At 41.4% G+C, this 137,708-nt stretch overlaps 2 protein-coding genes across 2 annotated transcripts; one reads left to right on the plus strand and one right to left on the minus strand.

The window, feature by feature from the left end:
- Positions 1-20,800: 20,800 nt before the first annotated feature.
- Positions 20,801-24,206, plus strand: dclre1b (DNA cross-link repair 1B; the record flags this gene model as incomplete). Its single annotated transcript, XM_083975858.1, has 4 exons — positions 20,801-21,419; positions 22,081-22,246; positions 22,447-22,629; positions 22,948-24,206. Exons 1-4 carry the CDS (start codon positions 21,222-21,224, stop codon positions 24,204-24,206), a joined length of 1,806 nt encoding a protein of 601 aa, XP_083831984.1. The 5' UTR covers positions 20,801-21,221.
- Positions 24,207-40,242: 16,036 nt separating this feature from the next.
- Positions 40,243-115,358, minus strand: cpne5a (copine Va; the record flags this gene model as incomplete). Its single annotated transcript, XM_083976245.1, has 21 exons — positions 115,243-115,358; positions 100,805-100,845; positions 99,934-99,980; positions 96,038-96,141; positions 94,909-94,948; positions 93,930-93,944; positions 93,677-93,753; positions 80,623-80,686; positions 75,051-75,154; positions 74,698-74,802; positions 71,780-71,821; positions 71,367-71,442; positions 69,277-69,330; positions 68,805-68,866; positions 52,021-52,067; positions 50,586-50,767; positions 48,788-48,915; positions 44,915-45,017; positions 42,403-42,460; positions 42,112-42,185; positions 40,243-40,431 (listed from the first exon to the last, which is right to left on the minus strand). Exons 1-21 carry the CDS (start codon positions 115,350-115,352, stop codon positions 40,243-40,245), a joined length of 1,722 nt encoding a protein of 573 aa, XP_083832371.1. The 5' UTR covers positions 115,353-115,358.
- Positions 115,359-137,708: the final 22,350 nt, after the last annotated feature.

A 137,708-nucleotide genomic window follows, 5' to 3' on the forward strand; every position in this document is an offset into this window, starting at 1 on the left:
GTGTGTGTTGAAATTATATATGTCTTTACTCCTTCAACCTAAACAACTATACCCAGAGAGGTTAAAATAAGTGCCTCCTTGACCTTCAAGGAGCTTCACCATGGTAAAAAAAAAAAAAAAAAAAAAAGACAAACATGAAGGTAATGTCAGAGACATGAACAAAAAACAACAATGATTATTAATTAGTTTTGTATAGGAAACAAGGTGTGTCTTGTATGAAAGCCCTGTGTTTTGCCAACCCATCCTCTCTCTCCAGCCTCCAACCTCCTCATAACATGGACTTTATATTACATCACCTGACTCCAGCCTTAGCTCCTGTCACAATTAATCATCTAACAATAAAATGCAGCTACGAGTCCCAATAAGCTACTTGCACTGACGACTTATGGGGTTGTTTTTCACAGGACACTCTCTCTTTACTGTATCTGTCACATGCTTTGGCTGCGTTGCCCGGTCTCCATAAACAGAGCCCATGAACAACACCGCTTGGGGATTTGTTGATGCAGAGGACCAACCTAAAGGCCAACATCTGCTCCTCCCACTATACATGAAGATACTTGTGCTTCATTGCATGTGTGCTACATTTACAGTGCATGCCAGCCTGCATGGCTCACTGCAGCATTCCTTCCTGCTCAACCATCTCTGTCATAACAATTCCCAAAACAAAATGCAGAAAGGTAGAAATGCAGAGGGGAGTTATGATTCCTCTGAAGCTTTTGAAATATCCAGCACATGGTGTAAACACTGTGGGCAAGACAGCATCCTCTAACATTTACAGCCTCCAGCTCTGACAATTTTCTATGAATAACACATTGTGTTTCATGCAAAAAGCACTCCGCCTGTCTGGTTTAACCAATACTATAATCCAGATAGAAAAGAAAAATATCTACATGGTCAACATGTTTTTCCGTGCTAAATGATTTCCAGAAGTTGACCCCAGCTTGGCAGACATAGTCTACATGTAGGCAAAAAACCAGTGCTTTCATTGGCCTCTCTATTCAATTACTATAATCTGTAATACTTGATTCAGAGGGAAGGAAAATAACATTTTGTATATTTTATAGCATGTTCACCCTCTTTGCACTTCCGGAAAAACAATTTGAAAATGCATTTTACAAGGTAGTATTTGTTTTTTCAGCCATGGGAGGAAACATGATAGCTTATTAATGAAATAAATCCCTTCATTGGTGGCCACTTGCCATTTCAACTGAAGTGCAATATTGCAAATGAAGGAAATTATTGGTGGATCAGGGATCATAAAGCACCACTTAGAGAGCAGTGTGTGTGCTAAATATTGAGGCTATAATTACAGCAATGTGAAATGCATTAATTCTTGCTTTTGTGTGGCTGCTGGAAAGCGGCAGAAAGACCTCTGCAATATGAGCGCCTCTGTCACTGTGGTTGGTGATAAAATCCCAGAGAAATATGAAGATTCATTATTAATATTCAGAAGAGAGTGATCACAAGCACTGTTTTAGTCTGTCATTTGAACTGTCATGATTAAATTATCAAGGCAATCATCAGCGTCCCTGCATCTTTAAAATAGACCTCATCAGGTTTAGCTTAACTGATTTAATGTAAGCAGTTTTTCACAAGCTTTAATGCAAGAGACCAAAGTGCAGCTCTGGAAATTAAGATGTAAACAACCACGTATACCGTAGTTTGTCGTCTTTTAACATACTGTAACTCATTTTATTGATGTTTCACCCACCCATCCTGCAATTTATGTATTCATTCATACATCCATGCATCCATCTTTCATCAATCCATCCAGCCATATATTTTTCACAGTTCCCTCTAGCCCTCCCCCACCTACTCATCCATTCATCCGACCATCTACAGAGGCATTCTTCTGACTGATCTTGATTGATATTGATTCTGGCTAATTTGTGCACAAATTGTAAGGCTTTCCTTGGCAGCTCTATGAGATATTACATCCCTCTAAAGTCTATCACCAAACCATCAATATTTACCAACACATCTGACATCAGGAATGATTGACGTGACTCCGGTGCTCATTCAGACGTATACCAGTATGCATACAGTATGTGTTGTCACTATTCTATATGCAGATTGCTTCATGGCTTTGCCAGTTCATAAGAAATTCTCTCTGATTACTTCCATGCATTACAGTGCATGTGACAACCATGCAAAAGCTCTTGATTAAATGCTTTGTGTGGAGTGAAATGCATTCCTTATGCACTGATGTATGCATCCTCCATCATCTAACACTCTCCATGTGGGAATTCATGTTTGTTTCTATGGCAACAGCTATCAATGTGGGAACTAATGCATTTTAAAATTTTCAGTGGAGAAAACATTTGCAGCGTTTAGTGATATAATGCTCACTGGAGAAAGAGTCACACCAGGCTCTTATTTATTGCAGTGATGTCAAGCTGAATGTTTTTTTCTTTCTTTCTTTCTTTTTGTGGTAAGGGCAATGGGAGGTAAACACCTAGAAAGACAGATGAGACTGCTTTTTGCAAAATCACCCAGTTTGCATTTTCCCCTCAATTGCTCTAAATCCTTTTAACCCAGCTGAACCGTGGCTGCAAACAACTTAAATGTTTTACACACGGACAATCCAAGCCTATTCACTCAGCAGTGAAGAGGCTGAATAAAGCTTACAAAAATAAATAAAGTGAAAAGGAGAAGTGGTCCTCAGGGATCAAGACCTATTTGCAGGTGTGTGCAGGCCCATTAAGAACCAGATGAACCATGGACGTAGGAATAAAACACCAGGCCAAAGGGGTCACAGAAGGACTGCTGGATACTGGAATTAAGATATCAGGAATAAAAGAATTCATCAGGAAGTGTGAAGCTGTGGGGAAGGAGGGTTCAGCATTTAAAGGGATAGTTCACCCAAAATTCAAATTTCACTCATTATCTACTCACCCTCATGTCGACTAAGGGCTGGGAGAATTTTCAGAGTCCTCCGTGCCTTCTCTGAGTTATACGGGGGGCTCCGCGCAGCACTGCATGTCTATATGACGGTTGTGAATGGGGCTCACTTTTCTTCGTCCAAAAAGACACACCAAAAAACATCCAAATACCTCCATACTGCTCATCTGTATGTCCCTCTTGTATTGAAGCCCCGACATGAGAAATTGTTCCGAAAAAAATTAAATAAGTCTATATTTTAAGCTTGTTTGTAGTGGAAGCTCCCAGTGTCTCAGTTCACTGCTCTTCCTGTGAGATTTGCACTGACCGGCGGAACAATTTTCTCATGTCGGGGCTTCAATACAAGAGGGACATTACAGACGAGCAGTATGGAGGTATTTTGTAGCCTGACAAGCCAGACTATATCATTAAAATGTATAGTCTGGCAACGACCGGTAGACCTCGGCTCAATCCAGGGGGCGGGATGAAGGCTGTCTTTCAAACTGCCTCTGCACGCAATAGGGTAGTGCTACGACTAATCAGAGCAAAGAGCAGGATGACGTTAGCCTGACAAGCCAATTAAAATGTATGTCGTCATCGCGTTAAGCCCGCCCAACGACTCTCTAAACAGATAGAGCGCTGTGATTGGTGAACACAATCGGTGTTCGAGACTCAAAAACTTCCTATGGCTCGTTTCTAGACCCTGCTGCTGCTAGGGTGCATCTAGATTTCTAGGCTTGGTATTTTGATGTTTTTGGTGTGTCTTTTTGGACGAAGAAAAGTGAGCCCCATTCACAACCATCATATGGACAAATGCTGCGCGGACCCCCCCCCCCCCCCCCCGTAACTCCGAGAAGGAACGGAGGACTCTTTCTCCCAGCCCTTAGTCGACGTGAGGGTTAGTAGATAATGAGTGAAATTTTGGGTGAACTATCCCTTTAATGTTTCAGGATTTTGCCAAATGTTCCTGAGAAGAACACTGGCATTTCCTTCGATGACCATTGCTTTTCCGCTTCATTACCGGAGATGGAGATCAGTCACCACAAAGAACCGCTAGAATGCATTAAGGACACTCCTTGCCTCCAAACCGATCACTGTCAGTGCTGGCAGCGGACAAACTGCTGACTGACTCATTGTTCCTAAAGCTGAGGTGTTACAAGACTGTGAAAGAGCCAGTGGCGTTTTCCTCCTCTATTAACATATTCATGTGCAAGAATTGATTCTGTGTGACACAGCCGAACACACGCACACGGCAGCTGCAACCTAAGGCTTTGTGTTACCTTATGTGATATTTCAAATTATATAAACAGGGAGAAATGTTATATTATCTGACATAGAAGTGCTGAAACACACATTTTCAAAATACTTATTTCAATATCTACCTAATGTAAGTGTTTAGCAGTGAATGAAATGTACTGTATTAGCCAGGATAACTTACTTCTTACATGTCAACCTTCTATACCTAGTTCACCTATACCACTTTGGGTTAAGAAATGTCAACTGCCGGAGTATTTTCTATGTCGTAATGACGTAAAACAAAAAATGCTCAGGGCTCAAACTGTGAAAGTTTTAAGTTGGATCTCAGTACCATGGTTTTAGAAGTCAAGCATTAAAAGTAATACTGTTTTATAAACCGGAAGTCACTCCTAGGAACTGGAAACCACTCCAAGTTATGTTTTAAGTTTGACCTAGAGTCAATAAGAGATGAAATGGAAGATGGAACAAAAGTAGGGTTTTTCCCCCATGGTTAGGAACTTTCCCTGTATAGCTCCATACGATTTATTGCTGCTTTCATAATGAGAAGGTCACTGGTTTCCTAGTGGACTCACAGACTGCAGTTTCCTGATGTACTGGAGTTATATCAGCAGCTGCTGAAAGATCCTTAAATGAGAGCGTAAACCCACAAGGCCAAATATCAAAAGTGAACTAATAAGGTTACATTTTGACACTGTGACACTGTCCTCAGTCCCTACAGGCATGTATATGGTGTGATAAATGTACTGCCGAAGTGTATGCTATTAAATCAGTGCAAGAATGTGCACACAATGAAAATTTGAAGACATGAATATTTCATAAATACATTTCCATTCACGTAGGATAGTATATAGTCTTAGTTCAAGAAGACATGGGCAGTAATCCTGCAAATGATGTCCATGTGCATATCATGAGGAGTGACAAAAATATTCATGGCATAAGCCGTTATTCCATTTTCTCATTTCTTTACGTTCCCTTGTTGTTACTCTTGATGGACTGACTCAGAAATGTGTTCCAGTGAAATTAATGAATAATGACCACAAAATGCTAAAGTCACAATTTAAAAACGGAAAGATTACGTCAGTCCACATAACGACTTCCACACAGCTTAATTTTGTCTGAACATACACGGAAGTATATGGCTTTAGGACCAACCAAATGTTGTTAGTTGTGTTTCTAATGTTTCATTGTCCTATTTTTTCCAAAGGCAACACATATTCACTGTAAGCTTGTTCAGATAGATGGCATTAGAGAGTACAGGAGTGTCTATTATTCTGATTATGCCCGTATACATCAGAGAGACGTCCCTCTTTGAAATGGAAAAAAAAGTAAAAACTGAAAGTTAGCTAATTTGATAAACAGAGTTTTTCGTTTTAGACAATATTTTGGCTGACAATTTAAAGAAGGGTCGCTCTATGAACACAAATGTCGCTGACTGACTGAGTGATGGTATTTCCACCACAGCAGTGTGCAGTGTCCCAGACTACTGGGCTTCTCTTTCCCAGTTTCCCAGTTGCTCAAGAACTGCAAGGGACACGAGGGAGCACTTTGAGTACACTGAGCTTCACCTCTATCACAGCAAATAAACTACTGTATTTTCACTATGTGTATAATTATTATTAAGGGAGGCAGACAAAACTAACCAGTACAAGCAGACAGAGACATTATACAGATCTGCCTCTAATCAAAGTCTGTTACATTGTCGAATGGGAAGTAAATAAAGATTAAACGATTGTAGATCGCAGACAGAGGCTGTGAGCTAGATAAAATAAGATATATAATCTGTCTCAGAGCAGGCGCCTTGGTAGATTATCTGGCAGAGCACATGCCAGTTGGGCTTCTCGACCCAACGGTGTGGGTTCCAGTTCAACATGTGAACTGGAACTGAAACTTGAACTAGACACATTTATTAAGGTGCTATACAGTAGATACATTTTTACTACTTTTATTATTATCATCATCATACAATCTGTTTCACTTCAATCATTCAATTTGACATTTTGTCTGTTCTTATTGTAATAGATTCTGTGAAGGAGTCACCAGTTGAGCTTTAACGTCTGGTCTTGTTCACTTGGATGCACTTTGTTGAGTCATGGTCCTCTCTATTCCTTTATTTGTTCTGTTTGGTTTGTTTTTCCTATAGGTACTTTGGGGCCGTATTTCTGCCCAACTGAGAAAAAATAAAGATGATCTCTGTTTTATAGACGCCCATTTATCTCATGGGAAGCATATGAACCAGCACACAGTGTGTAATATATTGCCTCCATATATTTTGTTATTATAAATCATAAAAACATCTCTGTGTCACAACACACTGAGCAGTGCCTTGTGAGGAGGAATGAGATTGTCTCAGCTGGATTCATGTTGTGTGGTTTACTGACAAATGAGGGCACAGATTAACACACACACACACACACACACAAACACAAACCGCGCAATGTTGTTGGAATCCGGATAATCCCAGCGTTGTTAAAGTATCCGCTGAGATACTCTTCATGTGATCAAATCTACATGAAGTGTCTCAGCTTTACTGTCCTGTAACACAGACTTTGTCTAAAATATTGAAGTCCAGGACAACTGACAAGAGTGTTTTAATACCTTATTCTCTAAACATAAATAACTGTATTTTGCCCTTCACCATGCTACAATTAAATCTGTGTTCTCAGGCTGTGATTGTATTTAGGTTTAGAGGTGCTCATTGTAAATGCACATGAATAATGCATGCCAAGGTCAAGGTCTTCTATCAATTTTCTTTAAAGGATCTACTGAAGAGTCCAAGTCCTTACCCAAGGGCAGGACATCAGGATCTTGCCTCCATGCATACTGATTACTAACCAATATTACACATAACCTTTCACAAACAGACCCAGTGACATGAGATACCAAGCACAAGTTTAACTCCATGTTTGGCCATTTTATCAAATTATTTTTGATGGTTCAATACATGGTTGAAGCTGTTCACACAGTTCACACAGTTCACACTGTCATCATGTCACCACTGTCACTGTGTTAATCCTGACTACATTTTTTTGTGCACAAACCAAACCTTCACAGAAAACTCTTTTGTAATTGCAGAAGGTAACAACTTAATTAGTTCATTACAATTAATTACAGTATAATCTAAGTCTCTAACCTGCACTGCTCCATTAGCATCAAGGGGAAATGCGGATTAGATTGTTGGTTCATTGAGGGAGTGAAACAATCAACTGCATTTTTCATCATTTGATAAATCTATTCCTAATTGTGCCCGTTAGTCAGAAATTATTGTTTCATTTCCATTCAGGTCTTATTCTATGTCTGTTAGACTCCTCAGTTTAACACAGAGGTTTGACTTCGATACCAAAAGGTCAGGTTGAGTTAATTAGACTTCACCCTGAGGGCACTTGAAGCAAAACCTGATCTACAATCAAATCAGCAGCACTAGGCAGACCCGCTCCTGGTGATGCCACAGACAAAGTAACTGGAAACAGCACTACAGTAATGCTCTATAGTAAGCAACTGCACAGGACAAACCGCTAAATTATAGATGACCTGGACAACTGAGTGAACCAGTTCCCAGTTCACCTAATGGAAAACTTTTTAAGCAACACACAGAGATGGGGAAAGTAGGAGAAAGAAGTGGGAGAGAGAGAGAAGCTCTTTAAAAAAAAAAAAAATCCAAGCACTGTATCTCAGAGGAGAGAGGTGGGTTTGGGATGAATATTTTATCCTCCTCTCCCTCTATATCCACTCACTATCTTTCTCTATCACTCTGTTTCTGACAAGAAGAGTTCTGCTCGAGCAGAGTATCTGTCTTTTTCCGAGGCATTTCACGGCCTTGGCCATACAGCCTGAATCTCAGCCCTTCGCTCCCACCGAGACCAATCACAGGTCACGCCTGCCTTCAAGTTGTGGCAGCCCTGTGCTGACAGCCTGGCAAGTTGAATTTAAATTTTACCACGGTGGAGTTTTTCTTACTATCACACTATTACATTCCCCAGCCTCTTTATTTCTTAACCTTGGTTCTTCTTTTTCCTTCTGCTGTCTTTCACATGCACCATATCATTTCTTCTCTCGTTTCGCCTGTCCACTCTTATGATTTTTCATCTCTGCCTCAGATCTCCACTTCACTGACCCTTTACTTTTTTCTTTTTTTTAGCTCTCTATCTTTTGATTTCTGCACCGGTACTACACACAGTCCCTGCCTCCCACACAAAACACATTTTTGCACTTCTGTAACCGTGTGTCTTGTGTTTCAGCTGCAGCTGCCACACACTGTAAGCATTACACTCACGCTGACACAAGGGCGTTGTCAATTAGAAGAGGGCTGTAATGTTAAACTCTGGGGTGCTCTCAACAGGAGGCTAAGCGCCATCTCAATCAGAATACAATCATGGATGACACTTAGCCGAAGCATGAATGTGACAGCTAAATGTTGACGTGTCATTATAGAAGTGCCAATTTAATGGTGATGGTAGAATTTACTCCCCACATCTTTGGGTTTTTTTTTCTCCCATCTCAAATTGCTACATTATTTTGTGTGATATATTTGAATGTACTATGTGTGCTTTAATTTTCTCCTTGGCAAAATTTGCCTATGATGTCATATCACTTGCTTATATGCCTCAGATGGCAAATGCTAACAGTGTCGACCCTGATATGGTGACAGCAGGTATATAATGAGCAGCAGTACTCCTCAGAGAGTGTTTCCTGTCTCGGCTCCATCACTAACAGAGAGTCACCTGCCTCGGTCTGTGCAACTCTTGTCTCGCTAACCTGGAGCAAACTCGTGTTGCAAAGCAAACACATCTCTCTTGACATATCAGGGCTGGTGATGATACGTCAGTGCCTCATTCTTCGAGCTCTTTCCACCATAGTTTTATGTGCTGAGGGATAAAGCCACCAGCAGCAGCAGCAGCAGCAGAGAAAGGTTTGACAAGTTTCCACATTTAAAACTGACTGTGCTGTATCTAAATTTGACTGCAGGAGCAAGTCACACAGCAAACACAGGTAAGATTATCTGAGGTCAAATATTTTCTCTACTCCACAATAAAAACCATTATCATCACAAAATCCTACACATGCTGCACAGCTACATAATGAAGCATCAATACATAAAATGCATACATACAGTGAGAGCTCTTGACCACATGAATAATGAATGCCCACTCATGCTACTCTCAAAATAGTCTACTGTCAACATGCCAGTCTGGCATGACAGAAGAAGGATGTTGAATATTGGATTGCATCTCTCATTGCTGCAATCAATAGCTGGCAGGTCAACGTTCAGACTAAGAATCTGACGCACCAAAGTGAAAAGGATATTCAAGGTTAGAGAGAGAGAGGCTGGAGCGCAGGGTCCAACTCTGGCCCATGCACCTCTGAGTGAAATTGTGAACTGCAAAGGGAAAAATTAAGAACTCACTGATTTAATGATTAAATGTGGGAGAAAGAAAAGAAACTAATTAATAGGTAAGAAATGAAAATATAAAAAAGAACAGGAAAAAAAACAGTTCTTTGTTTTTTGCAGACACAAGTGTTTCTGCTATCTCACTGCTCGCCTTGAGCTCGTACTCACAACCAGCAAAACTGGCCTTAAGGAAAACATCAAAAGCAACAGCCAACTAATTAACACTGCAGCCATCCCCTGTGGGCTCCCTCCTCTCTGACATTAATTGCACAAGAACTCCTTAAAGAGTCAAATGGTGTGAGTGCAGATATGGGAATGTGGGAGTTTGTTTTACTGTACTGTATCCTCCATGGAGATTACTGCTCATTCCTTCCCAGATACAGCTCAATGAACTATCCTCAAGAAACAGTTTGTCAGTAATGGTTACATTGATGGAGATCTGAGAGGCTCCTGCTCTACAAGGTCTCACTTTAAAAAAGAAGGGGAAAAAAAGTTGTATCTGGAAATGTTACTTTGCACGTCACTCCGAACAGCCCCTTTCTACAGAGCTTATTTTCTATTGCTCATGACTCTCGGCCTCTGTCTGGTTCACTGAACGTCAACCAGTCCAGCAAAGTTCTTGGACAGAGAACTAAGTTTAATAGCCCTGTAAAAGTGCTGAGGTGCTGAGTTTTCCTGCTGTAATGGTGCTTCCCTTTCTGTTCAGTGGGCTTATCTTCTCCTGCACGCACACCTCCCAGAATGTGATTCACTGAGAGCTACTGCTGACTTGTGGAGAATATCAGAGTTGTCTCAGTGGTGCGAGTAATTTATCCCAGTAAACAACATGATGATATTGCTGCAAGCCAGATACTCAATGGGATTACAATGTTCTACAAGATTGCAACACAACTTGCTCATTGTCTTATGAAGAAAGATTGCTCCTGCTACTAATTTGATTTTAACAGGAGAGAAATACTGGGATCCTGCATTTAAAATGGGCTTCAGTATCGCACAGTATTGATTTTTTCCAACTGCATTGTCTTTTTTGTCATAACGGTAGGCCTATGTTACACATTAGAAACGTATGTTATGAAAGTAGATTCTGAAGTTTTCACTTAGCACCTGAAGAAAAGTGCAATAAAGTTTAATTCAAATAATCTACTTCAACTTCTTGGTCTTGAGTCGTTATCAGCTCTGCAGGAGAGGCCCCATGCAGCACAGATTTCTCCTTTTACTGTCTGAGCTCTGGACATTCAGTCCCTGCAGCTTCAGCCTGAGAAGATACTAAAAATATCTGGGGCAAAAGTCTGAATCCTGTTTTAAGTTAATTCACTCCAATGGAGTTCTTATAGCACTCTGCCAAACACTCCCTACCAACTGGGCCTCATAAAATGGTAATGAGAAGGCTGCTGTCTGCTGACAATGAGATAGACGTAGCTAACACAGATGCACTGGCAGCAGATCGAGATTGGCCGCTTATTTCACTGTTGGAAAAATGCTGCATACAGGAAAAGCGAATCGGCTTGGAAAATCTCTATCTCTGGTAGTTTGACTTTGTCTCTCTGGCTCAGTATCTACAACAGAAAAACTGTTCATTCAGAACCGAGCAGTTTCTTTTGCTGACACTGAGCACTTTGGTCTGGCAAATGAGCTGTGCGTCCTACTTCTCCTGTCAACGCTCCTGAGAATGATTCATACTTGACAGCAGCAAAAATCAAAGCAGCAAATTCATTACTCATAACCTGTCAATTTGGGAATAGCACTTTAAAAACTCAAGACCAAACACGCCAATGAAATGAGCTCCAAAGCTCTCTGGCAGCTATTTCTGTAATCTAGCTGCTCTCTGCTGCAGTCCCCAGTGGATAACAAACATCTTTTGTTAACACTTTGAGCCCTGTGTAAGACCTCAGCTCTCTGGGGGCCGCTGCTGAAGGTATTAATATTTCACTCCCTGTACATAATGAAACTTAAAAGACCATCATACTGACACAGAGTGTTTATCTAAAGGGTCAGCTGACACAACAGATGGGGAAAGATGACTGTGGATCCAAATCTTTTCAATCTCAGCGGAGGAGTGTATGGAAATCTGCCTTTCCTCCTTTGTGCAGCAATCTGCTAAGACCAAGTGCCTCCTACTGTGTAAATAACACTCAAGATGCTACTGTGCCTGAGCAGAGTTAACACAAGGCATGAGAAGTGTTTCATAACACAATCTCTGGCAATAAACTAGGGATGATCTGCTGAACAAATTCCTACAATCAATATGTTTAAATTAGCATTAAGAATGGATCACACCACCACTTTTATGTGGCAGGGGTAACTTGTAGTGACAAAGAATTATCCACTCTGTACTTCCCTTCAGCTTTACTTTGTTTTATTCATGCTACTTTACTGTTTTGGTTCACTCACCGTCAACATCATAGTGTTGTTTCAGGCAGCTGTTTTAGGGAGAAGCTCTAAAAATAGACTGTGCACTGGCTGCTCAGCAAAAAATGAAAGACGGACACAGCTAGCAAATAACTGGTGAAAAACATGGTGGTGAGTTTCTCCTGCAAAGATATTTGGAGGAGGTGAGAGTGAGAGCTGGTGAGAGTGAGCATTAGACTTCTATTCATAATGGTTATTAATTTATTTTTGATTGCATAATTCTTTGGGCTCTTTTCCCACAGGATTTTGCAGTGTCCGCTTCCTTAATTCATATTTAACACAGTTTTATATAAGCTTCTTTTCCTTGTCCTGATTGGCAGGAGTTTCTGTATTATCTAAGTGTTTGTAACCCTTTTATATTGTTTAGGAAATCTGAACTGACATTTTCACTTTTTTTTGCTTCTATTAGCCTTCACCTTCTATTTAACCCACATGGTCGGATGTCATGTTATGACACAGCTGACTGCTGCACTGCCTCAGTGGATTTGTTTTAAATTGTAGCTCAGTCTTTGAAGTCTGTTATACCAGACAAGAGGTAATGGAGACAAATGACGGTTTGCTGCTCAGGCCCATTATTGGAAATCACTCCTCCGAATAAATGTACGGCCCTGTGCATATAGACCTCAGAGGGAACATCTGCAGTCGCATTATTCATTCAGGGTAAGGCAATTTGCTTCATGGCTGAGTCATGTTGGTCATTTCAGTTCATCTGAATTACATAGACTGACATACCAGCTAATTAGATACACAGTGTAATGCAATCTAATGCAATAACCCTGCAATAAAAACTTTGTCCAAAAGGAGTAGATTTACCTCTGCACTCATTTGGTGTTGTGGTGTTGTATTGAACTGCGTTATATTCATAGACTAAGTGTAATGTTTATATAGGGGTGGACGAGGTGGATGGAGAAGTAGACAGGCGTTGCAATAGGCTATAAATGCTGTGGTATGTGGCATTGGTCAGTCTCAATAAAATGTTAATGAATTGAAAACATCTTTCAATACAGTGCAGTTGAACACAACAGCACCACTAACTAGAGCTTTAAAAAAAATGAATCATCATGTCTCAGCGCACTGTGTCAACAAAGTCTGAACATTATAAACTCCACTAACACAGGATATATTGCATCTATTACACACTCACACCCAATAAACTGGCCACTCAATTTATATGTGATTGTGTAGCCTGAGTTTCAACACAATTACCGCAGCCATGTGCATGAAGTTGTCCACTACTTTTACCGAGACCTCCCTGCGTGACCTTTAAAACTGTTGTATCAGCTGTCTCAGTGCTCCAAGAAGCTGGAACATGTGCACTGATTCAACTCAGTTTACACTGGCTCCAAATGATGTTGAACAGGCCGTCCATGAGCATTAAATACTGGCATCTGGCTGGGGCACAGGAAGAGGCAGCGAGATGAGATAAAAGAGCATTTTTCATTCACTCCCCTCTCTGTGGTAAAAGCACTCTGGGATGTTTACCTGCATTTTCCCTTTTTTATGCATGCACATCTGGTTCCTTTAAAAATCTGTGTACATTTGTCAACTATGGGCAGTGAGCACTCCACAGCAGATTAAACATGGAAGAAATACATTTCAACATATTTAATGTTAAGGTGAAATTATCACACTGAACTGAAATGCTCAAAACAAAAATGCATATACTGATGCAGGTCTTTTAATTTACTGATCAAAGGGGTTGTAGATACATAGAAAATTATGTTTTTATGTGTGGTGAGTTTTTCTTCATCACCAAAAAATCTGCTTGTGCACATTTAAAACACAGACTATGTAGTGCTGTTCTTTGCATTGTCCTTTTATCTTATCAATCAGTGCTATTGATATCATGAAAAATAATGATTATATCTGTAGTTACTATATGTATTGTATATAAAGATGTGGGAAAATTAAAAAGGAAAATGTGGGTAAAGAACCAAACCACGAAAACCGTGAAGCCAGATGAAAAGGGTTGCAGTTGGAAAAGACAACACAAGGATCTGAAAAAAAGGAGGGCAAGAACAGAAGCATCCTGGGAAATGAAACAGGGAGCGATGCCATAAAAGTATCTTTTATGTCAGCCCAACTGGAGCTGCATAAATAATTTCAACCATCTTCTACTGCATGTGAATCCACAATTTTGTAAATGATAACGAAAGCATAACAAAAAGTAGGTTAGCCAGAAAGCCAAGTAAGGGGAAATCCAGAAGTATAAACCCTGCTATTACTCATTTCAGTTTGCCTACAGCTATCTCATATCATCCACTGAACAGCCACTTATCCTCTAAGGAGCTGAAAGAGCTGCAGCACTAATGTGGTCACAACTGTCAACATTCATACTTTGAAGACACAAGTTAACTTCTTTTTCTAAAATCCATTGTCTGACTGAGACAGAGTACATGAAACCTCCTGTCATTTAATCCACAGCTGACTTGCTCACTTGTTCTCTCCCAGTCTGTCAGTGCAAATAGACTCAGCTGCCTAATCCTGCACAGGGAGATGGAAGTTAAACTGCTATCAAAGTGAGTGGCACTGATCTCATATTTGATATTTACAGACTTAACCTTCCTTGTATAGACCCTCACAGACAAAGGTCACATGGATCTCTACTGTGGCAGGACATTTGAAAATAAAAGGCTGTGAATCTCCAGAGCAAAATGTGAGATTTTTTATTTAATTATGAATGGAAATTATATCATCTTGTACCTGCACTTTTATTCAGTGAATTAATACAGCAGATACAGGGCATTGATTGTCTTGCAGTCCCATGAGAATCCAGTTGGCGTTTCATTTCCTGTAAATCAATCTGTAGTTGCAGGTACATGGGGGTATCCAGCAGAATGGCTTTGTTTTCCACCGTGGCTATGATGAGGCAGCTAATGAGGAATTGTTATCTGCTGCCGTGTACAATGTGACACGCTGATACCTGTATTCACCAACCTGCTGTGTTGCCCTATTAATAAACTAGACAACAGTCATAGGGGGAAACTCACATCAACTTAATACACTCACACTGGGCTTCACGCCCGTGTGTGTGTGTGTGTGTGTGTGTGTGTGTGTGTGTGTGTGTGTGTGTGTGTGTGTGTGTGTGTGTGTGTGTGTGTGTGTGTGCACCCCTTTGCCTCATTAGCAGCGGGCAAAATGTTGTTCTGACATTCATCTGCTTTACCAGCTATAGACTGTAACAGGCCCCAAACAAGACTGCCCCATATGTTCAGTGCCAACTCCTTCAAGGTTGCTGTCAGCCACAAAGCAACTGAGCGCACCATACCTCCACATCACTCACAATAACATTTCTCCTGCCTACAGTATTCCCATTGGGCAATATTACAGGGAAAGTGTGAAACGAGAGGGGGGGAATCAGGCACAGTTTAGTTTTCTTGTAGCCTCATGGGTGCCGTAACAGTGTTGGGAAAAGATCGAACAGTTCTTCTGCAGTAAATGCAGCTCTTTGCAATACTGTTCCATACATGCATTATGCACATGGACCACTTTGCTAAATCATGTGCACACACGTAATTTGCTGTGCACATTGATACACTAAAGCATATTGCAACCCAGTGCATACGATTTCTTTGGGGCCTTTATGATCAATTATTTATCGTGTATTTCATTATGGTTTAGTGTACTGGGTGGGTACCAGTGGCACAAATAAGCATTTCTTCAGATCTGTGACATCTGTAGAGAGTGAAAACAAGTTGATGGTGGTCACATGCGATAAACTGGAAGCATATAAACTCTGAGTAGTGGTCTGTCTACTTCCCTTAGACATGGATTTTCTCTGACTTTGTGAAACCATCTCACACGAAGACTTGTCATAAACTGCTCTAATACTGCCGATTCTTGAACCATGTTCTCCTCTTCTGTGCTTTTATGCGCACCTGAAGCCAGCGGGCTTGAAACTAACCCATTTTTCACAACTGAACAAGAGAGCTTCTCTTTCAAGTGAATGATGCTTTTACTGCAGATTTTCATTTTTTCCAACCATCATCCAATCTCTGGGCCATTTCAGTAATGCACCTGCAATATTAGTTCTCTGCTGTAGAGAGAAAGGAGTTTCTATATAAAAAAAGAAAGCCTCTTAGTGCTCAAATCTCTTTTCTTCTTTGTTTTCACAGGAGGCATTTTAATCCGACTGCCACACAACAAAAAATCTTGTCCAGATCTGCATGAGAGGAGAAATGGCAGAACAGAAGTGACATGAAAGCAATTGAAAATGTGTCATTGCAGCAGTCATGCAAAATAGGTTACATGCATAGACAGAGGCAAGGTATAGAAATCTGTTTGGCAGATGATCACATTGTTCTCTGCTCACGAGGAGGAAAAAATAAATTACACGCAGCTATGTGTTCATGTTGTTGTTGTCAGAACATTGTGAGATGTTGTCAGGCAGGTGTCGGGGCAGATGGACAACAAGAAGAACCGTCATGCAAAAATCTGTCAGCTTTTTGCATGAAAGCTCTTATCCATTGCTTTGGGCAGGAATATTAGTTATGCCTGTGCTGGAGAAAAATGGACTATTACACACAACATTACACAAATTCAATACAGCACAATAACTTATTTGCAGTGTGGAGATGGAGAACATTAGCCTGACAAGCCAGACTATATCATTAAAATGTATAGTCTGGCAACGACCGGTAGACCTCGGCACAATCCAGGGGGCGGGATGAAGGCTGTCTTTCAAACTGCCTCTGCACGCAATAGGGTAGCGCTAGGTAGCGCTACGACTAATCAGAGCAACGAGCAGGATGCCGTTAGCCTGACAAGCCAATTAAAATGTATATCGTCATCGTGTTAAGCCCGCCCAACGACTCACTAAACAGATAGAGCGCTGTGATTGGTGAACACAATCGGTGTTCGAGACTCAAAAAGTTCCTATGGCTCGTTTCTAGACCCACCTACGGAGCAAATATTTTTGCTGCCGCTAGGGTGTGTCTAGATTTCTAGGCTAGGAGAACATTGCTTGGGTCACCTTTTTGCACTCTAGCACTCATATAGTGCACATGGGGACAGCATGCTGCATTTTTCTTCCTTTTTTTTTTTACACACTGCCCCGCTTGGGCAGTTTTCAGACTGTAAATCATACAGCTTTTTTTCTTCCTCAGAAGCACAAGTTACATTGATTGAAGACCGATAGGGTTGATAAATTGACCAGGGCTTTGCTTCCGCCCACAGACGGAGTGAATTTAATGACTGTCTTCAGCCTTATTCAGTTCTTATGATGCTTGTTAAGACTGCACCCTCTATGAGAGCTTTCAATCCCCGTCGGCTATGACTTTCCTCACGCCTGCGTCCTATAAGAGAAATTCAAAAAGACTTGGAGCCCTCTAGGAAGACAATTAGCGTCATCTTTCTCTCGGTATGCAGCGTTGCCGTGACAGCAAGCTTGGAGCACACTGCTATGCATAATGCAGCCCTTAAAACTGCACCCATCGCTGGTCCATGGGGGAGCTTCTGCAGGATGATGCGTGCCACGCTGCTGAAAGACTAATGAACTGAGCTAATCAAATCTGATGAGTGAGGGAAATCAACTGGATCTCAGTCCACAGTATTGTGGGATGTCAGGGATGAAGCCTGGGCAGCAACCTCTGCACATCTGGCATAAGGTGTAACAGCAGTGCGGGACAGGAGGTGGCCACCAATACTGGCTGTAAAGACGGCTGGGCAGTGATCACGCTGCTGCGCTGCGGTAATGTGTTGTGCCTTTGTGTCAAAATCATGCACAGCACCAGCAGAAGAAAAGAGTTTATGATGAAATCCTATTCTGAATGACAGAGTGTAAAGAGATCAAGTCAAGAAAAATTTAACAAAGACACATCAGTGCAAAAGAGAAAGAGAGAGTGACAGAGGGATAAACAGAGAGAGACAGGTGAAATAAGTGAGAGCGCAGGCCAAAATGAAATTGTGCGTTCTCACTTGCTCGTTTCAGCCGACAACTTGCTCTTAGCCCCGAGGGACATCGTCAGCTTCTCACACGTGTCCATAAATATCTCTGCAGGAGTGCGTGTATCACCCCTCCAGGGGTGTGGGGTGGGGGTGTAAGAAATAAAGCCGCCACCCTCTCTGACAGCACAAATTGTTGAGTCAGATAAATGAAGGCAATGGAGATGCCTGTTATTCGTTTGGGATTGATATGTACAACACTCACACTAGTGAAGCCTTGGACATGGAGAGTTTTGGGACACTACAGACTAGAGAACATCACAGCATTTCATACTGCCTATAGACAGTTCATTAGCTCTCTATACTAAAGAAAATACAGTACATAGAAAAGGTCACAGTAACACACTGGGGCTGCAGCCAGCAAAAGTGTAGCAACAACAACAACAGTGGCAGATCACAGACTGTGCAGCCATCTGCTTTCCAAGCATCACTGCTGCTGTCTGACAGCACTTTTGTTTTTCCTCAGCAGAAGAACATGCCAGAAAAGACAGCTCATCCTCCTGACCTCAGCGACCTTTGGCTTGACAAACAGAGCTGCCATCTTTTATCCTTATCTCAGAGCTCTTCAGGGACTTACACCTACAGCTCATGATCTGACTTTTGCCCTGGTGATGAGTATTATCAGCTATCAGACAGGTGCGCCTCTCCAAATCACATTTCATTAACTCAAGTGATAACAGGTGGATCCAATCAAGGTAATCACAGTCACAGCTTGACGATGATTGGATGCAACCAAGCTAAATTTGAAGTGTGACAGGAATGGGTATAAATATGTTTATGAATGTGATGCAGTTAGCTTTTTACTTTTTATTAACATTTCTATCATATCATTTCTGTTTACAATGTGTGACTATGGATTTTTGTGTCTAGTCAAAGGAACATTTTTCATTTTTTTCCAGCATAAAGCTGCAAAATAACAAAATGTGAGATAACTGATGGGTTCTGATCGCACTGTATTGGTTAAAGGAGGATCCAGTAATTAAAAATTAATGACATCTAAGAGAAATCGTTTGAAATACTGTAGATATATTACTGTAAAAAAAAAAAAAAAAAAAAAAAAAATCATACACTTGGAGTAAAATTGTAATTAATTACCTGCCAACTTGTCTCTTGATGGCACAAAGTTACCCCACACTGTGAAATAATCTAAAGGGCACCCAGCTGTGTGACTTATCATAAAGCATGAGATGTGAATAGTAACAAGGGCTCCACTGCTTCTCATGACTGAGCTCGACCTACTCCTGTTCAGATAATCACCAGCACAATGTATTTCATCTCCTCCATGATGTTTCCATTGGGCGTGTGACTGCATGAGTGTATGAGTGCGTGTTGGGAAGATAATTAACTGTAAACCAGCGTACGATTAATGTGCTTCTGGGTACGAGGAGAGGACGCACGCTGTGTGGAAGAGAGGAATGTGAAGCAATCCCAGGTATAATCCTGAAAAGTGAGTGGTGTGCAAACATAGGGAGAGGTGGAGGGGGAGGGGGCAACAATGGGTGGCTGTCACCATAGCAACGACCCCATTTAATACCCCCCAACATCCTCAAACATCAACAGACAGCTTTATAAAAAATTAAAAAAAAACTTTAAACAATATTGATATTCAAATATTCTAAAGTTGAATGGGATTTTCTTCACAGCATCATGACAGATGAGACAAGCTGTCCCACAGGAACGCATCCATCATCCAATATCACAATCACATAAACACCTATATGTACCACTTCTTGTTCAGTTTCACAAGTAGGAAAAAAAAGAAAATTCAACTAGGTGAGATATAATCAAAATATTTTTGGTTTGGTTTTGTTATAGCCATAGTTTTTTTCTTTTTGTCACTTTGTGCAGAAAAACCACAATGTGATCCTTTACGATTTAAAATATAATCTTATTTGTTAAATGAGAGAACAATCAAAATACAAAATAGGCCTACATGCATTTGCTTGAATTTGTTGGATAAATCATCTTCTCCACCCTCATAGAATCTGTTGTGAATATGGGCATCTTACAATTGAACACCCCACAGTCTCTTTTTCTTTGTCCAAGAGATCTTATTGTCATAGCTCTTGGCTCCATCTTCTGGAAAACAGTGAACATTGCTGGCGGCTGCTGTTATTGATCCAGGAGGACATACAGTATCTTATTTAACAAACTCTGTGTGAATCCTTATATACGATTAAAAAAAGAATCTGTGCCAGTGATATTGTTATTTCTCAATTCTGCTATTTAGGTTACAACATGGGTTTTACTGTAGGCTACACTCATCTAAGCCAAAATATCCATCCACTTTTTCATTCAATGATAAATGTGTAAATTGCTTTTTTGAGTGTGTCCTATTTTGTTTAGCCTATTGCTAAGTCTATTATCGACTTTAAGGATATTGGTGGGTTTGCTGTCTGTAAACATCCTGGTATTCAAAAAAATAAATGAAAGCAAGGTTTTTAAGTGAAACTTATTTCAGGGTATAAACATCCAAAGTTATAGGCTAGCTTAGGCCTAAAAAGTGCATAAAGTATCCAGTTAGTAACTTTCATATTACCTACAGTAGTCTACACCACAATTTTAATTTACAACAGAGCTTATAACTTTGAGCTTTTATGACAGGTCTCTGACTAAGTAGCCTATCTTATGATTTTGGCTTAGAAAGTCATATATTTTTCTGTAGGTGGTAGGCCTACATACTGAGCGTGTTTTTGTTTCAGTCAATAAACTTGGTGTCCCTTTTTTCTAGTTTTGATGGCATGAACTGGTTCCAATAATAAGCCAGATGACGTAGCGGACCAGGGCCGAAACACCGTATCACCGCCAGGTGGCAGCAGTTAGCACATCAGCCAGGACACCAGCTGCTAATCGAGCCCGAGCAAGAGCGGGGAGCGGAAGAGGCGTCGAGAGACAAATTGAAAACAGAAATGGCGGGGTGTGTGTGTGTTGTTGTTATCAGCAGCGTAACTGTGAAACGGTAACGACTGGGGAGCTGTGTGTGATGCCGATGGTTGAAGAAAATACTTTGTAATCCCAGAACAATGGCGTCGCCTAGCAACACGCGGTTAAAGCTAACGGCCTGCAGCCAACGTTACATCGTGCGTAGCAACGCTGTCCATTCCTTCTAAGGTTAGCAGAAGTTAGCTTCCAGTAAAACTTCTTCTTTCTCCGCTGCCAACGCTGCTTTAAGTAACAATCATCACCGACAACAGGGCAGTCATGTCACCCGAGGAATCTTCACTGAAACAACCGTAATTTAACAACTCACCCCCACAGCTCTTACTTTTGTTGGCGAGTCGCCAGCTGACCGTGCCACGCAGTTAAATATAAACCCTTACCTCAGACTCCAGTGAAACCACACACCATGTCCGTCAATGGGAAAGTCATCCCGCACACGCCGCTCGCCGTGGACTTCTGGCAGGTGCGGAAGTGTCCGCGAACCCGTCTCTTTTTCTTGTCTCACATGCACAGCGACCACACGGTGGGTTTGACCTCCACCTGGAGCGACCGGCCCATCTACTGCTCGCCTACCACCGCCACACTGCTGAAACTGAAGCTGCAGGTGAGGAGGGGAGGGGAGGTTAAGATTTCATTCAGTGCATTGAAGCGTTTTACAGCATGTGAATAAGACCACTTGTGCTTGAGATCAATTATTTGTTATCATGTCTTTGCAAAGCCACTAAAGTACAAACAATTAAATCAACATTTACTGAATGTAAGGTGACAAACACTATTATAAACTAATGTAACAAACACATCAGGATAAGTGAGGGTATGCTACCTTTCTAAAGGCATATTAGTTTTGAATATTTCTTTAACATACAGATGGATGACAAACAGAAAGTTTAAGCCAGATGTAATAGTCAGCTATGCATAGCAATCAAATTCATGTCAGTCATAAAACATTGGTCCAAAATCTTGAGTTGAGATCTAATGACTGGAGAGTCACCTTATGATTAACATTATTTTATTGGGACAGCCAATAAAGGCACAAAAAATATCTGCACTCATACTGTTGATTCAATCACATTCAATGAGAGCAAGCAGGCATATCATATCTGTGTATCATGTCATCAGACTATTTGGAGCAGAATTATTGTGTGTGCCTTTGAATGTTATAAAGGACACTTTTGAGTGTATGAATCAGATTGTTTAGAAGGACCTTACTCTTTTCTGTACATTCAATTAGTTACTCTTCACTGATCATTTCTGTTTCTGCACAGGTTAAAGAACAGTGGATCCATCCTTTGGAGCTCGATACGCCTCACCTGCTGCCACTGGATGACATCAACAAGGAGAGGCTGACAGTCACCCTAATAGACGCCAACCACTGTCCAGGGTCTGTCATGTTTCTTTTTGAGGGATACTTCGGCTCCATACTGTACACAGGTCAGTGCCTAAACAATTTATCTGCCAGTTCTTAGGTGTTGGGAAGTCTAATTATTCCTTGTAATATTTTCTTTCTTTCTTTCTTTCCTTCCTCTAACTTCCCAACGTCGTAATTTTTGTGTTGTGACATGATGGAAAATTGCACAGTTCAATATTACAGAAACATAACCATCAGCATTCTTCAATGGTTTTCATTTCAGGTGACTTCAGATATACTCCCACTATTCTGCGTGCGGCATGCCTAAGGACAAACACCACTATAGATGTGTTGTACCTTGACAATACAAACTGTGACCCCAACCGCACCCTCCCCTCCAGACACCGAGCCACTCAACAAATCAAAGAGATTATCCGCAACCACCCAAACCACAGTGTTGTCATAGGTAATTTTGTATAGATCTTATTTGACATGGCTTTTTGTTATAAGCACTTCAGTATCCGAACAAGCTAACAGCCCAGAAACATTTAAGAATTGCTCAATTTCGGGAGATGACCTCACAATTGTCAATGTCATTCACACATCGCTGCTTTTATTTATTCCATGAATTTATCCTTATTATCAGCTTTAGGATGATGGAGAATATCATTAGCTAAAATTTAAAATAATTGTAATAATTGCGTCTCTGATTAAAAATACATACTACTATTATTATGTTCAATCAATGCGCCATAATAATTGAGCTGACTGTGGTGTCTTCCAGGTCTGTATGCACTGGGAAAGGAGTCCCTGCTGTTGGACCTGGCGATGGAGTTTAAAACCTGGATTGAGGTGAGCTTTGAGAGGATGGAGACCCTCAAAGCTCTGGAACTGCCTGACGTTTTCACCACTGACCAAGGAGCTGGTCGCATCCGAGCCGTGGAGCAATCAGAGATCTGTTCTGCCTCTTTGTTGCGGTGGAACAAAGAACAACCCACTTTGGCCATCTTGCCCACAAGCAGGCCTCTGGTCTCCTTCCATCCCAATATGCACGTGGTGCCCTACTCTGACCACTCCTCTTATCAAGAACTGGAGGATTTTATCTCTGCTCTTAAACCTACCTGCATTGTACCCATTGTTGGTAAGTGTATGCCTGGAAGTCTGTCTGCCTTACTGCATGGCAAAAAATGCCATGAAATCCTGGTGCCTGAGTCAGTCCAACAATACATGCTGAGACAGCCCAAGAGCCTGGTCCGTTCATCAGCACATACCAACCTTCACCACAGACCCTTAAGACCTATTGCCCCCAAAGGGGTGATATTTGAGTCTCCTGAAAGAGTGTCCCTGAGGTCACATGAAGACGTCGACGAAGTAGAATGTCAGGAACTGGATGCTTTGGAGGAAGAGGTGGACGTAGAAGGTTGTGAAAAAGACTCTGATCGTGTTCTTGATGATATTAGCGAGAAACTCTCCCCAAACAAGAACAGAGGAGGGGCTGGCGACATGTGGAGCCTCAACATTGTCCAGACAGTCTCTGAAGATGTGGTGATGATAACAGAGTCGGTGCCATTCAGTCAACTCACCCCGAGCAACAACATCCTGACCAACGCCAAGGCTGGCTGGAAGCCCGCTGGGACCAGGAAACGCTTTTTTGAAACTAATGGCAAAGTGATCAGCGAGACAGCATCAAGTGAAAATAACACCAGCCAACACAGTGGACATGGAGATATTGACAGCCACACTCTGTCAGACAACGAGAGCACAGGTCAGGATAGTGGACATGGAATCAATCAGGATCATGACATAATCTCTAATTACAATCACATTAGTCAGCGAAACAGCCCTGGTAACAAGTCCTGCTGCTCATCAAGCTCCTTCATTGAGCCAAGTGAGGACTATATTGAGAGGCTTGAAAGCAGTATTTTAAATAGTCTCCCCTTCACAGAAGAGGACTTGAAGACCTGGGGCGTCCAGGAGAAGAACTGTTGGCAACAGTACTCCCTCTGTCCACTTCATGAAAGAGATGACATTTCAGATGAATAATGTGACTTGATGTACACGTTTTTGGCCTTCATTGGGTTAACCTAAGCACTTTAAAGCACAGCAAGCACAGCACTATTTCCTGTGCTCTGTGGTAACTTCCTACTTTATATGATTCTCGTTATGGTGCCTCTATTTTTGTATGAGTGGCCTGGAGCAGGTTCATGATTGCTGGTTTCTGGACTAGCCCTGTCAAGTGATGGACTTGACCTTGACTTCCTGCATGTGTAAACCAGTGTAGTTTGTATTTAAAGGAAGTTTTTATTCTTCATTAAAGAAAAAAATATAATATATAAAAAAAATTATTGTGGTGGAAAGAATCAATGACCTTTAGGACTAGTATATAAATGTGTACTATAGACAAGGCACAGCTCACAATTGCCAGTGGTCCAATGAGAGCCAGCTGATTTTGTAGTATTGTCAGAGGACTGTGACGTTTTTGCTGCTGAAAAGAACAAAGAGTTTTTAGCCAAAAAATAATTCAGATTTATCCTAAAAAATTGAAATACAATTGTTTTTGCCATGTGCCAGATCAGCCTTTTTCACTTAAAATCGGAATTTCATCTCCTTTTAATGTAAGCAATGTAAGGCCTCTATTGTGTGAATTACAGGACATATTGTTCTTGTTTTGGTGTCGTCTGTATTTTGAGGGTTTGGCTTTAGAGTTTTGACTCAGCAGGAGGTTACACACTGGTACTAAGGAATGGGAAAAAAAAACATTAATGCTTCCTGTGATTGTCTTCGTACTTGTATTATTGAGAGGAAAGCAAAATAAAGTATTTTCTTTTTTAAATATATTGACTACCAGCTGTGACTGTGGTCTTTTCTTTGTTAAGAAAAATAGCATGAAACACTGAAGTAAGCGGCATGTTTGTGTTAATATAAGTCTTAAATAGTTATATCTTCCGACAGCAATCTCTTACATAGAGTGTTTGGTCTGAAACACAGGTCTGTCAGTCACTCTGCTCTGCTGTAAGCCGAGGAGAAAACTTCTTGTATACTTCCTTGTATCCTACAACCTTTATCCAATGAGGAGAGAGAACGGCATGAAGGGCTGTGTGTGCAGCCAAGAGATGCGCGTGAATGTGTTGACATAGGGACGAGGACCAATAGATCCATGACGAGGGCGGGGACTGCTACTCCATCGGCTGACAAGAAGTTAGCCAAAACGACCGGATCGCTTACTTCTGCTTTAATTTTTGAATGAATATGTCATAGTAATCACTTTTGTGTCTTATTATGTCTTATTGTTAGGATAAGAGATGTTACAGTAGAGCCATGTATGATAATATCCTTATTGCTTTTTGTATTCTGACTACAGTGTTTTTGCTCTCTAATACCACCTTTGCCAAATCTACTTTTGTCCTTTTTACATGTTTTGATGAGAGGTGACATGACCCAGCCGTGTGCAGCTCAGCTGCTCTGTGCACTTTTAGTAATATTTTACCCGTCTGACTACAGTACTCTATAAATGTCACAGTTTTCCTATCTGTATGGCTTTATTATATCCAAAAACTAAATGACACATGTACATGTTAACATGGTAATAGTGCATAGTTCCTTTTCTGTGAATACATTTAAATTACTTATAGGAAAACTGTGTTTTTTTGGGATTAACCACTGCATACTGTGTTCCTCTTTAGAAGTGTGTTGTAAAGGAAAAGCAAACTAACATACTGTATGTAACTGATATTCTTATGTGCCAATTGTTTGCTCAGTAAACTATAGCTTACCTGCAAATCAATGTTTCTCTGTGTCTCAATTTTTAACCAGAAAACTAAAGAATGTGAAATGTACTGTAGTGTAGAGATTTGTTTCTGGCATCTGCTGTACGATTTACAGCTGCTTCCTGCTGCAATGTTGTTACTCTTCCATAAGATGGCAGTAGTTCACTTAATATGCCAACAGATCTTACCCTGTAGCTTGCTTCTCATTTAATTAGGCTTTTAGGTTTCTGCAGCAGGTTGGATTTTTTCTTTTTTGATAAATAAATAAGAAAATCATATACATTTGGTAGCTAATAGCATGCTGAGTAATCAGTAATGGCTCAGCTCTCAACTAAATCCCATTGCCCCTCCATGGTTTTTAAATTAACATTATATTTCAAATTAAGATAATAAAAATATCATTAAAATGTTGTATGACAGCAATTAGCACACACGGAACCAAGCAGCTTGAGTGTGTGAAAAAGCAAGCTCTGAGTAATTGAAGTATTTTTCCACATTCATATAAAGATTGTCTATACTGTGTGTGCAGCACTAAAGCATGCATGCTGCATTAAACTGAGAACATAGCAGGGACGGGTTGTGTCTCACACCACAGAAAGGTAAATCTGGAGGTCTTCTTGCTTCCTGGACTGAGTAACAACCACAGAAACCACTGATCCAGGATCCTCTAATGAAACATGAGCTGAACCTCTTAGGGACCAAAAATCTACAATAGAAAGCAGGTTGAGCTCTAAACTGACACACCCAGGCACACTGCATGTCCTCACTGCTTTAATAGCTAATAGCCTTGTTAAGGGCTAAACTGGATACTCATTTACTGTGCTACATCTCCACTTCATCACCTCTCCACTGCAACGTGAGCAGTGTAATCGCTCTAAACAAACAGTAAAATCAATCCAGCTGTAAAATCTCTTTTAGTTGGCCCTGATCCTGACACATCCCATTAAGCTGCACTTTGGAAAGGTGCAGTATAGGAAAGCCTCGGCGTGAAGTTCAGAAACCTGCACACAATCTCGTTGAGGTATCATATAGTCTCCATCAGTGGGTTGTCAGATTGACAAGAGTTGCCAACAGGCGTCTCTTCTTGTGCTCACTGAGGATGAATGACCGGCTCCTGCATGCGGGAGGAGGGAGATCTGGGATTAACAATCAGCTACAGCCGCAGAGGCAACAGTGTGTAGCTGAATACAGATGACGACCAGTGATGGAGCAGGTATTCAGATTCCACACTAAACAATACTATAAAATACTTCACTACTTCACTACATGTTAATGCGCATTTAACAAATGCAGCTGCTGAAAGTGAAACTCAGTCATCCTATAATTATATGGGATCATATAGGCTATTATATAATTATTTTCCTGATGGGGTAATCTTCTGATTATTTAATACTTCACTACATGTTACTGCGCATTTCATAAATGCAGCTGCTCAAAGTGAAACTCAGTCATCCTATAATTATATGGGATCATATAGGCTAATTATTTTCCTTATGAGGTAATCTTCTGATTATTTAAATCCATTGTTTGTTAAAATTCACAAGTGCCACCCTCACCATGTCAGCACGCATGTTTTATCCATCCAATAGTCCAAATCTCAAATTCACAGAGAAAGCTACACCAAAACTATTATTAACAAATCCTCAGAGACCTTTTAGTGAAGTCACATTTACACTCCATCTCTAATCGCAACTCTTCTTGCAGACAAAGAGGTGGCACAGGCTAAAGCCTATGTGAGATGCTCCTACACCTGCCTGCTCTGTAAGGACGCTCATAATCAGATTCACACTGATGGATTGTTGTAGTTTACTGTTATAAAGGCTTAGATTACAGTTAGCTGTGATTTTTCCTGTGAGCCCAGAGGGGGCTGACTCTTGTGCCCCTGAGATTGTAATCAGGAAAAGACCCAGAGAACACCAGAGACTGTATTTGCATAAGAACTCCTGCATATTTTACACAAGGCTGCTTTTTCTCTCCCTCTGTATTCCAGCAGCCCCAGATGCTATTTTAAGGCATTAACTTGCACTGCAGAAACATAAAACATGTTTGTGACGGGGGGGAAAAAATGATAATAATAATTTGGGAGGAAAAATGTAGCTTCTATATTTTTACACTGGAGAATATAAAGCACTGGCAGTACAGCTAGGAAATGAAAGGAAATGGAGTGGCACACACCCCTAGAAGCCTCACAGCAGGGTATTAGGGCTCAAGTAATGGATTCCTCACACACACCATTACTTCAAAGTGGAAATCATGAGGACACTGCTACCTGCAAGGCCAAGTCCTCCTACCAGGAGTAAAACTGCTCATAGAATGACTGACTGTCTGCAATTCACCCAACTCTCCTTTCAACTTTCTTTCCATTAAGGACGTTGATCTGATCAACACAAAATCCAGTTACAACTTCATATATCTGATTGATTACAACTTATTAACCAAATGTTTGTTGGGCCGCCTTACTAACAAAATATGGTGGTATTATTGGGTGTTTTAGGCTATTATGTTTCTTCTTGTGCTGTGAAGAAGAGGAGAAGGGTCCAGCTGTGAGTGGTTTATTGTGCTGTTCCAGGAAGAGCTCTCAATACATGTATCAGCTGTTACTAGGTGTCACTACTATACACACCAGCATCATTCAACCCATCCTACTGTACTGTTCATCCTGCTTTTACAACATGCTGTCCATCACCAACAGGAATAAACTGACAAAAATCACACACACCTCATCTAAAATCACCAACCATCCCACACCCAACCTCACCGAGCTCAACCTCAGAGCAGTCTCACGCCTAGCACGGACAATAATGAACGACCCCCACTCACCCTCTCCATCACTCTGCTGCCGTCTGGTCGCGGGTACACTTGTGAGTGTGTCACAAGTTTTTGGTTGTCTGGTGTGTGTATATGTACAGTATGTTGCTTAGTGTCTGGTGGCATTTGGTTTTACATGTTGCTCAGTGTTGGCGATGTTTCTGTTTTTGATTATGTATTCATGTGGCTCAGTGTTGGTGATGTTTCTATGTTGCTCAGTGACAGATTGTGAAAATGAATTTCCCTTATAGGACAATGAAGGCATTCTATCTATCTCAGTTCATCTTCCCGCTCAAGAACCACAAATAAAAAAGTTAATGCATGTGAAAGACAAGCACACCAACCCTCTGTTGTGTGTATTGAAGCACTAAATCACAATCAGTCCCAGACTCGTATTGGCCTCCAGATTCACTGCTGCTCTAGAGTAAAGCCCCCCTGACTCTTTGAACAGGGCCGCAGCAGGATCTGTCCATAATTTATATATGGTTTGAGTCAAGATGTTAAATTGACTGTAAAGCTTTTTATGATCAATTCTGTACAGAATAGACTGGATACAGAATCATTCATATTGTTTCAACATAATACCGTGAAGCATCTAGCCTACAAACCTTTTAAATGTCTTAAGGTCAGTGATATTTTTTGACCCATTTTAGTCAATTCTGCTCAGCAACTTGACGTGACTTCACATGGTCATGAATGAATGCAGGCAGCTGAGTGTCCTTATCCTCATCTGTCATTGGTGAAAATACATTCAAAATTCATTGAGATGAACTTCAACCCCATTTCCAACCTTTTTTGTCTGACGTTCCCTCACAGGGTTCAATTACCTCTTCACTGATGGACAGGATGGCCTTAAAAGAATCATTCAGTGGCATTTCACCACAGAGAGAGCACACATTGCGCCATTGAGGTTTCAGGCATTTATCCATTACACATAGCTATCCATCTTCTGCTCAAATCATAAACGCTACAATTTTACAACCTTTGGTGTGAAACGAAAGGCAAACATTGGGGCAACTTCAAAACTGAAAGGTCACTGCCACATACGCTTCTATATGAAAATATAACATATTAAGACATGAGAAAATACATTGAACTTGCAGTAGAAATATGTGAAACCCAGCATGCAAGGTCACAAAAAGTTCCTTGTGAATGCATATACCAACAGAACGGCATAAAATATGGAGTGACTGATACTACATTTAATTGTGGTTTAATTTTCACAGTGATATGTTGGGAAGAGATTGACCAGTAAAGTTTTGAGAAGCTATACACTTTATCTATCAAGAATAAATCACATTGTCACAATAATTTAATGAGAAGTGGTTAAAAAAAATGAATGTGAATGTGTTTCTACTGTTTATTAAACCGTTAATGTATTTATCTGACTTACTGTGTTTGTCCGTGTTGCTAACTATGCTGTCAGTTTCAACACATAATATTCAGGTGTTACACTTGACTAAACATGTAAATGTATTCTTTGCCAGCTGCAGATGTAACAGTGAGGTAACAGTGCTGCTTGACAACCTCATACGCTCAGTGCATGTACGGTGTATGAGTATTTTCAGCACCATGGACAGCTACCAGTGAAATCCATTACCATGAATCCTCTCTAAACAGAAAACCAACCTTACATTAATGTAACCCAGGGCAGTTTCCTTCATCCTGTTCTCGGAGGACGAAGGTGGGTTAGAAAACATTGCTAACATGCAAACAAATGTATTTTCCACAAGGATGGATTTGGAAGGTTTAGGGGCACATTCATCCATGATGCAGGAAGAGTCCTAACCACACACATCTGTATTGTGCTGGTCTGAAGCAGAGCTAAACCAGATCAACTTGACGCTTGACTTGACACAGCAGAAACAAGGACTTTTCTGGAGGCGAAACCAATGAGCAACAGGACGGCCTTTAAACTCAAGGCCTCAGAGAAAATATTCAAAATGCTTGTGTGTCAGTTCTCAAGCGGCTCTTCAAAGACAACAGCTTTCTGACAGAGCTGTGTGGGAGATGAGAACCGGCTCAGAGCTCGGTACAGGTGATATGAGCAGAGCAGAGCGAGTCGTTCAGCCGGCTGCGGTAGACAATGAGGAAGCCAGTGGTGTCTCCACTTTGTAGTGATTTCTCTCAGTCCCTCTTTTCCCTGACATTGTCGTTGGAACGATGAAGCTGAGCTGTGTCAAACCCACACAGCAGCAGAGGCTGTTATCTTTTTGCTCACAGTCTGCTTGCTATTTCTGTTGCCTCTGCCAGTGTTTTGTGTGTGGGGGTACACACACACACATATGTCAATGTACAGTGTGTGTTTGTGTGTCTTATGAGGGGGTAAAAACACACGGATAAGAAAGGAGTAAGACGAATGAGAGTTAGCACAGCGCTCTACAAAACAACTCTGTTGACTGGAGAGAACGATTTCGGGAGCTGAAGTAAAAACTACATTATTTAATCGTTCATATTATACATAGGCCTGTACATATGTTGTGTATTATTTTTGAGTAAGGTGGCCATACTGTTCGACCATGTTCATATTGTACAGTATACAGTTTATGGTTCAACCTCGTGCTGGAGAAGATTTGTCATTTCCTCGTTAAATGTTCAGGACTTTTTGCACATGTCAATCTTTTCACTGTTAGAGGGAAACGACAGCTCACTACCGTAAGGTCCAACTCATTCATCACATCCTTTAACATCAAGAGAGACACAATCTGGCAGCGGTGAATTCAACGACAGACTTCTTTCCCCCCCATTTTCTCTTCATCCAAGGAGAAGTAATTCATCACTCGCTCTTTGTTAATATCCCATTAGACCATAGGAGGGAGTCTGTGGCTTCCACGGGCCCAGATCCAGCTGCTTGTGGATGACTCACAGGACAGTGTCTCCCTATGGGGGGCTCTGTGTTCCCCACCTCTCCCCTACTGTACTCCTCATGCTCTCTTCTGCTGTCTCTCCTCCTCGCCTCTCTCTCCCTCCCTCCTCTGTGCTCTCTCTAATCTCCTTTTCTCCTTGTTCCAGGCTCCCACCCTCTCCCTCTGTCCTCTCTCCAACCTGCCAGCTTTTCTTCCCTTTCAAAGCTCCTCTCTCATCATCTTTAAAGTCACCACTCGCCGTTCTCCCCTTCATCATCTGCTCCCTCCCATATATTTTCTCTTACCAGCCTCTTCTTCTCCCTCTCCTCCAGCCACACAGACGAGAGGCCTTGCCCACAGTCACTGAAGAGGTAATCTAAGGTGTACAGTAAACACGTTGCTGAGGGCGCAGCAGAAAGAACAGCTGTCAGTGTAAGAAGTATTATCTGAGCCCTGTGTGGAACTACCACCTACTTCCACGGTTTTGAAATCTCCAAAGCCTTTTGCGGCGTGACAGGGCTGGTCAACCCGGGCATTGTGTGCACTTTCCAGTTTGCAGCTAAATGGCACACATCAACCGGGGAATAGTTCTCACTGCTGAAATGGTTTACAGCTGCTGGCTGCATCAGCACTCGAGGATGTAACGGCCACTTAATTTGCGTGAGATCGAGTGAGCGTGGATATCTTACATTTCCTAGGGACTATGGGAAAATTATCAGAGGGGGAGGGTATTGTAATTTTTCACTTGTTCTTTTGTGCCCTGATGTAGCGGTTTACACTTTAGAAAGAAAAAATAATAAGATCAATGCTACAAGTGCACCAAGTCAAAATACTTACCACATGCCCATGTCCTAGAATGATATATAGTCCGATCAGGGCTAAATTTGGTAAAACTGTGAAAAATTGCTGTTAGGGTAGTGAATCTGTTTTATAAAGCAACAATGTTTCAGTGAATGTTTGGGTAGATTAAAGGTAATGTCATGGTTGGGATCACAAAAAATACTTTCTTAATGTCATGGAGTGGTCTTTCTCAGGCTTTAAAAAAAACTCCAACCAAACTAAAACAGAAAATGAAAAGCTGTCACCTGTGTTCAAGCCCAATGTGTTGTTCATCCGTACATCCACACATCCAACCACTTTCCTTATGTCAAACAATGACAATATCACATCATCATCCGGCCTGTTCTTTTACTCCTGTCAGCTGTGTCACCTGAACATACAGCACCTGCTGAAACAACTGTCTCCAGTTTGAAAATACTATTTATTTCACACTCCACCCACAGATAACCAAACTGCAACCAAAAACAAAGGAAAATTTCACTTAACAAACAAAACCAAATTTTCAAATGCATTTTTTCTTTTACCCCTCAGGGAGTTCACAGTATGAACAATCATTTATGAATTAGCAAAGAAAGGACAATTGAGGACAAATTAATGAAACATAATAAAAACAAATCAGGGACAAATTGATAGGCTACATTTATAGTAGTGTTTGTTAATCAACTAACTATTAGAAAAGGAAATATCAATGCTTTTCAATTCTGAAAAATATGCTTATCCTTATATCCTATATATTTTTTGTTTATATCCTTTCCTATATGTGTTGTTTTTTGATAAAAGTTAAAAATGTGCTACTCAAATAATCAATAAGTTTGAAATGTATTGATTTTGCAAAAATAAAAAATAAAAAAGACAATAATTTAAAACTCAGGGTTCAGAGAGGGGTTATTTACCCCTTTTTGTACTGTCTAATTATGCACTGGCATGCAGAATCAAACCAAATCACCAAAGTACCCCTGACATTTTGTATTCCACTGTTGGTTTTTTCCAGTCTTTAAATGCATTTGCTGCAGACTGTTCCCGTATGCAGCAAACAGTAAATACCTGCCTCACTCTGAATGTAATGATATTCAGCACATCAGAGTTCCCCCTGAGAAGTCAGCACTCTGGTTCTGTGGCTACGCTCTGGGTCAGCTCTTCTTCGTTGATTTTAATAATGTGCGTGGACAGTCTGTTAACGAGAGCTTTGTTATTTCTAATGTCAGTTTTCATCCCTCCAAGGCAGGAGATGTGATATTTACTGAAACAAGGTTGCTCCAAAGGCAAAATATCCAATTTAAATGTAAAATAAACAGGTAAACAAATATATGGCATGTTTGCGTTTCTCTTCAGTGAATTTGACATATCAATTAAGATGATTCATCACAATTGTTTTCTGTCTGGAGCTGCTATACCAGCTGACAAATCTCCAACACACTGACCCACATGGGGGATAATGCAAAACCACCCACCACGGCTCCATTACAGTGGACTGCAAACTCACTCATACCCATAATATCAGTCTTTATGGAAGCCTAATGATGATTTATAGGCAATGCAATGGCAGCTAGTGAATCGTGGTGGTGAGTCCATTTGTGCTGCTGAGCGAGACCCGTGTTATAGCCCCGAGGTGAGTGGAGTTCATTTTGAGCAGCAGAGCAGAAAGGTTACGAAAAAGGAGCGAGTTTGAGATGTGAGGAGTCAAAGCCGTAACCATTCCTCCACACTAACTCCAAATCCAAATCTGAGAAGAAACAGATATGCGTTTCAATTGACCCCGGCTTTACAAATATAGGTGGATGTTGTTCCACCCACCAATTGACAGGAGGCAGCTTACCTTGCTGCTGGGGAACCTGCAGGCTGTTTTAACAGGGCAGAGCTGGCAGCGCATTGACAACACCATGAAGAGATCTGGTTCTGGTTGGTTTCCAGGTCAATACTGAAACTCCAGTCCAGCCTGATCTCTGATTAGAGTGGGAAGAGCTCCTGCACACCTCCCTCCTCGCCCTGTTGAACAGATTAAAAACAGACTCTGAGTCCAGGGGGGGCGTTTTTTTTGGCTGCTGACCTTATTAATTCCCAGACGTGTGGGGACTGGTTTATCTTTTTTAAAAACTGCACGGTTGACATTGCGCCGCCAAATTAAAAGTTGCAAGCAGCCACAAATTGGGTTTCATTTTCACACTGGTAATTATTTATCCTGAATTCTAACAGCAGTTAAAATGTTGAAATAAGCATAAGTACGTACACTGCCAGCTGCTCAGACTGACATTAGCTCATGCAGCAGTGGCAACACTTATACTTCAGATGTGTCAATATACTGACAAATACTGGGTAACATACTGTATGTATATTTAACAATCTTTCTTGCAGAATGCTTGATAGGAGGATTGAAACTACTACTCTAATATGGTGGATGATTACAATGCTGGGTCAGTTCAGCTTCAAACAAGGACTAGAAACAGGGGTTAGGGTCTCCAATGGTGAGGACAGTATAGCAGGACATCATTACATTCAGCACATAATCCTCCATAAAACACTGCAACATTTTTTAGGGTTGAAACAAACAAAAACACAAGATATGTGTTAAACAGTGAGTTTACAGTGAGGTGGACTTTGTTATCTTTCGACCGAGTGAAGCTGTTTCTCCTTATCTCTATCATTTCATTTTCATTTCTTTATTTATTGAATTGGGACAGTGCTCGGCTATGCTTCCCATTTGTTGCTCAGATACGTTATATTACAGAGGTACCAAATCTGTTCATCTAACTCTTGGCAACAGAGTGAATTAGTGTTTCCAAAAATGTTGAACTAGCCCTTAAAGAATCTACCATGTACACTAGACTATAGGCCACTGAGTGTTGTGTGTTTAGTATCTATTTTGGCCTAATAATGTTGCCTGCCAGAACTCCATAGTAATTGGTGCAGTTTGTACTGAGCAGTGCTCTCATGAATGATTTTTGCATATTATACATGTGAAATGTTATAGATAAGTAGAGTATAATTCTATGTCATTAGCTGTTGATTTTCTTCCTGGCTGCCAGTCGGAGGTTATTGTTCAGGCAGTAAGTGGGTGGGCAGGGGAGGTGCTGGCTCTGTCTTAGGCTGGTAATTTATGGCTCCAGCTGCTGTCTCCTTCTTCCAAGGTGCACGGACAGCTTGATTCATCAGCAGCGCATCTTATTAGGTGGAGAAAAACAGATTTCTAAGAGGAACACATTCTGGGAGAGGACAGCACTCAATGCCGATTGGACACCAGACTCCCTGGGGGAGAGATGTGTAGATGCAAATAAACCATCAGGTTTTTTTTTTTTTGTCTGCAATGAAAATCACATGACAGCAGTTTTTCAAGTATGATCTGAGAAAAAAAAAGAGGAAACCCCACTGATTTAACACCTCAAAGTCTTTTCATAGTACTACTGTATGTATGAGGAGGAGGAACAGTTGTATTAGGCTTTCAGTTTGTTCCAGAGGGAGCTGTGTGAAGTCTGCTGGGCAGTTTGGGTTGAAGAATACAAGTTTTAAAATGAAAGATATCTGGTGGTGTGAACTCAGGGCTTTGCAGACCTCTGTGGCTCGGTCATTATCCCTGTGTTAGGCTGGTGGCTTGATGCAAAATGAACTGCATAACACACCAGAATCTCTAAAAATATATATATATATATTTATTTCAGCAACTGCATCTTGAAATGTGATACTGTTGTATTGATTGTATTTTGTAATTGTATTTTTCAGTTTCAAGTTGTTTAAAATCTTTGTTTACAGTAAATAGATTCTTAAGTCAGAAAATTGTACTGATTTTAAGTATGTGTGTCTTTGATAAGGTTGCTCTTTTACAGTAAAATATATGATTATCATGAATACTGTATATTGAATTCAGTGTACTACAAATACTTTGCAGTGATGAACCAAGAAAGATCACTTCAATCTGCTGCTGTAGAATTTACAAGTTTCAGCTGATTGTTTAGCAATCCAGTCCACAACCTGTATCAATTCACTGCCACTGCAGCAGACTGGCACAGGTGGCAACTTTATTTATAGACATGGAGACTACCAAAATATGCTAAAAGGGGACTGCACTTCTAGTTATCAGTGCAAACATGTCGCTCTGTCACTGCTGGATGTGTACCTAAGCAATTGTTTTGTAACACGTTCAACATTAGGGTTATGGTAAGATTCAATGTTAGCTGTTGTTTCATCTTTTAGATCATTGTCATTAAACACATAAAAAAACAGTCTTGCATTCTGCCAAAGTTGTCAGTATTTTATTAATCTTCAGTTAAGGCAATCCATTACAAAGCATTTCACAAACCACAGCATGACGACAATTTCATGTCCAACACCTGGTTTGGAAATTATTCAGCATGCAAGTCAGAGACCAAGAGAGGTATGTAAACAACCTGGGATAAAACAGGATTAGTGGCAAGAAGAACCCATACAGTATGTGTCTCATAGGAACAGAATGGAAAGAACCCAGAGATACAACATGCTAGAAGTGGCTGTTATCTCTAAATAACACCCCAAGTAACAAATGAAGCACGTGGCAGATGCACTAATCAGGTGAAATGAAGGCAGACTACCAAAGCTTCCTGCCATTTTGGCACAAACATGCACATTGTCTAGAGGCCAAGTTCATCTGAACACATTTTGGCATTGAAAAGTCTTTATACGGGTCTTATGTACATAATTAGAGTTCAGCCTCAAAGAAAAATTCAAAATGAAGGGACAATCAAAGCCATTTCCAGCAGGGTGAGAATAAATTATAGTATTGTTGGAAATACATCTAGTGGACCGAAAAATTAATTTAGCTATAATTTAATGTCTCACAATTGCATAAGTGTCATTACTGTGCTCATTTCATAGTTATCGATTATTTGTTTACTACTTAGAGAAGTAGTTTTTTATCAGGGCTCAGGTCCAAAGAAAGAAAAATAGAGTACATCTTTTTGTAGCCTAATTTTAATATTACAGCTAAAATGTCATTTAATTCTACCTTAAATTAATTTTGATTAGTAATAATTACATGAATCATGTTTGAAATGTGCACACAACATACACCCCCACCTCCACTTCACACGGTTTCATTTCCACTTTTCTCACAGACAGTTTCAATCACACTCAGTATATGAGCCGCATACTGAGGCTGACTTGCTGACAGATATCGTGTTTGCCAAATAACAAACATTCCCAAGTTGTTCATTTTCTGAGTAATGAGTACTTTGTAATTAATTTGAAATTAAAAGCGAGAAATACAAATCACTTTGAAAAGTAGAATTTAAAGAGATTACTTGCAAAGTAAATATATCATATATTTATAATTTTAAGATATTCAAGTTAATAATTTATAATACTCGTTTAAATATATTTAATAGTAAATACGTGTTTATATTACTTTTTGGCTTCAATGGCTTTCTGTAGAGGTATACTTGTATTTATGAGTGTTATGTCACTGAAAACTTAGTGGCCTCATTTCACTTGTATAGAACAAGAGAATTTGGCAGCAGAGTGAACGCTGCTTTGTCTTCTGAGGGAGAAATGTCATCACTGATGAAAAATTAAAACAGAAAAAAGGAAACATGGAGCTGGGCCCGTGACAGAGGGAGCCAACCGCCTCTGGACTGAGTTCTGCTACATCATTAGACCATCTTCTCTCCGAGAGCACTAAAGCAGCGGGAGTCAAAGAAACACTGAGCGGCTTTACAAAGATCGTCAAGTAATATGAAGTATGTCAACACAAAACAAAGTACAGCAACAGTGAGAAACAAGAGCTTCACATTCTCTGAGAGCAACACAACAAATCTTTGTAAACGTTGGCTCTCCGGTTTCGTTCAGGGAAACTCCGCTAAGCACAAAGTACGACTGGATAACACAACAGATCAAAAGTAAAGACACTTCCCAATGAAAACCCATGAATCCTAACCCATGAATGTTTCGTTTTTTTTTCCTTGAGGCAATGTAAATAGCCACAGTTGAATTGTAAACAAGTCTTGACTTTGAATATTGTAGAAGGCTCAGCAATACCGTTAACTCTCATTACTTCAAAGATCATTAGTGAAGAGCTGTAAGTATAAAAAGTACACAACACTGGTAGAGAGTGCGTCAGTCACTGAGGCTGGAATAGTCCTAATCTTACAACAGTTTTTATCATCACCAACATTTTTTTTGTGTGTACATCTTAAACATTAGACCTGCTGCTGCTGGCAGAGTAACACCTGGGTAACTGAATTTGGATATGTTTCCATATAATAGGCACATTTGGATTGAGATATTGAGTGACTGGTGAAAGTAATGGTCACAGTACAGTAAATCAATAACTCAGGATGCACACAACTGGGCCACAATGGCTGTAACTGTCTTTAGAAACCTTATATACAGTCACTATAAAGAAGTGTGAATATATTGAGGTGAATTAATTATAATGTGTCTTCAGATTTAAAAACTATATTCCAATGTTTTGTCATAAAATGGGCTGATGAGCATTAGCATAAAAACATGGGAACATTCAATGAGAAAATCAAAAAGCAAAACACAGGAGAGACATTGCACATGTAACACACTGACCAGATTGATAACTTAAAACTTTTTCATTATCTCACTTAAAAAAAACAACAAAAAACATTCAAATATCTCATATTCTGCTGCACGATTTGCGATTGTTCAGGTTTTAATAGCGGGAAAACAAGTCAGTTTAAGGAAAAATAAAAGTGGGTGTTAGTTGACATCAGTCTTTCAAAAGCGTACTGACAGGGAACGCAAGTATGTGCTTTTAATTATTCATCTATTTTCCTGTAAACATATAATTTTTATGATAGATTTTCACTTTACAACATCAGTATAATAGTTTTCTAATAAACAAACGTCCTATCCTGTTTTAAATTGATGGTTGAAGCCGATGTAAAAGCCGTGGTGAGAACATACTGTGGGGTCCTTTCTATTATTTTAATTGTGGCGGCTGTTCATTCTTTCAAAGTAGTGGTTTTCAGCTTATTAATAATCTAACCTTTGTGCTTTTTATTTGGAGAGTAATTAGTGCATTCTGTTACTATAAATATTAGAAACACGTATAAGACATGGTGCTGGAAAATTAGTATGGCAACAGCTCACAGCAGGTCCTCTACATTACAGCTCGCAATCAAAAATTATCCATCAGTGAAAATGATTAATAAACTGCTGAATAGTTGTTGTTGTTTTAATCACATGCTCTTATATTACAGTCCTTATCAAAGTAGAAATGGGGACTTTTTATTACACTGGTCACAAAATATAAGATGGAAAACTACAGGGGAAATATAACTTTAATCCCCTACCTTTAAAACCCCCTCAAAGGAATACGTTATTTTTGCAATAAATAAATAAATAAATTAGTATACACATGATCTCCTAACACACGTTAACTCCAAAAGGTATCACAAACATGATACACACTGGCACATTCTAATATATTTATGCCTTCAAACAGGCCCTCTCTATGGGGTTTACTTGCTATCCAGTACATCACCACTTTGACAGGTTTGACAGCAAACAACTAAAACCTCCTTCACTACACCGGGCTCCTCTCCTCTCAGCACTCTCATCCTCAAGCGCTCAAGAGAGAGAAACCCCCCCCCTCCCAATTAATCATCAGCAGGTTTCCCCAAAAAAACAGTCTTAAAGCTCCACGCCAAGATGGAGTCTCATCATCTTTTATATTTAGCCGGATTAATAATTAAGAAACAGCATTGGAAGCGTTTCCATTTCCCCCTCAAAGGATGGTTGGTGCAGTAAGTAATCCTGCCCCCACCCCAACGCAGAGCGGTGTGTGGTGGTGGTGGTGGTGGTGGTGGTGGTGGGTGGGGGGGTTCAGACGGGGTTGGTCTGGGGCTTGTCCCCGGGTGAGTACGGAGGTGGGACAGGGTTGGGTTTAATGCCTCTGCTCTTCATGTAGGAGATGAGCTGGTCGGGGATTTCAGCCAGTACGTCTTTAGCCAGCCTCGCCATGCTGAGCACGTGGTTACCTGTGCGGTCCATGTAGTCTCTGAACGGGACAAACTGACACGGGAAGGGAAAGAAAGGTACGACTTTATGAAGGGACTGTATCTGTAATCGTCTGTTGGGGTTTAGTCTCAAGTCCTTGTGAGTTCTAGTATTGGACCAAACTCAGACTGATGATTCGTCATCAGTATTTTACCTTGGACGGCTCCAACTGGATTAAATAATACAGTAGAAAACATTAGAGCTTCCATTACTCAGTGGAAGCGAATGTGGACTACACTGCATTTGCCTTGTGTATGTTGCTTCTTTTACTGCAGTGAATACCATATTTGCAGTAGAAATTAATACATCAACCTAACATGCTAATTTACATTAAAGCAAATGTCTCTCTGCTGACATCAGAAACTCAGAGGAAGAAACTCCAGCAGCCCAATTGGATGAGTTATACAGGTTGGTCTGTAGCTGCTGCTGACATGTAGTTACATTATCCTCAAAGTTAATGCCCCATAGTAACAGCTTAACCCTATAACATATACATCAAGCATGACAGTATAACCAGTAATGAGGTTGCATATGTAAATAAATGTTTGGTTGTTTTTTTGTTTTTTTACATTGGCAGCAGAGAAGAGGTGAAGAGGTCATTAAAACCTGAGGAAGCTGGCCTCATTTGAACATTGATCAAATCTTTTCCTGGTCTGACGTAAAGAGTTTTTAGCTTGGGTGAGAGAAAAGTAAAACAAAAGCAAAACAAAAGCAAAACAGCAGTGTCCTCGTTAAATTAACACAGACATTTTGAGTTCATCTGTGCGTCCATGGTAGTAGTTGGTAGTAATCCACTGTTATTTTAAGGCCGTATTATCATTATTATTATTATTATTACAACACAGCCTCACAGGGTTGGAGCTTCTTTGTGACATCTGTGTGTTGTATACAGTAACATCATCATGTATCATGGATGTTTGTTGCATGAAGCTTCTTTCTCTCTACCCAGTGAATCCCCCACAGTGTTTCCACTCATTACCTAAATGTGTCAACAAACCAAAGGTTTACTCGCACTTCTGAGGCTACAGTATAACATCAAATATTTGTGCTATTACTGTACTTCACTGTAGAGCTGTTCAAGTCACAGAGCTGCTGCAGTGACTGGACTCATCGGTCGGTCACAATATGTTATGGACCGACTGCAACCAGAATCAAACGCTGAGAGAAGCACTGCAACATTATAAAAGCAATAGGCCAGGAGTACGCACACCAGGCTTTTAAAGGGAATTGGACATGGCATTGTGATTGGTTTATTTGATGTTATGGCCAAAAGATTGCAATGAATAATTGAGAGATTAAGTGGTGCAGCAATTGTGTTGTTTTTTTCTGCCGGCAAAAAAAAAACCCAGAAATGTCATAGACCACACTCTCCATGAGCTTTTGATAATTAAAATAGAGCCCATGGAGAGAGTTCATCCTCCTCGGAGCATGTTAAAGTGGAGTGTAAGAGATTTTGTCTTGGTGGCGTTGCTAAAACAAACTACAATGATTGGAGATCATTTTCTCAGGATCTTGACATCAACGTTGTAATTCAGGAGATTTCATTTTGGAATAAAACAAACATTATCATTGAGAGATAATGTCTGTCTAATGGTGCAAAGATGATATCTTGCAACCATTGTACCTTTTGGGAAATGAGCCGCTTCCTTCCCATGATGAGAGAGAGAATCAGACCAAATATATGAAGCATCTCACCTGTACAATGTCTCTCTCTGCCAACTTCCCCCGCGAAGAGATCCTGATGTCGTCGCCGTCCAGCTCGACCATGGCTACAGAGGAAAGATGTTTTATCAGAAAAAGATCTCTGTATCAAAAAACACACACACACACATCCCTGGAAAGTAGCCAGGGAAAACATCTTTTTATGAACAGCTTCTTGAATAGCTGCCACACCAGTGTGTTGAGCCTAAGTTTGTTATAACAATATAAAAAAACAAACATTTACTGACATATTTTTCCCCAAACAGCTTTAGTTACTGTTCTCACCATCAAACTCAGCTTGACCAACTCCAACAATGATGATAGACATGGGGAGTTTAGCTGCCTGTCATGAACAAGAGAAGCAAACAGTCAGTTGTCATTCAGATACGTGGAAGAAACTCTATCTGCCTGACATCAGGGTTTATACCAGAATATGAAGAGGTTACATTTCCAATTATTCTTGTTTTTCTCCAAACTCACTTCTCATTTCATCAGAAATAATCTGAAGCTACAGTTCCCCAGAGAAGCCAGACAATAACAAACAGTAATGAACAAGATAAAATAAGATAAACATAAATGATACATAGCATCATAACAGTTTCTTGACCGTGTTTCACATCACATTATGCTGCCTAGCTTAGGTTTCCTAGGGACTGAGAGGAAATGCAAAATGCATTATTCAACCCAAGGGCCCCAAGGTTGTTACAACAGCCAGCATATAACAGAATATTTTAGCTAACTACTATACACTGTATACATTTTAAAAGCTGCTTTTAAAATGTGGAATACAAAATGAGTTACAGAACATAAGGTTATTGGACCCTTCGTGTTGTTTTTGCTCACAAAAAGAGAAGCACAGTTTATGAACATGTACAAACATGAATAAAGTCAAACGCTGTATTCATAAAACATGACTGCTTCACAACACGACACATTTGCATCGAACAGTCTAACATTATTTATTCATCATGTTTGTATATAAAACTTTTCAAATACTGTTAGTCAGAGGAGGGCAGCCACATGTCCAATCTCCAACTTAAACACAACCGAAACATACAAAATGAAGATTTAATAAAGGGTTTGTCTTCCTCGCAGTTTCTGGTGTGGAGGTTACTCCAGTGCACGAACTGAAGCCATAGTCCTGATGTGGAGAGAATGTGAAAAGCTCTGGCATGAATGAATGATATATGCTTGTGGTAGAAACGCATTTACAGGGGTAAAAGTAGGTCAGCTTTCCTGGAAAAACCTCCCGGGGGTAGAGGCCTGTCATAGATAGGACCAAACAGACTGAAGAGGGCCATCCTCTCCATGTTCTCTATCATTATTCTCCCTCCATCTCTTTCCCCATTTTTATCTTTCCCTCCACCAGGCTCATTCCTCATGACCTTCTGCTCTCTACACAAAAACATACATTCTGTTTGCCCCTTTCCGGCAGCACAGGACCTTAAAGGCATATACTTATAAATGCCAGGTCAGTTTCCGTATCCAGAGCTGAATTATTCAGTCTACACCATTTGTTACTTCGCCTGTACTGTAAAATTACTCGAGGGATTTCACTCCATCAATCTGTCTGAACTCATCCTTCCTCCTCGGACTGAGCAGATCCATAATGAACACATAGAAGCTGACAGCACTTCTCATAACAAGATTTTGTTGAACATTTTAAGACCATACCAATATTTATGTGGGATCATTTCTGGTGCCCATTGCACATACAAACACTTTAGCATCCAGATGTTCAGTACATGTAGTTAATCTCTATAAATCCATTATTAGATATCAAAAGATGGAGCGGAGGTTTGTATTTACCCCAGAGGCTGTCCTGTTAGATGTGTGGGCATTTTAGTTGGTGAAGGCTAATCTGTACTGGTTTGTGTAACAAGTAAATCAGAATAAACATTACAGTGCAGTTTGGCCAGCAGCAGTACTTACAACATTACTGCTGCTATGTGCAATGCGCTATCTGCCATCTTTAAAAACACCTCTAAAAATACATCACAGCATCAGAGGGCACAAACAAGACAGCAAAAGTGCAGAGTGAGTATCGCATGTTACTCTTTGGTCATGAGTCATCTCTGCAGGGCAAAGGCTAAATGCCAAGTGAAGCAGGTCATTCGGTCCAGAGTAGCCAGGTCCACACTGAGAGGTGAGAGGTGGCAGCAGGACACAGCAGGTTCGGAACGGTGCAGCGCAGAGCAGCAGACAAGATCTTAAAAGGAAGGTGTGGCTGTTCGAATGGTTTGATTAACAGTCGCAAATTCCCTTTAAACCCAGTCTGCTGGGGGTCAGAGCACCGTGCATCGTGGCTGACGATGATTCACAATATATTCCGACTGTAAAACTTTTCATAGGACACAAAAGGAAGGAGGAAAGGAAGAATATACAACAAAGGCAAGACAAACACAATCAAAAACTTGGCCAAACAGGTGCCTCATATGGTGGATAGGACCTCTGCTTTTGATAGAGTGAAAAATGTTGACTTCAAACTGAATTCCACTCGAGGCGGCCCTCAACCCCAAAGAGGTTCTCAATAAGAGGAAAAATATTACACAAACAGGGAGAACCAAGCGCAGGGGGGAAGACAAGTGGAGCAGAAAACACCCCATAAATCCTCAAATCTAATGGTAGTGGCCTATAAAGCCCTCAAAGTAACAGGAAACCTGAGAGCAGTGCCACAGCAGGCTAAAAGCACCTGTGAAGCCGAGAGTGAGAGAGTAAGAGTTATAGAAAAGGGGGTGGGAGAGGGAGAGGGAGGTAGAGAGAAGTGGAGGGGGGGTGGGGTTAGAAATGCACTTACATTCACTATGGCCTCCTTGGTCTGAGCCATGTCTGATATGACGCCATCAGTGATGATGAGCAAGACAAAGTACTGAGATCCATCCTGAACCGCTGCTGCATACCTGAAGCAGAGGAAGCATCAGCACACACTGGTTTCAGAGGGTGGTACCATGTTACACTGACCGTGTTAGAGCAAAAGCAAAGTTGAAAACAGTCACAGACTACATGTTCATGGATTAAGATGAAACTCTGAGATTGGTCTGAATAGTCAGAGGGAAAATCTAAAAGCAGCAACCAACGTGTCAGAGATTTAGGGAAAGAAAAAAACACATTAAAAAAACATGTTCTTCAAAAACAAACTCCCACTCCACCCAGCATGTGACACAAAAGCTTAATATAGACATATAAAGAAGTAAAATATGTTGTACAGCTCCTCACGTCTCAGAGGTCTATCCAGACACTATTATGAAACCCATCAGAGACACCACATTGAGTGTGGCCTAGTTCCATCTCCTATCGCTGGCTGCTCTATGAATAATTTATTAAACTGTTTATGCAAAGTGCTGCAGTCTTATTCTTTAAGAACATTATTGATTCCCCAGCTCTCAATTGACCAGACTTGATGAGCTAGAAGGGGAAAAAACATGTCAGATCATTGTGAGAGCCAAGGACAGGTCAGAGGTGAGCTCTCATTCTTGCTTTGAGTTTGATCAATTTGACTGTGACGCGCTGACATTTTAATCAAAGAGCGTGCCTCGTCGGTGACAACGGCAAGACTGATGAGCAATTTCTCGTAGATTAAACAGGCATTTGTCTTTCCTGTGTGACGCACAACAATGTGGGTCACGCTCATTGCAGACATTTGACCATGTTACCATAACGCCACTGCAGTAAAGACATCCTACAGTGTTGGCTGGATTGCAACAGCGGGGCCAGTCCCATAATTGCAAATACCAGTGACTGACTGACTGAGTGAGCGATCATAGTTGAGCAATCATATTTCCACCACTGGTCAGCTTAATGCCTTGTGGCTGGGTTGGAGTTTCCCCATTGGCCACTGCTCTTTCAATATGATCTGGTGCTAAAAGCTTCTCTTAGCCTGCAGTGCTGCCAGTTTAGTGCATCTGTCTCTAGACTTAGAGATTTTCTTTATAGATATACAGTAAACCTGGTACATGACTTGAGTGAGTAGTAGTGGGCTTCAGGCTACACCTCGTGATACGGGCAGTCACTCTGCTGCCCTGGTTCCCACTACTTTCATTACATGTACAATTAATTATTACAAAGAGAGACAGAGGAATAACTTAACATAAAACTGTGAGCACGAGAGAGCAGGAGAGTGAGAGGTAATTATAGCTGCTCCGGAGCAATGGTCGGGGCCGGGCAATTTTAGGCAAAATTAGGCAATTTGAAAGTTCCAAAGCTGTAGCACATAATACTGTAGGGCTGGGCATCAATCAAAAATGTTCGATACCGGTACCAATACCGATACCTTCACTTCAATACCGGTTCTTGAACGATACTTTACCAATTTTATAATATCAGTTCTAAAAAAAATGAAAATTACATTACACATTACGGTACAAATCTTGAGCTTTTCTAAGGTTCAACAGGTACTGTAGATCACCCTGGCCTGGCATGTGTTACTACATTGCAGTCACTTTATTTAGATGAATTTTGCAACCTGAAAATATTACTTAAAGCAGAAGTAAGTGATATATTTGTGTTAATATAAGTCTTAAATAGTTATATCTTCCGACAGCAATCACTTACATAGAGTGTTTTGACCGAAACACGGGTCTCTCAGTCCCTCTGCTCTGCTCTGAGCCGAGGAGAAAACATTTATCGTATCCTACAGTTTTTATCCAATGAGGAGAGAGAACGGCATGCAGGGCTGTGTGTGCAGCCAAGGGACGCCGTGAATGTGGTGACGTAGGGACGAGGACTGTTATGGTGCGTTCAAGGAAACCCGTAACTCGTGTTTTTCCGACCGTGAAGTCGTACCAGTTCGATCTGGTACGAGTTCACGGGTCGGAAGTTACGAGTGGCCGTTATAGTGACTTTCACAGGTAAAACAGGTCGGAAAAACACGAGTGGGTTGCCTGAAACGCTACAAAGTCGTAAGTTGTGACTTGAAGCTGTAATTTACGGTTTCAAAAGCCTACCTGGAACGCAGCATTAGCCAAAACGACCGGATCGCTCACTTCTGCTTTAAAACCACTTTCATACATATTTTTTGTAGTTGACACATTAAGGTTTTTAAATAGGCTAAGGGTTTCTGATTTGTTGAGGGAATAAAAAAAAGACAGCTCCTAACTCACTGAGCTAATAGTCTGAAAGTGAGATCTAGTGTGTGGTTTATTAAATAGACTCAGGGAGTCACTGTCTGGGCAGCAGTTGTCAAGGCATTTTTAAAAAATTGTCAAAATGTCAGAAATACTGATATCTAAACAAAAATCTGATAATACATAAATTGCATCTTGACAGCATGGAAATGTTGGTGATTTGTTTTTAACGATAAGTGTTTATTGCTTCTCAAGAGAAAATCTGATGTTTAAAAATGTCACTCTTACATTGACTGCAGTTGTTCCCATTCAAAATGTTCTCAAAAATTTGGATTTTGAGATACAATTCTGATATTTGCCAAACTTCATCAACCATGACTTCAAAATATTGTTAATTTTTTTCAGGAAGATTGAAAATGTATTTAGCAAGAATTGGATGGTATATGTTTGCAGTACTGATAAATAAAGAAGTCATCAGAAGTTGCTAAGCTAAAGAAGATAGCAGATCTGAATAGCAAGTAAACAGAAACACCAGCACAGGGCTTACATGAACTGAAAGTTTGAAATACTTGATAGCTTTTAATCAAATGATTATACTGTAGGAAGTGTTGAGTTTGTACTGTATTAAGTTGTGATGGAGTAACTCAGTAACACATAAAATGAAACCATACTTAATACTTAAGCACTACTATGACTACCCAAATATATCCAGTAGATTAGAAAGAATTATTAATAAAAACCTGACTACTTTTACATTTGCAATGATAAAACCCATTGAGAATCACAACATGTGGGAGCTCATGTGGAAACCAAGAAATAAAGCAAATGCTCTAAATGCTTAATTTCAGGTTCAGGTCCACAGTGGACAAACCTGTGTCCAAGCGTGAGTCATTAACATTCAAGGCCAAGCCAAGTCACGAGTCATTGAATTTGATTACTGGGGTCTCAGTCAGACTCCCAGCTTGAGTGTGAGAGTCTCGTACTTATAACATAACTGCTGCTTCAGGTGTCACAGCTTTCAGTGCTGAAACACTGTATGCCTGTGTCTTATAACTTCACCGGCCCATGGCTCCAACCCAGCGGAGATTATTTTAAACCACTCACATCTGCTTTGTATTTAATGTGGCACAGTTACATTGTAGCAAATCCCATGAATTGAGTTTCATTTCATCCGTAGTGACAGGATGTTTGAATTAAAGCACATGGTGCTCCATTCACAGTGACACTTATTTATAGACTAAAGTGATTCATCCACACACACCTGAAAGGCAACATGACATTAAGCCATTGAGTCCTGTGTCCTCTCCTGCCTCCCACTGTCTTACCTTTCCAAATTCACCAGACGTTTAAAAAGCAATAAAACACCTGCACTCCACTACGCATGGCACAACATACAGCATGCCTTATTACCAATCCTATTCATTTCAGCCTGACAGCTGTTTATTTTTCCTTCATTAGTTCTGCTCAATTCATGAAGGAACCATCATTCACTGTATTAATGTCTCTGATGGTGCATCTGCCTGCTCAAGATTATTTACAGATTGGCTTTGCACCAAAGGACGACTGTGCTCTGATATGTTCATTGGGACAGATTTTTGTGTTTGTACCTTGCCACGTGATTAACAACAGGGGCGAAGTTGGTGGGTCCATAGAGCTGAACCGTCTTAAGGCTTTGATGGTAAGCTTCAAGAATCCCCTCCATGCCGTTGCAGTATGGGTTCTCGATGTTGCCGTTCTGGGAAAACAAAACATGAATGGAACAAAAATTACAAAAATGGCAGTCAGAATTTATTACAATGGGGTTTGATGTAACAGTTAATTGATGTGGACAACAGTGCTTCAGTTGTATCATACAGTGTTTAGGACGTAAACCAGTGCCTGGGCCTGTTCCAGTTTGTAAATAAATGTCTTCACTGATTGAGAAAACATCTGGATGGCTTTTTTTTTTTTTTTAGATAAAGATATGCTACAAAACAAATCCTAATGTGGAGAGGTGATGCCAGAGGCCTCTGTTACCCAGACCCACTGAGTAGCCTGGCAGCTGTGCACAATCATTCCTCTCTAATGTTTTTAAGCGAGTCCGTATCTTCTATCCAATCAAAGACGTCCAAAGTTATGATGTCAGTCAACAAGTGGAAGTGATTGTGGTCTACTACTAGCCTCACTATAAGGCCTCACACTGTAATTAACCCCTGGAAGATGTTACTATGACTGACTCCCTGGCTAACAACATACTGAGTCCTGCATTAGGCAACATCACATTACAGGATGTAGGTGGTGGGTATTTGCATTAGCTTGATTTCCTGGTCTTGCACATTGTAGCTTTAATAAGAGGTTGAAAGGTGGTTTCACCTCCCTGTCTGGTTTTAACTGTCAAGTCTGTTGCATCTCAAACAGTGGTGATTGGTTTGGTTTTGTCGCCTTGGTTGTACAAATACCTTTATTACACAACAAGTCAGTGGGTTGTGACCTCCATTTTGTTCAGTTGTGGGTGTTAACCAAGCTACTTAACCTTGAGGGCAGCAGGATTTGCTGTTAAGTTGCAACGCCTGACTTCAATAAAAAAATATATATATGCAAAGCTAACACAGTCTTTTTTTTGTAATTCTCTATAATTGCATATATATATATATATAAAATAGTAGTTTTATAATTCTTAACATATGAGAGTATGTGTTATTGTCGGTCTTAGACTGAACACAGCAGTGGTTGGCGCAGCTGGAGGAGCCCTCCGGTATCACAGATTCATCTCCTCCAAAAGACGGGATCCAGCATAGATTCATTCTTGAGGGGAAGAATGACATTTTTGGAAACATTCTTTTCTCCCAGAGATGTGCTTGTCAAACTTTGCTTCAAAGGTTATCTTACTTAGCTACAAGGCAAATTTCTAACTAAACATATAGAACAAATATTCAGCCAAGACTGTAACTTTTCTTTTAAACCCACTTACAAGACTAGAGCATGAAAGAAAGAAGCTTCAATTATATGGTGAGATGAATCTTAATTTGCAAATTCTAATGGAAATATGGAGTGATGCAGACGTTACCCTGTAGACAGACTCCTCATTAGGCTGTACTATGCAGCAGCCAAAGCACATTAGCTGGCTGAGAGAAGCCAAATTGATTTAAGAATCCTTCAGCCTTACAGAACCTAATTTGCACTATAAAAGGTAAATGGAATTCACTCAGAATTATGCATGTAAGAGGTGTAGCAGCATTCATCTAAAAATGCACACATCCATATTGCACATGAACACATGCTTGTCCATACACGCTGGAGAGAGCATGTGCTCTCACTCAAAGGCTCTTCGGGGAGGGCCAAAATGATTTTCACATGGAGTTAGATCAAAAATTCTGATGCTGAATTACTGCCGCAGCATCTTAAATAACCTCATAATGTACTCACCAGCGGGAACTCATGGGAGACCCTCCCATCAGGGGGCAGCTTAGCACCGAATCCCAGGGCAGGGAACATCTTATCACTGTCATAGTCCTGAATGATCTCTCCCACAGCCTTCAGGGCCATGGCATAGGCATTCATCTGGTATGGGTTCATGTAGTGCAGTGAAGTGGACTGGGACGGATTTCCTTTCAAGACAAGAGCAGCCAGAGTCAGTGATGCAAACCAGCAGAGTGAGGCTGGACTGACGGCTGCAGCCACACGGGTGAACCAGAACTACACTGGATGCTCCATAATATCAGAGATGGGACTCGGTGTGACTGTGGCTTATTACCAGTGCTGGAACTGAGTGATATTATGATGGCTACTGAATGGGAAAAACACAGCATGACGCTGGTACTGTGTACTGCACATGACTTTGAAGTTACAGTGACATTTTAAACTTGATTAATTTCATAAATGGCAACAGTCAAAATATTGTATTCATAAGAATTTCAGTGAAACCTGAGAGGAAAGATACCGTCAGAGTCTGAACGCATATGGCAGCCACTGACCGAAAATATGGACATAATCCCTCAATAGATCATTGCCTATCCAGATGTTTTTGTTTTTATGACAGGGTAACATCTGGTGACAAGTTAGTGAGTGCTGATTACAGTGAGTATGGACAATATAAGATACACGGAAAATGTGACTTGAATTAGACTTTTTTTTTTTTCTTTTTTTTTAAGTATATTTTTTGGCTTTTTGCCTTTATTTGATAGCACACAGTAGAGATAGACAGGAAAGTGGGAGGCAGAGAGAGGGAGAATGACATGCAGGAAAGGGCTGCCTGACGCGGGATTCAAACCGGGGCCGCCTGCATTGAGGACTGTAGCCTCTACTGTACATGGGGCGGCCGCTTTACCCACTGCGTCACGCACCGCCCCGACTTGAATTAGACTCAACATGGTTCCTCCATGTTTGTCTGGTTTTTTTTCTGGTTTCTTCATGAAAGAAGTTCATATTTACAGTATGATAAGTTTGACAACTCCAACATCACATGAACATTAGGACTGGATGTTCTCTGTTTTGTCTTAGAGTTAGGCCAATAGAGGAGAGACAGATGATATTGTCAGAGATATTTATTGTGTACATTTGTACGTAAGTATATCTGTAAATGGATATACCATATCATCTTATTTCACTCATCACACAATGATTTGTGTTGTGCCCTCAAACGCACACAGCGAATGATCATTTTTACTGTCCCCCTCTCTCTCTCTCTCGTCTTGCCTTGTATTTACCATTGTTAACTGTGTGAAAACTTCAATAAACATTGAAAGATGATGTATTATTATAGGCAGGGAGACTAATCCAAGCCCCTCTCTGACACGGTGACAGTACCATAGTCATACATCAGAGGACAGCTGTGCAGGGTGACGGTGGTTGAAACACTCACCGTTAGATGCAGTGAAATCGATGGCCACTGTGAAGTGAATCTGAGTCCTGCAACACATTAAAAGTGGAAAGGGAAGTGTTAAAAAAGAAAAGAGGCTGGAGAACTCAGGGCAGCAGTTTAATGAGCTCTGGGCTTCCCTTTGTTTCACTGTATGCTCTGGTCTTACTCTGAACCCACCTGAGATCAGGTAACAATACAAAATCCAATAGAGTATAGATATTAGACTTTCTTTCTATTTTGACAAAGCCCTTTTTCTGCTGCATCCAGTCAGAGTTTTATTATTGAATTTATTAAAAAAAGAACACATACATTTACTAATGGTCAAACAGCATCCAAACGAGTATTTTGATCTATGAATAACACAATAGTATTAAAGATTTAACAGCTCAGTGGCAAAGTTAAAGCCACAAACACGTCCCATAAAACCTGCTATCACTGATAAAGGCATGGTTATTTCCCAAATGCTTTCAACAAACATATAATGAGTAGCTGCAGCTGCAGTTAATGACTTGACTGAACATCACACTGAGGAAAGATATGATTATTAAAGGGATAGTTCACCCTAGAATGATATTTCGCTCATTATCTACTCACCCTCATGTTGACTAAGGGCTGGAAGAATTATCAGAGTCCACCGTCCCTTCTCTTAGTTACAGGGGGTCTCGGCGTAGCAGTGAATTTCAATGCAATGGTTGCAAAGGGACACCGGAGCTCTTCGTAAAAAAACACACACAAAAAAACATCCAAATACCTCCATGATGCTCGTATGTAATGTCCGTCTTGTGCTAAAGCCCCAAATTGCGTAATTGTCCCGAAAAAAAATTAAATAAGTCTATATTTTAAGCTTGTTTGTAGCGGAAGCTTCTCGTCTTCTTCTTCTTCTCCTCTTCCTGGTCCGTCCAAATATCGCGTGATTTGCGCCGGCGTCATTGCGGTTACTGCGAATCACGCGATATTTGGACGGACCAGGAAGAGGAGAAGAAGAAGAAGACGAGAAGCTTCCGCTACAAACAAGCTTAAAATATAGACTTATTTAATTTTTTTCGGGACATTTACGCAATTTGGGGCTTCAGCACAAGACGGACATTACATACGAGCATCATGGAGGTATTTGGATGTTTTTTTGTGTGTGTTTTTTTACGAAGAGCTCCGGTGTCCCTTTGCAACCGTTGCATTGAAATTCACTGCTACGCCGAGACCCCCTGTAACTAAGAGAAGGGACGGTGGACTCTGATAATTCTTCCAGCCCTTAGTCAACATGAGGGTGAGTAGATAATGAGCGAAATATCATTCTAGGGTGAACTATCCCTTTAACAAGGCGTCGGAGCTGCATAAGATTCCTCGCTAGTTGTTTTCACTGCTGTTTCTCAGGTTATGTGAATATTTACACATTGTACATATGCTATGCACCAGACATGATAACCATCATCGTGGTCAAAATCATTGCCTTTGTTTGACTTTGCTATTATAGTCCAGTCAGTGGGGGATTTCAGATATTCAATCCACTGCATCAGTGTGAAAACACAACCCCACAAAAGGAGTGATTGGATATTTTTATATTCATGAGCTTGTAATGAGCCAAAACTATGAAAAAAGGAGGCTAAACATGGCCTAACAAGTCTCCACTGTATTTGCCAGTTTCCCTAGAGAGACAGGGGCACAGTGGAGGGAAGGTGGGCTTAGATCAAAGTGTGTGCTTTTTCATCGGGATTAACACTGATTGCCTTTTCTGACTTCACCTCCATTATGATATTCCCACAAGCACTGTATCAGAGATAATGGTGGCTTCCTCCAGGGGAGAGACTGACCCCAGCTCATTAATCAGCATTGAGCTGGACTGCTCAGCTGACAAAGGGGGAACTGTTACAATGGCATGCTGCCTCAGTTTGAGAGTGTCTGCTGATATATGTAGTTGGTTTTGAAGGTTTGGCCAGAAAAGAGAAAAGAACAACTGGTGAGTTCAAGTGACGGCCGAGTGCAGCACAGGAGCTGTCAATCAAAATGCCAATTAGGTTATCAGAGCATTACGTAAGGGTTAATCTTTACTAATATGCAGTCAGCTGTGCTACCCAAAACCTGATGCATTAGTGTTTTATCCTACTGTATCACACATTATTGACCATAGTTACATTTTAGCATTGACAGCATAATGCTGTGAAAACCTCCCAATCCTTGTATGTAAACTGTATAACAAGAAAACATGTAGAGAACTAGACAGAACAAAACAACAATTAATTAAGTGAACAACAAAAGCATCTAAAATAGTAACACTGTAATGATCAATTAATTGATAAATATAATGTTTAATCACTAAAGTCCTTTATCAAGCAAAATGCTGCAGATTTTCAAAAGGATTTGCTCATTTTCTGTGTTTTATACTATTGTAGCTTGGACTTCAGACTGCTGGTCTGACAAAAATTATTTTGAAGGAGTCTGCTGCTAACGGCTCCACCTAACAAATCCCATGAATAGAGCGAGCAGCATCGGAAGAAACACATCTGACCAGGTCACTGTGGGGGCCAGGAGACATTACTGTATACTGTATATAGCTAAGATCAGTATCTGAAAAGTTCAATGGAGAATTTATCCAAACTTAACTTGTGCAGTTTTCAGCGCTGTATTCTGAAGATGACGCTCATAGTGGACTCAACAACACATCAATATATCCAGAGGTACATGTCACTCACTTTCAAACCTTCCCTCTTTTATAGCAGTTCAGTGGTTTATCTTTGCTTTCATGTCATTATTATAAGAAACCTTTCTCTCTTGCTTTTCTCTTTATCACAACTATTACATCTAATTTAGTATCTTATTTATCTTTATGATTCTACCCTTATCTTTGTTTTGTCATCAGTGCTTCCTCAGAGCAAATTTATGATTTGCATGAATTGATGATAGAACGTCCTCAGTTCTGTTGTTATTGTCTTATTTCTGTTGGTTTTTTTCCCCGTCGTGGGATGAATAAAGGCATACTTTACTTTATTCATTACTCGGTTCTAAATTGTTCTGTGTGTTTGGGTCAGGGGTGGTGAAATTGTATTTTTTATTGCTTATATTCTGTAAAGCACTTTGTGTTGCATTGTAAAAAAAAAAAATCAATACAAATGAAGTCTGATATGGTTTTACCTATGCATAACAAAGTGGCAACACATTTTATCTTTACCATACCAGTTATTGGACTTGGCCCCATTGCAAGGCAATTCTATTTCAATGGATTGTGCAGCTGTAGGTGATTGTGTGGTTTGTTAAAATGTTGCTGGTGAGCTCTCTTTCAGAAATCTGTACTGTATGATAACACACCAATCACATATTATCTGATCAAAGTCAGAGGAAGTACAATGTAAAACCAAACAGCTCCACGGTACAAAAGGTGGATATGCCTCGTTTCCCTGGGGACTAATGCTTGAGTTGCGGTTGTAATTAGGGTGGTTTTCTTCACATTGCGATCCCTCTGCTCCACTCTGTGCAGTCGTTTTCCATGAGGATTCACTGGGTGAAAAGGTTCACAAATCAGGGCTCTCTCAGTGATGCCACTATCTATTAGAGAAAAGTACTGTGAAACAAACAGGCCAACGGAGCATGGACACACTGGGCCCTCCGGGGATGAGTATTTGCTGTTGTCTATCCGAGGCTTGCTGCGGGAGCTACATCTCTCAGCACAGAAACAGTATGTCTGTATTCAGTTGAGTGGCTTCAGGTTTCACTACTTGTTATTTGTTTTACCTTTTGTTTTCATTTAATTTGTGATGAACGGTGGGAATTTGTTTAAGAGCTGAGCCTACAGAATAATTCTGTGACTAAATAAAAATCAATGTAAACTATTGTTGCCTGATGCTGCAGTATTGTCTGTTTCATAGGTATTGTTACAAAGAGCCAACAGCTGGTGGCTCGTATGTAAATACTATTCTATCCCTGCAATCCTCAAATCTATAGTCCTTGAAAGGAGCTAATTGTTAGTCTTCTCTCATTCCTTGGTCTCGTCCTTGAGTGACATATTGTTCTATGGATAAATTAATGCAACATCATCATTTCTTACATTTGATCAGGACTTCTAAATCTGATACCAGCCTTGAAATGGTCCCTCTCACCCTGACTCAGGACAAATCCTTCAGAACAGGCAGTTCAGTAAGTCCCAGTGGGCTTCACTTTGTTCCTTTATATCACCACTAACTTGCTCAGTGTCTCATCTTCTCTCAGAATTGGTGTCATCTTAAATGGCAGCTGCCTGTGTGTCACCTTGAATCTCGCAATAGTTTAAAATAGGTACAAATATATCGGTATCATATTGACTTCCCCCCTTCTCGATAGACAAACACCATATGGCAGGAGTCTTTGTAATGTGAAATCCCTGCAGTCTTGGCAATCTGCGTCAGGTCAGGTGGGATATTGTATGTAATGAGTAAAACACAGTGACAAAGAATAGAGCGACAGTAAAAACCTACAACTGCATCATTATCAATCCAACACAGACTAACAGCAAAAGGCCGATCGGCTCAGTGAATTTGTTGTTTAATGTAACTGAGGCAGATTTGTTTCAGAGGGTGGGGAGTGGTGGAGGTGGGACGTGTGTACATGATGTATATATTATACTGTGTATTTCTCTCACTCCATACTGTAGGTATATAAAAAGGAAGGTATTTTTATTCAAGTGTCATACAGGTCTCTGCCCGCGTGGGTTTATAACACACTTACTTTACCAAGGAAACCAACAGGTGCTACTTCAGCCTCCAATATGATCAGAGTTTAATCAACGCTCATTAGAAACAGTTGCAATCAAAACCTTCATGAGGGAGAATTTATCGCATGTCTGTTTCTGTTTTATTAGTTTTAGATGTGTGACAAATAAAGTATAATATGTTCTCTCTCTGTCTCCCTGTATGTATGTACTGTATGTATATATATATATATATATATATATATATATATATATATATATATATATATATATATATATATATATATATATATATATATATATATATATATATATATATTAGGGGTGTCACGATTCTCCAAATCCTCGATTCGATTTTCGATTTTAGGGTCACGATTCGATTCGATTCTCGATTTTTTTTCTTTTTCTTACAGCACAGACACCTATGCTATTTTCAGACTAGTCTAGTCTACGATCATTGGTTTTATTCATCAAATTTTGTACAGTAAATCTTATTTCAAAAGATGGGCTACATATAAGTGATGCAATTTCCATTAGGCACTAATGGTCACATTTAAATAATTTCTTTACAATATAAAGGTAACATGCCCCCAAAAATCATGATCCTGGGGCCAAAATTGCCCCCAAGGTTTTGAAACAAATATATTTATATCTGTACATTATCATAATTTTATTTTCATTAATTTACTGTCATGTCTCATTATTCTCCTGATGTCGACTTAATGTAATGTAAACGAGATTGCGCTGATACGCGAGAGTCATGTGACAGACAGCGGGGCAGAGCTGCAGCTGCAGCGCTGCGATGGACCATGATCAGGTCCTGATCAGACTGGCGGTGCCCACAGTCAATCAGTCCCGGATCCTCCACCGTCACCAGATCCCGAGAAAGCCCCCGCAAATAATACATCGACAAAAAGTGGCAAGTTGCACCTTTTGGCTTATTATTTGCGGGGTTTTTTTGTTTGTTTTTTAAATCTTATAACCTCTCTGCAACATGCGGCTCTCAGTGCTTGTCGGTGTTGTGTAGTTAGAGCTGTGTCTCCCTCCTGTTTCCCAGGTAGGAGGGGGACAGTAGCCCACCAGGGCTGGGTGATAAAACGCTATAAATTGTGAAATAACTTTTCTTCGATAGAAATATGAGACGTGGTCGATAGTTTTCATTCATCCATGTTTTGGCAAATAGCCAATGATATTGAGAGTTGCGCTGCGCCGAACCAATCATGTGGCTGGAATAGAGCCGGTCAACATGTGCATTTGTTTAGGTTGCTGCAGACGTGCACATCAGCTGACACCGCCGGTAAAAAAAATAAAATAAAAGAGAGAGCGGGAGAGAGAGAGAGGAGAGAGAGAGAGAATGAGTGTTGTCTCGAAATAAAAAGTAAAGGAAAACTCGGACCAGTGACTGACAAGACGCTTGGTGCGCAATGGGGACAACGGGCAGTTGTAGCTTTGCGGGCGGCGGCGGCGGCGGGGGGTGGGGCGGGTTCGTCGATCCTCTCTTTGACTTCGATGCTCGAGATCGTGACGTAATTTCGATCGATTTCGATAAAAAATCGAAATCGTGACACCCCTAATATATATATATACACAGCACACACACATATACATGTTTCTTCTGACCATTTTCATGATAATTTCCAACTAACAGAGGCTTTAAAGGGATAGTTCACCCAAAATTCAAATTTCACTCATTATCTACTCACCCTCATGTCGACTAGAGCTGTGAGAATTTTCAGAGTCCTCCGTGCCTTCTCTGAGTTACGGGGAGGTCTGCGCAGGAAGAGCAGTGAACCGAGACACTGGGAGCTTCTGCTACAAACAAGCTTAAAATATAGACTTATTTAATTTTTTTCGGAACAATTTCCCATGTCGGGGCTTCAGTACAAGAGGGACATTACAGACGAGCAGTATGGCGGTATTTGGATGTTTTTTGGTGTGTCTTTTTGGATGAAGAAAGTTGGTATCCATTCACAACCATTATATGGACAAATACTGCTGCGCGGAGCCCCCCATAACTCAGAGAAGGCACGGAGGACTCTGAAACTTCTCACAGCTCTAGTCGACATGAGGGTGAGTAGATAATGAGTGAAATTCGAAATTTGGGTGAACTATCCCTTTAATTAACTAACACTATAGTGAAACTTATTAAATATATTGTATAGTATATAAACTTAGACAATAACGTGGATGATTCCCAATTTCCAATTAAAAATGTTCAATGACTCTCTTGTGCTGATTAAACGAATCCACAATCACGTCGAGCCGCCCCAGACTCATCTTCACAGGCTCCCAACACCTCATTCTGACAGTTGTGGAGCTGTTTTAAGTACACACAAGAAATAACACAAATCTCTTTGTCACTTTCTGTTTGTCAACAACAACAACAACAACCCTCAGTCCCCTCAGCATTATTCTAAATTGACTCATGACGAGCCACAAGATTTACACAATTGTGTGTATGTCTTGTAACTGAGCGCTTTGTACAGCCAATTCGTTTATAGCTCAGCTCTCTGATACGAAACTTTTTCCTGTTTCAAAACAAAGATTATCATCTAAGATAAAAACCTAAATATTTATAACTCCATGACTAGGACAAAAGAATTGAACCAATATGAAACAGAAATTTACTTATGTGCATCATCCTTTTTCTAAAATCCATAACCCGGGTTTTATCTTTAATTGCCTTTTACTCAACCATGTACAATATTTATTAAAAGAAGATTCTGTTCAGTGTCTGGCAGCAGATCTACATCACTTGCATAAATATCAGTATCATGTTTTCTTGCTTGACTTCAGCTATTCAATATTATATATATATATATATATATATATATAGTACATACATACAGAGAGAGAGAGAGAGAGAGAGAGAGAGAGAGAGAGAGAGAGAGAGAGAGAGAGAGAGAGAGAGAGAGAGATCCTTGTTTCTCACTATGTACTGTATGTCATTAACATAACTGTGGCTTGATAAAGAGATTTCACTGCTTCCCATCAGCCCTCACTATTTCAATCAATCATTTCAAAGTAATAAGGTTATTACACTATCAAAAGCTTTCTGTAAATCTTTAAAGCCATGAAAAGTTGCTGCCCCTCTCATATTGTCGCAGAAATGATTTTAGACGAGAGAATATATGTGATCAATACCAGCTCTGATGCTATGGGACTCGTTATGTTCGTCTGACAAATGGACCAATGATTCAAACGATTCCTTTATTAAGGACGGTGCAGGAAAGTTTAGAAACACAACTAAGAACACTTGTCTCTCGGTGATTCATGGAAACAAATTTAAATCAAACTGTGGAAATTATAATTTTCAGTGATACAGAACGGAGAATAGATATTAGAAAGGTTATCAAGGCCATTTTCTCTGTTTGTGGACCATTACTTTCCACCTCTGTGAAACCTGTGTTAAATACAGTTTACAGATTAAAGGGACAACGAGGAGTTTTGGAAAAGCAAAGCATTTTTACACTACATTTATGAGCCTCCGCGCGCACCGTGAAATTCTTTGACCGGCGCAAGACGGACTCATGTTTTCATTCATCAATAATTAAAGTCAGAGGTTCGAAGACGATCACATACCGTCGTAGTTCCGACCGTAAACGGCTATTTGGCGGCGTTATTCTCATGACTCGCCACGAAACCGAAAGTAAAGCTCGACCAGCATTTCCACCAACACTAATAATAATAAAATAACAATAGAGACAAAACGATAGATTTATCGAAAATGGGCCCATTAACAAGTGTGGATAGCGTAGATTCATCCACATTAACGTGAGACTTTTTTATAACCAAATAGAAACTCCTCGTTGTCCCTTTAACATCTAAGTATCCTAGTAAGAGAAACATGTGCATGTGAGAAATAAATAAAAAAAATCACGCCCTCTCAACCTTCCTCATCTCCACCCACATTGTTTTGAATTCTTCCACCCAATATTACATAGAGTTGTACATGACGCTTTCATTAGGCTATACATAGCCATCTTTGGGAGAATATTTACTATAGGTCAAGTCAAGTCAGTTTAATTCATACAGCTCCAGTTGTCAATAGAAGTTACCTCAAGGCACTTATTAAATAGAGCAGGTCTAGACCTTCGTTTCTTAGTCGTATTTACAGCGACTCAACAGTTTTTAGGTCAAAATAAAAGGATGGGTTAAATTACTTTATTTCACAGAGAAAACATGTGGGGAAGCGAGTTGGCCTTTTCAAGCCCTGAGTAATGCCTGCAGGTCTTAGCTGCCTCAACCACATTCACCAGTCAGGGAGGTGGTGCAGCCATAAAGGCAAAACCCAGAGCTGCTCATTAGGCTGAACTGCTGTGAGCACATTGCGACTCAGATTAGATATCAACCAAATGTTGCAATCTAATCTGAGTCTAATCTGAGGAATCTGATATCTCATCATTCTATCAGTTCAGATCTTATCAACGCAGATGTTCTCTCACTGTATCTGGACTTTAGCAGCTGCACAGTAAGATAACCATGAGCCAGAGACATATTCAATCTATGATCTTGGATTTACACTTATGTGGCAGTAAAAGTGGCCACAAGCAAGCGAGAAAAGAGAGATCAGAGAGTCAGTTTCTAGTTGCATTGACTCCCTGGGCTAAACTAAAATGTATCAGACATTTGGCCCATGGCCCGATGTCAGGATGGGATGAGGGAGCTGCACAAAAACCTGCGCCCGACATGTGAATGGCACATCTGAGAATTATATCTCCTATTTTCAAGACATTTAGAAATGTATTTATGGATAGCCCTTTCAGATGAACAACCATCTAATTTCTGAGGGGGTCCAACATAAAACACAAAGCACATAACATATAGGCTACAGTCACGACAACAGATATAACATGCATAGAGGCTCTCCCCCATCCACCTAAAACCCCTCCGTCCACCACATACTACATCCAACAATCATTGCTGTTCAGAATCAGTGAACATTGAAGAAGAGGGGGAGAGGAAAATCACTTTCTCCCTTTTCAGAACAACACGACATTTTGGGATGAAACTATTAAACCTTAATAAAATTTCCACACAATAGAGGCTCCAGAGAAGCCGTCACACAGCTGATCTCAGTCACAGCAGATTTAATTTAACAAGAAACATTTCAATATGTGGTCAAAAGAATATAAATATTTCATTACCGCCTTCGAGTCTGAGCAGTATATGGAATTTGGACTTTAATTACCTATGTTTGATTATATCTCTTCCCCAATTCAACATTAATGGAAATTAATGAAAAACCAATTCACTGTGAAACCAGTCAGGATGTCTGAGTGTATTTGGAAAAGAAATTGCTTTTTTTTTTTTTTTACCCTCCATCTCAGAAATCGTCTAAAATGCATCACCTTTTAAGGCAGCAGCAAAGCAAACACACATGAGGGGAGAGCAATCTTTAACAGAAATCTAAAATATCAAATTTGGGTCAGAGATCAGATTTAGACAGCTCACTGTTCAGGCTAATGCTCATATTCCTCATCATCTCTCTGAATGGCAGTGTTGGCAGGCATTCAGCTGGATTTTATTCATTTGCATGAGTTGAAGAAAAGTCGACTCCTTCGCTAGTTCAGATGCCAAATCAAAACTATGTGACCCACGGGAGTGACTGTGCTCTGCGCCAGAAACCCATAAATTGCCATGCAAGGATGTGAATCCATAATATTTGAACAACAGCAGACTTAAATCTGAATCAGATAGTAACATATTCTTGCTACTTTCATTATGATTTCTAGATGTTAGTATGAAATTAAAAGATTAGAACATATGTTCATTACAACAAAAGAAAACACTTTTTTAAATATGATGTATCTTTTCACAAATCTGCAATATTTGTGTCTATTTGCTCAGTCTTAATAATAACAATGTGAGCTGCTTCTTAAAACATCATCCATCTTATAATTAGATGACACATACATTTAATCGTTTTTGGCTCTCTCAGCACCCACTGCATGTTTGACCGTCTCATGGGGAAAATCTCTTTGTTTCTAATGAGGTTTTGTTCATTTTTCTCATCCTTTGTTTAAAGGGTTAAGGTTGCAGGGATGTGGTTTATCTTCCAAATGTGGGCGTTGTGAAGCCCTTTGAGACAGTAACAGTTATTAAAGGTTACACAAATAAACCTAATCTAACTGGGTGAATGCTCAGTGGAGAATAGGCTCCATCTATACAGGCTGATGAGACTTAAAAGTTGCCTAAAGGTTTTCCAGTTTAATTGACGAAATAGCAGCTACTTCTCTTGAGCTTGGTCTGGTGTTTCATTTTCCATGGATACACTTAATCTTCCCCATTGCGGCTAAGAAGCACCCTCATTGTTTTATCCCTCCCCTCTAATCTTGTTTATTTTTCTCATCAGTCTGTCATGCAATCTGCTCCAAGCTGAGACTCTGTTAAAAGCAATATCTTTTATTCTCCTTCTCTTACTTGATAAATTAGGTTATATATGGTTGGGGATCTCACAAAGTGAAATTATATGTTTGCGGAGGTGCCACAAATCACTTACAGTAGCTACCACAGCTGGTGCTGACAGTGAAATCTGTTGGATAACAGCAGTGCACAAATAATATGAAATAAAATTCTGGGCTTGTATTTCAAGGATAATGGTCCCGAAGCTGATGGGAAACGAAATCCACTTCTGTGATGTTGACACAGGCAGAAACCAGAAGAGGAAGTGGAAGCCAGACACCAGCCTAAACCTGATTAAACATTTATACTCTTAATTATATGAATCAATGATTCAGCTCGTATAGGTTGTCTTTAGGGGGGAAAAAAGTTTGAACTCATCTTAATGAAATATTTATGTATAACTTTTAGCTCACAGGACGCCCAACCTGAACACAGAAATAGTTCAAAGCGAGGTCATTTATAACCAATAAACGTCTCCGACAACAAACTACCCACATCCCAGGAAGCAGCAAATACCAAACACAGTAAAAACCCATCTAGATGCAAACTTAGAAATTCATCACCAGCATATGCAATACAGATCTGTGTACACCACAATGAATTTGGGTGCATACTGTATATACTAGAAACAGATGCGACCTGATGCATTGTATTCCACCAACTCCAAAAACAAGTAGTCTAGTCCAAAATTAACTGAACCTTCATCAATTCAAGGTGAGATTAGGTAAAATCTCTATAACATTTATACATTTATGATTTTTGTTTCTTTACTGAATCATGAGTATTGATGTGTGTATCCTTTTGTGGGCTTATCATCACAGTAAATATTGCAGAAACATAACTCTTACTCTGTTTATTTTAAATTTGTGGACTTACTAGGATAATTTTTAACTTTTACACTGTTCCACTGATGCAGGTGACAGTTAACACAACGAACGAAAGCAGCGATGAATCAGAGAGATGCACTCAATAGATCTGTTAGAGATCAAGGATACAGACTGGTGAAAAGACTGAACATAAACATTTGATGTGTTTACAAGGAAACTCACATTCACTTGAAATGTTTAAGGTCTTTCCTGGAGAAAAACTGATAAAACTGGAACAAGGAGACACATCGTCATAGACACAAAGGTCAGTGCACATTTACGAACTACTGTAGAGACTGGAAGTCTTTTAAAGTGTCGTCAGTCACAATGTAGCCATGTAGTAATAGTGGATCAGTCTACAGTATAAAGTAAATCAAAGTCAAAATTAGTGAATAGAAAAATAAATGCATGCATCATTGAAATTATTTCTAATGAAGTTGATTTCCGAATCCATGAAGTTCATTCATTAAAATAATGAGTAAAATGTTGCGTTAAATTTCTTCCATGTAGAATATTTACATCAGTGTGTCATTCTCAGATTAATTTTGACAGCACTAATGGCTGCACGGATGCATGTGAGTTGGTTTGTGTTCAGCTCTCGGCCTCAGGAGACACAGAAACCACAGAGAAAATATGGTGCATCGATCAAACCAGAAATAGAAAGGTAGCGATAGAGATAGCGTTGATTTACAGAACAATAAGAGAAAGGAAAGTAATATTGACCCTCTCTGCATCCCAGCCCACCCCCCACCCCCTGTCATGTTATTTTATGGTATCTTCCAGGCTTTTCTAATCTCTGTGGCTTCATGAGAGTTTTTAACACACAAAGACCTCCGTTATTTAGAGCGCTTCTCATTGAAAACAACAGGGAGACAATGACAACACGAGGCACGGGTGCCACATCACGTCTTTCATGATGATTTAAAAGACCTCACGAGAAAATATCACAACATCTGACGCTTGAGCGTTTTTCTTTCTGGGATTTCATCTTTCTGAAAAATTGCCCAGATCCCAGAATGTTTTTTAAAGTAATAGTCTTTGTCATCATTCCTCCTCCTGGGCACAATACCAAAAGAATCAATGAGCTTTTAACATCTCTAAATGTCTGTAACAAAAAGATGAATTACCACTCTACATAATGCTTCACTCCCCATACTGGCTCACTGAAATTAATGGGGTAATCTCTCTCTCGTTTTCTGTCCAAAACAGTTTCATGTGAAGATTTCCACTTCTCATTTAACACGATGGATAAAAAGCAGTGTCAAACCCCAAGCGGACGCCTTTATTAAGATTTAAACTCAAATCTGAGCTTAAATAACTGGGGATTGTCCTTTTACAACAGATTTAGATGTGCAGCCTTTGAGGGTAGCTGCATATCAACCTGTTTAGAGCATTAAATTCAGATTCAAGTTAACACCTCGATCAGTGGAAAGTCTCTCTCACCATACATGTTCTTGTCCTGCACACATTCACCTACACTGAGCTGTCCTCTGGGAGGAGTTTTTCTCAGGGGAGCCATCTACAAATGCATAACATTTACCACTTTACTACCAAACAGAAGGTGCACCTTCTGTTCCCCCAGCAGTATTAATTACAGTTAGTAAAGTAAAAAATGTTTACGTCAGTGGAAACACAGGTGACCACTGTGTACTGTGTACTCTTCATACATTGAGAGCCTCCTTACTTTCTCTTTCACCTGCTGGTTTACCAGTCTGACAGTGAAGGACAGGAACTGTTTGAATAACATTGTGAAAGTCTGCTCAAAAATTACTGGCACCCAACTTACTGACTTGAACTCCCTTTGGGAAAGACAGGTCTTACAAAAGGCAGCATGCAGCATTAATAATCATAATCATGTTCTGGCCTGTGAATTTATCTTGATGCCATCAGGTCGACGTTACATGCAGCCTCTCAGGAACCTTCTGCCATTAGTTTGTTGAATGCTCAGCTGGCGTGAAGCTGTAGTTTTTAGTACTGTTGTTGACAATGTGTTTTTATGTATATTGCCCTACTTATGCATTTATTATATTTTTGTACTTTTATCTTACCCGATCTCAATTTTGCACTGCCTTGCACTTTCCTCCTCAATTGTATGTATGCTTGTGTACTGTATGTGATTGTGGTGAGGTGGTCAGCTGTAGAAACAGAATTGCCTTATGGGATAAATAAAGTAATCTCAACTCAACTCAACTCAACTCAACTCAACTCAACTCAAAAAAGAGCTGATCCATCCTCATGTAGCATGTTCTTTGTGCATCTGTTCTTTTATTTATTGTTGATGTTATAGTAAAGCTTCTTTGTTGCTTTGACATCACTGATCAACAGGTTAATGGCAGTGCCTTTCAGTCTGTATTTCAGAAACACTCCTTTATCTGAGGAAAAGCTTTCATGTTTCTATCTGCTCCGGTTGTGATATTCCTTTAGATTCCCTCCTCATACATTTTGAGTTTCTGTAGACATTTATCCGGTCCGACAAATCATTTGATACATGAAAGCAAAATATCCAGTGAATAATAAAATAGTATCCCGTAGTCATAAAACTTTTGCAGGCAATTTAAGGCTGTTTTTGAATCAGTTATCTCTCACTTCCGCCTGTTCGTTTATTTTTTCCTACATGCAGAAGTTTTCAGTACGAACATAGTAATGAGTCTATGAGCTCATGCTCCAGTATCAGCAAATCGGCACAGTGCCAGGTTACACAGACCGTGAGAGTGTTTATCTGGATTTACCTTAAACCTTATCAACCTTTGATTGTATGACCACCAAAATCAAATCAGTTCATCTTTGAGACCAAGTGAATTTTTGTGCCAAATTTGAAGAAATTCCCTGAAAGCGTTACAGAGACACTGCGTTCATAAGAGTGGAACCATGTTCAGACGGATAACCCAGAATCATAAAGCCCTCAGCCACAGCTGTCACTGTCACAGAGACATAAAAACTAACCAACTGTGACATGAATGTGAAAACTCCGCATTTACATTTTGACCTTCAGTGTGTTAGTACATCCTCTTTCCCATTTTCCCTTCTCCCTCCGTTTTCCTTCAGTGTCTCTTGGACAAATAAGACCTGAAGTGAGTAAAGGTAAGGATGGAAACACTGTTACTTTGTAAGTGTGTGTGTGTGTGTGTGTGTGTACAGTTACAGTGTGTGAGTCTTTTTGTGTGAGCTGGGGAGAGACCAACAGGACAGATCTGGGACACTCAACCATCAGTAGCAAAGCAGCAGGAAACTAAAACCAGGGCAGCCACTGATCCACTGAGAAACATTTCCATATGTGACAGGTTGTCCGGCCTTAATTAAGCTCTCAGATCTTCTCCATATTTTATCACTCATCCATATTCATTCACGCTGTAGTTGTGGCTGCGGACGGGATCGTCTCCTCTGGGGCCACACTCAACACACACGTGGAAAACCAAAGGCTACTCACTACGTGTAGTCAATAACGCTGAGGAAAATGTGGACGGGTGCTTGTACTGCGATGGGCAACGGTGCAGATGGGAAAGAGGATGAGACACAGGAGCTGATGTAATGCATTTAAATCTACTGTATTAAATCTCACGGAGGCGATTTTCTACCTAATTTCCATGTGTTAGTCACAGCAGTAACATGTCTACAGTGTCTTCAGGGCTCACTAATGTTCTCTGTGTTTCTGCGGCAAGTTTCAGCGAATCATTATCTCCCACTATTGATTGATATTCTAACACTGCGACTGAACAATGAGAGTACAGACAGACTTGAGAAGAGTGACCTCAGGGTATGCAAATAATTTACTGCAAGAAAAGAACTTTCTAGTCAATCAAATAAAATAAAGAAACGTGTAGCAATATCAATTCTCCCTCTTTTTTTCTTTTCTTTTTTATAGTAAACAGTTAAGAGGTGAAAAAGAAATTGGGATGACCTTCAAACAAAGGTTTCTAGTGAAAGTCAAAGCAGGAACTTTGAAGTTAGTACTTGTGTTACACCACAAGGCAACTGTGATGCCCGACAGCATCAAAACATCCCAGCACGAACCAAAACCACAACATCACTGACTGTCTTTGACAATAAACACTGAGCAGAGTGGAGCTTTTTTACATTTGGCAATAATTTATCTCAGAGCAGAGACAGATCACTGGTGTGCGAGTGAACATTGGGCTTGAAACCTCTTTAAAGTCAAACAGTCGCAGCCAACAGAGAGAAGACGACTGATAACTGCTGCAGGCCGGCCAACAGGGAGCAAGCAGAGTCCATGTGCTACATTTTTTATCTGTTCCTCCTCAACAAAAGTGGCCATGTTTCTTTAGTGTATCAGTATAATGTTGTGTTTATCACACAAGCAGAGATGTTACTTTAACAAGTTAAGTAGGTGGTTTATTGCTAACAGTTGAATCAAAACCTCCTCAATACTAATCATAATCTGAAACTCATAATTGTAACCATCTCAAATGTAACATGAACACAGTTTCGCCAACCACCACAAACACAGAATACACTTTTGTTTACACTAAACAATAAAAAATGTTAAATCTACTCTTCAAATCCTTTCCATTGTGTGATTTTACAGAGTCATTTCTTATCTTCACATCTTGATTGCAGAATTAAAGAAAGTTTCTCCCTTCAGGAGTTGAAGGTGAAAACAGCTTTCTATTGTCAGCCTGTGCTCTGACACCTGCACAGTGACGCTCAAATATCCAAGTTAAGTGGTAATAAGTGAAAGTAGTTTCTGAGTGGAGGGGGATTTTAAATCAAGTCATTTCTGTCAGACCTTGGAACCAGCCACAAAGGAGCATAACACATTAATGTGTCGTGTCCTCATATAAATGGAGCCAACACAAGTGGCAGATAGAGACTGGACTCACCCTCCTTTGATGTAATCCAGGAATGTGTTATCTGACTCCACTGTGAATGACAGCAGGGACACCTGGGAGAAAAAGGTCCAAACAGATCGCAGCGTTAGAGAAAGCAGAATGAACCAAACTCCACATTAACTCTGACCTCTGAGGTAACAAACCCACACAATGACCTATGATTTTTCAGATTTGCGCAGCATATTAGCATCACAGTCACCGAGAACGGTAGTGTGGCTGACAAAAGTCCCTTCATGCCTTGCTGTGGAATTGGTTTTTCACCCAGTTTGAGGTCAGAGAGTGTTTTCCCATCTGTTTAATATTCACTGTCTGAGACCAGGAATGGAACAAAAACATTTAACAGAGCTGAGCTGCCTCATGCAATCCACTTAGAGGAAACTTCCTGATGAATACAAAAGCAAAAGGAGGGCAGGAGGTGCCAGTGCACCAGGAGGTTTCCTCTTATCTGAAAACTGAGTCTCACCGTCCCAGAGTTGATGTATCGCTTCTTCTTTATTTTCTTCTTGGCATTCACCACCTGGTAGGAAGGCAGAATTTTAAAAAAAAAAGGAAGGATAATGATAACGTAAACTTACAGCACATTTCTTTTTGTCCCCCCTTGGGCAAGTAATAAAAACATCTTTGTCCTCCTACTCCATGTCTGTAAGGGTAATGGAGCATAGGGACTCAATCCAATAACTGCAGTGGGTGAAAGTGAGATAGCATTGATCATGCCTCACAGCACACAGATTATTCAGGGGGATTTATATAAGCACCTACTGTATGGTGTGTTTTACATTTTACATGCATAATACCAAGCTCGGGGATGTACAACACATGTCCTGTATCTCTTCACAAACCATGTATTTGTGATAAACAAAATGCAGACTGAATTAAACAGTGTGAATGCACCGTGTGCGTGTAAATACGTACACAAAAATACATGGGGAGGAATAATAGGGAAGATAAGCAGAGCTGATAATGAGCTACTGTCGCACTACCTGCTTCTTCAATGTTACATTTAGAGCTTACAGCCAAAAACGTGTGTGTGATAGTCAGCTATCCAGGTCAAACATATCTGCTGCTCATTCTGTCGGTCTGTAAACAAACATTAAACACACGCCTGGAGGAGAGGAAGCTCTACAGCGAAGGTAAAAGGTATCCCACTCTCTCTCCTTCACATGGGCTCCACTCTTCTGCTCTGCTTCTGTCGTTGCTCCTCAACTCAACACACATGATGCCGCGGCCATCACTCACAACCAGGTTTGCGTTACGTCACGCAGACATCACCTTCAATTACACCAGCCCCCGTTAGCATTAGCCTGCTGTCATCTCAGTGTGTTATGTTTGCAGGCCTTGTGTGCACGTCAGGCTGTGTGAACACACACACACACACACACAGGCATCGGCACCGCGGCCTGTGACCTATTCAAACTCTTTCTTCGTCAGCTGTGAAAAGGCGGCTTGGTGCAGTTTTTCGGCCACATCCTGAACCTGCCTCAAGGGCACTGACCTGGCAAAGAGTGCACGAAGAAACTGCTGTGTTTCATTTTCTAATTAAAATACAGGGAGGTTTGGTGAAGGGTAATGGATGCATCGTCTTCTGCAGTGTCAGCAGGGCAGCTCCTCATGCCTCTCACTCACCCTGTCTCCCTAACTGTCTTTCACTCCGTCTGTCCTTACCTATTCTCCTGGAGCCACCATCTTTTCCACCACTCACTCTCTCCACTGGCCCTGTTCTTTCCTTAATCCACCACCGTGACTAATTCGGAGGCTAATGTAACATGGCAAGTGTTTTAATGAGCAGGGACCAATAGGAGCCTCCCAAACGCCTAACAGTAATACCCCGCCTGACCCTCGAAGGACCATCAAAAAGAAAAGTCCAATCAGCAGCTATACTTCTGTTGCATTCCCATTTGTATTCTCAACGCAGAAGCACCTTTCCTCATCTGGTCGGCTGCGCCACTTAACCTTACCGTCGTTAATGCTGGGTAGGGCGAGGGGAGGCAGAGGAGGTTTGCTGTTAATCTCAAATAGCCACAACGCGGCTCAAACAACCAAGGCGCGGAGGGTTTCCTGTCATTAAACTCTGGATAACAAGACCTTGCAGAGCCAAAGGGCACACTGATTGGCTCTTAAATCGAAATTGTTTTCTCACACTGGCACACAGAAATTGAGCATAGGTTTGTTTTCGTGCCCTTGCGAGTAACTTTTGTTCTCAAGGTGCATCCAGAGTTCATTCGTTAATAGTTTGCACACAGGTCTGTGCAGGTACAGTAAGGTTGGATGTGCTTTGTTCCACAAGAAATGTATCAAATGACAAGTGTGGGTGGATAAAAGTCTTGTATAGTGAACAAGATCACTCGATGTTTCACAGTTTCAGAGTTAGATCTAAAGGAGGTCAAATTTTGCATTGTGACCTGAATTTTACTTTAAAGAGATCTCAGAGGAACAGAAGGAAGAAGTTTCTCATAACTGTCCAAGTGAAATGTGAAACCACAGTCGCTGTTTTACATGAGGGTCCTCAGCTCTGGCAGGGTGACAACAGTATCGACCGTCTTTATCTCCACTAACCTCGTAGACGTTTAACTGGCTCTGACCCCGACACAGCTCTTTGTAGCTGGTTGTGAATTCACCGATGAAGTCATGGCTGGAGGGAAGAAAGAAAACTGCATCAGAGACGGTTTAGTGGGTACAATGCTGAGAGGCAAAAGATAAAAGTAGCTGGAGGAATTACACCACAACTTCTGTTGCGCAGCTGTACTGTAATAATCAATTTTCAATGAAAAATGAATGGCAGTTTAGTCGGCGATACTGTGAAATGTGCTGACAGGGTTTCTGTTGGGTGTTTCTGAAAAATACAAGAGTAATTCAGAGAGGATTCAGAGGAAAAACTCAGACACTGGCTCAGACACAAGAACAATTTCTTAAATAAATTACTTTTTAAACCAGTTCATGATATGAGTGTGTGTGTGTGGGTCCACTACCTCCCATCTCTGTCCCAGTCATACACTTCCACCTTGATCGTCCTGTCACATCAAAAGAGAGAGAGAAAAAGTTTTGTTTGCATGAGCACATTTAAATGTGAACCTAAATGTCCCCAAGGGAAGAAAACATTTATGACATGACGCAGCACAAAACAAGCAATTAAAGCTCATTAATTTTTAGTGAAGGTTGAATTAATCAATCCATGAGAGCCCGCTGTGTTCTGCATGCAAATGATGCACACATCTTTCTGGAGATCCAATAAGCATTATTGTTACATCTTTGAAGCTAGGTGGGGAATGGTCAGTTTTGAAAAAACGTGTTGTTTCGCTAATAACAAATCTTCAACAAAAAACTTTGGTCTTTTGTTTTCCCAAGAAGATTGGTAAACTCTCATTAAGGATTTGAATGGCTTGTTAACCACGTAGAATATGTCTCTCACTATGGAGAGAGAGCAGGTTGATAGAGTTGCCAAAAGTCTGAGCAAAGCATTTTCTCCGCACATGCCAAAGATAGAGGACTAACCTCTTGGGAGGGAGCATATTTTTTGCAAGTTCCTGAAATATGCTGGAAGGCGAGAACGCAAATATGTAAGCCTGAGAGGATTCACTGAGAATGAGAAAAGTGCTTCCGCTCTTCTACTTGATCTGATGGAAAGATCAGTGGCTTGCTTCCCCCTGCCCCTCCCCATCCCCATCCTCCTCCTCCTCCTCCTCCTCATCCTCCTCCTCCTCCTCCTCCTCCCTCACCATCAGCTGCTGCTGTCAATCCAGGAGGATGCGGGGCGATGGCGGGCCGCCCTGTTATCCTGACCTGAACTCATTCTGTCTGCACTTAACGTATTTTCCCACCTAACAAAGGTGTGCAATCTCCACGTAGAACAGGGAGAGGAGGAGATGAGATAAGAATTCTACTGTGACTCCTGTGCTAAAAGCAGATGTTTTCCCCTCCACTAAATACTGAAACAACATATTATGAACCACACAGATACTGAGATTTTAGAGTCAGGGGGAAGAACACGATCAAATCCTCCTTCTAGTTTTGACTGACAGACAAAAAAATTGATGTGCTTTGACACTTTGGGCCGGCATGGCAGATGATTCCCGAGTGATGTGTCAGTCACCGTCAATCCTCTTCGATGTCACTTTCTTCCAACTAACGATCAGGGTCATACACAGCAGTCCCCAGTTCAGTTTTATTTCTATTCCTGCACACACTACATGTTAAGTTGATAGTTTACTTTTTGAATACTATTGAAGCCAGATGATCAGGGGAGATCTAACTGATTCACATGAGGCCTGGAGGAGATGGACTAAACACGCTTTTCAATCTGGTGCGAGGGATGGACAGCAGGCCCATGTCCGAGGACCGCAGGAGAAGGTCAGACAGGTAGTGGGGGGGGCAAGTGGATGGAGGAATTTGTAAGTGAGGAGGAGGAGTTTATAAGAAATACGGTATCTGTCCGGGATGGGTGGGGGGTGATGTGCGGCCAGTCCTCTGCCCTTCTTTCTCTTCCTTTGGCTCCTGTCAGACATCTCAGCTTTTCATCCTCCAAGAGATTCAGCCTCATCCTATCGCCTCTAACCCTGTGCGACTGCTGTCCTAGAGCTCCTCGCTGATCCATACTCTTCATATTTGTTTGCAGTTTATCTAAATCGAAGGGCCACAAATAGAGAGTATCATGCTGTACAGATTGTATTGTACAGCCCTTTGAGGCATGTGTTTGATGTTGGACTATAAACATCTAATTGACTTCACTTTAAAATACAAGTAAAATGCACAGGAGCTGAATCTGGGAAATGTGTAGTGTAGAGAGTGCATTTGACCATCAGTGCATGAGTCAAAAAAGATCAAAGCCTCACTGTGCATACCATAGGTCACAACCAGGGTAGCCATAATTATCACAGCAACATCGTATGTCAAATACAATGTTTGATCATGTCAGCCACTAACATTTGATTTGGCTGAGAAGTGGCTGAGAGATGCAGCAGCTCTGCTCAATAGCCCTCACAAATAAAGCAAGTCCAAAAATGTCAATCTGTGGATATTTGACCCTAAATAGCCGTAGATCTCTCTTGCCATCAAAATCCTCAAAGGGGATCAGACATCTTTCAAGCTCCGGCTCCATCTGTCTGACCCAATTAGCTTCTGCGGGCAGGTGAGCAGAGTCAGGATCGAAGTGAAGAACCTCCGTTGACACCCAGCATGGCGGAGAGGGCAAGGTTTGACATGTTCTTTGATGACTTCTACAGTACAGACTCTCATAGCGGTGCGCGTCGGCACACTTCCATGCTCTCACACAGTATGCGGCTCCAGCCACCCGTCAACATCGACAGAACGACAAATCCAGCCATTCCTCCTCTCCCCTCTCACTTTCTTCCTATTTACTCTGATTTTTTATTTCTTTTTACATTCCTGCCAAAACTCTTCCTCCTCCCAGGGAGCTCTCCGAGGTCCTTCGAGATTCAGATAAGATAGGAAATGCCACTGGTGCAGCCAATCAGAAATTTGAAATACTCTGAAAGCTTCTCGCCTCTCGTGGGTAAATCAATGAGGAGCAAGGCAAGGTAGCATGTAGTCAGAGATGGACCTGTAATAATTCTCTATTTCAACAGCAGAAAATCAATGGCATCTAAAGCTGACGGACCAAGCCCATTTTGAAATAAGTACTGTATGCTGCATATTGAAACTCTGCATGGTTTTGATTTCCACTGAAATATCACAGTCCATCTGAGTGTGTGTGTGTGTGTGTGTGTGTGTGTGTGTGTGTGTGTGTGTGTGTGTGTGTGTGTGTGTGTGTGTGTGTGTGTGTGTGTGTGTGTGTGTGTGTGTGTGTGTGTGTGTGTGTGTGTGTGTGTGTGTGTGTGTGTGTATGTGTGTGTTTGCAGAGGACTTTATTGTACATCATCACTCATCCTACCTTTCATAGTCTCCGTTGCAGAGTGCTCTGACAGGGATGGAGAAGGGCTGCCACACGGGGTTTAGTGTGTTCTTTACCACCTCGGTCTTGTGGCAAATGGTGAACCTGGAGATGCAGATCATTTATAAACCTAAAACACACATTTCTAAGAGAAACTGAGTGATACAATTATAGTTTGCTTTGGGGGCCAAGTCTGCATAAAGGTATCTGTATGCAGCGGAGTTCAAGGGAATCTCAATCTAATTCTCTCGACCTTGGTTCCCATCTTCTTTGATCTCCTAGCCCTCCTACCTGACTTTGATAAGCTAAAATGAAAAACCCCCCGTGAAGCCGACGCAAAGGAGGAAACTCACGTGCCATCCTCATTGCTTCTGTAGAAGACCATGAAGGGGTCTGACTTTCCAAAGAAGTCCTTTTTATCAAGTTTGTTGGCACAGAATTGCATTGTGGCGTAGTCCTACAGACATAAGGGGAAAAAAAGAAAGTCAGAGAAACAAAAAAAAGGCACACAAAAAAGAAAATGACATTGTAAATCCATGTTCTTGCCTCTGTTTGTCTCCTGTTGTTTGTTTATACATGCTGTGTGCCAAGATATAAAAGCACTGAAGCACCAAATAAAAGCAGAGTGCTGACTGAATCCAAATAAAAGCACAGGGAAACAAACCAGTGGCCTCTAGTTTCCAAATCCTGCAAATGCATTCATTACCATTCCTTTATTATTCAACTCCTGTATAACAACAGCGGATGGGATAAGGGATATCAAATAGAAAATACCGTGTTTTGATGAATATAATCATGGTAATAGTATGAGAGACCATGCAGAGGCACAAAAATGGATTCTAAAACCCTGCACATGGAGGAGGGGGGCTGTGTACAAAAAGGATGTAGAGGGTGTGAGAGCAGCTAATGCTACATTAGAAAGGCTGGTATTACCATAATTACACTCATTTAGGCAGTATTTCAGTGTATGCTGCCATTACAAGGACAATGAACATGCCCCATAATGCCCTTGGTTCCAGATAGTCTCCCTGTGGTCAAGGTATTAGTCTGCGTTGTATATAATAACGGCTACAAGCACTAAGCACAGACTGCAGGTAAGCAACGGCATCAGAGGAAACTTTGTAAAATGTTCCCTTTCACTGACAGCTTTTATCTCAATGCTGTATTGGCCTTTTAAAAAATATCTTTAGCACTGAAACACACTACATGCAAGTCAAGTGTCTCGTCACCATATCTGAAATCCTGAGATGTGATATCAGACGACAATCAGAACTAGCAAAAAGAAGAGCTGTTTTTATCCAGCTGCTCTCTCAAGCTTTGAGGTTTTCAGGTGCAGCTATTAGATCTGAATCAGCGTGCTGCTGGACAGCGCCTTTATCGATTGCCCTGACCCACATCAGCGTGGTGCGCTCCGCCACTGACCTGCCCCTCGCTAACTAAACCCACATCACGTCACTTTGTGCCTTGGACATAGACACAGACCGGCCTCTGTTTCTGAGGCATCTGCTCCGTAGTGTGCGCCACTGCACGGATTTGCAGCAAAATAATTTGTATTCTCCTGAAAACTGAGCTAATTTGACAATCACAGCCGTTTCCATTCCAACCGTCAGTGTGGAAATGTTGAAACCAAAGCAGTGGACTGATTAACACAGTTAGTGGGGTCTAAATGGGTTGCTGCACATCTTATCTCATTTCCCACAGTCATTATTACCAGTGTTTCTACGCAGCTATAAAGCATCTTATGGAAGATTGTCTATTTCCAGTTTGTGTAGATGGATACAAATCAGCTGAGTGCAGTTTGTACAGTACACGAAGTGAGCTGGGACCTCCCTTGATGGCTTTTCATAAGAACATACAATTTGCCAACTTCCTGCTGTGGATTATTTTGTGGATGTAAAAGCAAGAATAAATGAAAACCTGGGTCATGTGCAACATTGGGAACATAGTTAAAAACTGATGTGGCACCACTGTAATGTTGCTAGATGATGTAATATGCCAATTACCATATTCATGACACCATTGTGTAACACAGTGTTTGAATTCCACCAGAGACTCGGCTGGTTTCTCTATGCCCAAACATGCACTGTTATATTACAGCCTAATTTCTGATAAAGCTGCTCTCATATGTTTTTTCTGTTTCCGTCATCAGAAAAACAGAACAAGTATGAAGTAGTGATTGAAGCGTAGCCCATTAACACCACATATATTGACCAGATGTCACTACAAGTGATCTGCCAGTGCAGACTTTATAGAAACTTCAGCACAAAAAATTCATCATTTTTGAAGTATTATTCCCACACTGATGCCAATTAAAGTGTAATTTATAAACACAGATATAAATGTTTAACTCTGAATTAATGCGCTCATCTGCAATGTGTTTAATTATTGTATTTTCATACTTTGCCGATGATAAATTCAGCATTTGTAAATTAAGTATTAGATCAATAACCAACAAGTTATTTAGGAGATGTCAGTGGTTCTTAAGATCACATATTTTAAAGTGACTGATTAACAGAAACAACTATTTAGATGTACCGTACATTCATGCATGCAATAACATGCATACAATGATAAAGGCATGCATTAATGGTGTTAATAGTTGTTGAAGAAGTTTGCAACTAACTTGTAAGTACCTGAATCAATCATGAATTACAGTATTAATAAAAGATCTATTAACACACTCACTAACCATGAATTACAATCATTAAACACATAACAGATTAGCTGATTAATTGAGAGTTTCATATTTAACTATATGTATAGATTTTACACACTTATTAGTATCAGCCTAGGAATAACGCTTGGTAAATGATGATCCAAGTATTAATTAATGCTAAACTAATGCTTAATAGCAAAAGTAGATATTATGGTAATAGGAAACCAAAAAGGTTTTTTTTTTTTTTTTTAAAGGTTTGATTTTTATCAAATCATCTTTAAAGGATAACTGTCAATTGGAGAAGAAGATTGTGGTCGATGGTGTCGCTCACTCACTCACTGGGTTGTGACCAGGGCCAGAATCAGTTTGCCTGACATTCATAAACATAGAGCCATCCTATAACTTTCCTGCTCAGCCCTGACACAGCCTCTACAATTACACTATCATGACAACACAGTGCTTTAAGCCTTCATTAGGCACAGATAACATATGCCCACTTTGGTGCCTAGTAGTGTTCTCTCATTAAGTGGGGAAAAAGGCAGAACATTCATTTCAGCCACTGAGGTTTAGGAGCAGCAGGGGAATACATGAGCGCAGTCTGCAGCCCTCTCCCCATTTCTCTGCTCCACCAAGATATCGCTGCATGGGGTAAGTGGCAGAGCAAAGCACGCTGTCACTTTCAGGAAGTGGGACTGGTGCTTCAAAGGAATGGGAGGCAATGCAGACAATACTTGTATTCATATTAAAGAGGCTTTTGGCTTCCACGGGATGTAGTGAATCACCGATTCTGAATTCAGCCAAAGGATTATATGAATCAGAAATTAACACAATTCCCTAGTACTGTATGCCTCACCCCATTCCTCATATTCTTTCTAATGTTTGTCTCTTACGACTGTACGCCTCAGGTGAGGGATTTTTGTCAATGTGATGAATGGTTTCATATACACAAACAAAAACAGGGAATGACAAGAAAGAAAAAATGCTCTATTAACAGTAACAGTAATAAACTCAATTCAATTTTACTGCATCTGTGGTAAAGTGAAGGCAGAAATACATCATACATGTACAAGCCAAAACATCAATGGTGACTGGACTAAATATATGTTAATAGTAGGATGGTGAGCATGTCTATAAATGAGGGTTGAGGGTGTCATAATGATGGATTGTCAAACCCCGTCAGAGGCAAGTCTCCATATATGTTATAATATGAATACTAGGAAAAAAGGAAAGTCCGCACACCAGCAACACCTCCAGGGGCAATAATCACCAAAGGTGAGTACGTAGTAACGTTTCGGGTCAAACACCTTTCCTCAGACTGAGGAAAGGTGTTTTTTTTATTCTATTGTTTGTTTCCTTTTTTCTTTTTTCCCTATTATTTACTTTTTTGTCTGGCCAGCATTCAGATTTTGGGATGTGCGTGCTTTTTCAATAATTTTTCATAATATGACTACACACACATATAGACAGACATAAAGCACCTGCTGAACGTACTAAGAACCTCATCTGTGGTGGTTGCCGCTACATTAGGTCTCCCCAGGATCACATGGCTGACACACACACACACACACACACACACACACACACACGGTCTCATGAGGTGAAAACAACACCAGCCCCACTGTTGCAGCTGGTAATAAACCTCTCTGTGGTTTACTGCTGTCATATGTAAAGTGTTGCGTGGTTCACTTAGATTTAAATCAGCCGGAGCTGCGGCTGGACTGCGAGGAGGATCTGGAGGGAACCCAGCCGCTGCTCAGCATGTCTTATGTGCCAGAGTAACGGCAGCCAAGAGGAAGCCTTTGATCCATGCAGAGGCTGTTGCTCTGTCTAATGACACCTGGCCTGCCTCTCGCTTAACGGTCCCTGCAGAACTTCCACAGTCAATTCCCATTCTGCCGGTTTCAGTTTTCACTTTTTCCCAAGCAGGAGTTGCAGTGTTTACCTCTGGTGAAGCTGCAGCTCTGCTGTCTCCATTTATTGGTCACAGGTGGATTACAGAATAAACACCAACCAGATGGATGTTACCAATTCCAAACTGTTCTTATTCGTAGGTATGGGAATTGTACTGACAGCAGCATCTTCAACTAAAATCTGCCATTTCTCAGATTTCATGGCCCTGTTCTTTACTCACATTTCCATCCTGGGTTTAATTCTGTGTAAACAAGGCAGGTGCGGAGTGACATGTCAGGTCTGGGTCGCTCTAATTGAGTCTGGGAGAGGGGAAATGGTCATTTGTACCAGTGATGATCATTTGCATTTATATTACAAAATCACTTCTTGAAGTGGTGCTTTGCTGTGATGATGCTAACTCCCATCATCGCAGATCCAGTGCACCTGATGACTCACAGCAGCCCCACAATGACTGTGAATGTGAGCACTGACACTTCAATCCAGCAGGGCCGAATCAGTAACGGTTATCATGGCAGTTTTATTATCAGCATGCTCTCTCTGTTTAACTCGAGTGGGAGAACGTTTATTTGTAAGGGAAATAAATGAAGCTGTTAGAGAGTTAAAGTTCACAAAAAATCCTCCAAGTCAGGTACAACTGCTGTTTAACCAGGTGTTGCACTCAACATGTATGGCTCAAAGCAAGTTCAAAGCACTGCAACATTGATGCTTGTATGTATGAGGCCATCATAAAACATTTATACAGCAGTTGCAGCTCAATGGCTTTATCGCCTCTGAGGGAGGCCAGTTGTTCTGGCCAATAAGTCTTGCCACTCTCTCATGCTCCACTGGCAGCAATGTAATGTGATTATTTACTATCTTCATTTAGCAGTGTAGAGAGAAAGCCAATGGGCATTAGTGGACGCAGGTTATTAGAGCAGACTCATGGATTAACACACCACACAGAGGAGAAAATGCCTGTTTTAGTGATCGGAACGAGTGCAGGCTCATTAAATAGCCATTCAAACTCTTAGCATAGTCGCTATGTACACAATATCCAAATGGCAAACACAATTGCACAGAGACATGGCATATGCTGCTGGTTTAACAGGGACAGTTATGATACAACAGATCTTACAGATGTCAAGGCTATTAAACAACCTACTTCACTCCAGCTGGTTCGTGAACGCTGCTAAACATGCATTGTGCGCTTGACACAGCATGAACCACTCCCTTAGCATGTCACATACACTCTCACAATGACTATGTTCGGTTAAACTGTAGTGTACGATTATTAAAGAGCCCATTTATTGAAGTTGTAGTATTTGTAGTAGTAGTAATAGCCAATTAAAAACACAGTGGTCAAGACTTTTTGGACTTACTCTGCAGTTTCCCAGCTCCTCGGCCGACAAGATAATGGTCCCACATTTCTTCCCAGGTATGCCACTGTGAAAACAAAATACATATGATTCACTGGTTGAGTGAAAACAAGTGCAGAGCACAACCTTGGAATATACTTGATAATTTTGAGAGTTTGTGGCCTAAAGGGCATTGAGAGGCTCTGCGCTGTATTTTGCAGCACAGCTGGCTGCTGGAGGTGATTTCAGCAGCCGCATCGCCCTGCGTTGGTGCGTCCAGTTATCTTTTGAAAAAGAGGGCTAAAGTACAGCTGAGGCTTTCACTCTCACTCCACAGATTTGACTGGTCATGTCTCGTATGCCGGCAAAAAAAAAAAAAAATCCACCAGAGATCAAACCAGACCTACAAATAACAGCAATTAGAAATGATGCATTTTTCTGCAGCTGCGCTTTTCATTTTGAGGATACAGATGTATTATCTATGTAAAATCACACTTTTATACTCAATATAATAGTGACAGTTTAGCAGTTCTAATGAGTGCATTACTCTGTTTCAACACGGTAAATGAATCAAAAGAGAGTTATAAACACTGGCTCTTTTGTATGCTGTGGAATAAAACTGCTGAGACACAGACCTCCTCTGATCCCTGTTTGCAACCGCCACTCTGAGACTTTAAAGCTCCGCAGGTCTGCTGTTGTTTACCACTGATTCCTGCTCCAGCAGAAGATCAAGACGTCGTATCCAAGCACCGGAGAGCTTCGCTGCATCTCTGCGTTTCTGAACATCACCTCCTCAGTAGGTTGCCAATCTGATGGCACTAACAAAAATAGACACACTTCTGCAGAGTTCACATTGAATGTTGTTTGACTGTAAGAGTCTTTTTGATATCAAAGTATTTCCAACTTTCAGCTGAATCTTTGAGAAGCAGAGAGCCCGTCCCTCCCAATACAGAGCAAGACAACATATTTTCTTCCCAAGTCGAACAGTAGCCCCCCCCCCAACAGCTGCTGACACTCCTCTCATCTTTCCAGATCAAGACGGAAATTACACTGGAACCTGCTGTGGCCGTAGCTGGAGACCAATCACTGGAAGGTCAGTCTTTCTGTTAGCAGTAACACTGAATGTGATGCTGCTAAATGGAGGCAGTATTTTACTACAAGCAGCAGATGCTTGCATTATTTACAAAGACAATTTAAAGTGTAAACTGCAGTGGTTAAAGATACAGCACTACGTATACATGCCAGAGAACCTATTAAGAGATAGAGTGTGATTTCCTTTTTTCTTATCTGCTTTTGCAGGATATGTTGGGGGTGGGCTGTTTCCATTAACCTTTGCTGCCCTCTCTCAGGTTTCACAGAGCCTAAACACATCCAGTGAAATGCTCCATAAAAGCAACTGCAGCCTCTGATCAATTTTTGATCGATACCTTAATATAAATCCACTGGCCAAACCGCCCAAGCTCAGGCTTTGCACATCCACCAGTGTGTTTGAGAGGACTATCTCAGCCTCTGACTTCAGTCGACCTATATAAGTAAAAAACAAAGGCACCACGCTGCAGGAGGGGAGGCACACTTCATTCTCAGGCTCTGTCTTCAGGCACCATGGAGACCAATCTCAAGGCGAATTAACTGTCCTTGAATTATTGATGTTTCGTCTGACGACCATGCAGCTTGATGACACCTCAAAAAGACAGTAAACTCCTGCCCAACGAGGCCAGTAAACTCCACAAAACCACACAGACCAAGTTATCTGCCCCAGGTGGTGCTAACCACGACTACGCCTTTTGATTTGGGAAATCCAGATCCAGTGATTGTTAACATCTCACCTCCGGGTGCATTAAGATGCACAACCCCGCTCTGATGTGCAGCTGAGACGACGGCAGGTACCAAAAGGGCAATGGTCTTTTAAATTACAGTAAGCATGCATTACTGAGTGTGGCATTTTCTCTGACGGTGACTGGTTAACTTGAAGAGCAAGCAGGCTCTGAATGGATAAACACACTTCCTGCCATTAATCTGTCGCACACGAGTTCCCTTTCCCTGCCTGGACTGAACATTTTTCCGATAACTCTTAAGAGCGTCTGTACCGACACGTGACTGCTGGGGATGTGAAGTGTCCTGCATCAAGAGGCCTCATTCGCTCAGCACTCATTCATTGATGCCTCCTCAGTGGGAGAAGCCTTTGATGATGAAATTATGTGAAATGTGCTGCCGTGGTCCTCCTTGCTGTACTATCTGCAATGAACAAGGCCTAAAGTCTGACTGCCACAAGAAACTGGCAGGCTTTAATCAGCCGGTCATGTAAATGTGTGTCATATTTGTCTCCACTGATTCTGCTGCAGTTCAAACATTTGAATATTCAAATTACCACAGTCAAACAGCATCGGGGTATTTTGTGAAGTTTAACAGTCAGGCAATCCCCAGCTAACCAACTCATGTCAACACAATAATGAGTCGTACTTCAGTGTTTCAAGTTGCCTCATTTCATCCGTATCATGACGGCCCTGAGAGCTCAACGCACTGCAACTTCAGAAAACACATGCAAATAAACAAACACTCTGCAAATTCAGAAAACACCATCGTCAGTTTGACATCGCAAAGTGTTCCTGTTCACATAAAGGGACAAACGTGTTTCCCGGGGACACTAAAGAGTGATGAATCTGACTGAGACTTGTTCAATGCCCACATGTGACTTTTGATGTAAAAAGCAATGAATAACAAATGTGTCGCAGCAGGTTCATCACTTTTTTCTGTTTTTGCATCATTTTCTGATAGAGTGAGAGAGGGACAGCATAGGATTACACCTTCATGGTAGGTTACGTCATTACAACCACCAAGTTAACATATGTGTCACTTCTTAGCTTTCTCAAAGGCAGTGTGAATGCTGCAATCATGTAGTTAAGGTTATAACCAAATTATGCCTACATTGCATCATTACAGGTTTTCATATTTTAACATAAATTCATCATTAAATCCATTATTGATCAGATGCTGGTCACCTTTATTTAGTTAACATTAGGCTAATCAACAGATATTGGCATTTCCATAGTAACGGTGCAGCTTTTACAGCCTTTAAAAGCCCTAATAAGGATTTATTTTATAACGTGGACGTCTGACTGACTTGACAGGACATGTTAGTTTTAGTTTTAGTGTGGTCTGTCTGGCAGCATTTTTATGAGATTTGCTGAGGATATTTATATTCCAATGATGATTCCTTAAGTTTTCTTTGATAATTGTTTTCCATGCGCCCCCTTCAATTCCCTTGAACCGTCAAATGAGTAAGGGGGCAGGGTCAGAGGGGAGCACATGATTTAAAATGGAGCACACTGAGCGTCGTCTGTAGACTCGATAGATACCGTTCAGTGATGAATTAGCCGTTTGTCTGACTGCCTGAGCATTGCAGTCACTACATCTCACGAACTAATTAATGTCAATGAGGACATTGCCTTCTCAGCTAATCATTGCAATATGTCAGCATCATTTGTGTAAATTAGCGTCTTTAGTAATGACAGAATGAAAAAGTCAGTGGTTTCAAAGGCAGAATCAAAACAATGTAAAATATAGTTATATAATACAAAGGATTCTTGCAAATACACGATGCACGTGGAGTAGCATGGATGCTCCAACTCTCTGATCTCACAGAGGTCCACTCACATTTTCACACTGGACGAGCCGAGGGAAAAGTGGGTTTAACAAGAGGTTGTTAAACACCAGTGAAATGCACTGCTCTTGTTTTCAGTGACCTCTTGGTCTTTTCGCTACTCACTACTCTCACTATCAGGAAAAACATTTCCAACACAATAAATATCAAAGTCTGTGAGATCTGCTCAGAAAATCAATGCAACATTTTGAAAACAACTTGACCTGTAACATCTGGGTGATAATGTTAACCTGTAAAATGCAGATTGATAACTGTGGGTTTTTTAAACACCAACTTCCTCTGCACAACCAATGACATCAAATTAAATTGGAAACCATTACTATATGTTTAGTTAAAAACTTGTAGCTTAGTCACAAGCCTGAGGGAGATTGTTCAGGCTTGATGGCTAAGTGCAATCACAACCTTGAGTGTATGAAGAACAGTAATTTAAACCTATTTAAGCTCTGCTACTTTCTATTGGATTAAATGCAATCCATACTTGAGAGGAATAATAGTAAAGAACATATGATTTTGCAGAAGCAGTAATGAAATCTAAACCCACAGTTAAGGGCAGACATTAAATAAAGCTTTGATGAGGCGGTCTTGTTCCGAAAAGACTGATGACTACCTGTTAGCATCTACGGCTTCTGTGATCGTGGTGAATGATTAATGTGATATAATAAAAGGCACTAAAGGCTTCCACCATCTTAGCAACACAAGTGAGTAGTGACTACTACACTAACCACACGCTGAGAAGCTATGATACTTGACACCATTCACAGTTCCTTGTAATTCATACAGTCATTTACAGGTTTCCCTCGGCACTGAAACAGACACGGTGCCATATGGTCCTGACCCATCCAATACCGCTCTGTGATGTGTATTAATGTTGCCTGTGCAAACCTCAGCAGAGCTTCGTAGTAACAGTCAGATTACCATCATGTCTGTGCGGAAACCCAGAGGATCAGAAAACCCTTCGGAGGATCAAACAATACTTCCTAACAAACATAAACAACTAAAGACAGAAGTGGATCGGGCCCTTGTACTGTAGCACCTTGGCTCCTCTTACCTGGAAAGCAGTGGAAGGAAGGAGTGCTGTCATGCTCTTAGCTCATCCTGAAATAGAGAATTAACCACTGCTGTCTTGACAGATCCCCTGTTTGATCAACTGAATGGAAAAAGATCAAGCAGCATATTTCAGCATCACTTCAATTACTTGGCCAAAGTTTCTGATATTCCTGTTCTGCAGAATACCAATGAGAACAGGGAGGAGAAGGGAAGAGCGCATTCCAGTTGCCTATTCCTGCACAAAGTCAGCATCAAAGATCATTGAGGATGACATATTGTATACTGGATATTCAGGCTCAATGTATGGCCGCTATAATTTCCCATCTAGAGACAGTTGCTGTCGTGAAATGGTGATTCACAACGAGCTGCATTCTCTATTACACACCAGCGCGGAGGTGGGGGCGGATGGAGGATGGCGAGAATAACGTCCAAAGAGGGAGAAGGAAGCAATTGTTGATGCCGTTCACATTAGGTCATTAGAATGAGGAATGGTCTTGATATTTAACAACGGAGCAACGTGTCACGCATACGCGAGTGGGGGAGGGTTATCTGCCTGACAATATGAACAAGAGCCCAAGAAGAAGAAAATAATTTTCCCCCCACACTGCAGCGGTTGTAGGGTGGGGTCTACACACTTCCCTGTGAGGTAAAAATGACTGCAGTGTTATCAAGAAAAATGCTGCTTTACAGTTTAGCACCCAAGTGGGGATACGCTAATTTAAAAAAGTATTATTTGTAGAGGTGGAGTGTGAGCAGAGCAAGATATGGGATGACAAAAAGGAGGAATAGAAACAGCTTCACTGCACAAAAGAAAGGTGTCATTGAGACTGTCCAGCTCAGTGAATCTTCCTGGTTGACAATGGGACACGAGGAAATGAACAAATCTGACTGGTCTGAGTTGAATCAAAGACCAGCAGAGAGGGAGGGTAGACGGATAATCTGGTTTTGTGCCACAGTAAACATTCGGGGCAGTAGGCAGATCATAGTTGACAGAATTGGACAAGGCTGCCAAAACTCTTATGTGGGTTCAAATGGGATTATACCTTTAATCCTCTTGATCTTCATACACCGATAAGAACCCCATAATCCCTCACCTCACTAGGATTAAAAAGAAGGAGCATGAAAAAGTGTACCACCTAATTCAAAAGGACACCAGAATACCTACTGAGAGAGAAAAGCTGCTTCCTTCTGGTGCTGGATGAGCTGGTGTTTGTGTTTGAAACAGGCAGCTAAAGGCAACCTGTGCTAAGTTCTTTCAAGCTTTGTTACAATCACCACAAAGCAAGTAAATAGGGCAACGAGAAAAAGTAAAAAAAAAAAAAAGGCAAGTGCATATACAAAGCAGCCAAACGAAAAGAACGTGTTTGTTTATCTAGTGGTGGAAACAAGGTGCGAGTTATGCAACCACATTGTCACCAACATGTCATCTTTTCTTTTTTCCTTTTGTTGCAGCCGTGTTGTGTAACCTACAGTGTTGAGTGTTATTCACTAGATACCTTAAGTCTCCCACTGATACATGACGACCTCTATCACAGCTTCCCCGAGGAGAATCAATCCTGTTGTTTATGTGAATTCTGTTTTGCTGCTATGTAGTCCCTAATTATGAACGATAATATAAAATACAATTCAATAATGAGTGTATTCCATTTTATGTGTGCGGCGCGTACTGAAGTAATGGGATTGTTGTTGACATTTTGATTACATAAATTATGGCACAGGCTTTAATCACTATAACAATGTTTGATTTATTGGGATTCCAAATAAATGAGGCATTCATCAACCACCTGCGAGCTCCAAACTGCTTGTTTTGACAGAGAGAGAAAGAGAGAGGATTAGATGAAGTTGTCATTCAAGAGGAAACTTTCTTGCTTTCAGTCTAAAAGCTAAAATTACTCAGAGTCATGACAGTTGAGTTCCCTTCCTTCATTGTTTTTTCCCCCGGCAAGAACAGAACATCCTTCTCTATCCGAGTCCAAAAGAAACACCCAATTCTCTGTTATTACACACATGATATAAGTTGCATTTTATCCCACTTTCCCACTGGAGGCAGATGACACCAAATCACGGCCAATTCTCCCCTACTTACCCCGGCTGTACCAAGAGGCCACGGCACCTTTAGCCGTGGAATAATGGACCTCATGTTACAGTGGGTTGCCCTGACCTCCTCTCTGTGTTGACTGTTGGCTATAGGTTGTAATCTGCGTGCCCACAGAGATCGTTTTCAGCTGAATAGATTAACAACACTGTGGCAGCCGAGTGCTCAGACACATTCAGGAGGCTTTCTCACCTTTCCAGCAGATGACAGCCCGCGGCCATGACAGGAATGAACACTGTCTGCTCCCACTGGAAAACAAATCAGCTAAGCTTATCTGCAGTGTAAAAACCTCCCATGCCCTTGCCTGCTCTTACACCTGAGGTCTCCATTATTAGTGAGAGGCCAGCAATCTATTGCCCTATCATCTCCAGACTACTTTTAACAACCATAGTATATATGAAAGCAACTGTTTCTTTTCATGGTAGAAAAATGGGGAGATTTTTAGATCTCGTGTGACATGAAAATGCTCAGAGAGTCATAAACAGTATAATTCAGAGTCCAGGTGCGTTTGCTGCAGAATGTGGAGGCCCTTCACCTCTTACGCAAACAAACTGGTACCTACTAATAAACCCCAGAAAGGGTGTTTTGTACAATCAGCACAGTTGGGGTTTTCCACACCTAAACAGGAGCACATACTGCATTATTAGAGAGGGACCCTTGTTAGTGCTCAGCCTTGGAGCCCAAATTGGCATTTAGCAAGGCAGCAGTATGCTCTAATTGTGCATGATGTCCCGAGGCAGAGAATGCTGATTACTGTAAACCGTCTAAAACACTTCATCTCGCAGTTAAGTAACACAAGCAAACAAACACGGTACCTGCCTCCCTGCCTCCACTCACAGTGCCGTGTAGACTACTCAGGACAGATAATATTTCACTTACAACAAAAAAATGAACTTCTCATACACCCACTCATTATTTAAATGGGCAGCCCAAGTGTTTTTTTAACCAAAAACCTTAAAGCTACTGAGGCGCTGAAGACACAATGAAACAAGTGATGCCCTCTGCTTTAGTTTTGTGTGAGTAAACTTCTAATGAGTTACAGCCCTGTTACAGGACACAGTCGTTTGACACATGGTGCTGTAAATACTGATTAGTTAACCTCATGCAGAGGAAAAGCTGCAGACCGAGTGGAATAGACACTAACAAATCTAACAAACACTCCTTTAGTGCGCCATACCTGCACTTGATTTTAAGTTACTAGAAGACTGTATATAGACAGTTGTGTAGTAACGCAATTTTAAATTAGGTTCAATGTCCACTGCATCGTAAAATAAAACAACGAACATCCAACCACGCTCTATGGTTAAAATACAAAGCAGGCCCAGTGGATTCTGGTAATATGACAAGATGGCAGGAGAAGAACTAATGAGCAAAAGTGTAGGAAAAGGACAAACAAAGCTCAAACCATCTGTAAACAACATGTCCAACCAGCTCACTCACAGATAGCAGTATCTGAGCATTAGTCCAGCCATACAGCACAGTGCTGTGGCTGTACAGTACATTAAGTGAAAGCTACCTAAACTTTTTGAATGTAATCCACCACAACACAAAAAACTGCAGCTCAGATAACCACAGAACTGAATCAGCACCTTTCATTGTGAACAACAAATATCAAACATCAAACAGTTTTTACTGCACTGCTGTTGTTTTGGACTGTATCACATTGTACAGTAGCTCCTGCATTTAATACCTAATCTAAAGCTCAATTATAGGGAGCAGAAATGATCTGCAGAGACAAATGAGAACAGATACAATGTTAAAAGGATGTGTAGTCCTCAGGTGAACACTACGATGAGAGCCTGAGGGAGTATAATAAAATATTTTGCATCTATACTACAGTATATATAAAAAAAAATAGATTTAATTTAGTGCAATTTAGTGTTTCAGTAGCGAGAACAGTTTTTCAGTTGTCATAAAGTGTGACTTGCAGACTTGGTTAAAAGATCAATTAAGATAAGATAAGATAAGCCTTTATTTATCCCACAATGGGATAAAATAAGGTTGTTGTGATGAAAGCAGAACCAGGCTTCAATGTAAAACATTAACATCTACAGTCATCATTTGGGCAGTCGTGCACATTTAACATGTGCACGAGCCGACGTGTCAATCAAAACATAATCTTAAAATACGCCGTTGATTGTCCTGACTGTTTCCCCGAGGCCCCGTCAGACTAAATGTGACAGAGTCACTTTAGAGCCATTTGGACCTGGTCGGCATCAACAGTGTGAGACAGACTTGTTTACTTTTCTCTCAGGACTTTCTGCTCCTTCTTAGTGTTAGCCATTTGAACATAAATCAAGCTGTAGAACAAAGACGTGGGTCCATTAAATGCATTTCTTGATAGCAATTATTCAAAGCAGGTGTTAATTATTGTCATTAGAGAGCAGGTTGGACATTAACGTGGCCTGTGACACAGTGATGGTGTGATAAGAATGATTTACAGCAAAGCTGATTAAATTCTTTTTCATATGTAGTTTTAATCAAATTGTCCCTTTATCAAAAGAAGTGAGAATTTAAAAGAAAATGTATTAGTTTAACTACACTTTCATCTTCTCTGTTTTTATCGTTTTTGAATTCCACCCATGGGCTCACTTAAATCAAATTTCTGCTTGGCCTTTGACTTTGAAGTTTTGCATTCAAAGTGCCAGTGTGGTGGAGCGTCTGAAGAGATGTAAAGACACATTTCAGCAGTTTATGGTGAAGACGAAGAGCAAATACAGAAACGTACACTGCCACGCTGATAACAGAACCAAAGGCATAAAATCAATATTACATTAAACTGCCATGGTGTCTCAACATCCAGGGCACATTCCAGCAGGGCTTCAATTTAACTTTGACTTCATATAAATGGAGTAGCATATAGCCTTAATGCATCAAACTATAAAAAATTACCATCAGCTCAAAATATGGACACATGGGCCCAGAGACGAGCTGATGCCTTGTTGTTGCCTAAACATTTTTCCCTTACTTCCCACATAGTTACTATTGATATGCAGAGCTGCACACACACAAATACAGATACAAGATCACTCCTTTTGATGGTGATTCGGTTCCCACAGTTGGGACACAGTTCAGGTGAGCCTTTGATGTGAGCTACAGCTCTGAATTTATTCAGTTGTGCATGCACGTTTTTATTATATATATATTATTTTCTTCAGTTCCACAAATCCGTTTCCTCCCTTGGCTCCTACGGGTGCAGCCAGCACACCCACAGCAGTCATTGTGGTTTTGCTTACAGTTCATTTCCTGCTTCAATCATACAGCGCGAGGGCACAGTCGCAGTAGGCTAATGGGTTTAACATGCTAATGTTGTGCTGCATTCATACGCTGTAGTGTGTGGCGTAATTCACCATATCAACAGAAAAGGTTACTGCTATTTTGTATAATGAACTCTATTATCATGTTACCTATACAGCCATATAACGATGCCCTCCCACGGCCAGCCACGAGAGCTTCATGAGAGCAAACATGTTTTTCATTTAAACATGTCATTCCCCTACATCAGTCAATCATTTCACTTTGCATTTCCTTGGCTACCAATAACATTGATACATGTGTGTCATTAAACCGCATTATAAACGGGCAAGATTTGTAACACATTGTCAGTTCGGTGCTTTGTAGATTATATTCCTCCCACTGGCACTCATTTCCATCTTGATAATGTCATGTGGGAAAAGACATACATTTTACCTGACCTGTTATTGTCCCAGAGAAAAAAAATCTGTGGAAATCTGCTCTGAAGTGATTATGTTTTTCCCCATGTGTGCACTACGTACAAATTGCAAAATGATTGAAGTAAATGATTGTTCCAAGTGTGAGCTGCAGGTTATGTTTATGCTGAGATGAATTGAAAATGCATGCATGTAGTATATGTATATGTATGTACATTCTGCATGAAAGAAATCCCACAACATAGAGACTACAGTACCTGGCCCACATACGCCCCACGATACAGTCCTCACATAGTAAAGCATTTATTTGGGGGTTGAAATTTTTTTATTTTTAAAAAGTTAATGTCATAGTAAGACTACAAGGAGTGACGTTGTAACTATGATCAACCCATTTTTCTAAATTTTATGTTCACATATGACTAGTTTGCACTGGCATTATACAGACGTACTGTAATGCTGGTCAGACTGTTCGTTGATCAACAAACTCAACCTCGTCCTAGCAACTCCTCGCAACTACAGCATTTTTTTTTTTTTTATGGCGTTTAAGTATTGAAAAACTCAACAATGGCAACATGTTGACTCACGTTCAATTTCCAAACAAGACCTTCATCTTTCACTTCAAGCAAGAATCCTGTTAAACCATTGTCTCCCACTGCTCTGAGCATTTTAAGTCCAAACTTGTCCTGACGACATGGGTAAAACATGATCCATGTGATGCATACAGCTGTTTCAAAAATGTGTTAAGAAGAACAAATTAGTAGTATCTAGTATAGATGTATTTTGTAGTGAGATTGTTTTAAACACACATGTGGGAACTCATCACTGATTTGGGAAAAAATGTATAGTATAGTAACAAACATTTGTGCGTGCCTGCCTGATGGGGGAGGGAACAAAAGAAAGGGAGAAATAAAGCGGGTGAGGGGTTTAAGAGGAATAAATAGAAATAAAAAACACAATGAGGAGAAAGAGGTTCAAACTGTGAAGAAAAAACTGAATCTGGTGGACAAAATAAGGCTGAATAAATAAGAGATGAGGTGTGAAAACTAGGAAAAGGGGTGCTGATGTGCTTCTTAAGCAGGTCATTGGATGCAGCGTGCCTTGGGAGGGCTTGTTTAAGCATGGCTAACAGATTTCCTCAGTCCCTGTGGAAGCCACTCCTCCAAACTGCAGTCCAGAGAGGCGCTGCCACATCAGGATGCATGAGGAGGAAATGGAGCACATAGCCATTAAACAACTCCTGAGCTATCTGTCTGTTGCAGGAGGGGACAAAACTCCATGGACAGTGTTTAGCTATTCACCTAGAAAGACAGCTGTGCAGCTGTGTGCCTCCACCCACCAGTCAGTCACACTCTAATAATATATACAGTGAAGACAATGCAGTGTTGAATAATCTCTAGAAAAGACATTATGCCGTCAGACGTGACAGTGAAGTTGACCTTTGACCTTTTGAGTATAAAATGTCACCACTTCACTAAATTTTGACATAATTAACACATTAACAATTCTATATGGCTAGAGAGTTTTTTTAAAAGGTCATGAGCTCTAGCTCTGTTTCATCCATCCCGATTTCAAACCATGTATTGTTATCTATTGTATTGTTACTGTATTGATATTTTATTGTTTATTGTTTGTTTGTTTGATGGTTCTTGTTCTTGTTGATTGTGCTATTGTTTGTTTTGTTCTAATGGTGCATCTGTTGTATGTGAATATGTTATTCTGGTCGGCTGGTTTGAAATAAATTATTGAAAAGAAAAAAAAAGAGTGACCTTTAACATCTGACCACCAAGTTCTAATCAGATCATCCTTCAGTCCAAAGGAGAAACTGCGCCAAATTTGCTGAAATTCACTCGGCGCATTCCTGAGATAGCATATTAATCAGAATGGGACAGACAACGTGCCAACATAACGCTGTTGCCAACATGGACGGGGATGAATAAAACTATAGACTAAGCTGAAAGTCATCAGGAAGACAAAAATTAAAAGCAATCTATACTTTACCTATGTTTCTGAATTGCTGCTCTCTGACATGAAAGCTGCTGGCACAGTTGATAGCAACACACAAGTGAAGGGCTAATCTTTCAGTCTGCAAACTGCTGTCCATTCCAGTCACCATATCACCATCATCATCACCCTGCTGGACGAGTCCTGCTGAAGCCACACCATCAATACCTTTGTCCATCACGTCTGTCTCAGGTTCTTCAATTCGCTCTCCGTGCTTGATCGACGCCCTAATGACAGTAATTGCAATAACGAAGCCCCCTGGTTGTGTTCAATTAACCATCATTGCTCAAAGCACACCAGTCTAATCTTGCAGTGTTATTGTGCAACACCAGTAGGTAAGGGAGATATATTCATCACTCTGCTTGCTGGAATGCATGAAATTCAGCAGGAGAGCCATGTCACAACTGAATGGGCTGAGAGGTGGCACTGAGCTTTCATTATCTGATAATATCTGAAAAGTCGTGTTTGCAAAGTTAAAAGTGTCTTCTTGTCTCATTGAGGAGATAAGTAAAGTAAGAGCCTCTTCCAAGCTCTGAGTGGCTCTTACCCTTGCCACATGAATGTACAAAATCAGATGGTGTATAGAGAGAAATTCGCACTTACCCTAAAGGTTTCTCCAAGCGACTGGCAGGTGAGCCGACGATCTCTCCCAGCGTACAGTGGACCTGGCCCAGGAAGTCCTGCCGTGTTGGGGTGGGGGGCGCAGAAAGTGGGATGGAGAGAGAGATGCATGTTGGGGCAAAGGAAGGGGGAGTACAGATGGATAACAGGGGTAAGAAGGAGAGTCTGTGAGGAGTTAAGCATCATTATAGGCATTGTACAGTTAGAAATTAAGACATCTGAGGCAGACACGTACGTTAAAGTCGGTGGGCTTCCGGGGTGGAGAAGGAGGAGGAGGAGGAAAAGAGAGAGACCAGGCAGCAGCAGTGACACAACAGAGCATATCATGGAACAGAAAGCACAAGACTCAAAATACCAGACTGTCATCAACCAAGAGCAAGAAAGAAGAGCAAAAGTGGATGTGTGAAAGTGCAGATAAGCAGAATGGGAACAGCAGAAGGTGAAGAGCCATAGAGTCTCAGAGGAGAACAAAGTGAAGGGGAGGAGGTGAAAAGCAATGAAGGCGGAAAGTTTCACACAAGAGACAGTTGTGTTTCCAGAGCATGGAGCACAATGTGAAAACAGAACAATAAAAGCATCACAGTGACAGAAGCCGGGTTAACGATGAACATTTTGGTAGTATGCAAACCATTTGCTGCAAATATATTATTCACCGTATGTGTCGGTATAGTATGAGTAGGAGTTTATTTATCAAAGCTTTTAGCGTAGATGATGATACTAACATACATTTTACCAGGATGTATGTTCCATATAGTACTGTGCCTTTCAGACAAAGCCTCCATTTAAAAAATAAACGCATATTGTTTTGACTATAAGCTGTTTTGGAAATTAAAATCTAAGTTGCAGACAGGACTAAAACGTACACAGGGAAATGTACTGAAAAGCTTTGATAATAATAATGTGCAATACTTCATTTCTCATTTGAAAGAAAAATGTAATGAGGATATGCCAGATGCCAATGAAATTTTAATTTTAATTGCTCTGGAGAAATAAAGTTCTGCATTTTACAAACTGAAGCAGATGGTATAAGGTAAGGTTGGCATGTGAAGCATAATTCACTCATTATTCCAAAATATATTTCAGCGTTTCGATGCCACAAACTTTGGTTTGCACAGAACCTAAATATTAGATACATGCACTGATAACAAGGGAAACAAGAATATAAAGACGAAGTTCTGACCCAAAGAATAATAAAATGTAAGTTCTTCACTTACATGCTTTGCCAGATCTGGACTTTTTGAGTCAATATCATACCTGAAATCACAGAGACCACACATCACAGAGGCAGAGAGGAGGGCAAAACAACAGAGGACCACACACATTACTCCTGACTTTAATAACAGGATACTGGTTGCAGTGTGGACATTTTCTGTCCGTCAATCACACACTGGGGTCATTGGGGAGGCAGAAGGGAGCGGCCGAGGGGAGAAAAAATGTAAGCACTAAATGTGACAGTTAATTAAGGAAGTAATTCTATGGTGTATGAATGTAATTTCAGCTCTACACCTGTGGGATCATATTGATACCATCCACTGATGGATAGAAAAGTTTTGAGCATCTGCCAGTCAAACTTAATGTAAAAGTAATTAAAGCTCAGTACACCCTGGCTCCCACCTCTGTGATAAAAGAGGGATGTAAATGAGTAACACTAATTGTGAGGGGATGCACTCCCTGCTTTCCTGTTCCAGAGTCATATCATGATAGCATGTCTAATGAATTCATTAAGTGACTAAAAATCCTCTGAGACTTGCAGTGCAGTCCTGGATACATCCTGGAAGTCCACCAGGGACTTCATGCTCGAAGGGAGGAAAAAAAAAACAGATTGTTGGAAGCACGCCTCTCCTCTTGATAAAATGATCCTGACTCTGTTCTTAGAGATCTCAAAATGAAACAGCACCTTCCTGACCCTCTCACTATTCTGGCCTTTTCAAGAAGAGAAAGGCAGCTATATGTGAAAGAGGAGAGGACAGGGGTCTCTCTGAGTTTTATGGGACTTGGTTTCCAACATTTGCTTTGCTTAGCAGCAGGGAGATTAAGGATAAAACTTTATATTAAATATTTATCACCCTTATACCAATCTCCTTTCAACAAATGACTATTGAGACACTGCACTGATGAATAATTCCTCAGGAGAGAGTCGGGGAAGAGAGGAGGGAAGTGGTTCAAGGGGATGAAGAGATAGACAGAGGAAGAGGCAGAGTGAATGTGAAAGAAGATGTTAAGCTTGTGGTGGAAACAAAAGGAGGAACTGGGGGACTGGGTTAGGAAAGGGCGGCACATCTGAAACACGCACACCGAGGTGTGTGTGTCCTCAGAGGAACCAGATCAAATGAAATAACTCACACGTCAAAGCGAAGGTTCTGCTTCTCCTCAAAGAAGTAGTCCAGGATGTACTTCCTGACAAAGTCTGGATTTAGTGTGTTGTCTATCACCTCTGTTCTGCCAAACTAAATCAGAACCAGGAGAGAAGGGGAAGGAAGATGAAGATGAGAGAGCAGAGCTTTGGGGCTACACATCATGCAGTCGCCCAGAAACTACACGCACTGCTCTATTACCTCACCCCACCCCCTCTATCTTCCCCCGACAGCCGCGTGAGTTCACGGCTTCAGATAAACTCTGATTTGATTAACAGAAGTCAATGATCACACAGTGTCAGCTCTTCTTCTCCACCTCTTCTCATTGTGATGGGGATCAGCAAGCCTGAGGAAAGCAATTTATCGAGACCAATTACACTCATTTAATTAATAGCACACTCACACCACTGTCACTCTCAGAGCCTCTGCAAAACAATGGACACAAGATGTGAGGAGGGCGGGACATGAAAAAGAAAAAAACGGTCACGTTCATTTTCTCTTTTCACAGGATAACAGTCAGAAAAACCATTTCCTAACACCAGGTGCTGAGAGGAAATAGAAACCTTCCAGCACAGTCACCCAAAGAGGATTTGTCGGTGTTACAGAGCGCAATCTTCTGATGAGGTGATGTGCTGATAAACAAATCAACAGACACAGAAAGTGTTGCAACCACGCACACACGCACACACATTAATTGTATCCAAAATGAATAATTCAAAGTCAGGGAACTGATGTTGAGCTGCATAAATAAAATCCCCAGTACAACATGTTACCATAACCTGACAGAGTGAATTAATAATGGGAGGGTTGAGGCTTAATGAAGGGATGAAACAGCAGGATTACAGGCTCACACCTCGGTGATTACATCCAGTGGGGGGTGAAACTCAAAGAGAGACTTACAGTAGGGCGGTGGCACACAGGAAGGTTACACCTGCAAAATACTTCTGATGGGTGGACGCCTATGCAAATAGAAAGACAGTCACGCTGAATTGTGCGTAAGTGTAACCTGCCATCAAAAATAAACCATGTGTCTGGGCCTATGAAAGTTTAACTACTGTGGGGCACAACCTCTTCTCATGCTCCGCTCCAGCAGATGCAAAGGAGGTGAACTCTCTCCGCTGTGCAAAATGAGTAGAGCTGCATGCGGCAGCGGGAGGCCAATAGCATATTCACTTTGGTCTTGGGCCAAACTTAACAAAGGAAGACGAATCAGCACCAGAACAAAGAACCGCCACCCGAGGAAATAACAGATCTCCCACTCCACATATTATTCCTACCTTGGCAAGTACACAGTCAGCCTGAAAAGCCAGAGTTGCGAAAGCGCAATTAACTGTCAACAGAGGGAAAAAAATGGTGTAAGGGGATATCTGGGTGCTGGCAGCTTTCACTTCTTCCCCTCCAACAACCCTAACTAGAATAAATTGTGAGCTGGGATGTCAGAAACTTCGTCTGGGTGAAAGATTAGTGTCTCGGAGTTTAACTAGATGTGCAGAGGCCTGGCTGTGCTTGAATTTAGGGAGGTTATATTGTGTCAGCTGCTCAGCTGAGTGAGAGTGGTAGACAGAAGGAAGACATGGAGTAGGTGTAATTACAGACAAGGGAGTTGAGGATTAATACTTTACTTGGTAAGAGTGATGGGTTGGCGCTACAGTTTCATTCGACCACAGATGGTGACAAGAAAATTATTCAAGGGGGCAGAGGTCTAAAGAGGAGGTGATAATGAAATCCACAATTTCTCCATAACATTTGTCTTCATGTGAGCGACTGGCTCGCAGTTCATAACAGGATTACAGAGAGTTGGTGGCTTGTGGAAAAGGTGCCTCCGCTCCGACCGACCATATCTACTCTAGGGAAAGAACAAAAACAAAATTTCATGACAAGGGCAGAGGCTAAAGAGGTGCTTAGCTTTATCAATAAAGCACAGCTTGACTCTGGTGCTCACAAAGCCAGCTGCCCCCTGCCTCAACAACACAGGCCTTTATCTCCTCCAGGGAGACACGCTCAAGCTGCACCCACGGTGTGTGAGCTCGAGGTGGGGCAGCGTAACCAGAGGTGACAGGTGTAGGAGGCTTCGCTCCCAACGCCGCACTTGATGCTGGAGCATTATTTGCATGTTGATCAGTAAAACTCTCGCTCTGGCTTTGGAAAGGAAAGGAGCATCAGTGTGTTGCAACAGCACTAAGATTTATTTGTTTATGCTGTGAGCTGACCGCCCTTGAAAGACATGTGAGCAAACATTATAATCAGACTTAAGTATAATTTGCTCTGCGCTCAGCTCACTCAGTTAATCAGCCGGTCAATTAATCAATCAAGCATCCAACTAATCTCTCCATCAGTCAATCATTCCTCTTAATTGTCCCTGCTGTGAATTTTATTACGCCATCAGGTTAGAGTAAAACAACAATCACAAACACATTTGCACATACAGAACAAGACAGAAGTTACCGCAGCAAAGACCAACAGAGATAGAAATAAGATGAAGGGATGGCGAAGTGGACAACAGTTCTCTGAATGAATCACCAAGTGTGAGAGTTAGCAGCATTGTCAGGACTTAAATCTACACATGATGTTCCCTCTGCCTCTGTGAGCTGCTGCTGCTGCTGTCGCTTTATCTCCGGGAGAATCGTCTGCTCGACATCCTGGTCAATCTCTACTTCTTCAGACGAGGCTTGTTAAAGCGATGGCTTGACATTTTGGGAAATACAGTTTATCTCTCTTTTGCTGACAATAAGTTGAGAAGAGTGATATCACTCTGGAGAAACTGGACCAGAACCAGCAGAGACACTGGTACATAAGCCAGATAAAACCACAATGTGATGTTTTTTGCACTTTGTACTACACTTTTAGATGAAATAAAGAATATATCGTACTGTACATGAGTTTCACAGGTGACTATTTTTTACTGTTGGACGGAGCCAGACTGGTTGTTTCCTCCCTGTTTCTCCCTAAGCTTATGGCTTTAGCTTCTTATTTACCATAGAGACATGACGGATGACAGCATCACAATCATCTGCCTCTCAGCAAGGAAGCAAATAAGCCCTATTTCTCAAATTGTTGCACTGTATGTTGAAATATATGTTATCAACTAAAAACTGTTTTAAATCTTCCTCTGTTTTTAGGAGCCCACACCCACCACAACACAGGATTATCTCTGAAATCTTCCCTTTGCATGTTGGAAATCTGTTGTGACACTCTGCTGTGCACCAGCATGACACCAAGCTCTTTGTGGAGACAATGAACATCAATCATAAAGTATCTGACTGTGAGAGCAGGCGCAAACTGTTCTGCACTTGTAAAGTCCCAGTTTTTCTGTGAGAAAGCAGTTATATACAGGATTAATTACATTTTTATTTTGTTTTGGTCCATCTGGCGTTTTGGTTACACCGAGAGTGCACAAGAAAAATGTACAATAAAGTATTCCCCACTGAGATGTAATCTAAAACCATTTCTGTGTATGTCTACCCTGAGGGATTACAGGGACAAATAATAATCCCAGAGGGGCCCTCTGTCTTGCTGTAATCTCAGCCTTCTTCCATTTTTCTTGCCTCTCCGGTCTAATTAAGGACCAGTGGCCAACAGCCAGCGGCGACATTGACGCAGACGCAAATCTTTATCGATACGTGTTGCTGTCACCTTTATCAGTCCAATCAGTCATAGCTAACACAGTGCTGACCAGCAGTTGGATATTCCACGGGGTCAATCAATTGCAAATGATTGGCACTTGCAGCGTTTACCTTGAGAGTGAGCGGGGGGAATGTGTGTGCATGTGTGTCTGTGTGTGTGTGTGTGTCTGCGGAGGGAGGCTGTAAACAGAGAGCAGGCTCTCGTGGTGAGGAGACAGGCTGATTGAGTTGTGTTGACAGAGGGACGGCTGTGATCTCTTACCTCTCTCCACTGTTTGGACTCCACACCCTGGGTGTACAAGACAACCACTGAGAAGAGAGGAGGTGGAGGGGTGGAGGTGAAGAGAAAAAAGGGAGGGGGGGGCAGGGGCGGGGGGGCAGAGAAACACATTGTCACTAAACAAGCTCAATCAAGCAGCCCACTTCTTCTAATAGTGTTTGTTTTGTTCGCCGTTTGACAACATTCATCATTAATTATCCTGCCACACCCTGACAGCATAATCAAGTGCCAAGCTTGATGATGCTGCACTGCATCAAACTCTGGGCTCCGAAGCAAGATTGAAATTTCCTGGAGCACAATTTAAGCCTGGCGATCAAAACACAATTTCTTAACGGTGGGATTCTCCTGATTCCAATTTAATTTTGCGACTTCAGATGAAGCGCAGGCAGGCGAACACTACGTGACCTGTCACATAGCTCAAGGTTCATCTTCAGGTGAATACAAAACGGGGCAGGTGTGATATTTTTTCCAGTATAAAGGACTTGAACCTCCTCCCTATTATGTTAAATGCCCCCTTCACTCTCTATCCTGCAGGGAGTTTCAGAGAAAATGCCTTTATGGCAGTTCCCTATGTGTCTCACCAAAACCAACCCATTTGTATTCAAAGGTTGGTGTTTATACCCTGCATGCATTAAGGTACTTTCCAATGCTCACACTGTGGAAAGGTTGTCACATTACTGTGCAAATGATATGCAGTTATTGAAGGAACACTTTGAAATAGCAGAGTAAACTGAATCAAAGTTAAGCTCAGCAAAAGTAAAAAAGTAAAGCTTCACAAAAGCAGAGGTGTCAAAAAACATATTCTGAGCAAGGAAAAGCTAAACAGCAATTAGCATAATAAAAAAAAACTTACATGGGTCTGATTTGGTGAAAGTGTCTCGGTCCAAGAGATTCCTGTGGGAGAGGAAAACAATTACACATCAGCATCATATTCGAGTCTAAATTCATTTCACTGAATTTAATTGTTGCAGTTTAGTAGTAAGTTACATTATAGTATGGTTAAAAATTTAAATAAAAAAATAATATTAAAATAAAACACCATATGCAAAGAGCTACATGATGAATGCAGAGTAATTCACAACCACACTTAACACCACATAAACCACACTGTCCTTGAGTTTTTCAACGTGAGCAGAACAATAAGCACAGCAAAGCTCAGTTAAAGGACAAAGAGGACACACGGGGTGGGCAGAGAAAACATTTTGAAAACAGTCCCAGACATTTATTCTAATTAGAGAAAATGTTTAAACTGCAACAATTAAAAGAAACACACACACAAAGGACAATCATGGAAGCCAGATCTTTTCATTCAAGCAAACAGAAAGAGCTTTTACATAAAAACAAGAATTACAAAAGAAACAATAAATCGATTGATCGATAAAGACAATTACAGTTTTAATGAAAAATAAAGATTCTCATAGAGTTTAATCACTTTAGAGACAACAAATAATTGATTAATTGATTTCCAATAAATCATTTAATGATTATTTCATTTATCAATCATTCTCTCAAGCAAAAATGGCGTGTGAGAAATGTGAGGATTTGGTGCTTTGCAAACTGGATGTGCTGCATGTAAACATTTTTCATTACTGTCATAGAAATGAATGGGCTACCTTGGCTTGGACCTACGATCAAACCTCTTCACACATTCAAACAACACATAGGAAAGTGTGACATTTGACATAAAATCAGCTCTGTCACAGTCAGGTAGTGCTGCAGCGTGAAGGTGAGGTGCCTGAGAGCAGAAAGCAGCAACAACACGCTACTGTACATACTGTACTGTATGAGGATTTACATCACCACTCACAGCAACATGACACTGTCAATACATCGAACAGGTCCATTAGTATGCATCCGTGGGCTGAATTGGATTCAAAGCTCATTCAGCATCCATGCCAGCAGCACCCTGCAGTCGCTGCGGGCCAAAGCATGCTCCATGTGTGCCATATTGTTGAGTTTCACTGTGTTCTCGTGCAGCGGCAACGGTTATGTAAGTCACAACTCATTCAGTTCCCATTCAGTTCCCCTCAGTCTGAACTACAATCAGAGAGAGAAAGTTAGTATTGCATCAGGATACCCACATCCTCCCCGTAAGGAACAACCTTGCTTGCTGTTAAGGAGCTATCTGGCTCCCTGACACCGATCCTCATCTTTTCAAGCAGCCAGACACTCACTGATTGACTCATTCAAGATAAGATCCGCAATCAGCATTAATATTATTCATGCCGTTTTTATTCTTTGCCTCATCCAGACCTGATAGTGTGTTTCTCTCTGGGTGATGGAGGGAATTTCTGAGTGTTTCCTTAACAATTAAAGCCGTTCCCTTGTGTTTTTCACTCCCACTTTCTCCCCCTAATCAAACACATTATCGTCATACCGTAGTTATGCACTACCACCATCAGTCACTGCAGTCAACATCATACAGGAGACATTTTCCAGATGTATCAATGATCTCATTAGCACATCAATAAAATGCGAAAGCCTATAAATACCTCTTGTTTCTGGCTCCGGATTTAGAGTCGATAAATAACAACTTGCAAGCAGTTCGCAACAGCTCCCAACCCCCCGAATCCCCCATATCCCTTCAGGGGACAGAAGGATTTCAATGAATATAGATGAGATTTCCTGACTGAATCCAAGCAACAGGACATCATTCATGTACACGTAATTCTGCATTCCTGGACACAAAATCTTCTGTCACAGGGAAACGTGGGGGGATAATGGATGCAGCTTCGTTGGGTATTAGCCTCGGGCTGACCTGACTACAGTTGGAACATTGTCACTGTAATTATCATTGGAGATAACTAAGCCATCCATGACTAACTGCCTTTTTGTATCCACCTGTTAGTGTCTGGCATCCATTACCCTCAGACAATTAGCTTGTCCATCACCTTATCCCAGCTCTCATTGCGGAGGAGAGCATCACACATGGAGAAAGGAAAACACGACATCCCGTTTCACATTTCTACAATGATGCATTTGAGTTGCTCAACCTAGCTTTGTTTTCACAGATCATGGGCTCTTCCAAGAAGAAATGATTGTGTACACAGACTTATACACAAATACAAATTAATCCATTATCTTACTGTGCAAATGGCCAGAGAACACACAACTGTACCGCAGGATGGGTATTAAGATAATCCTTTTGCTGAAGTACCGCTGCCTATTTCAAAAGGTAACTCCTTCGGTCTACAAATCTCAGTGGGATAAGGGAAGATCATTATCCCGAAAGCTGATGTAGAGAAAGTTTGTTGATGAAGATGAGGCTCATTGAAAGTAGGACAAAAGTAATTAGATGGAGCTACTTTTCACCCACACCACATTTCATATATCAACCTCCTTTCAAACCACAGCACTTTTGTGATCATTAGGACTATGTGGAAATGCCTAACATCACCTTTCTTATTCCTCTTGATCTCACCACCTTCATTAAATCTCTAAGAGCAATCATCTCCTCTTGTCACCAAAATATTTAATATTTTACAACTCGGAGCCTGGAGTGCATTGTTAGATGCAGAACAAATAAAATGACGAGAAATTCAATTTGATTTCATTCGAGGAAAAAATAAGTTTAATAGCTTTCCGTCTATTCATCCCCAACAATGCGTTGTTTGCTTATTAATTAGTGCATTAAACTTGTAGTAATTTGTTATGCATGATTTAATTAATGAGTAAGGCAGCACCAGGAAAAATCTGTAAATGCTGAATTTGCATCACTTAAGTGTTGTACGTGTTCTGTAATCCAACCTACAAACCATTTCTGGTTGTGTCTGAAAATGTTTTCTGTTTGGCTGAAATATTGATAAATGTTTCCATTACAACCCAAGTGTGAAGGAGGTTTGACCTCTAAAATATGGCTGGCTGCTGGACTCTAATTTAAGAGAATATATTAGGAGCATGTGCTCCCTCTTGGCCAGATCCCTGGAGATATTTTAGCAGCTCCTTCATCCACGTGACTGATTATTAAACCAAGAAATGTGGGAATTAATTCCTGCACCCGCAGTGCCTTATTGCCTGCACTCCCTTAATTCCCCTTCAGTTTCTTAAGAGTTGTCGAAATCATAATTGGCACCTTGGAGAAATAGCATCTAATTCAGTGGAAAGTGGTTTTAAATAGTCTTGAAGTCGGCTGGCCAATTCCAGCATGAGCTGCTGCCTCATTGGCTCTTAAAAGGACATGACAACCTCAAGCTTGAAAGTTAGTCTCTGACTGGCTTAGAGGAAGGAAAGTCTTTATATTACATTAGAAACAATGGGAGATGTCCAGGAGCAAAAGTGAAGGATGGTTTGCATTTTCAAGTCTGCTCTCTCTCCTCGCTTCCTCTCCTGCGCTATGGCCCTCTCCTCTCAGACATTTTCTTTCCACTCACACACCACGGGGTCAGTGGGTCTACTTTTTTGTCTAATATAACCTTAAGCTGCCTGTGAGGGGGTCACAGAACCACACAGGGGATATATACACACTACTGTATGTTGCTACAGAGGTCGACAAGCCCTTTACAAAGAGCTGGAATTCATTTATTTCAACTGAAACATTCTGGTTTCCTTTGGGGGCACTTTAGCTAAAAGTATATCAATACAGTGTCTACAGTGTATCATACAGGGAAAGTTAGCGGATACAGGTGTGAGGCTGCGCAAACGCAAAAATATTAAAGCAGTACTAAAGAACTTTCAGTTTTGGTTGAGTTTGGCGGCGCCTGTGGACCAAAGCGGTAGTGTTTTGCCTGAAGGAAGACTCCATTTCCCATGAACACTAGCATGAAGCCCCGTAAATATCCTGCATTAAAATTAACAAAAGACATCAAAACTAAGTTTCTGTTTCCAGTGGATCATTTCAAAGTGAAAACACAAACATAATCCATTGCTAAAGTGCCGTTTTGCCTGTTCCCCCCTTGTTGTGACTCGTAAAAGTGAAAGTGAAGGAAGACTCCATTTCCCATGAACACTAGCGTGAGAGCAGGGTTCCTACCATGCTCCTCAAAGCTGCTTAGTGCCAGAGAAAGAGATACAGATCCCCTCAGGCCATGACAGAGGTGTCATTCAACTTGTTGTAAGTCGATGTATCATCACAAAAGTTATGAAAATATTTTATGAAGGTTGAAAAGTTCCTTAGTGCTGCTTTAACTAACAAATTAAAACAACCAATAAAATCTGAAACACCTCTGCATTTCATTATTTGAAATGATCCGTCTGTATTGCACAAGTGAATCCCTGGATGGTGACAGACAGGGCGATGATGCGAAGTGGTGTTGCTTTTGTCCGGATCTCAAAACACTCCCCTCCTCATTGTATTCAATGAGCAATCTGCTCCCTTTATTAGTGACAGACCCATCTGCTGACCTTCACTGGGATGCCACCAGGTGTCTTCTTCCACTCCATCTGTTTAATTATTCAGTTTCTGTCCAACCTGGGATCTCTCCAGGTCGACAATACCTGCTGCTGAGCACTCCCATGGCGGCCGTCTCACGGGCACCGACAGAATCTCAGACATAAAACTGCTCTTCTGATACTACAATAAATGAGGATGCACATATGACTCCGTGTTTCAGGCTGGCTTTTGCTGTGTGACTAATGTCCAACCTGGGAATAATATCACTGCTAATTGCACACTGCGACAGCCTGGGCTTTGTGCAGAGAAAGTTTTTTTTTTTTTTTTTGGAGCTGAGGGAGGTGCACACACTGTTACTATATGGCTGTTATAACCCTGGCACAGCACTATGGGCTACTCTGAATTCACAACAATTTCCCTTCATGTCGTTGTTCAATCTGAAAAATCCAACCTGCACACACACCAACTACTTCACAAACCATTGTATACCACACTTACATTTATATTGCAAATAGGAACAAGTCAGGCACAGTGATGCATTTCTAAGCCCGCACATACAGTATATCAGCTTTAAAGTAGTGATAGTAACTGGCCATTAAACAGAGATAGAGAAAAGAAACCACGTGGAGTCAGTCAAGTGTTGAGAAGAGGGAGCAGGGTCAATTTCAATAGCGATCATGATAATAAAGCTCTCAAAGTCTCTTCCAGACACTAATTGATGTTAGTGAGGGATGGGATTGCTGTGATTTCTATGAGTGTATTGGATGGAAACAGAGAAATTGAGCTGTTTAATTGGCAGTGGCCTCATGTTGAGCCTTGGTATAGGTGAAAGGAGTCACAGCAGGTGGGTGGTGGCAGAATCGCAATGCGCACAAACTGACAAACAGTAACCAGCACTATACCTATTCAGGGGTAACCACGCCAACACCTTATGACACGTCACACACAACTGTTCACTGAAAGGCGCGCACACTAATCGACCTGACGTGTCGTGTACCCACTGGGCTGGAAATAAATACCGTATGCAGCTTCTCGATAGACGCCAGGATAATCTGATAATCAGACAGAATTTTATTTGACTTCACAATGTGGAGGCTGCGCTCGCAGTTCCTCTACAAGCAGCATGTGACGTGCCTCCTGCATTTATTAGAGAAAATCAACTTCTAACAATTTGTGCAGCTATGTAAACCCCATCTACTCACCTATTTGCCTTCTTCTGACTCATATTTTTCATGGGTGTAGCTTTGCAGCCAGTTCCCTGTGAAACATCCACGTTGCTCATCCAGTTTACTAAATACTGATTGGTGGACAATGGTGGAATCCAAAGTCATTACACACTGTTATGGCCGTAGAGTTGCTGTGTGTGTGTGTGTCTTTGCTGTGACAGAGCACACTGGGATCCAATCACTTATTAAGCCTCACATGAAAGCTGGAGGCAGAGGTGCAGCAGTGCCAGTGGGCCAACAGCAGCACTTGGACTGAGATCTGTGTGTGGTTCAGTTACGTACAATTGTGTTGCATGTTGCTCCCGGACGGTTTTTGGGAGAGTGATTGGGTTTCTTAACCTTCTTGTTGTGTGTACTTCTTCGTTAGGAGTTCTCTTTCAGTTCGTATTATGTGTGGTCACTCCCCACACAGAGTTCAATTTGGGACTAATTAATAAAAACTCCTGATTTGGCCAATCTCTGGTTTTGTTTTCTCCCTTTTGTCTGCATGGGTTTCATTTATCTATGCTGCTTCCCGTCTCCCCTAGATGACAACGTAACGTAGAACATAGACATGTAACCTGGCAAACATCTAGATAATGTTTCATGCTCCAACACACTTTGATGAAAACTGCTAATCAGGCATGTAAGATTAAAAAGTGTTTCTATAAATTCCAGGTTTGCATCCATGTTGTACAGCCCACCTCACATGTCGCATCACATTAGTGTTTCCTCTGCTGTTGTCATCCACTCATCTCACAGACTTGTTACTGGGTTGACTCACCTTTCATTGTTTTGGAAAAGTTTTACAAATATACAGTAACCTCAATGGGTTAAAATTCCTAAGAGAAAGAGTAATGATGAACCATGTTGACAGGCGGGGGTGTCCTGTCAACACTTTTACAGATGTCTCTTTTATAATTGTAGTTTGTGCTATTTTGGCCACTGGGAATGAGCAGAGGTGCCTGTGTTTTGTTCCAGTAAGATTCCAGTAAGCTGTGAAACATGTTTCACAGCCTGCTGTGTGGTGTCCTTAAAGGAGAATTTCGGTCATTTTTGACCCCTAAATCGTTGACCTGATGGCCACCCAGTGTTGGGGGGAGCAAAAAACATGACTAAAACTGATGCAGGCAAACCGGAGTTACACCATGGCTAGACAGCGCTTTTTTCAACAACAACAAACACTCAAAAAACAATCAAATATCTATGGTACATGACTCGAATCCTTACGAGACACCACTGAACTCATATAGTGTACAGTATAAACAGTATAACAGTTTTTTCACGTAATCACTCACCTCAGACCGCCAAACTCTGAAACATCCTGGAAAGACATTACTATCCGATCGCAGAGCGCCTTCTCCCCGCCCTGTTGTGATGATTTCTTTACAAAAATAAATGGTCGAGCAGTGCAGTGGTAATGTCCAGAATATCTCTGACCGTTTATTTTTGTAAAGAAATCAACACAACAAGGAAAAAGTGTTTGTTTCTGTGGCGGGGAGAAGGCGCTCTGCGATCGGATAGTAATGTCTTTCCAGGATGTTGCAGAGTTCGGCGGTCTGAGGTGAGTGATAACATGCAAAAACACAACGTTTATACTGTTTATACTGTACACTATATGAGTTCAGTGGTGTGTCATAAGGATTCGAGTCATGTACCATAGATATTTGATTGTTTTTTTGAGTGTTTGTTGTGGTTGAAAAACATAGTTTAGCCTTGTCGCTAGCGCTAGCGCCGTCTAGCCATGGTGTAACTCCGGTTTGCCTGCATCAATTTTAGTCACATTTTTTGCTCCCCCCAACACTGGGTGACCATCAGGAAAACGATTTAGGGGTCAAAAATGACCGAAATTCTCCTTTAATGCCTTCAAAGGATGGTGATCTAATAATTTTTTTAGTAAGGCCTAAATGTTTGTGGGATAAACACCATCACTGAAGGACGCCTATGAGTTTTTAGACAGCAGACATAACAATAAGAAGGCTGAATGAATGACTTTGTTGATGAGTTTTATGGATATGGACAGAACTACTGTTTAATAATGAAGCTGTAAGAGAAAGTGATATCAAGGTTGTTGATTTATCTTACAATGAGAGAAGAAATCATGAGCAGCATGCTTCATTTTTTTCCTGACAGACCAATGAAAAAAATCCAAACTAAATGTTTGCACAAAGTCAAGTAACACCATGACTGTAGCTCTTAATGTGTCCCTGTGAATGTGACCTTTAACTTCTGTAACGCACAGTGGGACTGTTGTCAGAAAGATTTGCAAAACGCAATAGACACGACTTTTTACGTCAGAATTCAGACAACATTTAAATAAAATGATGAAGGGGAGATCTCCTCCTCCTCAGGCCTCGTCTCATCTTTTGTGTCATGCCTCGTGTGAATGCAGCGTTCGTATTTTGTATTGACACCCAGACGCTCTGAGTCTGGAGTTGACTCAGTGTCTCTTGTTTGCATTGTTGTGGTCCTTGATTCCATAGAGCACCATTGTTACTGAAAAAACGAATAAAATAAATAAAAGGAGAAAGGTGTTTCTTTGATGCTCTTGAGCTTCTTCCTTCTTTTTTAGACAATGTGGTTGGGATTCATGACTTGAAATTGAAATTTTCTGAATGTTCTATTTACTACTACATTGTAATGTTGCTTGACATTGATAGGAGTTGTTCACTGTGATTTACTATATTTTCCTTGTATTGTACTAAATGCAAAAAGACACACATTGATATGTACTTTTGAGACCAAGGCTAAATCAAGGGCAGTACTGGCTAACTGGGTAATCTGAGGCTTTTCCTCTCCTCCATGAATGTTACTTAAAGTAACATTGCAGAGTTTTTCGGCCTTAAAATAATATTTCCAGACTCATTGCAATGGTAGAAAAATGGTTAATAGGATGAATGGTGCTGCTGCTGCAGCCTGAGCGGGGTCGCGTCGGCTGAAACTGCACTATGTAACTTCCCTGCACGGGTATGAATCTCCGCCCCCCCCCCCCCCCTCCCCTCTGCGTTAAAAACGGTTTTAATGACACTAACCCAAATTGATATCGGATCGAATCGAATCGGATCGGATTGAATCGGATCGAATCGAAAAAATCGATTCTGAATCTTAAGAATCGGAATCGAATCGATTCTTGAAATTTGAATCGATACCCAGCCCTAGTTCATATGAAGTTACAGGCTTCCTGACACTGTGCGGTACCTCTTTTTTAACCGGAATAGTTTCACAGCCAACGTCGTGCTACATTCAGCAGAGCCTGAGGCCCGCTGTGCTGCGCTCTCCCTTGTTTGCATGGCACACAACTAGAGCATAATCGCAGTCTGTGTGTTACAAAATTGCATATAATTTGAATGTTTTTCTTTTTCTCACATTGCGCCCCCCCCTCAAAACCTCTGGCGCCCCCCAGGGGAGGCCCGTCCCACAGTTTGAAAAACACTGGTCTAGTGCAACATTTACTGGCAGCAACAATCTCTTAAACCCTTAAACAAAAGTTGAGTTTGACTTTTTCACATTCTCTACATAAGCCAAAAACAATTTCTCATTTTGTAGCTTGTGGTTGAGTTTATCTTGCATAATACACACATTTTCACTGATAAGCTCTTTTCCCCACAGTAAAAAAATAATTGTATACTTATCAATCCTAATGTTTCAGCACACATTACACACTGATTTGTACTGAAGACACACACACACACACACACACAATCTCACCCACATGAGCAAAAATGTCCCTTGAAGCTACATAAACAATACTAATGTATCTAATGGAAAAATTCAAAATTCAGATACCTCTACAGACATGATAATAATCTGACAATGAGTAGCTTGTTTAGCCCTTTGGCTGAGACTGTCAACAAGTGTGAGACCCTCAGCATATGCAACCTAATGTAGTGAAATCGTCACTGAGAAACGTGTCACACTTTGAAAAGATCTGCCACCGGCTCCCACATTCCTCGACAAATTATGATCTTCAGGTCAAATATCCCCGATGCAGACATCGACTAACACACTCTGCTGACCCTTAAGGTGCTTTGAGAGTAGAGACAAAAGCAGCTTGATACCTCTGAGCCAAGAGGGACAGCTCTGATTTCTTTTTGCTACACCCCGCTCTTGACTTTTCCTGTCAGTCCAATCAACACTCTCAGATGACACAGGCAACATGTAGAGTGTTTATGAACCACTGGCATGGGACCACAAATGTGTTTCCATGGGATCCCCTTCTGCTGTCATACATCCCAAATGAGAATATATTAATAACACTGACACCACCACAAGCCAAGTGTCTGGGATCCAAACTCATTTTCACTGTGTCAGGGGTTCATGCATAATCATCTGCTTCATTGGCTTGTGAGACTCGCCTGCTGCAATCTTAACATCCCCAAAATTGGAAGAGAGAGAAAAAAATCTGCCACCCCTTGGTACCCTCGTGTCTCTCAGCCTCGATCCCCAACACAGATGCGACACATCACTCACAGACATGAGCCATCCCACAAGATAAAAGCTGCGAGCTCGCCTCAGGTCAGTCTTAACCCAGAACTCGATATGAAAAGAGCAGCACAGTAGAAACACTGCAAATTGAAATTTCTCTCCTATTCAGAGCGACTTTTATTAATATTTTATGTTCTTGCACAATGCGAACTAGTTCGGTTGAACTTTGCTGTCTGCCAGAGCCAAACAAAAGGATGTTTCAACCAGAAAAACTAGGTCACACTGTTTCACTGAATGGGAAACCGAGACTCAATGTGATCAACAGCTATACAACAGCTATTAACACGACGACAACAGCAGCAAAGTTACAAAGGCATAACAATGCACTCGAATAGCGAATAACTACACAGACTGAATCCAAATTGCTCTGCTCAAGCAATTGTTTTTGACAGATTGAGCAGCGATGCCACACATCCTAATCGTTCTGATCATTTCATTACACCGCCACCTCCGGTGCGAGGACCGCCTCAGGAACGGTTAACATCGAGAGGCACGCCACAAGTTTTCAGACTGACCTCGGGGGAACAGCAATCACTGACCCCGTGCACCAGTGATCCTCTCGTGTGAGCATCTATCACAGGATGGTGGCAGTCATGTGACCCCTTGTGTGTTTCACCAGGTAATGAATCCCTCGAGAGCAGAGTGGCCTGGCGGGGTTGGACACCCACCCCCACCGCTGCTCCCCAGCTATGGACCGCATTGATTGGATGCAGTGCCACTCCAACCAATATATCACATCAAATGAGTGGTTACAGCAAGCTCTGAGGCAACGACAAGCAGGAGGAGGGGGATGGACAAGAAGCAGAGTCTTCGTCCTGATGAAACAGGCGATGGGGGCTGATTAAAGTTCGATGTTCAAGCTGTCAGGTGGGAGGCTGCGCACAGTGGAAGAGAGGGTGGCTTTGAGCAGCATTTTCTTTTTTAATAGCTACATGTGGTGTGTTTTGATGACATGTTTCAAAAGACCAATGCATATTTACAATATTCCCTGTGTGTTGATCTGTTTTTAAATTGGAATAAAATAAAAATTGAAGCTGCATCTTTGTTCCCGGTGGTTTTCTCGAACATCAATGTGTCTCATGTACTTACAATGATAGAATGTCCAATCTGGGCTTTTCATCAAATCAATCTGCTCTTTTCTTTGCTCTCACTCTTCTCTGGATGGTAACTATCTAAAATATGAGATGTCAACAAGCAATCTGTCAGAAGCAAGAAATCCTTTTTCCCCTCGCTCTTTTCTGATAAGGGTTGTAAACCTTTGTCAGGCTTATCAGCGTGATTCTCTTCCCTCATTCTGGTCACATACTGTAGACACGTTACAGTACAGTAAAATGTGCGTTTACAAATCATTGCTGACATCCCGCACATGGATCTGTACAGTGATGTGCCAAAGAGAAACAGAAAAAAAAAACATCTATTCATTAAATGAAAATCCATGTGTCAAGCCTTTGAGGGCTTTGTGGTTTCTGTCTATGGGCACATTTTCTCAACATTCATTACTAAAAGTGTGCTTCACAGTGGAACCACAGAGCTGAAGCCCCACGTTCCCTGAAGTCATTGAACATGGGAACTCTGAGACGATCTGGTAAGCCGAGATAGAAAGGGCACATTGCACAATCCACCAAGATTCACATTTACTACTTTGCTCATAATTAAAGCATGATGTTGCAAACCGCATTGACAACTTATGAAATATTCATCAGAGCTACTCAAGTATTAACTAACGAACACACTCTTTGCAGCCATATAAGAGGTGGGCTCACGCCTCTAAAAGCACCAAGGGGACCACTGGCTATGACCCTCAGAAGTACATCGACTGTCATGCGTTGGGAAAGGCAGACATAGGAATAGAGGCCACTTAAGTTTGAAGAGCCATCTTACTGCTGAGTGTAGCTCTTGCTGCCAAGAAGCAGATGCTGTGGGCTCGTGCTCACTGGGTGACCTGTGAGCAAAACCAATCAGAACCATAGACAGGGAACAATGTGCTCTCACAGCGGTATGCACTTGTTTTGATAAGGGGTGTCTGCTTCAGTCCCTTCAGTTTGTCAGGGGGCTTGCTGCAATATCGGCAGAGGGTTACAGTATGAGAATGCCTGTAGGGCTGCATGCCGCAATTCACTTCCATGTGCGCTGTATTCTCCGAGCTTTCAGGCTTACTAAATCAATTACACAGAGTTGTGGAGCCTGTGCATCTCACCCACATGACACCCATTGTTTCTGCTTACTCCAATTGGATGGAACAAATAGACACTTGCTGAAAAGTGGGAGGAATAGGTGCATGGCTGTGTCTCTCATCGGTGTTGAATTGTCCAGTACTTCATCTTTGAAGTGGTCCACGGAGGTTAGACATGAGCTACTGTGGCAATCTCCAAAAGTCACAAGGAAGAGCAGATAGGACCTGAAGTCATCTGAAACAGGCAACGTTTCCAAGGCCCAGTGAGTGCAGGGATGCATTTTTATTGTCTACCAAACGGTGTCCTCGAGCAAGTCTTTGTTTGGAGAGACATTAATGACAAACAAGGGAGCTGCAGATCAACAGTGCCTGGGGGCATCAACACGGAGCCCAGCTTAAAGTATGAAGGTCTGAGGGAAAAAGCAACAACAACAGCGTGTACCAGGAGGGAAATAACACGAGTCCAGCTGCGACTCTCAAAAACACCCCACAGTGGATAAAACGCACACACAACCTGAGCTCCATATACCAACCTGATGTACAACCTTGCCACACACACCCACCCACTCTTGCCTCTTTTTTTTTTTTTTACATAGAATCCGATTGAAAACCAATGTAGGGGTTAAAACTGCTCATCTTCGTTAAATAGTCGTCCACCCTCCTGTGCTGCACCATCCGTCTCCACCTGTCCACTTCATAAAGGTTAACAGACTTGTTTTGAAATATGACTAATTAAGTAACATCCAAAATGGGTTATAAGGTCGCCTGCGTGGCAACACCAATGCTGGATTTGTTGAACAATGCCACAAATTTTAAGTTAATGATGAAGCCGTGTTTTCAAGAAGATACACAATCAATCAGACCCCCCCCCCCTCCCCCCCCTCCAAAAAAAAAAAAATTGAGTGACTGAGATTTCAAGAGGAATGCAGATGAGAGGGAGCAAAACATGGCGGCAGGGTGTTTGGCTGCTAAATTTCCAGTCTGGGGCCCTTATGTACATTTATTTTCTGAAATCGCTACAGGATCAGTTTCAGCAGCATTGCACATGGGAATGCATCATTTACATGCATATAACACTGCCAGGAGGTGCAAAGAGCTGAACACTGTGGATTAGAGCAGGACGACACACAACTGGGGAGGCCATGGAAACACAAATTAACACCAATTTCCATGATAAACTGTCATTATAACTGCACCAACTGTACTTGCCGACCTATACTCTCTAAAGCCAGTGTGTTGCAGCAGCATACTGTACAGTATACAGTGACACAGTGACTCTACCTGCAGCCGGCGCTGCCCCACCCTTTCCAGCCGAAGCACTTGCCATCTCCGTGGTTTTTGCTGGTTTATGGGGGCAGGGGGATTCAGTTCAGCGCCAATGGACGAGGAGGGAGGAAACTATTTGGTGCTATAACTGTGGTCCTCACTTTGCTGCAATAAAACTAGTGACGTTTTCGGAGCCTCGCAAGCGGCTGCAGAGCTCCACACATGACACGCTGCCTCGAGGGGACACCTCACAGGCACGCCAGCTCCACGACGGTCGATAGGCTCCTGTGGCACGCGACGTTGCGCGCGCGCAAAATGCACAAACACAGCGAGATAGACCCACGAGACTCTGCCGGGGATAGGGGGTCTATCTATACGGGCACCAAAGCATCGATCTCCATCATAAATCGGACAAAAATAAACGTGCAAAAGTTTAGCCACTGTCGGACTTGCAGCGTATTGTCTGTAAAATGCCGCCCATTACTGGAAAGGTAATTCATTCTAAGTGCATTTATAATCTAAAATTATAACAGAAGTTGTTGTTTTAATTAGACAATAATGAGGTGTAGGCTATGCGTCTTTGCAGCAAGCAAAACCCACACAGCGATGTCAATCTACCTTTCATAAAGTTTTTTTTTCACAGAGCCGTGGTTCTTTTTCATATGAAAATGACAATACATCGCTGTGCTGCTTTTAAAACTAGAATATTTAATTATCCCACACCTTTGCCTACTCTTTTCAAGTCCAGTCCTCCTACGGCAGAACGCACCCAAAGCGCACGGAGCTTCCCAACCCCTGACGCAGTCACAGCAGCAGCCGCGGAGTGGACTCACCTGCAGGACACGGTGATCTCCACTTTGGTAGCCGGGATGCTCCCACTGATGGAGTCGAAGTCTCGGACTGTCGCCGTTGCCTCCACTTTGTCCATAACGTCTCCCTCCATGTGTGCAGGCGAGAGACCCAGGGCAACTCCCCTGACCCGCGGTGAGTCCCTCTAACAGCTGGAGAGCCGAAGGTGGAGAGCAGGAGCGGCGAGCGGCGGCAGCGGTGCGGTAAGGTCCAGGCAAACCTCCTAAGTGCTGTCCATCTGACGGCCAACAGCATGGAAAGTTTAACGGCAGGCGGCAACGGCGGGGCGAGTGGTGTGACTGAAGTGGGATCACATGCCAGGACGCAGCATCACCGCCAGCCCCGCTGCTGTTTGCCAGGCGGAGAAGAAGACTGAGCTCTTCTGCCAGAGGAGCGTTTGAAAAGTAAAAGCTGTGAACTGAACTCCACCCCCCTGTCTGCATTCCCCCACATGCTGTGCTGCGACTGACACTCGTTGCAGATTCAAGCTATTGATCTGTGGCTGGATGGATCGTTACCTCGGTGGTCTAAATTGGTTTTAAAAGCCTCTAAGAGAAAATAAATAAGCACAGAATATATGGCCTTCATTTGTGTTTTACTCCCATCTTTGTTTTAGGATGACAGATGAAAACAGGTTAATTATTTTTTTTTGGACTGAGATCGAACCAGTTATTACCAGTCCAATTTTCCTTTCTCGCTGTTTTGGTTTAGGAGAGCACCGCCTCAAATTAACGTCAAAATGAAATGTTCAAGCTGAACCTTTAGGTCACACGTAACGGATGAATAGTTTATCTTCACCTAGTGTTAAAATGACATCAGTTCCCTCAGAGCCACCAGCCTCTTATTACTAATTGAAAGGCTGCTTGATGCTCTTTCAGCATCTGGACAGCTCCTCAAACTCCTACAGCTTCAGTCTCAGCCTCCTTCCTCTGTGTTGTTTTATTTTTTTCTGGCCAATAAAAAGTGACGTTTGTTTGTTGTTTTTTTCCCCTGTGCAGCACACACACACACACACACACACACACACCTACTGTCATCACTGGGAGGCTGTGTTCTCCCTGGGGAGCCCCATCTCTGATTTATCATTTTCCTGATTGAACACCCTGCTGAAATGTTGAAGAATTCAACCAGACAAACACATAATTCAAAGGGATCTGCTGTGGACATGCATACAGAGCGTGTGTGTGTGTGTGTGTGTGTGTGTGTGTGTGTGTGTGTGTGTGTGTGTGTGTGTGTGTGTGTGTGTGTGTGTGTGTGTGTGTGTGTGTGTGTGTGATGGTGAGGGAGAGAGAGAGAGAGAGAGAGAGAGTGCAAGCAAGCAAGATTGCAGGGGGAGTTACTACCATCACTCACCACAACCAACTACCGGTAATCTCTAAGGAGAGCATCACTGGGCAGAGTGATTGTTTCTCGCTTGCAAAACGCTTTTTAAGAAATCACTCTCACTCACTCCCCCATGTCCCCAGCAGCCATTCACACCGCCATCAGTGGCAAACAGTCACCCACCTCTCACCTGGAAATGGCTAACCTCTTTTTTTTTTTCTTTTGCTCAAATACACTGAGCTGCCCCAGTTTGTAACATTATATACGTTACAGGCAAAGAGTGAAAACTCATGCAGCTATGGAAACTGCAGCTATATGGACCATGCAGCAGGGGATCCATCATTCTCCAGACGTCATTTCTTAGCAGCATTGAGCGTTGTGGGAGGTCTGTCCACAGTGGGAGCGCTGTGTGCTATAGCTACAATTATACACCTGGGAGTGAGACCCGGGCTGATTGGGCTGCACATTTTTGGACACGGCACCACCAGAGTGCGGCTTCATCGTTAGTCATGTTCACTCGGTAATTAGGCCTGGCTGTGGCCCTCCGTTGGGTTGATTTTTAAGCTCCCTTCGATGCACTGTTCCCAGCCGCCTGCTGAGAGTTCTCCGCTGTTCCCACCCGCAGCCGCCCCACTTCCTACAGCTCTGGCAGGAGTGTAATTACGCCTATATGAACACTCGCTGCAGGGAGGGTGTGTGTGTGTGTGTGTGTGTGTGTGTGTGTGTGTGTGTGTGTGTCCTCAGCATCCGAAGGGGGAGGAGGCCAGATGACAGGCTACAAGCTCCAACATGACTGGTGGTCTGCAATGAAGAATCGTCTTCAGCAACAAGCACAAAGGTTTTAAGTAAAGTATTGAACTATATGTTTTATTTTTAACTCTGTGCAGCCCTACACAGCAATGCAGGGGGAGAGGCTGAGCATTTTCCCCCACTACATTTATCTTACAGCAAAAAATGTACAAGTTCACTGTTTAAAGGGATACTTCACCCAAAATCGATAATTCACCAATTATCTACTCACCGTCATGCCAAGGAAGGGTTTGGAGAAGGAGTCATCAAAACGCTTTTGGAGTTCCAGGGGGGGTCCGGCTGGCAACGGATTTTCATATAATGGTGGCAGATAGAGTTCACTTTTGAATCATCCAAAATACACACTATGAAACACCCAAATACCTCCATACTGCTCGTCCGTACTGACCCAAGTGTCCTGAAGCCGCGACATGAAAAAGTTGTTCGGAAAAAATTAATTTGATCTCTGTTTTTAGCCTTGTTGTAGCAGTAGCTGCCAGTGGCTGCGCGAGATTTGCTGCGAGATGTTCATCCGTGTTTACATCATACATCCAATGGTTTACAATGATGAATAAACATCTCACAGCAAATCTCACACATGCACACAAACATCAACAGAGCCACTTGGAGCTACTGCTACAACAAGGCTAAAAACAGACATCCATTTTTTTTTCTGAACAACTTTTTCACGTCGCAGCTTCAGGACACTTGGGTCAGTACAGATGAGCAGCATGGAGGTATTTGGATGTTTCATAGTGTGTGTTTTGGACGACGATTCAAAACTGAGCATTATCTGCCGCCATTCTATGAAAATCTGTTGCCAGCCGGACCTCCCCTGGAACTCCTAAAGCGTTTTGATGACTCTGACACTTCTCCAAACCCTTCCTTGGCATGACGGTGAGTAGAAAATTGGTGAACTATTGATTTTGGTTGAAGTATCCCTTTAAGATGTGTGTTTGGAATCGTAATTTGTTCCTGATAAGGGATTTTTAGCAAAAAATAAAAAATAAACATTCAGCTTCCTTTGTAAAAATATGTCCACCATACTGTATTCTGCCACACTGAAACATCCAGAATCTATTTCACAAGTTTAACTGCTGGACACGAGATGTTTCCTACTTCACTGAAAGTCTAATGTTGTTTAGACAAACTGGTGCAAGATGCAAACTGAATTGAAAGTCACCAGCAGAACAAATCAAAGCCGGGCTGAGGGGCTGGGCACATGATCAGGCCCATTAAACCCGTCGCTTTACAACAGCGGGGTTTACGAGCATCACTACATTTTTGAGACACACTCACACTGTTCAAAGCATTGACGATTAGCGGTTCTGCCCAATATCACGGGGGTGTGGCCTGATTCCTCAAACATAATTCTTCATACCGAGTCGCATAGCTCACTCGGTAGAGCAGGCGCCCCATAAACAGGCATCAGACCTGGGTTTGATTCCACCAGGTGGCCCCTTTGCTGCGTGTCATTCTCCATCTCTTTCCCCATTTCCAGTTTCTCTCTCGCTGTGCCGTCAAAATAAAGGTATAAAAAAACAATAAAAATCCTACTCACTTTAACAGGCCCATGTGGATCCTGGCCCGGAAGATTACCGCCCTCCCAGTCCCCCCTGAAGCCTCGCCCCGGCTGGGAATGACCTCCAACCTCTCATGGGTACCCTACATACTGCTATACCAGCCACAACATTAAAGAGGAACTATGTAAATCTGGTCGCTTTTCCACTGTTTCGCTAAGCCTCCTCCTGGCCATGTGCATTTGTTTACGACAAAGCCCGTGAGAAATCAAGAGTGGTAGATAATGTTATATACTATATCTGATGTTACAACATGTATATTTGAGTAGTTTAATCTGTCATAAACAAGAAATTGCAGATTACTGCGTGTGTTTGTGTCTGTTGAACCATCACAATTACTCCAAAGCTGTTTAATTAAGGTAAAAGAAATGTAGCATAGTTAAGCTACGAATCCTGCATAGTTCCTCTTTAAAGGAATGGTTTGACATTTTGTGAAGTTTACATATTTGTTGTCTTGCCCAGAGTTAAGCAAGGAGAGATCACTGCGCTCTCATGGTGAGTCTAACGCTAACAACAGCAAACAGTTGGCAAAGCTTAACTTACAATAAAGACTGGAAACTGCCAGCTGGGCTCTGTCTGAGGGAAACAACATCTGCCTTCAGACAACTAAAACTAAAACTAATCACTAATGAAAACACTTCAGTAGAACTTTACTGCTATTTTCCTGTTGTGTTGCTGTTTCATTTCCATAAATATGTGTACTGTAACTCAAATACCAGTAACACAGAGAGACAAGAAAACATCACAACAAGCAGCAGCCAAAACCACACCTCTCAGATTGAAGAAAGATAACGGTATGTTCAAAATGAACTACTACAAACAAGATGTCGTTGACCTATTACCTGCTAATTTAAAGAGACATTGTGTAGCTTCTCTTGTCTATTCACAAAATCGTTTATTTTGTTCAAAGGTATGTGTTTCATTAATCAGTAATTACCCCCATCAACAAACTGAAGTGTTCTGGTAAGCTTTGAATTTGCCATAGAGCAGGTAAGCCCAGTGCTGGCTGCCATGTTGTGCCGCCATCTTTTACGTTCAGTGGCAGCGAACAGTGACTACAGTAACCACAGAAACTCACCGGAAACACCGGAGCAGTCGGCTCGGGGAGAAACGATCGAGGTGGCATCTGTGAAAACCATCACCCCGTTGTAGTGTGAGGACGGATGGTGGGTCACACTGATGCTGCATTCACGGAGTCAGGCAGATGGCAGTCGGTAACAAATCGGATGTCATTTTAGTCAGCGAGAAAAAGCCGGTAAAACATACTATTAGTACTACATACTACATTACCATGACAAAATATTGTCACGTGTGTATCGTTTTGCCTCGTGCCGACTGACCACTTTTTTACACAGACACTTGTTCATCCCGTTACGTGCAGCAGCTGTCATCCGTCTGCCCGATTCCACGTGAATGCAGCATAGAGAATACGATTGAGTTGGTTGCGATATACAACCGCAATGTCCCTTTAGAGAAGAAGCTAAAGAGAAGAGAGAAGAGAAGCTCTACTTTCTTACCTCAACACATCTGGCCACCTGCCTCCACCCGACAGTTCAGGCATCATAACGATGTTTGTATCTGACAGTCTCCTTGACTGCAGCATAATGACGTCCATGTTCAGAGCAACATGAAGATGATGTCAAGTCAGGCTCCAAAAACTGAAAACACAGCAAAACAACTGTTTAGTCTGATGCCATGTGCTGTCTTCCAATCAAAAGCCATCTAGAGGAAATCAATAATTAAAAAACTAAACATGTACACAGAAGGAACTGATTAAATATATGAAACTCGTGTCCCATTTAATAACATACATTTACAGTACAAACTACAGTACAGTTATGATGTACTTCTAATTTACTGTGGCAGTTCCCTTTTCTGCTATATTACACTCACTGTAACCCTTGTGCTCTCTTCGTTTGCAGCGGCACCGCCAGCCTTCACAGATCATATTGACCCGATTTTGTTTGACTAAAGCATGTAACATAAAGTTATCACAAAATTCTGTGTTTTACTGTGTGAGTCAACTTCACTTCAACTTATTAAAAACACATTTTACACTTATTTTTGAAATACAATGTCGTCATAGACCTCATTTACATGGATCAGCTGATTTTGCTGGAAAGCACAATATTGTCACTGCTTGTGTGTGTGTAGGGTTTGTGTGGCAGGGGTGGATGTAAACGTGGAGGGGGGGGGGGGGGGGGGTCTAGGTGTTTGTGGAGGAGTTAGACTGTTTGGATATGTTGATTGCGCTAAAAGCACAATAGTGTCCTACAGAGCCCTAGTGGTGGCCGGGTCAGATAGACCCAGAAATACCAGCGGTGTTGCAAAGTTTGAGAAAATACTCATAATGTATTGTAAGTAGTGATCATCAATTTCATCTGAAAATCAGAATAGTTATACACAAAATATTTCATTTTCAGGCAAGTAAATAAATACATTTTTATAGTGCTCCCTAGTGGCCTTCATATAGACCCAAATAACACAAGAAAGACTCTTTATTTCATAGAAAATAATGTGCTGTTCAATCTAGTACATTGATGTCAATGGAGCAACTTCTTAGATGACAATTTCTCATATACAGTAGCCTATATGTTGATACATAAGTAAATGTGATCCCGTAAATATGCATTAAAATGTCAGTTTGTTGGCACCTCCCACCCTCTTTCATGAATGAAGGCTATAATGTTCATGTTGTTTCAGACTAGAAGAGAAGTGTTGATTCATCAGTGATCATTGTGTGGGATGTAATAGTGCTGTTGAACTGTATTACATTACACAGTGTGGGGTTAGGTAGCCTTCCCATAGGCTACTGAAATAAATGAAATTCATAAATACAAATAAGTACAATTCAGCAGGGTCACAAACTGCAGCCTCCAAAATGATCATAAAGTTGAATCAAGACCTAAAACAACTCCACTGTACAATACGATTTTCATGAATGACTGTTAGCTAGTTTTAGCTATGTGTAGCCTACTTACAAACTGACAACTTAATGTACAATAAAATCCAATTGCACTCACTACTGTATATTTTACTTTTGATACAACTGTTAAAACATAACTCTATCCAGTAATTTTTCCACACATTTTTAATTGTAGGCATCAGACTTTTAACAATTAGGCTAGCAGGTACAAACTGTTTTAGCTGAACACAGGTTTTAGCCTACACATGGCCGATATGACTGACAAGGAAGGCTTTTTAACTAAGACTAGGTAGATAAATAGCAAGCAGCAACTCCATGATAGGCTAAATAAAACGCCATGTCTGTGGTGGTGTTGTGGTTCAGGAGCTCAACACGGTTCAGCTACTTCACACACGGTTCCTGTCGGAGCTGCTGTTTTACCTGTTGCAGGTCGGTCGGTCGGTGTTCCCAGTGTATTTGAGTCATCTCTGAGGTTTCTTCGTCCTGTCTGCACTTATTATGTTCGACTGAGATAGAAACAACAACGTTTAAATCCAGTATTTTCACCAGCGTGACTGCGCTGGGACGAAGTTCCGCTGTTTAGACCGGGGCCGTGTTGCCAGGTTGGGCCGCGACGAGTGGCCTCTCCCGATTCAGAAATCAGTGTTTTATTTTTACGGCTTTTATACCAAGTAGGCGGTTTCTACCCACCATAATAGGTGAGGAGGACAGGTGTATTCAAATTAGTATGTAAAACAAAAATTAGGTTATAGTGAGTTGCTGTGGTTTGACCATAGACTGTAAAAATAAGGGTTTGACCAGCTTTTCTGTAGCCAAAATCAGCTGACAGGAAGTAAATGTCCCCAATTTAAGATTGAATACAGGAGAATCATCAAATTTGTGGGTTCTCCAGAAACTGCCATTATCCTACTTCCAGTCATACACAACCAACAGGAAGTGTTAATAGCTAGGCCTATGCTTATTTAATTCTCCAAAATGTCAACAACAACAAAAAAACATATGCATCTTGTCATGTAATATTGTTGATAATTTGACAAGAATTGATTGACGGTTTTCCCATTTGAGTGATTGGGAAAGTAATCTCAGAAATGTCTATATTTAAGTCAGTAGGCTACTGATCTTTGAACACTTCGGGGGAGGGGCTGTGCATCTGCATGCTGCTGCTGGCATTTCCTGTTTTTAAGAAATGAATTGAAATAAAGACAAAAACACAATAGAAAGTAGTATCATCTATTTTTCTGCTCAGTCTGAAAACATTCAATGCATCTCCTTTGAAATGAACATCTGTGAAGCCACACACTGTAAATGTACCGTGGAAGAAATATTGGATATGAATTCTCTAGATGATTGTTGCTAAAAGTGGAATTTTGTTTGTTCCAGTTTTGCGTTTAGTTTCAGTTTTCAGCGTCTCTGTGGAAAAGCAGGCAAAGGACAAGTCTGCCATCTGTGGCAAAGTTTCTGTGTTTTAGTGCACAAACTAATACAACGACTAACAATAATGAATGAATCCAATTTCAATATGTCCGCCTGTTCCCACTGAGAATAAACAGAATTAAAATGCCCAGACACAGAGTGTAAAGGTTGGAGGAACAAATTAGGCAGCAGAAAAAACACACAGACAAGAGTGAGAGTGGAACTTCTGTCTTTTGCCTTTTTGTGCTGTTGCTATTGTATTTGACCCAATGTGTTTTCACTGTTGTCGTCATCTGTGTTTACATTTGTCTTTGCATGCTTGAACAGTGTTTTATTGATTTTATTTTCTGTTCATTTTTTATGGTCTTTTGCTATTTGCCATCTTTTCACCTTTCAACTTGTTTTTGAAAGGTGCTATATAAATAAAGTTGTTATCTTTAGTGATTTATTTGGTAGGCTATATTTGTCATAATCCTGCCTTCGTCTCCTCCCCTGTGTGTGTATCCCTCTCTCTCTCTGTGTGTGTCTCTCTCTCTCTCTCTCTCTTTCTCCTAGGGGCAAATCTGGTGAGCAGCCTGCAGCAGTGATACACCTGCAGCTCATGACGGATGACTTCTCATCACTCATCAACCACAGTCCTTAAGCTCGGTCTCTGCAGGCTCTCCTCGTCAGATCGTCCCGTCCCTTTTGCCAGTGAAATTGTTGTGCTCCATAGTGACTTTTCTCTTTGTCTTTTGATTTGACTCTTTGCCAAGTACTCACCCTGTCTCTTCCCTTTGCCTCAGGAACTGACTAGATCAGCTACACTGCTTGCTGCTCACCTCAAATCTGTCCCTCCCTGGCTCCCCTGGACATCCCCCCTGCCTCGCCACAACTCAGGCCAATTCAGGATCCCTCTGCCCCTCTGTCACCTGCCACAGGCTTCCCTTCCTGCCATCCAGAAACCCAACTCACTCATTATCCATCTTCGTGCAATAAATTCCTTAACTGTTCATCTGCCTTCAGTGTTTTGCATCTGGGTCCAGAATCTTTGCAAACTTACTGTACGATGATATATGATTATTCTGCAGCTCCATCCATGCATTTTTCAAATTTTGTAGTTAACTTTTTATATGGAATTTTCCAGTACAGCCAGCACCTCAGTTGATGGACCAGAAATCTTTCAGAGGTCTGAAAAGAAAATCCAGGGGGAGTTGTTTCTGTCAGTTTTCAGTGCTGATATTTTATGATTGGTTAAACACAGAGTCTGCAGTACAACTTTATTCACAATAGAAAAATAGAAAAACAAGATAGTTGGCCAAATATAACCATATACAACGGCAAAAAAAAAGTAATAAAAGATGATTTAAAAAAAACACCAGTAATACAGTACACACAATAAAAACAAATCAGCAGATACACATTTTCAGTACCTCACTGTAGTGGATTTTACATGGTACTTGAGCACTACACAGACACCTACACAGTCTTTCATCTATTGCATATATCAGCAACACAACTGTGCTGAGCTGAAGGCACATTTGACACCAAGGTGGACACAGCTTCACTGAACAAAGAGGGAGGAGGAGGGTGAAATATTTGCTCATTTATCTCACTCTATCATGTGACAGAGAAAAGGTGAGGTGTGACTATTACATGGAGGCATCACAAGAGAGGGTTTCTTCATGTAGGGAATGGGATGTGTGTGTAGGCATGACATGTATGAATGTGTACATGCAAGAGACTCATCCATTACAATGACTGAACTCCAGGAAATGTGGTGTCGGCAGCTGCTCCATCGTCATCACTGAAACACTGGAGCGTAGCTGTTTTCAGTGTTGGGGACGGGTAAAACAAGCATGTTTTACTGTGGTGGAGCTCTGCCACTTCCCCGTCAGGGAGTTCATTATGTAAAGAAAGAGATTCACAGGCCAGTAAAGTGGAGGCATTTCTTGTTATAGAGAGGAGGTAGTTCAGACTGTCGCTTGTACTGCACGTTGTGTCTGAAACCTGCTTCAGTATTCACACATAAAACCCTTTTGGTGGTGTGAATCTCAGAAATCCTCCTGCGATAAAAGGTGGAGAATTACAGTCACAGGTTGCAGTATATGCTCTGAAAAGCTTAGGATCACAGAATCAGCTCTCTGTGGTTTCATTTCAAAATGTTGCACACGTAACAAGGGGTAATTCTTCCAAATCATTTTCTCTCGAAAAGAAGGCCAAATGAAATATATTTGCATTTATTGAGACCTGTCATGCATCGCAAAATCATATTACCTTTCATAATTTCAAAGTGTGATTGGTAAGGGGGGAAAGAAATCTTGCACATTTTAATAACTGAAAATAATACTGGGGGACGTTTCTCATATCCTCTCAAAGATCTGTTGGCGGAGCGTCTGTGACAGCAGTGAGGACTCAGCTGTGCGGTGGGCTGGCAGCCAAAGACAGGTCTCTCCTCTTGCACTTCATATCCAAAGCTAACTTCAACTTTGAACCCAGGTTGTTGGACCAATTGGTTTATTTATGCTGATAACGTGAGCCAAAGGAATTTATTGGTATAGCATTTCAGTAATACTGAACCTGTAGAGGGAGACGATCACGGAAATCACTGAAATTATCATAAGTGATTCCACACAGTACATCCTCTTTGCCTTAAAGGCCACTGAAGGACCCGGGAGCCACCGGAGCACAACAGTTGGATTTTTGCCTTTGTATTTTTGACAGTGATGGTGAAGGAAAGTGAGTGCAGAATAACTCATCACCATCACCATCACTGACTCATTTGCATATCATTACAAAACCACAGCATAGGTGAGGCCTCCTGGGGTCGAGTGGTAGGAGGAGCACAGCCCATGTTTGCACAGCCCAAAGCAGTGATTGCTGGTTTGGTTCAACCCCTGACTGAGACAAACTTAACTGCATGACGTTTCTTTAGTCTCTCTCTCTGCTTTCCTGTCTTATCCAATTAAGTATATAAATGACAAAAAGTAAAGTAAAAAAAAAAACAAAGAGACTATCTCCAAGCTCCTGCAACCAACAACGTCACTTCACCGTCTTTGCAGACATATCTGTTTCATATTCTGTTTGCCAAAGAGACGCACCAATCAATGCATTTGGTTGCTCTGCTTAAATGCCAAGCTGTAACAGACAGAAATGATCCCCAGAGAAGTCATTTAGCGATTCTCAGCTGGATGAGCTGCCTCCCTGAATGCCAAGAGCCCGTAAACTTGTTAGAGACATAATCTGGAAAAGTTCAGGTCCCTCACATCTGCATGAAGGTTTCTCTGAATAGCGTGGTGTTGCCTCACGCCTCCTTGCTTCACTCCACAAGCAACTGATCATCCACCGGCAGCCTGACCTAGATCCAGCCATCCTTGTGCTCACATCCTATACATATTCATTGGGCTCTCTTAATCATAAGACAGCCCCTTGAGCGGAAGAGAAAACTCTCTAATTAGTTGCTATCAACCGATGGCAGCTCACTGGGCTGCGTTTGTCTTGCCTGCCACATGTTTTTGTCTCAGCATGCCACTGCAGTCACTTTCATGCAGGTTCAAGGCTGGTTGTCATCTGCCATACCAGTGGTCACTTGTAAAATGAGGGTCGCGATGAGTTTCTGTGACTCTCATTCTGCTGTATTATGTTTGGCATTGTGCTTGAAGCTGCCTGCTCAGAGGTAGCAGTGCTTCAGAGACCACACTGCATGATTTACTGACTGATTGAAGTTTGTAGCTTCTTATTCTCAGAGAAATGAATCAAAGGCGTATGCGTATGTGTTACTGTGATCTTCTCAGTGTGGATATTTACTGATCGTTCATGCACAACCTGCAAATGAAAAGACACTAAGACCTAAATACCAACATTTCTAACAGGCACTTTCCCTCTTTGCTGTTCAGAAAATGACTGATTGCGGTGTCAGTTGTGGTTGTAGGCTGACGAAACTGGCAGCGCATGTTAATACAAAGCAGTGGATTGCATGAGATTGCTGGATGCATATCCAAATATATGGAGCCAAATTTCTCTGCAATAAACATTATTTTGGACTAACACACATTTCACAGCCCTGCATCCAAATTAAGAGGGTTGTGCATTCAGTGATGCTCTTTCATGAAGTTGGCAGACTAGGGACCCTGGATCCTGCATGCCCAGTGATGCAATTGGGGACTTGTTTGTGTCCCATCACAGACCTGGACTTAACACTTACCTTCCTGTTAACTGTGACCATGGTCTTTTCCTAACTTCCTAACTCTGTCTAAGTTGCCATACTGTAAAAAGCACGAGTGTGAGATGGTTGACATTGAACATAATGAATATGTAAACAGTTGCTGAGTGTAATCCAGGGCTATGCAGAACCATCCACTATTGGCATTCATATCTGGAAATGGGGCTGAGCACTGCCTATTACTAGTAAATTGACTTTGACATGTAAAGTCAGTGGATTGCAGGTTATTTTGAGAAATCGTGGCAGGGCCAGACCGATACCTCTTCAATATGAAATGAATTCACCGATATGAAATCCTTTCCCAGAAAGCTTTGGGCCAACACCTGAGGTCAGACTTTATAAGTCACAAAGTTAAACACTTCAGTGGTTAGAGAGGATGGAGCCAGTCCTCCAGAGTATGTGCAAAACCCTCAAAAACCAATCTTTAAACTCTCTGCAGCATAATAAAAGGGGGCTGTTCTTCTGCCAGTCTAAAGTTTGACAGAAACAAATGCGTTAGAGTTTAATGGAAGAAGAAAAAAAGGTTGAATATCTTCAAAGGCTGTGAAATGTGAAAATGTCAGAAAGACAAACAAAAGCAACCAAAGCTGACAGGTTCCTCCTTTTTCCAGCAAGAATTCATAAAGCAATTGACTCTTAATAACACACACACACATTTATATATTTCTATCTTTATGAGGACTCAAATTCTCTCGTGGAGAATTTATTACTAAAATATTCAGTACCCAATTCTCATCAACTCTAAAGAAACACTGCATACTACCTGCCCAACACCAAATAAAGTTAACAGCCAACTGGTCACCATGGTAGAGCCCTTGGTGGTGGGTGGTGGGGACCAAAATTAGAGCTAAAAGACTTGAATTAATCAGCTGGACCCAATACCATGACGTGTAAAGAAGCAACTGCTTACAAACCATTGTTAGTTCACCATAAGAATTTGAAATGTAACGAAATGTCAATATTGCATATTGTTTCCACTGCCCCTATTTGGTAAAATATACTGTATATACTGTATATTGCAGGCTGCTTAAATGTTTGCCTTTGTCAAGGCATAAATGTCCCTTACAAAAATTGATATACCATGGCTTAAACATGTTTCGTTCATCATCATCATCATCATTATCAACATAACAACCTAGTGGCTGACCCCAACATCAAACTGACCCTCAAACGTGCCCTACAAATAATGAGCACCAGTCACAATCTTCTCTATTTGCAAAAATATCTTACATAAATAAAGATGTGCAAGAAAACACACACACACACACTACTTGGCAGTTCCCACAGAGTTACTATTCATTTTCAGGAACTGAATTGCAAGAAATTCCTACATTACAGCTGCCTGCATGCATGAACTGCAAACAGCACGGTGTCCAGTGTCAATCAATAAAAGAAAATGAATTGAATTACCTCAGAGGCAGGGAGCCCCGGAGAAATGTATCATCTGTTCATCCACAGAATCCCAGGACACAGCATCATCTAAATTTTCCATTTCAGCTTTTTCATGCAACAGCAACACACCCACTAATCATTCTACCTCTGGATGCTAACTCAAGTAATTTAGTTTGTGTTGACTGAAACTCAGCAGCTCCACTCTTTGTCTTTAATGAAATAAGAATGATTTAGATGGTTAATAAAAACTGCTTTGTGGCAGTGGCAGTGGCATCTTCACCATGGCCGAGACTGGTTTACAACTTGTAGGGAGAAGAGAAGGAACAAACTACTCCCAAAACATTTTGACCACATCTATTTATTCAACAAGCAGTGGGTTTCATCTTTTACGCTGCATCCCTGTCGCCTCCTGCCCCTCTGGTGCCAGGAGGCATGGAAACATTTTCCTCCTACTCCTGATCAAAGTTTTTTTTTTGCTTTTCCATTGTGGGCAGGAGGGACTTTCATCACAGTGTTTTCTCAAAGCTATATCCATGCAAATCATTGCATTTATCCCCTGTGCACTGCGTGCAGTATGGGTGGAAACAACCACACAGCCAGTGATATGTGAACATTGCCGTGGTGAGGCGCACAGCAGGCACAGTGCTCCCCCAATGGCTCACTGAGGAGAAATAGCAGGATTCCTCCCACACAGAGATCAGATGCAGGTGCAGCAGTGTACCGCTGAGCTGGAGCCACAAGAGGAGGACTACCATTACAGCATCACACATCCCTAAATATTACTGAGTGATCTCCTGGCAAAGTAGAAAAATATAGTGCCACATTCTTGTGGTCCGTGTCTTGAGGACACTATTGTTACCATCTTCACAGCATTAGCATGGGATGGCATGAACTCCTGTCTCTGGAGTGGACGTGTGACAGCATTATTAATGAGGCTCCACACCCTCTGCATTATTTGACCCTTGTGGCGTTCACATCCAGATAATGAGGAGAGCCTGCTCGCCAGCTGAAACACCCCTCGCTCCCTGCTCACATTCCTTCCAGTGCAGCCATCACAGCCAGAGCATGCTCCAAGCAGTATTTGCCATTATGGTTTTCCTCATTACAGGAGCAGCGTGATTTTAGGAGTTGATGGGCATGCTCACAGGGGCCCGGGGAAGTCAATGCTGCCTGTAAAAAAAAAAAAGAAAAGTAAAATAAAAACTCATCAGTGGCAAATGCTGGTAGCAGTGCAGTCTCGCTGTGGTGTCGTTAATACCAGAATCTTTTAACCCCTTGAGCTATTCCTTACCACCCGACCGGCAGCAGCTGCCACTCGACTTTCCACAGAAGTGACAGCTCACTCGCCACCATTACTCCGTGATCAAACCATTTGACAGGTGTTGAAGAGAAATTCCTTACATTTCTGCAGCAACTCAATGTTTACAGCTTGTCCTTCACACTTTTCCACAAAGTGACTGTTGCTTTTATAAGCAAAGCTTACGTATGCACTCCACAGCTTTTCCTTAATGTCTGTGTATAGACATATGCACAGTGTTCAGTGCATTTGCCTGCAGGTCAGATAACAAAAAGACAATCTGGAAGTTAGGCTTCCACAAATGCAGATATCTAAAGGTTGAAAGAAATAAGCATAAGGTTTGCTCTGGCAGCAATAAGTACCACGAGTAATAAGATCTCTATTCCTGTTGTCCAGGATTTAGCCACAGCCAGTGCCTTATGTGATGGAGCACCTCTCCTTTCTTCTGTGCATAAAAGAGAGGCATTTAATGGCACCCAGCAGTGAGAGTCGTTTATTCTTTGCACTTTTCTGCCTGCACCATCGTTTCTGTGATAAATCAAGTCACAAGGCTGGTACACACTGTAAATCTACAGAAACACAGAGGCAAAATACACTAACAAGAAGAGATAGCAGTGCCAAATACACAATAGAGAAGTTTCTATACGTACCCAGCAACCACCTTGAAGCTGGATCCAGTCACTCTCTAAGCCTGGTTTACAGTCTGTTTACATGAACTGGCATCATCATCAGTCACTATTTCATCAGTGTTTGATGCAAATAGTGTTTGTTTGATTGCCATTCTTCTGAAGAGCCGTCTTGAAAAAAGTAAGCGAATGTGTGAAGAGAGAGCAAGGCGCAGAGGCTGTGCCCCAGTTTCATACTGCACATTAATGCTAACAGGGTTTTCTGTAAGTGTGCATTCACACTTTTAAAGTGACAACATTACTCAAAGATATCAGTATGTTTTCTACATTTTACTTCAATCTTGACTGTGCTGTGGATGGGCACCACTGTCCCATAATGCAGTGCACAAAGGACACAGAGCAAGGAGCGAATCACTGCTGCAAAACATAAAAAACTCATCTCAAATGTTGAAGAGACGGCTCGGAGCACAAAACAGCAGCAGCTACAAATAAACAAGTATATCTAAGGGCAAGTGGGAAAGGAAGGAAAAGAATTCTTTTTAAAGACCAGAAACCTAAAACATTTTTGGTAAACAGATTCACTTTCTTGTGAAGGAAGAGGATTAATATACCACTTGATTAACATCACTGTGTGACTATTGTGAAGTTAGAGCCAACACCTGATTAGCGTAGCTCAGTTTAGCTTAGTTTAGCATACAGACTGTAAACTGTGTTTCCAGACCAGGTAGCCCAGTGAAGCCTCAAAGCAGCTCCACTGTCATAAATGTGTGCTATTTTTGTGTGTGTGTGTTTTCAGATGGTTTTTTGATACGTCCCTGCCGGCTACTCAGATATTCCATTTATTTCTGTGACTGGATGCATCTCTATTTATGTATTATTACAACTATTGGACGACTGTTGAACCCAGTGTCCTTTCAAGCTCATTGGCAGTGATGGGAGGAGAGGCCACAAAAAATATTGCCAATTTGGAAACCCTTTAAATGAAGCAGAAAATTACATAAAATGATCAAAAGCCATGAGGAACTACTTTTAGCCACCCAGTGTGTCAGGACTGTGGAGCAGCAGCAGCACGGGAACGCTGGACGCAAGTACAGACGCTGAAGAAGAAATTACGTTTGTTTTACAAAATTAAAATCAGTCTTACCTGAAGACACTAGATGCAGGCAAGCAAATAAGGAAGGGTGAGAACAGACAAACTGACAAAGAATGAGAGCACAGTGAACTAAACACAGACGTTGCAGTGTAGCAGAGCTGATTGGACACAGGTGAAACTAATTGGGGCGGGGCAGACAATCAAACGGGTGGGAAAACACACGTTAAGCATTACCACAATATGATTAGATTTCAAAATAAAACGGGAAGTGTCACTAAACTCACAAACAAAGGGGCGCCACTGTGGGAAAATGGTAAACACAGTTGTCTATAAGCAAGAAGGTTCAGGGTTCGAGTCCTTGGAGCCTTTCAAGGTGGAGTTTGCATGTTCTCCCTGCTTCTTCCCACAGTCCCACAGAGAGTTGATTAGCAACTCTAAATTTGCCCATTGGTGTAACTTTGTGTGTGTGAGATCTCTATATGTCAGCCCTGTGATAGATCGGCGACGATGTAGCCCACCCTCGCCCTATGTCAGGTAAGATTGGCTCCAGCCCCCCATGCCCCTGCACGCACAGGTAAGCAGTATAGATGGATGGATGAAACTAATAAGGGTGGGGCAGACAATGAAAAGGGTGGGAAAACATACAAGAGAATTATCTTCTATAATAACAACCATAAAGGTAGAGATTTCAAAATAAAAGTAGGTACAGTAGTAGCTTCAACAAAAACTACAGGCAGGACGGATTGTTTTTTTGTTGTTGTTTTTTTACTTTTATTTACCCAGGCAAGCAAATTAAGAACAAAATTCTTATTTTCAAGTGCAGCCTGAAGGGAAAGAGGGAGGGGAGTGCTTTGTGTGTGGATTGTGACCGTCTGACAGGTGGAAACAGCTAGCCTAGCCAGGTCCTAGTTCCTTTTCTTTGCAAATTAAAGAGATGATACATCATTGGTTGATTAGTGACCTTTTCTTTCTTTCTTTTTACTTTGGAAATAGCCAGGCTGGCTGGCTCCCCATGTTTCCAGTCACTGACCTAAGATTATTATCTGCAAGCTCTTGCTTACAGACAAAAATGAGAGCACAGCATCAATCTTCTCATTTGCCTCAGAGCCAGAGAGAGAGTGAGCATATTTCCCAAAATGTCTAAGTATTCCTTCAGCTCACAGTAGCTTTCCAAATTTGGCACCATGTTTGATGTCTGTCAGTGTATGTCTTGTGTTATATACAGTAAGAAGAGCTCAGAACTGGGTCTTGTACTGTATAAGGAACATCAAAATCTGTACAGTATGAATATTTCATAGCACACCGAGTGAATGCAGTTGTTTTATGGGGCAGAGACATGGAGACAGAGAGGGAGAAACTGAGGACATGATGTAAACTAATACCCTTTTACAATCCGTGGTGTGAACTTGCAGAGGAACAACAGTGACATGGAGAGTGGGCTGAATCTGCAGTAAAAAAAAAAAATCCTTCACAGTCCAATTAACAGCAAGAATTTCCCCGCAGCTCTGGCAGCACCGCCTCGCCAAATTTTACTGTCATAAGGGGGGAAAAAATCCTCCTTCCTATCACTTCTGCTACAAGGTTATATAACTACTTAGAACATCGTTTACACATACGGTGCCTGTAAGCAGCCACTGTCACAGACATATGCAGTGACAGTCTGAATGTGAACAAATTTGCTCGTATGTTAAAACCAAACGAGCACCTACAAGAACAGAGAGAGGGAGCATACATTAGTGTGTGGCGGCTGCCCTTGCCTCTGTTCAGGGCACTTGACAGACGTATTGATGGTGACATTTCAAAAGGGCACCGAACATCATGATTGAAATTAGAGGTGTGTTTTCTTTAATCAATGGAGGGCCTCTGGTATTCCACAACCGCAAGTGTACACATGCAATCAAAGTTCAGAGCCTCAGGTCTTTGCACATCAAAGGAGGTTAGAAGGGAAAGAATAATGATGAGATTCACCCCTGAGATAAATATGCCTCCTTGTCACACGTGCACTCGCATAACTGCACCCCTGCCTGATATCTCACCCAGCGTGTGTGAGCTCGGAGATGAAGCTGCTGCTGTTGCACCAGCAGCAGCTGTGTATGGGTAGAGGTGGCGGCAGTGTTTCCACAGGGGGATTCAGTCTGTCAGGAGGACTGAATGATGACCCCCCATTTAATACGTGATATCATGTTCACACATACACACACTGGGCTTCTGTCCCAGAAACAAAAAGGTGCACCTGCAACAAAAACATCCTGGGAATAAACACATTAGTCACAGATCCAAACGAGGAGGAAAGACACAGAGGGAGAGAGGCAGTGAAAAAAAAAAACCAGATGTTTGAATATGAAAATGAATGTGATTGAAGATTTTGTGTATTAATACACTCTAGAGGATTCAGAAGTCATCTTCAAAGAATGTGGCTCCACAAAGGATTTATGTAAAATACACCCAGGGTGCTTTTCAACATCAAAAGATAACACAGGCATGCCCTGCAAGAAGAAAGTAGAACAAATGTATATTTAATATTGATTTTCAAATAGATTTTTGTGTCTACTGCAAGTGAATCCTTTAAATACTATATGTAAATACACATGTGTGATCAGTAAGGATGGGACTGTTCCTTGTCTGGCAGCTTGTTTCAGTGGAAGTATGGGAGGAGTACATTCTTACAGTAATATATCCTCTGTGCATAGCCTACTCAGTATACTCAATACACTTAATGGCATACTGCCCCCTCTTGGACAATCTTGGATAATAAAAGATTTTTACATCAAGGCACTCACTTAGAGCTCACAAACACAGGAAAACCGTTTTTAAAACTTTCTGGGTTTTCATTTATCCCCTCTTTTCCCCACAAAGCCTGCGTGTCTGTGATGTGGGGAAACAACCCCATCGATGTAACACATTCCAAGAGCTGTAACCACGGCCTCAGTTATCCTAAACACAGTGGTGCTCGGTCGCTGAGGGTGTGAGAGTCCATTGTGCATCTTTCTTCTGTCTGAAATAACAAGATGCGCCTGGCTGAGGTCCTGCTCACCCCCTGCTTTCTGCTGCCAAACCGAGCTGATTCGAACAGAGATGGGATGAGAGAAAATTGGCCACAGAGCTGACTGCATGGACCAGCATCTATGAAGCTGAGCTGCTGTTACAAAAATAAAAAGAGAGAGAGAGAGAGAGAATTTGTGCAGACATCAGGTCAGATACCAGGGAGGGGAAGATCAGGTTTGTGTCGTTTTGGTGAACAACACACGCTGTTGCCCAGAGAGGGGCACAAAAATGTGGCTGCTCATCTCTTGTCCTGGGCAGAGCTGCTGTAACCATTATCACACCTGCACAAAAGTCACAGAGCTCATTATCTTCAAACATTGTTTCTGCGGGGAGACAGAGCTACAATACAGCTCAGGGCCAGGTTTATTGATGCAACACAAGGAGGTGTTTAGAAGAATATTAGAATATGTGCAATCCCTGTGAGATTAAAACTACAAAAATGAAGGTATACTCGGAAAACACTCTGTGACAGTTTGACCCTGTAACAACCCTCCTGCATACTGATAGGAGTGATTTATCAAACTGAATGCTAAGCAGAGGAAACTTAAATCTAAATCTATTCTCCACGATCCAGCATCACACGTCCAGCTCCCTCCTATGGGCAAATCACAGAAGAAATTAGCGTCTGAGAGTTTAGAGGACTGTTAACATCCAGATGAAATGCCTCTGTCTGTATCTCTAATTGGCACAGGCTTTGAAATCTATTCAAGTGTGGTGAGAGCCGGTTGTTTGTTTTGAATTCAAAGCCTGAAAACAGCATCTTTTACAAGGACAGACACTTTTAGTGGGCTGGAAGATGAGTCACATAACGTTAAACAACAATACAACAGACAGAACATGTGATGATGATTGAATACGTGTCAACATTTCTGGAAAACATTATGATGTACTCTGCTCTCCGTCTCACCGGCAAACTTTAATCACATCAAGGAATAAGCATGTCGCTCATTTGATGAAAGCTGGCCATAAATGTAATAAAGCTGCCAAGGTTATTAGAACTGCCACAGGCCATTTTACTCACACACCTCGTATTGGATTATGGAGAGAAATATGATGAAGCGAGGAAGTAGAACTTTCCCATTTACAAAAGGACCAGTGGAGGTTTAATGGCATGCGACTGAATCCATTCATACACATTAATTCCTATAGCAATGACAATCTGCAGTGGTTTATCACAGCAACAGACATTATTGTAAGGAGTGTAGGATGTCATGCATTTATTTCCCTGGACATGTAACATACTGTATTGTACAGTCCAGTGAATAGCCTCTCTATAGCTGCATTCACAGGTTAAGTCCAGCAAATGAATCAAAACTGCTCCCGAACTATTCAATTCCTGGCGCCGTTACTTTTCTATCGGTGCTGAGTTGATCGATCTTACAGAGTTGTCAATAACAACATCTCAACGTGTGTGTTTTTTTTTTCACTCGGATTGGGATGGATTTTTACAGACTCACAATCAAATTAAACAGCTAATTATCTGATTAAACCTCCATTTGCCCTTATGACCAGACATGCCCTTGATCAATTGTTCTGTTTGGTACGTTGTATTTTATGCATGGTTTGATACAATTGGTCACAGGTGCATTGCTGGTATTTTAACTGCATTTTTACTTATTTTTTATCAAAGCTGAAAAGCTGATAAAGACTGCAGTAAAAAAGAAAGGTATGTTTGAGCTCATTTAGGAGTATAGTCGGACTAGTTCACCCACCAGGGAGCACTAATGACTGTAATAATGTGAAAGGACCAGTACCTTCATCACAATTAAACTCTTGCAATACGTCTTTTCGGGAATGTGAGAGCAACAGAAACCAGCTCTAAAAACTTAGAGCACATTGAATTTTATTGAAAATGATGTTTCTTTTTGTCTGAAATGTCAATTTTACCACCTGCCTCTTGCCTCTTTTCTTTTACTGTAATTCTTCCTGCTGCCAACCAGCTATCCACTTTAATTCCCTAGTTTTTGCTGTGGATTCAGTCTTTAATTGAATGGGCCAAGTACAAGCTCTAATCATTATCACAGTTATAGGTCTTAATAATGTTTTCCACTGGCCCCAGCCTGTATCTTGGAAGCTAATGCTGTAAAAGCTGAAATGATAAACCTGCAAATAGTTGTATATATTTACAATCCAGCATTCGGCATCCATAAACCAACATCAGCATTTGTTTGGGGTTGTGCCTTTTTGCAGAGTAATGCACAAGTCCAACACTGACTCTCCATATAGGTCTGTTTTACTACCTCCATCTATGAGAAGAAGGATGCTTCACAGTGGTGATGATTCTCTATACGTTCATCGCTATGGGCAACCACAAGTCGTCATGTTTTCCACTGTTCATGTGAAATAATGATAATAGTTGTTTCACTGAACAATGAAAAACAGTAAAGGTCGTGTTGTTGTATATGGGCCACACTGTAGAGAGAAAAGGAACATATGCAGGAACTAAATCACACAATACAAAATACTGCAACTTGTAATGAATGTTGAGTTGTCCTAAAAGTGAATTACAGTCATATTTAACATGTGAGACTACATCCTCCTGCTTTTTGTGGATCAAACCCTGATGAAGCAGGAGTTTATTCACTGTTGTTTTCCAGAGGAGACGCAGCCCCCTACATTCACTTTATCCATCACTTTATTTGTGTTACGCAATTTGTGTTTTTTTTTAATAGCGCCAGGTTAAAGGTGTTTACTTGAACTTCTCCTCACTTTTCTCTTGCCTGCTGCAGAGGAAACCAAATAGGCAGATCGTCCTAACAGCATCT

This window comes from Trachurus trachurus (genome assembly GCF_905171665.1).
Source record: "Trachurus trachurus genome assembly, chromosome: 7".
Taxonomy (NCBI): domain Eukaryota; kingdom Metazoa; phylum Chordata; class Actinopteri; order Carangiformes; family Carangidae; genus Trachurus; species Trachurus trachurus.